The following is a 144179-nucleotide window of genomic DNA, read 5'->3' as shown; positions in this document are numbered from 1 at the left end:
TTCCATTTTGTAAATATCTAAAAAGGGCAATGGAAAAGAAGAATCCATTAATTTTAGTTAGTTAATTTGTGATTAGTGATCTGTTTTATTTTTATTTAATCACCCAGACAGACATAAATAAAATAAAATTAAAAATCACACAACACCATAAAGTCCAACAGGTTTATCTGAAATTGCAAACTTGCGGAGCACTGCTCCTAGTCCGAAAGCTGGTGCTTCCAAACAAACCTGTTGGAATATAACTTGGCGTTGTGTGATTTTTAACTTTGCAAAAATGAGGACTGCGGATGCTGGAAACCAGAGTTTAGATCAGTGTGGTGCTGGAAAAGCACAGCAGGTCAGGCAGCATCCGAGGAGTAGGAAAATCGATGTTTCGGGCAAAAGCCCTTCATCAGGAATGCCTGCTCCTCGGATGCTGCCTGACTTGCTGTGCTTTTCCAGCACCACTCTGATCTAAACTCTGGTTTTTAACTTTGTCCACCCCAATCCAACACAGGCACCTCCACATCATAAATGAAACAGATGGGCAAGATAAACACAGGCAGATATAAACAACAGAATAATGAATACATTGCAAGCACAAAAATAGAATAATTACATTTACAATTTGCCTTTCAGACAAAACCAATTTCAAAGTTATTTGTGGAAGGGAACATAGAAGCAGCTAAAGGACAGGATGGCAATATCTAACAGGGGAATCTAAAAGGGCTGACACTGTTGGAAAGATGGATATTTGGAAGAATTACAAAGTTGGAGAGAGACAAAGTAGTTTAAGGAGTTTTTAAAAATAAGACCTCAAATCCAGCACCAGGCGCTTGGTCTACAGGGCAGCAGTGGCCTGCATTCGAGACATGGTTCATGTCCAGCAGACATCTCAAATCCATAGGTAAATATCACTAGCAATACTTCTGCAAAATCCTACCATCTCAAGCATTTTCAGTGGGGCCTGATGGAGGCCAAGTAAAAAAAACAGGGAGGTCTTCGTGAAAACTCAAGCATCTCACCCAGCCAGCAGCTCAAATACCACCATGGTGCACAATTCTAGCACTGGACTGTTCAGGATGTTCAAATACTGAGTGGGAGGAAGTCATCCTTAATCTTAAGGGACAGTATAAGATAAAGAAAGAAGACAACTTCCAGTTATATTAAGAGTATCAATGAGTTCTTGGGTTACTATTGATTTTGAGGGGAATCACTACTGTTATCAATTGTCAGTTGCGACTTCAATGAGTTAGTATTAGTTACCAGTGGGATCAAATTTCTTCCCACTTCAGGTTTAATCACCACCATATTTGCTTTCTCCTCATCTGCACTTTCAGATTCTACATTTCGTTTGCATCTCAGTTGCCTCCTGTTTTGTGAGATGTTCCATCTTGCACAGTAGCTGCTGGCACAGCCGCGTGAGCACAGATGCTCATTGACAGTGTATTCAACCTCTATGTGGTAAATCCAGTTATTTTTGTATGGGCTGAATCTTATCCTTCTTTGGCTAAGACTGGACTTACACCCCAGATTTATTCAGCAAATTTAAATTCCATCAACTACTGTGGCAAGACACAAAGGCATTAACCTGGGCATCTGGATTACAGTCCAATGACATTACTATTATGCCACTATCTCTGAAGGCTTCATAAAATCAAACCTTATTAGGAGAAAAAAGGTCATATTCCCATATTTCAACATACCTACATGCCTAATGTTGAGTTCAACACAATAATGAACGTCATTTACTGCAGGGTAATGTTTCCAGTTGGAATAATCCCATGGAGATCCATCTGTCCAGAAGAAGGTACCTAGCTAAATTAGAGTCAACGACAAAAGAGAAAAATGTTAATTGTTGTGCATGATTCGTGAGATAAGAAATAGACAATGGCACCATCCAAGTTTGCAAAATAAATATATTCACCTTATACTTGTCAGAGGCACCGACCCAAGTCACATAACTACTCAATTTGTTTCTTGCCAAAGTTACAAGAAACCTATTAGTCTCCAAACTATGAAGTGAAGCAAGGTGCCCACCAGGAACCAACTGCTGACAGTGTAGCTGAGGAAAGAGATAAATATGCGTGTTAGTGTTCATTCAGACCAATTGAAAGAGACGACTGTCAAATATGCAATCATCAGACCATTCTGGATGGATGACTATGACTGCAACAAAAGGTCAAACAAATATCAAACTCGAAAATTAAATATCATTCCTGATGAAGGGCTTATGCCCGAAACGTCGAATTTCCTATTCCTTGGATGCTGCCTAACCTGCTGTGCTTTAACCAGCAACACATTTTCAGCGTACATGCAGTGTCTCCCTGGGAAGCCCCAAAATTTGCAGGGATCTAAAACCAGGGATGGAACCAGTATCTTTTAGTAATTTTGAATGTTTATATAAGATTTATTGAAACATTGCCTTTAGGAACTATAATTGCAAAACTGATAATGGGAAAGTTAGTTTATAATTGTCGTACAAGATATGGATTACCCAAAGTAATGCATTCAGATCAAGGTTTAATTTTTATGTTGCAAATATTTAAATAAATGACAACTAATCTGGGAAAAAAACAATTTACATCATCTGCTTATCATCCCAAATCCCAAGATGCATTGGAATCAGACTTTGAAGATCACGTTAAGAGCATATTGTCAAGAAATTCTTAATGACAGGAATAAAGGAATTCCTTTTTTACTGTTCATCAATATGAACTGTCCCAGTGAATACACAGGATTTAATCCTTTTGACCTAATATGAAGACACAAAATGAAAGGGCCACTAAAACTAATTCAACAATTAATAAGCCAAAACTCAGAATCCTTGCTACTAATCTATGTTTTGTGTTTCAGAGAGAAATTGATCAGAGCATGTGATCTGATGATAAAGCTTCCGAAACTCGCTCATCAAATAATAAAAAATAAACCGGATGAAAGGTGAAAGTTTGTCATTTTATTGTTGGAGAAAAGCTGTTCGTGTTGTCTCCTGTTTCTGGGGAAACATTAAATGCAAAGTTCACTCGACCATTACAAATCAATAAGAAACTTGATGGTGTGAATTATGTAGGACTACTCCAGAGAGGTGAAATGATCAGCAGGCGTGTCATGTTAATATGCTGAAAAGATATCACCTCAGGTTGATAGTCAGGGGAAAAGTGTACTTAACTGTAGTGAAAAAGGTAGGGAAAAAAATAGAAACATTAGACCAAATGGAAGCTATTACAGAACCATAGAACATACAACTTGTAGAAAAGGTCACGACAAAACGGCATTGCCATTTCATAATTTAAGTGACATGTTATCCATGAAACAACATCCTTTTTACTCAGTTCAGAGAGATTTGTTTAAGTTTGTTGTGATGGTTCCAAAACTGACTAGGTCATAAAAATCCTGTGTTGATTATTGCAAAGTCACCATGCTGACAATAGATAACTCATATCCTATTCCGAGATTAAAGGATTATATTGAATGAATTGGAGATACACAATTTGTCACAAAAATGACTTGCTAAAAGGATATAGGAGTGTGATTTATGTGCAATTCACTATCATTTATTTTAGCATTTGTGCTTGAACTAGTGGCTAGTGACTTTTGTTCTTTGACCTTTGAAGGAGTTTTAATGATTAACTTGTAAGTATTTCTGCAACTATGATGAATTCTTTTAGAAACAGTATTACAGAGAAAGCTATTAGTATATAATGTATTTTTGTTTCCATTGGGAGAGTAAACAAAGTAAATAATTGTACATTAGGATTTCACTTTAGAAGGTCAGGTATTGATTAGAGGAAACATTAATAACTTGAAGAAGGTGTTTGTGTTTCAGTTTGCCAGTTTGAAGAGGCTCAAGCTGAATGCTTTAAAAGTTGCTATTTTGAAGGGGAGATAGTTTATAACTGTTAAGAAATACATCATCTCATGGTAAGGAATTTAATTTAAAAATTCCAGACCAAAAGTCTTTAACTAAAACCCTGATAGGTTATGTGAAACTGTGAGAGTCTACACTCAGTTATTTAAAGAAACAAGGAAGAGACGATTAGATCCTCAAGACTGGGAATTGCAGCCACAGCAAATCAAAATCTATGCATGATGGAGGAGTGAATCCTGTCTGGTGTTTGACTATTCTAAAGAGTATTTTACCAGGTATCTCAGAATCCATTGCCATGCATTATATGGCACTATTAGTTTGTTCCTGATGACCAGGGAGTCCAGACTAAAGGGTCACAGTCTAAGATATGGGATAAGCCATTTAGGACTGAGATGAGGAGAAATTTCTTCAACCAAATAGTGGTGAGACTGTGGAATTCTCTACCACAGAAAGCATTTGAGGTCAAAATATTGAATCTTTAAAAGAAAAAGAAACAGTTCATAAAGCTAGTGATTAAAGGGTATGAAGAGAAAGCAGGAACAAGATATTGAATTAGGTGATCAGCCAAGATCATATTGAGTGGTTCAACACGTGCAAAGGGGTGAATGGTTTACTCCTGTTTCTATTTTCAATGTATTTATGAGGTGGGCTTGATGCTTCTTAAACAATATGTAGACAAAAGTAATCGATTACTGCAGAAAATAAAGCTTACTTTCACTAAAGGTTAAGACCTTCAGTTCCTGCACTTGACACAGTATCCTTGTGACCCTCCCTGGCACTGTCATTGGTTACTTAGATCTTTAACAGAGGGCAATCAAGAGTCAACCGCACTGCTGTGTGTCTGGGGTCTTATATAAATAGATTGAGATGATGATGCAGGTTTCCTTCCCTAAAGTGCATTAGTGAACCAGCTGGGTTTTATAAATATCTGTTAGTTCCATGCAGTCAGCAATGCTAATGCAACCTTTTATTGACAATTTTACTTAATTCATTAAACTTTAATCTTCCAACTGCTGTGGAGGGAATTTAGTCATGTCTCTAGATTACTTTGCTAATTACATAACCATGATCATCCTGCATGCCCTAAGAATTGGATGAAGATTGTAGTAGCATTCTCAGGAATTAGTGTTAGGTTAAATTAGAACAATAAATAAACAAAAGTTGATGGTCCTAAAACAATCTAGACATACAAATCATGCAAAAAGAAGTTAAAAATAGTCATAAGAAATTAATTAAGCGAGAGTCCAGTAGGAGAAGTGGAAATGTGTGGGAATTAGATTGTGTATAGCATGGTTCTGACTTCCTTGACTCCTTTGAATCCCCATCTTTATTCATACAAAAGCAGAACTAAAGTAAATCTGCACTCTGCCTTACCTCAGACTGGATCCACGTACGAGTGGCTGTTGAAGCTCGATAACAGGTGTAATTGTACAGAAACCAGTTTGGAAGGCACAATACTTGGCAGAACTGTTCCCGCTTCAGGCGTCTGTGCTCATTCTGACTTATGATCTTCAACTCGCCGACATGTATCTCAGGCTCAGTCTCAGCTGGAATTCATTTTTTTTTAAAACCCTAAGGTTTCTTATGCACTTAACTGAACTTGAATAAATACTCAAATATAGAAATAACAATTATCTTGATGCTGTTTCCATTAATTTGCTGAATAAAAGGTTATTGTTACATACAAAAATCGCCACTGGAGCTAAGGGATTTTTGAGAATATAGCTTATATTGTATAATATTCCTCTGTTAGTATTAGAGCACAATACATACAGAGCATCCTTATTGGTATATTTCAGTACTAAAGGCAAATTCTGGAGAACACAGACAGATGTATTGAAAATGGAGCGTTCCTTTAATGCCATAACACAATATCATTCACGAAGCTGTGGCTGCATCCACAATTCATGAAAAATATATAAAGCTTTGCCCTCTCAATCTCTTCATTTAATTTCTGATAGAAAGAAAAACGGTGAGACAGAAAGGGAAAGAGGAAGAGAAGCAGAATGAAAAAGGTTGGAGACATTGTAAAAGAATAAAAAGGTCTCTGTAGGAGACTAAGGAAGAAACAATGAAGAGTGTGAGAATTTGGTCTGATTTGAAGCAAAATATTGTACTTACCTTGTAAATCCCAGAAGGGCAATGTTGCAGTAAGCAGTAACAGTTTTGTTTCGAAAGCCATTAGTGAACAAATCTTCATGTCAAAGGGCCAGTTGCTGGATGGACCTGTGCCCTCTAGGGTGCCTTGGCTGATTATGTGTGTGCTGTATACAGTACTCAGGTTTTATACGCTACTGTGCAGCTGAGTAAACCCTATTTGTATACAGCTGGGATATGAGTAAATAGAATTGATATTTACTCAAGAGACCTATAGAAGTGAAGGAAACATTTAATTTAGAAGTACTAGGAGCTGTCTCATGTGTTGTTGTCCTCAAAACCTGAACAGGAACAATGAAAGTTTCTAATAGCTGAAATATATCACAAACATATATGTGAAATTTCCACCTCATTTTTCCAGGTTTGGGTGCAGCTCCATTTAATTAAAAAGAGTGTATCCAATTAACTTCTGTGAATTCTGGAAGGACGCCAATGACAGGACCTGAACACAGCCTCCCATCACAAAATACATAGACCATAAAGACAGGAAGACTACAGGTTTGGTTAATAGCTTTCAGTTAGCTGCTCTCTGCTGTGACACCAGTACAAATGTTCAGTGGTGCCTAGTCCTACAAGGGGAAGAAAAAAGCAAACACTTTCTGGGTTCGATCCTTTTGCTAAATTATGAGCAAGTGTAAACATAAGGTGGGAATTGGCCAGCTCTTTTATTCCTCCCTTCAATAATAACAACTTGTGTAAGCAAATAGGCTTGTAATGTAAGGAGAAATAAAAAGAGAGCCCAGTATTTAGTTAGCCGAAGACAAGGCTGTCAGCTAATAATGTTGTGATGATATTTGGGAATGTACTTGTGGCCAGACATGAGGAAGGATAGAGATAACAGCAGGCAGTTAGGTTGGAGATGTAGTGCCATGCAGAGATTTGGGTTTTCACCTGTTCTCCTTAGAGTTCTGAAGGAAAAAGCTGAAGAGATAATGGAGGCTTTAGTCATGATCTTTCAGGAATCACTGGAATAAGGGAGGGTCCCAGAGGACTAGAAAATCATTAATAATACCCCCTTGTTTAAGAAAGGGACAAAACAAAAAAATGGGAAATTATAGGCTGACTAGCCTGAGCTCAGTTATTGGTAAGATTTTGGAGTCCATTGTGAAGGATGAGAATTCTGAATACTTGGAAGTGCATTGTAATATAGGGCAAAGTCAACATGGTTTCATCAAGGGGAGGTCATGCCTGACAAGTCTGTTAGAATTCTTTGAGGAGGTAATGAACAGGTTAGACCAAGGAGAGCTAATGGATGTTATCTATCTGGACAGCAAGAAGGCCTTTCATAAGGTGCCGTACAGAAGGTTGCCAGTAAGATAAGGGCGCATGGTGTTAGAAGCAAGGTGCTGGCATGGATAGAAGCTTGGCTGAGTGTCAGAAAGCAGAGGGTGGGGATAAAAGGGTTTATCTCAGGATAGAAGTCTGTGACTAGGGTGTTCCACAAGGGTCGGTGTTGGGACTACAACTTTTCACTTCATACATTAATGATCTAAATGAAGGAACTGAGGGCATTCTGGCTAAGTTTGCAGATGATACACAGATAGGCTTTATAAATCTCTGGTCAGACCACATTTAGAGTATTATGAGCAATTTTGAGTCCCATACCTCAGGAAAGATGTGTTGGTCCTGGAGTGGGTCCTGATGAGGTTTACGAGAATTATGCCAGAAATTAAAGGCTTAGCATATGAGGACTCTGGGACTATATCCAATGGAGTTTGGAAAGATGACAGGGGACCTGATTGAAACTTTCAGAATACTGAATGGTCTGGGCAGAGTGGATGTTGGGAAGATGTTTCCATTGGTGGGAGAGAACGGGACCTGAGGACACAGCCTTCGAGTAGAGAGAAGCCCTGTTAGAATGGAGATAAGGAGAAACTTCTTCAGCCAGATAGCGGTGAATCTATGGAATTCACTGCCACAGAGGTTATGGAGGCCAGGTCATTGAGTATGTTTAAAACAGAGATAGATAAGTTCTTGATTGCCAAGGGGACCAAAGGTTACAGGGAGAAAGCGGGAAAACGGGATTGAAAAACCTATCAGCCACAATTGAATGGCAAACCAGACTCAAAAAAAGGCCTAATTTCTGCTCCTATGTCTTTTGGTCTTATGGTCATATGAATCAGCTATCTCAGAGCTCTGCAATCTGAAACATCCAGTTGTAGCCACTGTGCTGCAGCATCACTTAATTCCAGTCTGGAAATAGTGATTTGTAACTCCCAGCAGATAGCAACGCTCACAAAAAGAATAATCTGGATGTCAGGCCTGTGATTTTGCATGCATTTTAATTAATGCAAAGTAAGGTAACATTGCACTTAGCATGTGTCCTGAGAGTAGCTCTCTTTTGCAAGAGAACTGGTCATAGAATCAATGGTGTAACTTTACTGTTTATTCAAGTGGTTTTCAACCAGTCAATAAAAGTTCAACATGTGATCTTTTCTACCAATCTCTGCATCTACATGAACCCAATTACTTTGGGAAGTTAGCAACACAGAGACTTGAAATATCAATCTTTGGTGCTCAAATGTGCATACAAAACTGTATCAAAGTGGATGGAAACAGCCTGGATGTTGAGATAGGATTGGACAATGGGAATTCAGAGGAGGAGAAAATGCTAGTTTCTTAAGCCCAACTCAAAAAGTGTGGAATGCATTAGCAAAGATTCTGCAAACATTCGAACATATGAAATAGGAGCAGAAATAAATCTTTCGCCCCCTCCACCTGGCTCTACAATTCAATAAGGTCATGGCTGATTAGGTTGAGTTTGAATTTTACATTCCCATCTATCTCCTGAAAATTCTTGATTTCTCCAACTAACAAGAATTTATCAACCTTGTCTTAAAAATATTCAATGAACTTGCCGTCACTGACTTCTGAAATAGAGATTTCCAAATTACAACCTTCTGAGAGAAAACATTCCTCTTCAGCTGTGTCCTAAAAGGACAGCCCTTAATTTTAAAACAGTATCCCTTAGTTTTGATCTGACTCAAAAGAAGACATATCTTTTCCATGTCCACTTTGTCAGGAATATTCAGGATCATACAAGCTTCATTTATGTCACCCCTCATTCTTCTAAACGCCAGTGTTAATAAGCCCAGTCTGTCCAAACTTTCCTCATCTCATAAAAGAACCCACTCATTCCAGGTATCAATCTAATAAATTTTCACTGAACCACCTCAAATGCATTTACATCTTTCTCTAAAAAGATACCAAAACTGCACAAAGTAGTCAAGGTGTATCTCACTAATGTTCTGTGTAACTGAAGCATTTTAATTTTATGGTCAATTACTCTTGTAATAAGTAATGCACCCCATTAGCCTTCTTGATTACTTTGCTCTTTTATTCTTCCAGCTAAAGTGAAGAACTTCATATTTTCTCACATTATTCTTCATCTGCTGGATATTTGCCAATTCAGTCAACTAATCTGTATCCAAATTCTTCATCTCTTCTTCACAAAATATTTTCCTATCTATCTTGAGGTCGTCCATGAATTTAGATACATATCTTCACAAAGTTATTGATGTAAATTGTAAAACATTGAGACCCTGACCCATTCATGGCTTCACTTTTCACATCCTGCCACTCAAACACCATTTGTGCATACTTTCTGTATGTTACCAGTTAGCCAGTTGGAATGTTAACTCCTACACCATCAGCTTCAACTTGCTGCAATAACCTTTGGTAAAGCACCTTATCAAATGTCTTCTGGAAACCTAAGTACAGGTTACTCTTTATCCTTGGGACATTTAGTCCTTCAAAAGACTTCAATAAATTAGCATGATTTCCCTTTGACAAAACCATTCTGACTCTTCTCAGTCATCTTGAGTAACAGATCTTATCCATTTATTTCTGTTGCACTATCAGTTCATCTGTTTTATTTTCAACGCTATGTGCATTCAGACACAACACAACTAGTTTTGTCCTTTTATTATTTTTATAATGTCTAGCCTTAGCTTTTGAATCATTCCTTTATTTGTACTCTCTATCACTTCTTGTCATGGTCTGTTTATCATTTGCTATATTCATACCTTTCCCTCTTACATTGTCTCTACTCTTTGAGTTACAACGTCTTCCAAAATTTGAGACCTTGGTACCCACTATTTAGTTTACAACCTTCTTTCCTTCCTTTGTTATGTAGCTCATTCAAACGCTGGTCCCAAGATGGTTCAGGTGTGGACTATCCCAATGCTATCCCAACACTTTCCCCAGTGATTGTGCCAGTGCCCACAGCAGGAATCCACTTTTCTCATATCAGTCTTTGAACCACATATGAATTTCTTTAATCTTATTTTCTGTCTGTTTATACACATGTGGCACTGGTAAGAATCCAGAGATCAATATCCTAAGGGTTCTACTTTTTAATTTGGTGGCTGGCTCCTCATACTGACTATGCAGAACTTCTTTTCTTATCCTGTCAATATCATTGGTACCTATGCTCCCCTCCAATTGTAAGTTCCTCTCCAGTCCAATCCAATCAGTCACAGCCACATCTCTAATTGTGGTATTGATGTCCGCTCCACTTCACCTCCACACCATCCCCCCAACCCTCCACTCTGTCCCCCTCCCCCACCCAATCAATTTCAAATCCAATCTAAAGTAATCAAATTGAATGATGAACGCTGCCGGGTTTCCAGGGACATTAATTGACAATTGTTAAGTAACAGATAGTTTTCTTTGTTAAGTTAAGGAGGAAACATTTACCCATATTGAACCTCATCCTTTTTTCTCTGAATAAACCATTATTGTGGTTGATATTTTGAGCTTTCCGATGCACTCAGAATGCAGTTTCCTGTTGTGTGTGGTTTGTTGAAGAAAGAAAAAATTCTTTCAGTAAGTCCAAACCACAACAATTAGTAAAATGCATTTGCACATTTGGCATCATTTAAAGATGCATTATCTTCAAATAAAATGAAGTGTTAACTTATCACCATCTGAGTGAGGAGCAGAAGTAGACCATTTAGCCCCTTAGACTTGCTCTGCAATTAATGAGATCATAGCTGAACTGGTTGTGGTATCACATCCACATTTTCACCCATCCCCGAAATCCCTTGGCTCCCATGTTGGTCTAGAATCTATTTACCTCGGCCTTAAAGATATCGAATGATGCTGCTTTCCACTCTCTGGGGAAGAGAAATCCAAAACACTCATAAATCGCTGTGAGAAAAACAATTCTCCTCATGTTAATTTGGAGACCCTTTATTTTTATCTGTGTCCCCTAGTTCTAGTATCTCTTACAAGGTTCCTGGGGAATCTTCTAAATTTCAACAAGATACGTTTCATTCTTTCGAGCTTCAATAGCTGCAGGCCCCACCTGTCCAAAGTTTCCACAGAAAGGAAGGAGCCATGTACTGAACAAACTATTAGAATTAAAGGCAGACAAGTCCCCAAGGCCTGATGGCCTACATCCTAGAGTCTTAAAGGAAACAGAAATGGCGGATGCATTGGTTATAATATTACAAAATTCCCTGGATTCTGGAAACGTTCTAGACGATTGGAAAATACTGCTAAAATGACATTCAAAATGGACCGAATGCTGAAAGTAAGAAAACATAGACTAGTTGGTTTAATGTCTGTCATTGGGAAATAGTTGATCAATTATTGTGGAAGTAGTAATGGGACATTTGGAAAGTTAAAAGACAAACTATCAATCTCAACATGGATTTTTAAATTCTCTTGTGGGATGTGGCTGTTACTTACTGGCTGGCCAGCAATGATTACATATCGCTAGCTGCCATTGAGAAGATGGTGGTGAGCTGTTTTCTTGAATCGCTGCAGTCCATGTGTTGAAGGGAGACCAACCAACATTTTCAGGGAATTCCAGGATTTTGCCCAGCAACAGTGAAGGAACGGCAATATATTTTCAAGTCAAGATGCTGACTGGCTTCCCATATATCTGCTGCCCTTATCTTTCTAGATGGAAGTGATAGTGGGTTTGGGAGGTGCTGTCTAAGCATCTTTGGTAAATTTCTGCTGTGCATCTTATAGATAATACACACATCTGCTACTAAGTGTCAGTAGTGGAGGGAGTGGATGTGGTATCAGTCAAGCAGGCTGCTTTGTCCTGGATGGTGTCGAGCTTCTTGAGTGTTTTTGGAGCTTCACTCATCCAGATAAATGGGGAGTTTTCTCTCACACTCCTGACTTGTACCACGTAGATGGTTCTCAGGTTTTGAGGAATCAGGAGGCGCGTTACTCACTGCAGTATTCCTAGCTTCTGACCTGCACTTGGTAGCAACTATATTTATATGAAACTCCAGTTGAATTTCTAGTCAACGCTAACCCCCAGGATGTTGTTACTGAGGGGAGTTCAGTGATGGGAACACCATTGAAGTTCAAGGAGCAGCACTTAGATTATCTCTTATTGGTGATGGTCATTGCCTGGCATTTGTGTGGCATGTATGTTACTTGTCACTTTTCAGACCAAGCCTGAAAAGTTGTCCAGATCTTGTTGCATTTGAATATGGACTGCTTCAGCATCTAAGGAGTTGTGAATAGTGCTGAACATTGTACAAACATCAGTGAACATCCCCATCTGACTTTATGATGGAGAGAAGGTCATTGGTGAAGCAGCTAAAAATGGTTGGGCCTAGGACACTACCATGAGCAGCTTTTGCAGAGATATCCTGGATCTGAGATGACTGACATCCAACAGACACAACTGTCTATAAATGTGCCAGGTGTGACTCCAACTAATGAGAGTTTTCCCCCAATTTGCAATGATTCCAGTTTTGCTAAGGCTCCTTGATGCCACACTCAGTCGAATGCAGTCAAAGGCTGTCACACTCACCTCACCTCTGGATTCATGGGCGGCACGGTGGCACAATGGGTGGCACGGTGGCACAGTGGTTAGCACTGCTGCCTCACAGTGCCAGAGACCCGGGTTCAATTCCCGCCTCAGGCGACTGACTGTGTGGAGTTTGCACGTTCTCCCCGTGTCTGCGTGGGTTTCCTCCGGGTGCTCCGGTTTCCTCCCACAGTCCAAAGATGTGTGGGTCAGGTGAATTGGCCATGCTAAATTGCCCGTAGTGTTAGGTAAGGAGCAAATGTAGGGGTATGGGTGGGTTGCACTTTGGCGGGTTGGTGTGGACTTGTTGGGCTGAAGGGCCTGTTTCCACACTGTAAGTAATCTAATCTAATTCAGCTCTTTTGTCCATGTTTGAACCAAGGCAGTAATGAGGTCAGGAACTGAGAAGCCAAACTGGGCGTCACTGAGCAGGTTATTGCTGAGTAAGTGCTATTGATGACACCATTTTACTGATGATCGAGAGTAGACTGTTGGGGCAATAATTGACTGGGTTGGATTTGTTCTGCTTTTTGTGTACCGGGAATACCTGGGCAATTTTCCAGATTGTTAGGTAGATGCCAATGTTGTAATTGTACTGGAACAGCTAGGGTAGCAGCAAGTATAGGAGCAAAAGTCTCCAGTAATATTGCTGGAATGTTATCAGGGCCCAGAGCCTTTGCACTATCTAGTGCCTCTAACCCTTTCATGACATCACGTTGAGTGAATTAAATTGCCTGAAGCTTGGCATCTGTGGTGTTGGGGACCACTGATGGAGACTGAGATAGATCAAAACTCAGCACTACGGCCTAAAGATTGTTGCACATGTTTCATCCCTATCCTTTGACCTGATATGTTAGGCTCTTCCATTATTGAGGATGGGACAGTTGTGGAGCCTCCTCCCCCAGTAAATTGTTTAATTGTTCACTCCATCCATGACTGGATGTGGCAGGATGCAGAGCTGCAATCGCATTGCTTGATTGTGGGATTGTTTAGCTCTATCACGTACTGATTAGGCTTTTTGACATGAAAGTAGTCCTGTCTGGTAGCCTCACTAGGTTGACATCTCATTTTAGGTGACTCTCCATCAGAATAGTTCTAAACTCATAAAGTTAACTCTGCTTTCTACTTACAGATGTTGCCAAACCTGCTGAGTCTCTCCAGCACTTTCCGTTTCTGTTTCAGATCTCCAGATCTGCAGTTCATAAAATCCCTACAGTGTAGAAACAGGCCATTTCGCCCAACAAGTCCACACTGATCCTCCAAAGAGGAACCCACCCAGAATCCATTCCCCTACCCTATTAATCTACATTTACCCTTGACTAATGCACCTAATCTACACATTCCTGAACACTACAGACAATTTGGCAAGACCAATTCATCTAACCTGCACATCTTTGGATTGTGGGAGAAAACCAGAGCACCTGGAGGAAACCCACGCAAACATGGGGAGAATGTGCAAACTCTACACAGACAGTCACCTGAGGCTGGAATCGAACTCAGGTCCCTGTTATGGTAAGGCAGCAATGCTATCCACTGAACCACTGTGCCACCCATTCTTTGTTGCATTGTTAAGTGTGCCTGGTGCTGCTCTGGACATGCCCTCTTGCAATCTCCATGGTGATGATTGAGTGGGGGATATGCTGGGCCATGAGATTGCTGATTGTTCTGGAGTACACTTCTGCTGCAGTTGATGGCCCACTGTGCCTCATGGAAACCCAGTCTTGAGTTGTGAGATCTGTTTGAAGTCTGTCCCATTTATCACAGTGATAGTGCCACACAATATGATGGACATTATTCTCAATGTGAAGATGGGATTTCATTTCCATAAGGCCTGTGAGGTGATTGCTCTTACCAATACTGTCATGGACAGATGCATCACAGTTGGCAGATTGGTAAGGATGAGGTCAAATATGTTTTTCCATCTTGCTAATTCCCTCACCACGTGTCGCAGAACACAATCTGGCAGCTACGTTCTTTTGAACCTGATCAGCTTGGTCAATATTGCTGCTACCCAGCCATGGTTGGTGGTGGGCATTGAAATCCCCCACCCAGAATACCATTTGCACCCTTTCCACCCTCAGTGCTCTCTCCAAGTGTTGTTCTACATGGAGAACTCATTCATCAGCTGAGGGAGGGCAGTCCGTGATAACCAGCAGGAGAGGTTTCCTTGCCCATGTTTAACCTGAAGCCACAAGATTTCATGGGGCCCAGAGGCAATACTGAAGACTCCTAAGGCAACTCCCCCCCTCCACCCACCCCCCACCAACTGCAGTTAGAAGTGGTAGCTATGAAGTTGCCAAATCAGTTGAGCAAACTATGTAGCTGAGTAAAGAGCTATAATTAGGAATAAAATAAGTGATGTGTCTACTTCTTGAATAGAAATGAATAAGTTATAGATAAAGCTAGAAGAATCCTTCCAGTTTTTGCAGACTTAAAACTGCTCAGATTCAACACATCAATGAATGCAACAAGATGTTGAACTTGATAACACAAAAACATAGAATATAAGTCAGTGACGATCAAACTTATTACCAGCATGTAGTGAGAAACACTTTGAGTACTGTGTTGTTTCTCATTACCAGGAATTGAGAGAGATATTCTAATGCAATGCAAAGCATTGAAGAACTGTGAAACAAATCTCCAGAATTCGCAGTCTGACTGATGAGAAATGATGGGAGACAGCTGAGGGATTTTACCCTGAAAAAGAAGCACTGATAGATTCAGAATGAGAAGTGGACATGAAGATCTCTCTTGTTGGATGAATGGCCTTCCTCATCCATTATTAGCTCATGATCTAATATTCCAACTTCAATGCAGAGTGAGAGTCGCTGGTCTCAGTGACATGAGAAGGATTTAAATCCTCTGGTCCCCGGAAGTAGAGCACAGGTAGAGGTAGTCATCTCAAAAGCACATCCAAGACACATCAGGAATGAATAATAGTCAATAGGAGCACTGGCAGACAGATGCAATCCCCAGTGGAGTAATATCCTTTTGTGAGAATGTACCTTTCAGCATAGAAGTGGAGAAACAGTTCAACTTAATGTTTTTAGTAACAAAACTTTCCAAAGATAAGATTATGTGGAATTGAGACAATAGTCATCAAATCTTCAGTACTACATCTGCTGCTTAGAATAAAATTAACAGCTCTGTTGACAACTGGCACAGATTCTCACATGGTACTACCTTATTTCAGGGCCTGCCTTTTCTACTTAAACCACAAATAACCTGGTTGAAATAATTGCCTTTGATCTATCTTACAATTTTAGAATAGGTTTCTGTAAAATCAAACGAACTAGAAATCAGTGTGTTATAAGTGAAAAGGTCATAAAGAACAGGGTAAAAATAAGGTTTTTGTCAAATGCAATTGGTGGGGCAGACATTTATTTTGAGTTATCTTTGCTTGAGCCTATTGTATTTTGAAAATTAAGTTGCTTTGAATGGGATTTGATCAGCTTGGGTTCCATTTAAAGTGAGAACAATAGGGATGTTGCATTATCTCAAAAAGCAATGCTGCATTCTGAAGTTGTGGTTCATTGAATAATATTGAGTTGTACCATGAGGCTCAGATAAACTCAATGTTTAATGAAAGCAAACAAAATGAGATTGAAATACACTCCTCAAACTAATCCAAATCAAACAGCACAGAAACATGATCTGCGTCCAAATCATCAAGCACATTTCCTGCAATAGCCAACACAGCACCAAAATCTGCAAAACAAGCCCTACAAATGCCAGTCAATGACTATTTCCAATAAGACAGAATCTAACTATTTCCCCTTGGCATTGAATGGCATTGTTATCACTGAATCCCATATGATCAACATTCTGGGGCTTATCATTAATCTGAAATGGATGAGTTATTTTAGTACAGTGACTACAAGGGCTCGGAGTACTGTGGTCTCCCCAGTGTCTGTCCAGCATGTACAAGGCATCGTCAAGAGTATGAAGGAATACTCCCCAGCTACCTGGATGAGTGATGCTCTGACAACTATCAAGAAGCTTCACAGTATCCAGGACAAAGCAGCTCACTCAATTTGCACCTTCAGCTTGCACTCCCAATACCACAGATGTACAATGGTAGCGGTGTGTTACATAATATGTAGGAGGAGAAGTAGGCCATTCAGCCCAGTAAACCTTCACACCAGTTAATGAAATAATGGCTAATCTAATAATCCTCAATTCCATTTTCTTGGCTTTTCCCCATTAGCCTTTGATTCCTGCATTGTTAAAAATCAGTCAATCTTAACCTCACACATACTCAATGAACCAGCCTCAACAGCCCTTGAGACAAAGAATTATACAGAATCACTAAAACCCTCTGAGAGAAGAAATGTCTCCTCACCTCTGTTTTAAATTTGTGACCCTTTACTCTGAGATTATGCCCTTCGGGTGCTCTGGTTTCCTCCCACAATCCAAAGATGTGCAGGTCAGGTGAGTTGGTCATGTTAAATTGCCAATAGTGTTAGATGCACTAGTCAGGGGTAAATATAGGGTAGGGGAATGGGTCTGGGTGGGTTACTCTTCAGAGGATCGGTGTGGACTTGTTGGGCCAAATGGCCTATTTCCATACTGAAGGGAATCTACTCTAATCTAACATTGGTTATATCAACTCTCCCACAAGATAAATAAGCTCTTAGTATCTACCCTGTCAGGTTCCCTAAGAACATTATATGTTTCAATAAGGTTGCCTCTTACTTTTCTAAACTCCAGTGAGTGCAGACTCGACTTACTCAATTTCCCCTTCTAAGAAAATACCTCCACACTCAGGATCAACTGAAAGAACCTTCTCTGGACTGCCTCCACTGCCAGCATATTGTACTATAGGTCAGGGGAACAAAACTGGTTACAAAACTTTAATGTGGTCTGACTAGTCCTTGTGTGGTTTTACCAAGACTTTCTTATTTTTATACTCCATTTCCTTTGAAATAAAAGCCAAGATTCCATTTGCTTTCTCTGTTACTTGCTGAATTTGTAAGCTAGATTTTTGTGATTTATGTACCCGAGGACACCTAAATCCCTCCATTTTGTAGCTTTCTGCAATCTTTTTCCAGTTAAATAACACTCAGCTCCTCTTTTCTTCCTACCAAAGTACATAAACTCATATTTTTCCACTTTATATTCCATCCACCAAGCATTTTTTTAAACTTGCTTAATCTATGTCACTTTGCAGATCCTTTATGTTATCCTCATGACTTGCTTTCTCATTTATTTTTGTCTGTAAACTTGGCAATCGTACAGTCACTTCCCTCATCCAAATATTTAATTTATATTGTAAGTAACTATAGGCCCAGTACTGATTCCTGTGGCATTCTATATGTTGCAGGTTGCCATTTTGAAAATGCCCCCCTTATCTCTACTCTTTACCTTCTACTAGTTAGCCAACCCTATAACCCTCTATCCATGCTTATATAATTCCCCCAATCAAGGGCTCCAAGAATATCAAGAAGCCTAAAGCACAATACTTTATTTTGGAAATCAAAATATATTGCATCTATTGGTTCCCCTTTATCTAGCTTGCTTGTTATCTCTTCAAAGAGTTGGAATAAATTCGTCAGGCATGATTTCCCCTTTGTGAAGATATCCTGACTCTGGTTGATCATATTATGTATTTCTAAATGCTCTTCTATTACATCTTTTATATTAGGCCCTAACTTTTCTGAATGGCAAATATTAAGCTAACTGGCCTATTTTACCTGTTCAATGTTTTCTTTTTGCAAAAGGGATTTTCCTTGACTGTGTTCCAACCCTCTGTGACTTTTTCAGAATCTAAAGATTCTACAAGATGCATTGAAGTAATTTACCAAGGCTCCTCCAACAGCACTTTCCAAACTTGCAACGTTTACCAGCCAGAAGGACGAGGGCAGCAGAAACATGGGAGCTCCACCACCTGCAAATCCCCTCCATGCCACTCCCCATCCTGACTTGGAATGATATTCTCATATCTTTACTCCCTCTGGGTCAAAATCCCAAACTCCTTTCTGAACAGCACTATGGTCACCCCTATATCTAAGGACTGCAACATTTGTAAGAAGACAGCTTACCATTGCCTTCTCAGGATAGTTGGGGATGGACAATAAATGCTGGCCATCTAGCAACATACATATCCCATGAATAAAAGAAAGTTGTAATAGTGCAATAGTAAGGATGGAAATGCCACTTCAGCACAATGGAAGGGTAACAGATATTACAGAAGATGTCCTTTGTAGCAATGTACTGTATGGAGAGATCACCTTGTCAGTGACTGGGATTCTGTTGCAAGTGACTCACCTTCAAACTCCTCAAATGCTTCCAATCACAAATAAAGCACAAGCCAGGAGCATGAAGGGATACCCTCCACTTGCGTAGGTGAGTGGCATTCTAGTAGCACTTAAGGAGCTCAGCGCCATCCTGGAAAACAGTCCGTTTTATCAATATTTCATCCACCACCTTAAACATTCACTGCATCTGCCACTGGCACTCTGTGTCCACAGTGTATACAATGCACAGAACACTACTTCCCAAATGCCTGTCTTCCACTACTTAAAATACAAGAAAAGAAGGTACCAATAGAACACTATCAAGTTTCCATCTAATTCACATATGATCATCACTTAAAAATGTGTGGCCTTCCTTTATCAGTACTGGGTGAAAAGCTTGGAACTCTATTCTTAACAATGGAATGTATGTACCTACAGCACATGGACTACAGTTGTTCAAGAAGACAGCTCACCACCACCTTCTCGCAAAAAGGGATGGGCAATAAATACACGTCCAGGTCGTCATATCCACCTCTGGGGATGAGAAAAGTATTAGTTCCCTCAAAAATTAGTTTTATTTATGGTGATGGGTATAGATAGCTCTTCTTGCAACTATTCAGGGACTGTTGTTTGTGAAGAGTTGCCAATAGTTGTACAGATGTGAGAATAGAGGAAAACTCACCCCTGCAGTTTTACTAGATTATATTGAGGGATCGGTAAGTATTTACATAAAGCTTTCTCAGGATAATAAATGTGTGTGGTACAGTCCATCATGTGACAACTTCAATGAGATCTGTGGAAGGGGCAGGTTTACGGTTGAATGACTTATTTTATTTCCTGTGTTTTTATGGACCCACGGGGAGAAGACGTATAACAAGAATTATGCTGGGCCACACAGATGACGGGTTTTCAAGCCTGACCAGAATAGAGTGTGCATTGTGCAGACAGGCACATGTAGACAGGGAGTGCCATGTCCAGTTCTCGTTGCCTGTTATAGGAAAGACATGATTAGGATGGAGATGGTTCAGAAAAGATTTACCAGGATGTTGCCAAGAATGGACAGTTTAAGATACAAGGAGAGGCTGGATAGGCTGGGACATTTTTCATGGAGCATAGGAGGTCAAGGGGTGACCATTTGGAGGTTTATAAAGACATGAGAGATATAGATCAGGTGAATGGAAGGTGTCTTTTCCCCTAAGGTAGGAGATTTCAAGACTAGGGGACATATTTTTAAAGAGAGGGGAGAAAAATTTTAAAAAGACATGTGGGAATACTTTTTTACACAGAGAGTGCTTCATGTATGGAATAAATTTCTGGTGGAAGTGGTGGATACAGATACAGTTACAACATTTAAAAGATATTTGGGATAAGTTCTTGAGGAAGAGATGTTTGGAAGGATATGTGGCCAAGCGCAGGCAGGTGGGATTAGTTTAGTTTGGGAACATGGGGTCGACATGGACTGGTAGGACTGAAGAGTCTGTTCCCGTGCTGTATGACCCTGTGACTCTATGAGTGTATGGCACAGTAGTGGCAGAGATGATGAACCAGGAAACCTTAGTTGAAAATCCTGGGCCGATCTTGAACGTTCTCTAAACTCGGCAAGTGCAGAGCAAAACAAGCTGATACTCATAACGTATGTTACAGCTGCATTGGTCTTGGGCTAATGCTTGGAGTGTTACTAGGGCGGAATATCGAGTGGCTCTGACTGCATGAGACATCTCAAAAAGGAAAAGAACTAAAAATGAGGAGGTATGAACTCCAGGGAGCCCACTGAACAATTGCCACCAGTTCACAGCACTTTTATTTGGCAAGAAGGAGCAATTGCACCTCACAGAAGTACACAGGAATTTGCTTAGAGATTGCATGATTTGTCCTATTCATATAAAGAATTGCAGAGAGGATTCTGCAGCCAGTTGAGAAACTGCAGCCTCCTACCTGCTTCCAACTGGATCATGGATCAGCTACTTTCAGACTTATTTGAAAATTTTATTGGCCAGCATTTGGACTGCCAAGGAGCAAGTGATTTTATATTTTCTAAATTCAAGGAGCCCAATTTTCTGGTGCAAATAGAACAGATGGTATTTAACTTTACTTCCTCCACTGAAACCACAATATCCGTCTTTTTCACTGTTTCAGTGATGGTTCAACAGAAAACTAAATTGCCCAATCACAACATTTTTGGATCCAACTCAGCGTGGCTATATTAAAACTCTGTAATGGCTGTGCTACACCACAATTATTCAATGCAGCTAGACTGAAAGTGAGGAAAGAAACTGCTCTAAGCTGTAAACAGTTCTAAAGCACCTGACTGATAAGATCAGAAGAATGCAATGATTCATCCATATCACAAAGTCTTATCTCATTGCAAGTACAGCTCAAAGCATACAATAACTAGAATTAAATCTACAAGGGTTTTGTTTTGAATAGTCTGTAATGTCCATTTCTCACCTCTGGCTCAACCTAATTCCAATAGTAGCAGCATATGTAGAAACTGATTGTGATGGTAACACTGTGGGAGAGGTGGCTGAATTGCAGCATAAATCTTTATGTTCTAAACTGAATGGTGGGTTATACTATTTATCAACACTTTCTCAGTCTTTGTCAGGTCTCTGACAAGCCTGTGCCAGTGCTATTTGCAACCCAGTTTAACAAAGAAAGTTTATCGGAATGGTCTAGAGAAATTTGAATAGAAGGTTAGCAAGCTTAATACACCAAATGCAACAACTATTTGAGGAGGGTTGCACTGATATTCTCAAGTCCCACTACTCCATAGATCACAGAATGAATGTAATGGTTTTGCCAGGTTCCCGAAGTAGCCACTCAGAGGCTTTCTCTATATTAGACTTGGAATAAAAAGACCCATCAACCACGTTTTTTAAATGAAAACAAAATTATTGATTAATTATGAAAATAAAGCTTATTCAGTGAAGATATAAAATTGTTAAACATGCTCAGTTTGTAATATGAATGTTAACTAGTTTAAATTATCAAAAGAACACACACCAAGACATGCATACTTAGGCACACCAAGTAAAAGGGAAAAAAATAGATTTATCTCAACAGAGATTAAAAATAAAACTTTTGGCCAGTAAGTCATAGTTCTTGAAGATATAACAAGATGAATTTTGAGATGTTCAGATGATTATTGATGATGTGTGCTAGCATAGAAGGATGAATGTAATTAAATATATAGTTGTTTCTGAGGACTTCGGCAGATACAATAATTCAGCGAATAGGTGGACCAGGGCTCCATCCAGATACAACAATGGATCCACAATGAAGATTCTGTTCCAAACACAGGAGCGTTAAGCAGGGAAGATTTGTTTCTTTCAGTAGACTTTTCCCAACTACTCCAAATAATATACAAATCTGAAATTGGAACCTAACAGTTATCAACCAAGGCAGATGGTCTCCAGTAAACAAACAGATATCATAAGATATTTATCTACCAGGAAATTTTATTTGTTAAAAATAAAATTATTTCCTTTCATTAACCACTTTACAAGCTTCTCAATTCCTCAAACTTAAAAACACAAAAACTCTTAAATGCAAAGCCTTCATAACAGAAAGAAGATTTTGAGAATGGAATTGTGTTTTCCAGTGCATAACTCATGTAAGCTCTGAACTTCTGTAACAAAGGTGAATGTAATTTTCAGAAATAAACTATGTATTCCACTTAGTAACAACCAATAGATTTTAGGTTGTAACACGTTAATAGTGGTTTGGTACAGTGTAGGCTCATGTCTGAAATATTACTTATTCCAAATGGAGATTGGCCATTGGGGAGATGGTGAGTGTGGACAATAGAAAAACATTCACATTGTAAATAGTTAGACCAGTTTCAATAAGATAGAGGAGGTGGAAGATCAGTGGCAATTGTTTGGGAGAGTAAGACTGAGCAACAGTTACAGCCTTTCTCCATTCAAATATCAGGCACAATTGCAGAGAGAGGACCTCAGTGGAGAGGGTAAGTAAAAATACTGGTAAACAATGTATCTGAACGAAAATTAAAATCTGGAGTTTGAGCTGGCCTGAAATGGTTTGAAACCTGGAATGTGATCAGCTAAATCCTTTACAAGCGCAAGCAGCAGTTCCAAGGTTCTGCACCAGCACGCTGATCACAGCATTGACTTCTGGCTCTGAGACTCACTGCCATATACAAGCCTCAGAGGTCCTTGTAGCTGGAAAGAAAACCAGATGGGACACTGGTGCTCACCATAGGCTAAAGTGGACAACCCTCACTCAGGAGATGGGAGATTTACAAATGTGATAGAGGGGTGCAAGATTATGACAGGTCTAGGTAAAGTAGTCATGGAAAACCTGTTCCCATGTATTGCTGGCCTGAGGACCAGAGTTCAGCGATTTAAGGCATTGTGTAAGAGATGCAGGAAATTATTAGGAAGAGTTTATTAAGGCAACAAGCTATGGAACTCACTACAATAAAGCTGGTGCAGGTGGAGACAGTCAATGATTTCAGAAGGAATAGCATCAACATATGAAGGAGATAAACTTGCAGGGCTACAGAGATAGAGCATTGAAATGAATTAACTGGATTGGCCTACAGAGAGGCCTCCATCAAAGATTGTATGACTTGAAAAGATTTATAATATGTAAAAATGAAGGCCAAGGGCTGAAATCAGCAAAAGCATAGAATTGGATTCAGAACTGCAAAAGGATACATAAATATTGAAAATTTATCAAATACAAAGAGAAACAGAAAAGAACGGATGAGGATTCTGGGTAATCGAAGATGGAGGACGGGAAAAATTTCTGGCTGTAAGTGTTGCTCAGTTTTTTGAGGTATTTTAGGTGCTGGAGGTGATTTTCTCGAATTCCAGGAGCAGCAATTACTGTTTTATATGCTGTTGCATTAGAGAGAGAGCGAGAGAGACAGTGACAGTTACCGCCTTTGCTGTTTGAATTCGTGTATCGCTGGACTTCGGAGTACATCTGGGAAAATTAACAAACAGTGAAATTCACAACTAATCTTGGAGGAACTGTTGGGCGAAGTTCATAGCACAGAATCAGATAATTTAATTGTTGTTTTAAGTCTGTTCAACAGAAAGGCTGCTGTAGTGAGTATATTGGATTTTTTCTTGATTATACGTTTTTGGAGATGTCTCTTGATTAAACTTAAAATATAAACCATAGCTATTAATTTAACCTGTGGCAGTGTTTGTAGAGGAATAGGACGGTGTTACTTTCTGGGTCTGTAGATTGTGAAGGAGCAAAAATGGCCTTTGCAGTGATATGTACTTCTTGTCAGATGTGGGAGTTTAAAGAGAGTTTAAGGGATACCGCGGATTACATCTGTCATAAATGCCGTTGGATGCGAATCTTACCAGATCGAATGGATCAGTTGGAGAGACGGATAGAAGCGATGAGGAATTTGCAACAGCAACAGTGTGTGATGGATGGCAGTTATAGGAAGGGGGGGATGTCTCAGATCCAGTCACATAGTTGGGTTAACTCCAGGAAGGGTGAGAGAGGTCGGCAACTAGGGCAGGAGTGTTTTGTGGATATACCCATTTCAAACAGGTATGCTGTTTTGGAAAATGTAGGGGGTGATAGATTCTCAGGGGAACGTAGCACGAACAGCCACGTTTCTGGTATTGAGACTAGCTCTAATGCAACAAGGGGTATGTTGGCTTCCAAGAGATCAATTGTGTTAGGGGATTCTGTAGTTTGAGGTACAGACAGATATTTATGTGGCCAGCAGAGAAAAAGCAGAATGGTGTGTTGTTTCCCTGGTGCCAGGATCAAGGATGTCTCAGAGAGGGTGCAGAATGTTCTCACGGGGGAGAGGGGCCAGCAGGAGGTCATTGTCCACATTGGAACCAATGACATTGGAAGGGAAAAGGTTGAGACTCTGAAGAAAGAATACAGAGCGTTCGGCAGAAATTTAAAAAGGATGTCCTCAAGGATAGTAATATCTGGATTAAAACCCAATGCTACGATCTAGTGAGGTCAGCAATAGGAGGATAGAGCAGATGAATGCATGGCTGAGGAGCTGGTGTATGGGAGAAGGATTCACATTTTTGGATCATTGGAATCTCTTTTGGGGTAGAAGTGAACTGTACAAGAAGGATGGATTGCACCTAAATTGGAAGGGGACTAATATACTGGCAGGGAAATTTGCTAGAACTGCTTGGGAGGATCTAAACTAGGAAGGTGGTGGGGGTGTGTGTGTGTGTGTGTGGGGCGGGGGGGGGGGGGGGGGGGGGGGGGGGGGGGGTGATGGGGTGGACGCCAGGGAGATAGTGAGGAAAGAGATCAATCTGAGACGGATGCACCTAAGAACAGAAGTGAGTCAAACAGTCAGGGCAGGCAGGGACAAGGTAGGACTAATAAACTGCATTTATTTCAATGCAAGGGGCCTAACAGGGAAAACAGATGAACTCAGGGCATGGTTAGGAACATGGGACTGAGATGTCATAGCAATTACGGAAACATAGCTCAGGGATGGGCAGGACTGGCAGCTTAATGTTCCAGGATACAAATGTTACAGGAAGGATAGAAAGGGAGGCAAGAGAGGAGGGGGAGTGGCATTTTTGATAAGGGATAGCATTACAGCTGTGCTGAGGGAGGATATTCCCGGAAATACATCCAGAGAAGTTATTTGGGTGGAACTGAGAAATAAGAAAGGGATGATCACCTTATTGGGATTGTATTATAAACCCCCCAGTAGTCAGAGGGAAATTGAGAAACAAACTTGTAAAGAGATCTCAGCTATCTGTAAGAATAATGGGTAGTTATGGTAGGGCATTTTAACTTTCCAAACATCGACTGGGACTGCCATAGTGTTAAAGGTTTAGATAGAGAGGAATTTCTTAAGTGTGTACAAGACAATTTTCTGCTTCAGTATGTGGATGTACCTACAAGAGAAGGTGCAAAACTTGATCTTCTCTTCGGAAATAAGGCAGGGCAGGTGACTGAGGTGTCAGTGGGCGAGTACTTTGGGGCCAGTGACCATAATTCTATTCATTTTAAAATAGTGATGGAAAAGGATAGACCAGATCTAAAAGTTGAAGTTCTAAATTGGAGAAAGGCCAATTTTGATGGTATTAGGCAAGAACTTTCGAAAGCTGATTGGGCGCAGATGTTCGCAGGTAAAGGGACGGCTGGAAAATGGGAAGCCTTCAGAAATGAGATATTGAGAATCCAGAGAAAGTATATTCCTGTCAGGGTGAAAGGGAAGGCTGGTAGGTATAGGGAATGCTGGATGACTAAGAAGTTGAGGGTTTGGTTAAGAAAAGAAAGGAAGCATATGTCAGGTATAGACAGGATAGATCGAATGAATCTTAGGAAGAGTACAAAGAAAGTAGGAGTATACTTAAGAGGGAAATCAGGAGGGCAAAAAGGGGACATGAGATAGCTTTGGCAAATAGAATTAAGGAGAATCCAAAGGGTTTTTACAAATATATTAAGGACAAAATGGTAACAAGGGAGAGAATAGGGCCCCTCAAAGATCAGCAAGGCGGCCTTTAGATTAGATTACTTACATTGTGGAAACAGGCCCTTCGGCCCAACAAGTCCACACCGACCCACCGAAGCGCAACCCACCCATTCCCCTACATTTACCCCTTACCTAACACTACGGGCAATTTTAGCATGGCCAATTCACCTGACCCGCACATCTTTGGACTGTGGGAGGAAACCGGAGCACCCGGAGGAAACCCACGCAGACACAGGGAGAATGTGCAAACTCCACACAGTCAGTCGCCTGAGTCGGGAATTGAACCCAGGTCCCTGGCGCTGTGAGGCAGCAGTGCTAACCACTGTGCCACCGTGCCGCTTTGTGTGGAGCCACAGAAAATTGGGGAGATACTAAATGAATATTTTGCATCAGTATTTACTGTGGAAAAGGATATGGAAGATATAGATTGTAGGGAAATAGATGGTGACATCTTGCAAAATGTCCAGATTACAGTGGAGGAAGTGCTGGATGTCTTGAAATGGTTAAAAGTGGATAAATCCCCAGGACCTGATCAGGTGTACCCGAGAACTCTGTGGAAAGCTAGAGAAGTGATTGCTGGGCCTCTTGCTGAGATCTTTCTGTCATCGTTATTCACAGGTGAGGTGCCAGAAGACTGGAGGTTGGCTAACATGGTGCCACTGTTTAAGAAGGACGGTAAAGACAAGCCAGGGAACTATAGACTAGTGAGCCTGACGTCAGTGGTGGGCAAGTTGTTGGAGGGAATCCTGAGGGACAGGATGTACTTGTATTTGGAAAGGCAAGGACTGATTAGGGATAGTCAACATGGCTTTGTGCATGGGAAATCATGTCTCACAAACTTGAGTTTTTTGAAGAAGTAACAAAGAAGATTGATGTGGGCAGAGCAGTAGATGTGATCTATATGGACTTCAGTAAGGCCTTCGACAAAGTTCCCCATAGGAGACTGATTAACAAGGTTAGATCTCATGGAATACAGGGAGAAGTAGCCATTTGGATACAGAACTGGCTCAAAGGTAGAAGACAGAGGGTGGTGGAGGGTTGTTTTTCAGACTGGAGGCCTGTGACCAGTGGAGTGCCACAAGGATTGGTGCTGGGTTCTCTACTTTTTGTCATTTACATAAATGATTTGGATGCAAGCATAAGAGGTACAGTTAGTAAGTTTGCAGATGACACCAAAATGGAGGTGTAGTGGACAGTGAAGAGGGTTACCTCAGATTACAACAGGATCTTGACCAGATGGGCCAAAGGCTGAGAAGTGGCCTGAGAGATGGAGTTTAATTCAGATAAATGAGAGGTGCTGTATTTTGGGAAAGCAAATCTTAGCAGGACTTATCCACTTCATGGTAAGGCCCTGGGGAGTGTTGCTGAACAAAGAGACCTTGGAGTGCAGGTTCATCGCTCCTTGAAAGTGGAGTCGCAGGTAAATAGGATAGTGAAGAAGGCATTTGGTATGCTTTCCTTTATTGGTCAAAGTAATGAGTACAGGAGTTGGGAGGTCATGTTGCAGCTATACAGGACATTGGTTAGGCCACTGTTGGAATATTGCGTGCAATTCTGGACTCCTTCCTAGCAGAAACATGTTGTGAAACTTGAAAGGGTTCAGAAAAGATTTACAAGGATGTTGCCAAGGTTGGAGGATCTGAGCTACAGGGAGAGGCTGAACAGGCTCAGGCTGTTTTACTGGATCGTCAAAGGCTGAGGGGTGACCTTATAGAGGTTTACAAAATTATGAGGGGCATGGATAGGATAAATAGACAAAGTCTTTTCCCTGGGGTTGGGGAGTCCAGAGCTAGAGGGCATAGGTTTAGGGTGAGAGGGGAAAAATATAAAAGAGACCTAAGGGGCAATGTTTTCACGCAGAGGGTGGTACGTGTATGGAATGAGCTGCCAGGGGAAGTGGTGGGGGCTGGTACAATTGCAGCATTTAGAACATAGAACATAGAACATAAAAAAATACAGTGCAGTACAGGCCTTCGGCCCTTGATGTTGCGCCGATCCAAGCCCACCTAACCTCCACTAGCCCATTATTCTCCATATATCTATTCAATGCCAGTTTAAATGCCCATAAAGAGGGGGAGTCCACCACTGTTATTGGCAGGGCATTCCATGAACTCACTTCTCACTGAGTAAAGAATCTACCCCTAACATCTGTCCTATACCTACCATCTCTTATTTTAAAGCTATGGCCCCTCGTAATAGCTGTTGTAAGCTGATTTAAGAGGCATTTGGATAGGTATATGAATAGGAAGGGTTTGGAGGGATATGGGCCGGGTGCTGGCAGGTGGGACTAGATTGAGTTGGGATATCTGGTCGGCATGGACGGGTTGGACCGAAGGGTCTGTTTCCATGTTGTACATCTCTATGACTCTATGACTCTAAAATCTCAAATCTATGTAGTGTCTTCAAATTCATATTTAAATATTATCAAAGGGCACAGGAGAAGGCCATTTAACCCATCATGTCTGTGAGAATACGTAGAAGCAGTAATCCAAGTGTCCTATTTAGAACATAGAACATAGAACAGGACAGTACTGTACAGGCCCTTCAGCTCTCAATGTTGTACCGGCCTTTTATCCTACTCTAAGATTAGACTATTTTACTTACATACCCTTCATTGTACTATCCTCAATGTGCCTATCCAAGAGTTGCTTAAATGTCCATAAAGTATGTAGACTCTACTACTACTGCCAGCAGTGCATTCAACATACCCACCACTCTCTGTGTAAAGAACCTACCTCTGACATCATCTCTAAACATTCCTCCAACCACCTTAAATTTTTTCCCTCATCATGATAGACATTTCTGCCATGGGAAAAAGTTTCCAGCTATCCACTGTATCTGTGCCTCTCAACATCTTATACACCTCTATCAAGTTACCTCTCATCCTTCTTCACTCCAATGAGAAAAGCCCGAGCTCCCTCAACCTTTCTTCATAAGACATGCCCTCCCGTCCAGGCAGCATCCTAGTAAATCTCCTTTGCACCCTCTCTAAAGCTTCCAGATCTTTCCTATAATGAGGCGACCAGAACTGAAAAAGATATTGTAAGTGTGGTCTACCCAGGACTCTATAGACCTGCAGTATAATTTCACAGCTCTTAAACCCAATCCCCCTGCTAATAAAAGTCAACTCACCATACACCTTTTTAACAATTCTATCAACATGAAGGGCAACTTTGAGGGTCTATGGACATGGACTCCAAGATCATCTCTTCCTCCACACTGCCAAGAATCCTGCCTTTAAATTCTGCATTCACACTGCTTTCAAAATGAAGCACTTCACACTTTTCCAGGTTGAACTCCATCTTCCACTTCTCAGCCCAGCTCTGCATCCTGTCAATATTCCGTTGCAACTTATAACAGGCCTCTAGACTATCCACCTCTCCACCAACCTTCATATCATCGGCAAATTTACTAACCCACACTTTCACTTTCTCATCCAAGTAACTTCTAAAAATCACAAAGAGCAGAGGTCCCAGAACTGATCCCTGCAGAACACCATTGGTCACTGAGCTCCAGGCTGAATATTTTCCACCAACTGCCACCCTCTGTCTTCTATCCAGTCAACCAGAATTCCCTGTATTCCATGCCTCCTTGCTTTCTGAATGACCCTACCATGAGCAATCTTATCAAACACCTTGCTAAAATTCATGTACACCACATCCACTGCTCGACCTTCATCAACGTATTTTGTCACATCCTCAAAGAATTCAGTGAGGTTCGTGAGGCCTGACCTGCCCCTCACAAAGCCATGCTGACTATCTCTAATCAAACTATGGTTTTCCAAGTAATCATAAATCCTGTCTCTCAGAATCATCTCTAATACTTTGCCCACCACTGATGTAAGACTGACTAGTCTGTAATTCCCAGGATTATCCCTATTCCCTTTCTTGAATAAGAGAATAATATTTGCTGCACTCCATTCATCTGGCACTACTCCAGTGGACAGTCAGGACACAAAGATCATCACCAAAGGTGCAGCAGTCTCTTCCCTTACTTCCTGCAGTAAACTAGGGTATATCCCATCTGGCCCAGGGTATTTATCTATCCTTATACTTTTCAAACTTTTCAGCACATCCTTCTTCCTAACATCAGCCTGTTCTAGCGTATCAGTCTGTTTCACGCTGTCCTCAGAAACATTAAGGTCCCTCTCAGTAGTGAATACTGAAGCAAAGTATTCATTGAAGACCTCCCCTACTTCCTCTAACTCCAGGCACAATTTCCCTCCACTATCTCTGATTGGCTCTACCTTCTCTCTAGCCATCTTCTTGTTCCTCAATATGTGTAGAATACCTTAGGCTTTTCCTTAATTCTACCCACGAAGACTTTCTCATGCCCCTTCCTAGCTCTCCTAAGTCCATTCTTCAGTTCCTTCCTGGTTACTTTGTAACCCTTGAAAGCCCTGTCTGATCATTGCCTCCTCAAGGCTTTTGTCTCAGAACACTGCAATATTTTTCCCTTTCAAATATTAATTGGTATATGTGGAATGTATCACCTGAAAAAGTGAGGTAAACAAATTCAATAGTCATTTTCAAAAAGTAACTGTCTAAATATTTGAAAATAACAGTGTGGTAATGGGGAGAGAACAGGAAAGTGGGTTTAACTGGAAATATTTTGAATAAGGTCAGAACAGAACTGCTCGGAATTCTGTAGGTGATCTGTGGGTGCTCAGATGTTGGGTGCTGTAGGTGCTGTGTGTGGTACATTGGCATGACCTCTCTTAGGCTGAAACTCGCTACAAATAATATTGGGGGAAAAATTAAGTGCACTAAAAAAAAATGATGGGAAGGTATTCCCTTCCCCAGAGGCTAGCACTGACATTTTCAGTTGATGAATAGTCAAATTTCCCTAACAAAAGAAGTAAGCACAGAAAATTTCAAAAATGAAATTTTAGGGGATCACGGGGAATACCAGTGTTAATCTTTACTGTAGTGACCTTTTCTATATGTCCAGCAACTACCAACGCATAGAAAATTCCATAACACACTACAAATGACTCAGCATGAATTAAAAACCATACTTCCCCATTCTGAAACAACCATTGAATGTAATCTAATAACAATACTGGAAACTCGATTCCAATTGTGGAAAGTCCAAAGCCAAGGGCTATATTACCAAGGGAAATGTCTTTGATCAGGGAGTGGAACCATGGAATTATTGAGGTGATTTATAGTATAGTTTTATTTCAGGAAAAGCTGGAATGAAAAGGAATGGAATAGAAAGATAACATGATGGATGAAATAAATTAAGTGAGAGGAGACTCTGTTGAATGTAATTCTGGTATGGTATTGTTCTATGTCAGCAATATGATGTTATTCTATGTAATTCACCATAATTAGCTGAAATAACCCTGAGTAGCTATTGACCATATAGGCATTTCCTAAGTATGTGTCATGTTAATATGTCAATACCTGATGAAGGAGCAGCGCTGCGAAAGCTAGTACTTCCAAATAAACCTGTTAGACTATAACCAGTTGTTGTGTGATTTTTAATTTGTTTTGGAAAATTGTAGATGTGTTTTTCTGACTGGAGATCTCTGGCCCCAGCAGTGTTCCGCAGGGATCAGTGTTGGTGCCCCTTTTGTTTGTAACATATAAAAATGATTTGAAGGAGAATATAGCTGATCTGATCAGTAGGTTTGCAGACAACATAAAGATTGGAGGAGTTGCGGATAGTGAGGAGGATTGCCAGAGGATATAGGAGGATAGATGTAGGCTGGAGACTTGGGCGGAGAAATAGCAGATGGAGTTTAATCTGGACAAATTTGACGCAATGTATTTTGGAAGATCTAATGCAGGAGGGAAGTATACAGTTAATGGCAGAACTCTAGAGGCATTACAATATAGAAGGTCCTAGGCGTACAGTTCCACAGCTCCCTAAAAGTGACAACAAAAGTGAACAAGGTGGTCAAGAAGGCAAATGGCATGCTTGCCTTCATCAGTTGGAACATAGAGTGTAAACATTGGTAAGTCATGTTACAGCTGCATAGAACTTTAGTTAGGCCACATTTGGAATACTATATACAGTTCTGGTCACTACACTACCAGAAGAATGTGGAGGTTTTGGAAAGGATACAGAAATAGTTTACCAGGATGTTGCCTGATTTAGAGGCTGTTAGCTATGAGGAGAGATTGGATAAACTGGGTTTGTTTTCACTTGAACGTTGAAACCTGATTGAAGTTGACAAAATTATGAGAGGAATAGGCAGAGTGGATAGTTGGAGTCTTTTATCCAGGATGGAAATGTTAATTCCCTGTTATAGGTGACAGAGATTTAAGGCAATGGGTACATTTAAAGTATATGTGAGAGGCAAACATTTTACACAAAGGGTGGTAAATCCCTGGAAAGAGCTGCCAGAGGAGTGGTGGAGGCAGATAAATACCAACCTTTAAGAGGCATCTTGACAGATAAATGAATACAGAGATATGGACCATGTAGAGGCAAAAGGGTTTTAGTTTAGAAAAGCATCATGTGGTGGCACAGTTTTGACGGGCCAAAGGGCCTGTTCCTGTGCTGTATTGTTCCTTGTTCTTTATAAGAGAAGCGTGGCTCTGAGTTTGATTCCTAGTCTGTGGTGAGTTAATCAATCTCAGCCAAAGCCACAGCTGGAACATTAGTTGTGGGAAATCAGCTCAAGTTTACTCCCTGATTAGCTAGCCAGTGACCCTCTGGAAGCAACATGTTTCTAAAATTCAAATCAGTAAGCATCTCGGTTTGAGCTGCACTCATCTCATTAGTGATATTTTGGACCATTGAAGAATTAGGTCCAATTTACTTTCCCTATAAGACTTGTGTACCCATTTAGAATTGGGGCAGATTGGATGAAGGGGCTCTTAAATTTGGAATCCTTTTAATCTTGAAGCTATACTTATTTAAAATGCTTCAAGTGCTCCCAGCTGTCAGAGGCATGTCGAGATTGCAGCAGGCACCAGACTAACCAGACCCATGGCTGAGGCCTCAGCCAAAGTCAAATGTCTCAGGTTAAAGGGTAAAGTTTTGAGACAGCACCAACCAGTGGTTGATAACTCAGCACTGTGCTCAGTTGTCCGAGTCTCAGTGCTGTCGAGCTGCACAATATCAGCGATCATACCTCTCACTCACAGACAAGCTGTGGCCATATGGTGAGAACTTTATCCACTGAATAGCACGATGAAACTGTGGGAAGCATTACTATGTAGTGAGTCATTAAGATAGGAAATGTCTGAAAGCATGGTGGATGTAGATTCCAAGGAACTTTTAAAAGGGAGTTGGAAAATGAGCAAAATTGCTGGGCTATGGAGGAACAAAGTGGCAAACTGGCAAGCTCTTTCAAAGGGAGATAGGAGCAGTCCTATTGTTCTATGTTCCTTTGATCAGTATGATTGTACAGCAGCATTTTCTGCAGTGCAGGGCAACATCACCAGATGTCATGCAGGTAGCCCACATCCTATGTTTGTGAGTGATCTGGTTCTTGTTTCAGTGTTAATGAACGGAGTACAATGACAGAGTGAACCTTTGACATGAGTGAACAGTAAATGTGGAAAACATTGGCAGACAGCAGATGAGACAATGATTCTTGAGCAAACGATCTTGTACAGGATCCAACTGAACAGTCTTATCTTGCAAAATTCCTTAAACTTTGGAATCTTCACCTGCATCTGTACCTACAGTCTGGATATACTTTAGATAGCATTAACCTTGACGTGATAAAATTTGAATCATCAAAATCAATTGAATCTTTAACCTTTAACTCATTGTTCACATTTTCCAAAATTATTCAATGTGATCATCAAAGTGGTGACAATTGCATTTTAATCCATAAAAATAAGACTCAGCACATACTAATGTTTGAGCAGTAGTTTCAAAGCATAGAACCATTACCATTACATCCTGGGTAGAAGAGTGATCTCCATGTAACTACTTCCTGGTCATGCTCTGCGTTCTGTTACATGAGTCAATGTCGCCCCTAGAATTTCTATGTTCAATACTCTCCTCATGTATGTCACTTACAAATCAAAGCTTATAAAAATTGATTCAAACCAACCATTTGATGTATCATTTGAACAGTTCAATTACAAAATATGCCATTTATCATCTCGCTGATCAAGCAAGGTAAGATTGTCAAAATCCCTGTCTTCCCACAGACCATCTGATTACAAATATTTCAATGTTAGTGTCTAGTCAAAGCAAGGAAAACATGGTGACCTAATACTCCAATATTGTGTCTTGGCTCTTACCACATCTAGAACTCTAAGGTTGAGCTAAAGATGTTTATTCTTTAGTTCACATGCAATAGGCCATCCATTTCACATTTCACTGAATTTTTCCTGAATTCTTTTTTCAACTATTTGGTTCCTTTTAAATATTTTAAGGCCAATAAAACATTTGATCATTTGAAGCCATATCCAGTTTCCCATCTAGCTCAGCATTAACAATATCATATTGTAACTAATGAAAACTAATTTACAATCAGCCAGCCACAGTATTTCAATTAGTTTTGTTAATTCGAGATTTCACATGGTTCTGAAAACTATCAACCTCCGGTCTGTGAACAGACCAATATTCTTCATATCTTCCTCATCTCATAATATCTGATGTACTAAGCATCAAACTGAAGCCAGTGCAATATCTGACAATTTTGGAAAATTGTTAGAAACATTGCAACAATTTTCATCCTCTTAAATAAAGGAGCACTAACACATGCATTGTTGCTCCTCTATAATTGATGCTGCAGTCTGCCAAAATGGTGCAGCTAGTTTGAATCTTCAGATGACCACCACCGGCGCCAAGTCACATGAACATGTGATGCCAACCATTGCCAATATGTAAAATAAAAACATTGCTTTTCCACCATTTCCCGCACCCTTCAGTTCTAAAGAAGTCATGTTGAGTTTGAAATGCTAAGAAGTGGCCCAACAAGTCCACATCGATCCTCTGAAGAGCAACCCACCCATACACATTTCCCGACATATTTACCCCTTCACCTAACACTATGAGCAATTTAGCATGGCCAATTCACCTAACTTGCATATTTTTGGACTGTGGGAGGAAACTGGAGCACCCAGACGAAACCCAAGCAGACACTGGGAGAATGTGCAAACTCACACAGACAGTTGCCTGAGGCGTGAATTGAACCCAGGTCTCTGGCGCTTTGAGGCAGCGGTGCTAACCACTGTGCCACCGTGCTAACCACTGTGCCACCATGCCACCCACTATGCCACTGTACCGCCCACCGTGTCACCGTACCGCCCACTGTGCCACCGTGCCGCCCATAGGGTAGAATGTCTAGGTAATCTAATGAGAAGAAACTATTGTCTTAAACAAGATGAACCTGATTGCTAACATGCAACAAAGTACAAATTGCAGTAATAATAGAAAATTGTTACAATTTTTTTATGAAAAGAGGGACATAGGCTTACAGGCCTGTCTTCTTTGAAATCCTGAGATGTTCTGGTTTTTTCCACCCAAGTGCTTATGATATGAGCACCAGTAAAGAGGTTATTGTTTTGCAAATGCCACATGATAGCATTATTGATGACTCCTGCCATCACGTTGCTGATGATTGAGAGTAGTCTGGTAGGGTGGTAATAGGCTGGATATGCCTACATTTTAGTGGCAGGACATACCTAGACAACGTTTGATTTTGTTGGGTCAGTGGTAGCATTGGGGCTGTAATGGAACAGCTTAGTTAGGGGTACAGCTAGTTTTGAAGCACAATATTTCAGTCTGCTGGTAGGAATGTTATCAGGGTCCATTAACAATGCAATGCCCAATGCCATCAGCAATGTTTGGTATCATGTAGAGACAACTTAATTGGCTAAAGACTGGTATCTGTGAGGCTGCAGAACTCTGGAAAAAGCCAAGATATATCATCTGGCTCATGCTTTGTCCTTACCTGGGCTCTCCATCATTGAGGATGGGGATATTTGTGGAATCTCCTACTCTAGTGAGTTGTTTATTTGTCCAGCCTCATTCATGGCTGGATGTGGCAGAACTGCACAGCTTAGATTTGATCTGTTGGTTGTTGGACCACTTAGCTCTATCTATCAGTTGACACTTCCATTGTTCAGCATTCAAGTAATCCTATGTGGCAGCTCCACCAGTTTGACATCCCATTTTTAAAGTAGTGTTGCTACAATTTTCCTCTTGCATTCTTCATTGAATCACTTAATGTGTAACGGGCACAGAAAGTAGGAAATCTGAAAAATAAAAACCTTGTGACAGCAAGTGAAGGGAAATCAAGGGTCACGGAGACGGGGTGTTGTTCCTGGCCTAGGCCCACGGCCCCAGCCCTGAACCCAAGCACAGCAAGACTGTTCCCATCCCCCAATGTGAGCCCAGAGCTCCTGCCCTTGACCCAAGGACAGAGGACAACTCTATACCCCCAAGCCCTGCTTGGATACTGATGTACACCCATTATCCCATGCCCTGTATGAGATCTCCTCATCTATGAATATGTACAAACCCCACAACATTTGCACACAACAAGCCCCAACACACACATCGAAACTCATAGCCTCTGAAGTGCGGAAAAATACAATTCCTCCAATCACATTCAGGTTCATAGTTCCTTGAAAGTGGAGGCCCCGATAGACAGGATTGTGAAGAAAGCGTTTGGTATGCTTGCTTTATAGGACAATGCATTAAGAATAGAGTTGTGAGGTCATGTTGTGGCTGTACAGGGCATTGGTTAGGCCACTTTTGGAATATTGAGTACAATTCTTGTCACCCTCCACTGGGACTATTTTCCCTGGAGCATCAGAGACTGAGAGGTGACCTTTATAAAATCATGAGGGGCATGGATAGGGAAAATAGACAAGGCCTTTTCACTGGAGTGGGGGAGTCCAGGACTAGAGAGCATAGGTTTAGGGTGAGAGGGGAAAGATATAAAAAGGATCTAAGGGGCAACTTTTCCATGCAGAGGATGGTGCGTGTATGGAAATAGCTGCCAGAGGAAGTGGTAGAGGCTGTTACAATTACAACAGTTAAAAGGCATCTGGACAGGTATTTGATTAGGAAGGGTTTAGAGGGACTGTAGACCAAATGCTGGCAAATGGCACTAGATTTATTTGGGATATCTGATTGGCATGGACAAGTTGGATTGAAGGGTCTGTTTCCGTGCTGTACATCTCTACGATTCTTATGACTCTATGACATGCAAACAACTGATTACCAATACCACCTTGCCCTGGCAACGCACAATCATAATCTGTTTCCCACTCAAAGTCTCACACATACAGGTACACAGTCCCCCAAACCTAGACTCACACATGCGCATGCTTGCATACGCGCGCACACACACACACACACACACACACACACACACACACACACACACACCAAATTTTGGGTTAAAGAAACATAGCTTGTTGCAATTATATAGCTGCAGAAATTGAGCGCCTGTTGAGAGATAAACAGGAGTATGTGGAGTGATGCTCTTTGCAGTGGTTAACATGGGGCTCAGTCAGGTGGCACGGTGGCTCAGTGCTGCCTCACAGCGCCAAGGACCTGGGTTCGATTCCAGCCTTGGGGGACTGGCTGTGTGGAGTTTGCACATTCTCTCCATGTCTGCATAGGTTTCATCCAGGTGCTCCGATTTCCTACCGCAATCCAAAGATGTGCAGGTTAGATGAACTGGCCATGCTAAATTGCCCATAGTGTTCAGGGGTGTGTAGGTTAGGTGCATTAGTCAGGGGTAGATGTGGGATAATCCGGAAAGGGAATGGGTCTGGGTGTGTTACTCTTTGTAGGGTCTGCGTGAACTTGGGCCAAAGGGCCTGTTTCCACACTGTAACAATTCTATGATTCTATTTGTCCGTGACGTTCTGTGGTTTCAATTCCTTGGGCTGATGTACAAGACGGAGAATATCTTGATGTGGTCAGCTTGTGATAGGACATATAATGCTGGTCAAGGATTTTTAACAGACATTTCTCAGAAGATCCTCCAACTAACATGTAAAACCTCACACACAGTGAAGGTTGTGGTATGCAGAATAAGGAGCTAAGTACAGCTGAAAAAAAAAGCAGCTAGGTAAAAACAATGACTACATATGCTGGAAACCAGATTCTGGATTAGTGGTGCTGGAAAAGCACAGCAGTTCAGGCAGCATCCGAGGAGCAGTAAAATTGACGTTTCAGGCAAAAGCCCTTCATCAGGAATACAGGCAGAGAGCCTGAAGGGTAGAGTGATAAGTGAGAAGAGGGTGGGGGTGGGGAGAAAGTAGCATAGAATACAATAGGTGAGTGGGGCAGGGGATGAAGGTGATAGGTCGGGTGTGGGGGGAGGGTGGAGTGGATAGGTGGAAAAGAAGATAGGCAGGTAGGACAAGTCATGGGGACAGTGCTGAGCTGGAAGTTGGGAACTGCAGTGAGGTGGGGGAAGGGGAAATGAGGAAACTGTTGAAGTCCACATTGATGCCCTGGGGCTGAAGTGTTCCAAGGCGGAAGATGAAGCAGATGAGTGCTCAGACTGAACTTTTGACTTCACACAAAAAGATAGTCATCAAGTTATTCACACAAGCTATACACAACTGCATTTGTGGCAGTTCACTCTTCTTTGCAGACAGCAATGACTCATTGTTATAAAGATGCTGTCCAATAGCAATGCATGACTAATAATGCTGGCAATATCACAAATCCCTTGACATTTACAAAGCATTGAATGCCGTTGGATGTTTGAGAAAAAAAGTATACAATTCAGATTGCAGAGTATTTGAAAGCTGTTGTCATGATTAAATAATAACATCTAGACCATTACAGTTGGTCACAGATTAATGATCAACTTGCATACTAATAGAACGTGCTTAAGGCTGACAATTAGAATCTCTCGCTGCTCTTTTGAAACTATTCACATCTATCCTCTGTATATAAAAAAAACTCATATAGATTCATTCTTGAGGGGTGATTGCTGACATTCTGTGGTAGCATTTACCTTCATATGGTTTTTAAAAAACTGTGAAACACAACGTGCAGCATTTGTGAATCTAATACTGCTCCTGTGAGAAAATAAAGTGACTGACAGTGGCATGGACTGCAGCAGTGAACACTGCAAGATGAATGAAGTTTCACAGTTACCTGCAAGCAACTCGAGGGCTAGCTTTCTAAAAATCAAAGTACTATAACTGCTGGGAATCCTCAAAGGACTTTATGTGCAGAAAGTAGACTTATTCAGCTGCATCCTTTGAGATAACGAAAGGATGATTCTGACAATTGTTTTTGGCTGTCAGAAGCATTGAGTTATCTGGAGAGCTTTTTGCTTTGAGGTCTACCACAATCTCTGACTGGGACCTGGTGATGGGAATGGTGCAGAGGAGCAGCATCCTTTTCCTGGAAGCCCGATAGATGAGATCACAACCCCAGACCCTGGCAACTGGTTCCAGGTCACCACCCGGGTTAGTGCAGTCTCCACGGTCTGGAGAAACAGCCAGCAATGCATTGAGAAAGTCAATGTCTTCTCTTCTCTGGCCAGGATAAGTACTAATCTCTTCTCTGTACTAATTCACACCCACTTTCTCTCTGCTACTTGACACGTCTCCCATCAGGCCTCATGATCTGCTACTCAATATTGTATGTAACATGCTCTCATTTGCCCCTACGCCCACATCACTAACCCTGTATGCCCTCTGTGCTGCTTAGTCTCTCACCTGGGACCTCTCAAATACATTTGTTCATCTGCGCCAGCACTAACAGCCTTGCCACCCACCTTTGTTTCATTCAGTCCCTCCCTATCTCTCATCGCAAGTCATAATAAGGCCAAAAGGGCCCTGGATGGGTGGATGGCTACTCAACGTCAGTGTCCTCACTTCCTCAGAGTAGAGAATCCTGTTTTTTAAAGGAGAAGACAAGGACTGCTTCTGCGGGAATGCAGCGACTCCATGACCCACCAAACTTGCAAACACCATTCTTCACTCCACTACAACTCTCACATTAACGGCACTGTTAGTGTTGTTCATTGAACTCCATTTCGACCCACTAGCCACCACGCCTTCTGTCCCTTGAATCTTGCCGGTTCAAGTGGATTGTCCACAGCTTTGGCAGAGAAACATCAGCACTGCCAGAAGCTAATCCTCAACAGGACTAAAACATCGAAGTGTCAGCAACTCACAACTCTTCTCCTGGCAGAGAAAGGGTTGGGCTGATCATGCCTGAAGTGATCAGCAATGACTGAGGCCCAGAGAGATGTCAGTCACACAAGAACCAATGCAAGAGGATTGCCCGGGTTTAGGAGCCCACAGCTCCGTATTCTCCACAGTGCATGGGTCTGTGTATAATGTCCTTGGTCTACAGGGTCTCACATCAACTGGTTTATAAACCCTTCCCACCAAGTTCAAGGCACTCTACCCACCCACACCAAATGTGCTCACTGTCATTTCCTTCCCTATTGAACGCTCTTGATTTTTAAGACCACAAAAGTCAACTGTGAGTGATGTTTGGACAATGGGTTTCAGCCTCTTAATCTATGATTTGGTGAGACCCCGAACATCCAGATTCTCTTCCTGATAGCCCCCTGCTGTGTACAGTAACAGAGGAGTGTGACATCTACACGATGCCATGTTTGATCTCGTAGCACCATCTAAACCCATAACCTGACCACCCTATGATCTAAGACAACAGCAGCAAGTGCAAGTGACCATGATGTGAAAGTTTCTCTCATGGGCACGCAGCATTCTGACTTGAAAATATATTGTAGCTCTTGCATTATCAGAAGGTCATATTCATGGAAGTCTCTCCAAAATGACACCGTTGTTTTACCAATTCCACATGGTCTTCATTAGTTCCCAAAAGTGGATCACCACCACCTTCTCAAAAGCAATCAGGAATGGGCAATAAATCCTGGACATGAAATCAATTCCCACATCCCTTGAATAGATAAAAAGGGTTTACAAATAGATTTACTAAACAACAAAGGATGTGAACATAAATAATAACATTGTAGATCTACTGGAATTACAGGTTTTAACTAACCCTTGTCAGATTCCAATCATACTATTCAATAAATTGCTAAAGTGCAGTGTTAATTGAATCTTAATTTTCCAATATAGAATTTGAATATTGCTGAAAAGAGGGATGTGTCGTTGAAGCTTTTTATCTTCCACTCACTAAGAGTGCCAAACAATCACAACAATTTGTACTACAAGAGATCAGGCTGCTGATTAGTTGGCAACTCAACTCTAATTAGTTGAGGCACTACCCTTGAAAAAGCAACAGAGAACTACGAGTTGCAAAAACTCCCTGTTTGTTCAAATAAATCACAGAGCTTGAACATATTAGGAGTGGCACAGTGGCTAGCACTGCTGCCTCACAGTACCAGAGACCTGGGTTCAGTTCCCACCTCAGGGCGACTGACTGTGTGGAGTTTGCATGTTCTCCCTGTGTCTACGTGGGTTTCCTCCAGGTGCTCTGGTTTCCTCCCACAGTCCAAAGATGTGTGGGTCAGGTGAATTGGCCATGCTAAGTTGTCCCTAGTGTTAGGTTACGGGTATGGGTGGGTTGCAGGTCAGTGTGGACATTTTGGCCGAAAGGCCTGTTTCCACACTGTAAGTAATCTAATCTATTGTTATTCTTGTTTGCAGAGAATAAATTCCTGCATGAGAATGTATATAACTTCAAAGAAGCAATCACATTACGAGCTCAACTGATTGCCTTAAATCTATGGTTAATGTAGCTATGGGTGCAATCAGGAATGTTCAACAAGTGTAATGGTCAACATTTTGTTTTGAGCTTTGCAAATGTGGCTGGTTGAACAACAGACTGTACCCTATCCATTGGGAGCAACAAAGGAATGTACTGTTAAGGTCAACCATTCAATCATAACACTGATCATATACAGGGCAGTGCACCATCTGTTCAAAATGCTTTAAGCTCTTTCTCTTTTTACCAATTAGCTTCTAAATATTGATGATGATCAGGTGACACAAATAAATGTTTACCCATTCATGACACCATTTGGAACATTTTTAACAATGATCATACAGCACCACATAAACGTCACAAATGTGGTTACTAAACTTCCCACTATCATAAGACAGCCCTAGAGTTACTGAGTAAAAGTACTGCTTAAAGGGGAAACAAAAGTCACATGATGGTGATTGGTGTTAACCATTCCGATTTTCGAGATGTAAAACACAACACACTATAGTCCTGACAAAGATTCCATCGACATTAAAGATTTTAATTTGTTTATATCAAAAACCCAGATCTTGTCTGACTCCTGTGTGACTACTGGTTCTTATTCTGTCTGATTCTGATGGACTTTGTTTCTAGTTTTCTTTTTGAAGTAATGCGTCGGGGAAGTAGGCGTATGTTTAAAACCTGAGACAGACAGATGAACAGTCAGATTACGTCAGGAAGCAGAAACCCATGCTCTGCTCTATAGAGCAAAGCTTACGTATTCCTGGCAATGGAAATTCCATAGACAGAAGAATAAAAGCATCATGCAGTGAATGTGCCAGACTTTCATTGACACAGAAGAAGGTAACAGCACAGATCAGGTAAGTGACTTCAAAACAAAATAACTTATATCTTCAATTACAGGTCAGATCAAAAATAACTTGCTTTGTAACACTAGCATTGAGCTACTGCAGCAACTGCCCTCCATGTGTTTTCTGATGATCAATTATTTGTAATTTAAGCCCTGGAAATTTTAGTGAATGTTATAGTTTATGCATGAGTTAGTTGTTAGATCTTGAAAATTTCTGAAGCATATTTAAGCTAGTAGTAAGTGAACGTCTAGAAGTGTACAGAGCCTGTATCTTAGTACAGACAGCAAAATAACACACTTGATCGGGAGATACAGGCACTAGGGATATTAAATGGAGGCAGTAACCATGTTATCATTATTGTGATTCTCTGATATTAGCACCTCTATAAGGAGTGACAATGCCATCTTTGTGCTTGATACAATTGTGTAATATGCGATGGGCACAGCAGAAATGTAATCAGTGTGGTAGGTACAGTCAGCAAAGCTGTATAAGCTGTGGGTGCTATGGTTTCTATGTACCTTACTTCACTCTATCAAACTGAAGTTTAAATACTGTTTAAATAAATCTGATCAATTTATTGTTGGTGTTAATGAAAGTCATTTACACCATGCTTAATTGAGTCATCGGAATCAAAGCTTCTTATCAGTGAAAACTGTAACTAAATGTCTTTTGCATTCAGTTGTTGTGCAGTTGTCAGGTGTTCAATGAAGTGAAAGTAAAATTGAATGAAATTATGTGTTGCTATCTCATTTGAGATAACTCTGAAATTTTAAATGCACTCAGGCGTCTATGTTTCTGCTATTATCATCAGTCAGTAAATAAGCATGAGCAGTAAAGCCTATAATTGGTTTATGGGGAATGATTGATGTCTGCAGGTCTTATACATTGAGGGATGATTTCTTTATGGGCTAATATTATGCTCATTTCACTTATCTAAATAAACACGTTGCTGAATAATTTATCAAAAGATAAAGAAGCTGTGCCAGTGGAGGTCCATCAGATATTTGATGATACTGAGGTTTGAGATTTGACATAAGGTATGTGTCAGATATATCAATTTTTCTGGTTTGCTAGTACATAGCTTGGGTATTGCTGAAAAAGATGCAATTTTATTGAAGCTTTTCATCTTGCACTCAGGAAAATTTGCGAGAGTATCAATTTAGCGGGAAAACAACAGTAAGAAAACACTTGCTGCTTGTTTGAAAAGTGGACTCTGGTTGACTCATTGCCATGGAGAATACAGGACTTAATGATTGTGAATTAATTTTCAGGCTTTGTTTAAATCTAAGATTTAGACAAAATCTGACAAATAACTGTCAGTAACCATTAACTTGTTGCATTCTCCATGGCAACACTTCTACCAATCATAGTCCATTTTCTAAACACTCAACACTTTCCTCTCATACAGTCTGAGTGTTAGTTTTCACCTTAAATTTCTATTCTCACAAATTGTCCGGGTGAGTGCAAGATGAGAAACTTCTATAAAACATGTCTTTTTTCAGTAATATTCAAATTCATTTTTTGAAGATAGAAATCCTTGTGCAGACTTCCAACCCGTGTCTGGGCACACTCCAACTCAAAGCCTTTGTCTTTCCAGTTCATATACCTCAAACTGCTGACAATAGGATTTACTATTGCCTTTAGCACAAATATTCCTCTCTTATTTCTTGGCAGCCAGAACTGATAGCAATAGTCAAAGATGCAGTCCGACCAGAGCACAGTACAGTTTTGTCTAATTGTTTTGTATTCATTTGCTTGGAAGTTTTATTGTGCATAATAGTATCAAATCTACAAAGATATTTACAAATCTTTTGACTTTACATTTCTTAAAATCATTCGTACAATTTGCGTATTGGCATTACTTGACTGCATTAAACATTCAGATCAATTCATTCTTTTTGTTTAGCTGCATCTTTCAATTTCATCCATCTCTCAGTTTGGTATAATCTGCAAATTTACATTGATTTTTCTGAATCTATGTCATGAGTGTAAATGGGAGACAGTTGTTGGTCCAATGCTGAGACCTGAGACAATCTATCCAAAACTTATCCCCAACTCAAATAACTCCTCTAACCAGTAGTACTGGGCTCCATTCGTAAATTCATTTCTTATCCATTACTAAAATTTACCCTGAAATTCCACAACTTTAAGATTGCCAATATCTGTTCCTGTACAACTTTGTCAAAAGACTTTTGGAAATTGACATACAGCATGTGATAGGACTTTCACATCATTTCTGCTTTGTAACTTCAGAAAATCCATTGAACTAAGTTAGTAATGTGGGTTCCTCCTTTTGAAAGCATGTTTGGTTTCTTTCTCTAAAAATAATTTTCATCAGTAGTAGTCAAGTTGTTTTTTGAAATACTAAAGAGTTTCAACTTAGTTTCAACGCACAAAAATGTTTTTAGGAAATTTCTAAATTCTGTCTTTTTTTGATAATTTTAGAATTTATTTTACTTACTTTTTTTGCAGCAAACCCATGGTTTGTTTGGTGCTTTCTACAACCAAACAAATATACCCCCAATTGTGTAATGGCGCTGTGATAGAGTACTTTGCTGACTAATACTGAGTTTAAAGGATTGATGGTCAGCTTTCATGTGTTCATTGACTGCCACAAACTTGGCACAAGAATTAGCTGTTTGCCTGGGCAAGACGTCTTATGTCAGGCAGGTGGGGAGACAGAAATAACATACAAAAAAGTTATCAATAAAAAAAACAAATTCTATATCATTATTTGCAAGAAAGATTTAATACAGGTGGAAGACTTTATTTGGGCACTTTTTAGTTTGTAATGGTGAGTAAAATCAGTTCAACCTCTCAAAAAAGCTAAATGTGGCAACATAAATTGATTTCAAATATAACCACTGCCCAAAAGAGTTACATGGTTTATTAATGGGGCATTTAACAATGTTTTTATCCTTCTTGAGTCATTTGTTGCTGAAACTTGGGTTCTTATTAATCAGACAAAAAAATCTTTGATGGTGAGTACCAAATCATTCAGAGTTCCTTTTTAAAGGAAATGTTAATATCTGAATAAAAACGTTAGCAGAGTGATAGATTGGTCTATCCCACAAAGGTTCAAAATTATGACTCAGAATTGCACACAAAAACATCCCACTCTTGGCATGATGGGAACAAGCTTGCCTTAAAGCTCTTAGAAACTACTGGAATGGTTTTCATTACAATTCAGCACTAACGTGTTCTTTTCTTTCCATGGTTTAGGTTGGAACCATGGCTGATTTGTCATCTGCACAATCTCCCTATGCCAATGTTTCCCAGCCAATAATAGATGTCTTTGGACTATCGAAGGACACAAACTGCACTATTGAAGACGGTTTCCTCGCAGTGGGTCTGCCTATTTTCTACATTGTTATCTGTGTCATCGGGCTCCTTGGTAATATACTGGCCTTATGGATATTTCTCTTCAACCAGAGGAAGCCAACATCTATTTCTATTTACATGAAGCATCTGGCTATGGCTGACCTCTTGTTGTTACTCTGCCTTCCATTCAGGATCGCCTACCATTTTGGAGAGTACAAGTGGATGGTTAGGTGCTACTTCTGTAAGATCATCGGGACATTTTTCTACATCAACATGTATGCCAGCATTTTATTCCTCGGATTGATCAGCCTGGACCGTTACTTAAAGATCACAAAACCTCTCCGTAAGTTTAGAGTCCACAGTGTGAAATGGAGCTCGGGCATATCCAGGGCTGTGTGGCTGACTATCATCGTATTCATGCTGCCCTTTGTTGTGGTCAGCAGCTTAAAGTCAAATGAAACAAAATGCTTCCACTATAAGGACCAGAGTGTGACTGCGGGTGTAATGAATCTAACAGCTGTCATGTTTATTTTTATTCTCTCCTTGCTATTCCTGGTATCCTATGCCAAGATTGCAGTCAAACTCTACAACATTTCTGAAGGGAAGAAAAAGCAGCAGATCAAGAAAGTGAGCACCAGAGCCATTATAAAGACCTTCATTGTACTCGCAATCTACATTGTGTGTTTCATACCTTATCACATTGTTCGAGTCCCTTATATCCTCTCACAGATGGGGATCATCTCCAGCTGTCACGCTAAGCAGTTTCTACATATGGCCAATGAACTGGTTCTGTGCCTGTCCGCCCTAAACAGCTGTCTTGATCCAGTCATTTATTTCTTCCTATCCAACTCTTTTCGCAGGATTATTATTTACACCATTAAAGGAAGGTTTAGTAAAACCTTTCCTAAGACAAATGGAACCAGGAGCAGTTTCAAATCCATCACAGACATCTGAGATTCAGAGCTGCCGATACTGAGTTAAGTGGATAGAAGCTGAAAGCATGGCCTTTAGGCAAACATCACCGCAGTGATCATTTCAATTCAAGGTGATGCATGGCGTAGCAGTATTTCAGGCAATGTTTGCAACAGCCTTCCTAGAGACAGCAGGGATAACTACTCATAGAGAAGGAAAAAAAGCTGCAGATGCTGGAATCCTCCTGTCTGTCGACCCATAGAGAAGAGGGCACATCAAATACTCAAGTTATGCCAGCGTTTCAAAAGTTTAATGTCTGGTCATGACAAAGAGAGCTCAGTGAGAAGAGTTTAAAGTCACAGTTTTGTTAAGCCAAATGTATCACACTATAATGCTGCAAATCATGGAAATGGCAATTATGTATCATCACAGCAAGAACCTCTGCAAATATCATAAATGGATTTTCAGCTGGTCCTGATTTGCATATTCTCTAATGCGGATTTATAGACATTTTGCAAAGAAGATGCAAAATCGAATTAAACTTAATTCCAATGTTACAGCAGTAGGAACATTTCACCAGTTCATTACAGACCTTTTACAATGCAGGAAGAATTTACAATGCAGGAAGTATTTACAATGCAGGAAGGCAGGTTTTCAACCTGCGCAAGCTCCAAGCCACAGCAATACGAACACCGTACCTGTGTGAACCAGGGCATTTCTTCAGCTTGTGTGGACACCAAGAATTCCTGGTCACCTAGGCATAGGCAGGTCAGTTTTCCCAAAGTATTTTACATCTTGCAGTGCATACGTTTTGTAGGAGACAGTTTACAAAATAAATGATTTGTTGGTTAATAAGGAATCAATTTCCTATGCAGGACATTCAAACCGAAACCTGATGTTTGGTCTTGACAGCAACATCTGCCTCTGAAGTTGAAGAGCTGACTCACCTGACTCTTGTATTTAGTGCAAATTCATTTTCCAGTGCAGAAAGTCAGCATAATTTTCATAAAGACTCAAAATTTTGTGCAGAACAATGGATGAATTGAGCCCAACATCTTGTAATGAATTAAACTGTTATTCCATGCTAGATTGTAAATTGTTTTAAATGTGTTATAAATACCTGGGAATATTGGAAATCTGAAATCAATTAATTGAAAGTTCAGGAGAAACTCAGCCAGTCTGACTGAGATGACTCTAATTAATCCAAATTAACTGTTGAAAAATCATTAGAATGATACAGTTAAATCTGTTTCTCTCTTCACAGATGCTACCAGACCTGTTGAGTTTCTTCAGTACTTTCTGTTTGTATGTCTTTACTTGGGGCCAGACAAGATTTGTATTATTAGAGAAATTGTAATGTTAGACTGTTACTAGATGTAAAATGTATATAGGAATTTTGCATTACAAAGCAAGAATTATATGAATGATCAGCACTTGAACATTTAGTGAGAAGGATCCTTTTTGCACAAGTTAAATATATTATTTTTATTCTTCACTCTGGTTTTGCACTTTTATATAAAAAAGCTCTACTCTCTGAATGTGGAGTGATTTATCAGAAATCACTACAGCACGCACACTGATAACTTTCAACATAGTGTTTTACTTTTGAAATAAGATCCTTTGGTTCACTAAGCAACAACGGGGACAAACATACACCTCAGGATTTCCCAGCACAGTGCTCAGTACGCTGTGGGATCTCCAATACGGTGCTCTGTACGCTGTGGGATCCCCAATACATTGCTCAGTATGCTGTGGGATCCCAAACACGGTGCCCAGTACGCTGTGGGATCCCCAATACATTGCTCAGTACGCTGTGGAGTCCCCAGTACGGTGCTCAGTACGCTGTGGAGTCCCCAGTACGGTGCTCAGTACTCTGTGGGATACCCAGTACGGTGCTCAGTACACTGTGGAGTCTCCCAGTACGGTGCTCAGTACGCTGTGGGATCCCCAGTATGGTGCTCAGTTCGCTGTGGGATCCCCAATACGGTGCTCAGTACAATGTGGGATCCCCAGTACGTGCTCAGTACGCTGTGGGATCCCCAATACAGTGCTCAGTACTCTGTGGAATCCCCAGTACGGTGCTCAGTACGCTGTGGAGTCCCCAGTACGGTGCTCAGTACGCTGTGGAGTCCCCAGTACGGTGCTCAGTACGCTGTGGGATACCCAGTACGGTGCTCAGTACACTGTGGAGTCTCCCAGTACGGTGCTCAGTACGTTGTGGGATCCCCAATACAGTGCTCAGTACGTTGTGGGATCCCCAATACAGTGCTCAGTATGCTGTGGGATACCCAGTACGGTGCTCAGTATGCTGTGGGATCCCCAATACGGTGCTCAGTACAATGTGGGATCCCCAGTACGGTGCTCAGTACAATGTGGGATCCCCAGTACGGTGCTCAGTACGCTGTGGAATCCCCAGTACGGTGCTCAGCACTCTGTGGAATCCCCAGTACGGTGCTCAGTACGCTGTGGAATCCCCAGTACGGTGTTCAGTAAGCTGTGGGATCCCCAGTACGTTGCTCAGTACGCTGTGGGATACCCAGTATGGTGGTCAGTACGCTGTGGGATACCCAGTACGGTGCTCAGTACACTGTGGAGTCTCCCAGTACGGTGCTCAGTACGCTGTGGGATACCCAGTACGGTGCTCAGTACACTGTGGAGTCTCCCAGTACGGTGCTCAGTATGTTGTGGGATCCCCAATACGGTGCTCAGTACAATGTGGGATACCCAGTACAGTGCTCAGTATGCTGTGGGATCCCCAATACGGTGCTCAGTACAATGTGGGATCCCCAGTACGGTGCTCAGTACGCTGTGGGATACCCAGTATGGTGCTCAGTACGCTGTGGGATACCCAGTACGGTGCTCAGTACACTGTGGAGTCTCCCAGTACGGTGCTCAGTACGTTGTGGGATCCCCAATACAGTGCTCAGTACACTGTGGAGTCTCCCAGTACGGTGCTCAGTATGTTGTGGGATCCCCAATACGGTGCTCAGTACAATGTGGGATACCCAGTACAGTGCTCAGTATGCTGTGGGATCCCCAATACGGTGCTCAGTACAATGTGGGATCCCCAGTACGGTGCTCAGTACGCTGTGGGATACCCAGTATGGTGCTCAGTACGCTGTGGGATACCCAGTACGGTGCTCAGTACACTGTGGAGTCTCCCAGTACGGTGCTCAGTACGTTGTGGGATCCCCAATACAGTGCTCAGTACACTGTGTCTCCCAGTACGGCACCCAGTACACTGTGGAATTCCCAGTATGTTGTGAAATCCCCAGAACCGCATGCAGTTCCTAGTGCACTGCTCAGTCCACTGTGGAGTTCCCAGCAGAATGGTCAGTCCAACATAAAGTTCCAATACTGAAAATATGTTGCTTTTCCAGCACCACACTGTCAATGCTAATCTCCAGCATCTGCAGTCCCCACTTTCGCCTACTTATACTTCTGGTCTTTTATACCTTCTTTTCCTGTTCAGTTCTTGGACCTTGGATCAAATTCATGAGAAGTCAAAACTTCTCATTTCTTTCAAAATGTCTGTTCTAAATTTGAGATAAGCTTTTCCAAACATGCTTCTGGTAACAGAGCACAAGCAGTTCCTGATTCTTACGTTTGGAATTTGTCTGTACTTGCATGAGATCTATCTCACCTGCAGCAAGCACAATATTCACACATTCAGACTTTGTTTTACTTTCAAAATGTAAAGCAAGCTCATTTAACAAGCAATCATATAACAACTCTGCATATATACACCGAAGTAAGTATATTAGTTGACTTCTCGACAAAATAATGTACAGATCACAGCTATAAGAATGAAACTAGTTATTTACAAATAGCTTTCTGAGCCACAAAATGATCTTCTGCTCACAGTGGGAGTTTACAAGAATGTTAGTGCCTTTAAAAATTTCAAATTGATTTGTCTCTCCTTCAAGAGTTTCAAACTGACTGCATCCATTGTTGAAAGAAGTATTGTTTTAACTTTCAATTTAATTTAATCGCAATTTAACTCCTCAACACCCAGAAATGAGTAAAAACATACTGAAGGTTGCTCCACGTGCAGGAAAGGCCTTGCTGGATTTCTTGCACAATCCTGCTTCATTTCCCACCATAGCCTATGTTGTTCAGGCCTCTATAAGATTCCATCCTTGGTCTCTTTATACAGCAGTATAAGTCAGAATTTTGGATATTTTTCTGGGTCTTTAGCATGGGCCACCTCCCAATGTATCAAATCCTCAAGGATAAAGCCATCATCCATCCTGAGAACATGTCCAAGCTTCGTTTGATTAGCGCTAGCATTCTCATCCAAAACAACTGCTTCATCAATGACCTTATTCTTCCAGTGTGTTACCAAAATGCACCATACATGTATTTTACAGAAATTAACCAACAGCACAGCGTTGTTAAAGTATGAATTGGAAAACTTTGGGAAGCTAAGGTCAGGACGTTGGAGTGGAAGATTGGGTTTCACAGAGGGAATGGTCTCTTCAGAGCACTGAAAGGGGACAGAAGAGGAAAGATATATTTGATGGTCAAATACAGAGTAGTAAAAATGATGGAAGCCACATGGAGTGGAAAGTGAGAACAAAGGGAAGCCTTTTGTGATTCTAGGAGGGAAAGTAAGGACTTAGAGGGGAATTGTGGTAATTGGGTCAGCTGTGGTGAAAGGCCTAATCAGTCATAATGGAAGGACATCTGTCGCCATATCCCATTATCATGACATATTCCCAACTCACATAGAGCACAATTCTCCACTTCAGTTCTTCATTTTGGAGCATCACTGGCTAGGCCAGCATTTATGGCTCTGAGGAATCAAAGACAATATTCTGGGTCTGGAGTCACATCTACGCCAGACTAGATAGGGATGGTAGATTTCTTTCCCTAGAGGACATTAGTGAACTAGAAAGCTTTTCTGTAAGTAAAAAATGAGGTCTGCAGATGCTGGAGATCACAGCTGCAAATGTGTTGCTGGTCAAAGCACAGCAGGCCAGGCAGCATCTCAGGAATAGAGAATTCAACGTTTCGAGCATAAGCCCTTCATCAGAAAGCTTTTCTAACAGCAATCAACATTGGTCACCATTGGGCCAAGTCTTTATTTCAGATATTACTGATTTCAAATTTCCATCTGCCATGCTTGGATTTGAACTCAGGCTCTCCTTTGGTGGTCCTAAGGGAAGAGGATGGCCCTCTCGTCCACCGCCCCATCTGCCAGGATCTCTAGTTCCTGCTGACAAAGCAGGATGCCAGCTTACCCCTATTGGCCATCTCTGAGGCTAGCCTTTACAAACAGGAACTGCGAAGGGCAGCTCCTGACTGACAGAGCCTGACCTGGTGTAGGTCTAAGATTTAAATATGGTGTTCCCATTGGGAATCCCAGGAGACCCTGGTACTGGTGAGTACTTATGCTGGTGATCAGTGCATAATGGTATGGGCGGAGCCCTATAGTGCTTTGGTGCAGACATGATGAGGTAGGTGGATAAGGCTCATGGTAAGAAACTCTCCATGAAACTCCCCGAAATTGACACCTAGCTATTTTTTGGTGATACTCAGCTGAAAATGTGTTGCTGGTTAAAGCACAGCAGGTCAGGCAGCATCCAAGGAACAGGAAATTCGACGTTTCAGGCCAGAGCCCTTCATCAGGAATTCCTGATGAAGGGCTCTGGCCCGAAACGTCGAATTTCCTGTTCCTTGGATGCTGCCTGACCTGCTGTGCTTTAACCAGCAACACATTTTCAGCTCTGATCTCCAGCATCTGCAGACCTCACTTTTTACTCTTGGTGATACTCAGTCAAGCTTAAGTGAACTGTCATTTAGCTCCCTCCACTGGCTACAACTGTTATCACAGCAGCAACTTTGGAGCATCTGCACAACTAGAGGTTATTAAAAAGTGACAACCTGCACATAGCATGCTCACAGGTACCATTGGCATTAATTTTCTAAACCAATTCTATGTGTTGCTGCATTCAAATATTAATGCTAATCCAATATAACACATGAATGGAAGAGAAAGGGCCAAGGACTTGAAAAGACAGTTTAGCTGATTGAAGCTCAAACACCTGAAACTTAACTCTACTGTTGTAGTATCCAACTGCAATTGTTCCTCATGTGTCATTCTCATTAAACTTGGGGTCAATGTTCCAAGAAGCAAGTGGGCGGCACGGTGGCACAGTGGTTAGCACTGCTGCCTCACAGCGCCAGAGACCCGGGTTCATTTCCCGCCTCAGGCGACTGACTGTATGGAGTTTGCACGATCTCCCCGTGTCTGCGTGGGTTTGCTCCGGTTTCCTCCCACAGTCCAAAGATGTGCGGGTCAGGTGAATTGGTCATGCTACATTGCCCATAGTGTTAGGTAAGGGGTAAATGTAGGGGTGTGGGTGGGTTGCACTTCGGCGATTCGGTGTGGACTTGTTGGGCCAAAGGGCCTGTTTCCACACTGTAACTAATCTAATCTAAAGCACCTGGAATTACCTCAACATGATTTATGCTGACATTGCCAAATCAGGAAGATCATTGTACTTGTCAATGACCTGTTGAGGATTTTGTCATGGTCGCTTGAGTTACAGATTTGCAGTTATTAATGTAGGCATCGATGTAAAATAGGATGAGGTAGTTCTAAGTAGCTGAGCCATGGGGAAACCAGTGGAAACATTGTTAGTTTGTGTTCTTTACCAGTGCTCTGATAGATAAGAAGTAGGGTAGATGAGAGCCGCACTCTTTAACTCTCTCTGTAACTTTACTGAGCTTTGATTGCTGTGGAAAGATGACAAGCTCTCCCAGGGAAGCCCAGAGACCCACAATCCCACAATTGTAGATCTTGATCTCTTCCTAAGATTGCCGTACTTCCTCCTCCTCTGGGGAGGGACCAGGGGCAGGCAATGGCGCTTCCTCATCCTCATCTCAGTGGAGAAGAAGCATTTTCTGGGTGGAACTAATGCTGTCAATAGAAGCTAACAGCTTAGCAATAATACACTCAACAATAGCAATGCCAACAAAAAGACCAATCTCCCCATCCTGCACCTTCATTCATTTGACTGATAAAGGTGCAGATATTATCTACACGCCTAGTAATATTTTCAATGAGGTCAGTGACCCCCATGATGCATTTACCTTTGACTATGGCGCAAACTCCACCTTCCTTTGCAAGTATGTAGTCGAGGGCATATTGGTTTTGTTGGGTAAATAGGCACAATTCTGAAAGCATGTCCCTAACTCCTGAGAAGGCAGCAGTTGTCTCGTTACCCAAGAGGGGGAAACCAGAAATGAGATAATTATGGTTTTGATGGCTAATAATTCCTGCAGATCCTCCTACAGAAAAAAAAGCACTAAGAAATGCATGGAGGGACGTTCCCAATAAGAAGTGGACCTATCTTTGTGACTTCCTTGAACATATGGGTAAGAGATGTGGTTATTGTACCAGAATGGTTCCTCCCATCTAATGAAGGTGAATGCTATTACCCATTCCACAAAGGGCCTGAATACCATTGAGAACAGAGGCACACTCCTCCTCGAGGCATACACATGAGATGCGAGGTCTTTAAGGGAAGCGGTGGCGACTGGTACATTTGATCATGGCACAGGGGATAGTCTTAGTCACATTTGCACAGGTGCATTCCCATCCCTTACCTTTGTAGCAATTCGGGTAGGCTAGCCCAGATTTATTGGAGGAGGTCCATAAGCAACTGACAGCTGGAGATAAATAATAATCAAAAGAAATATTATGCCTAGTAAATGCTTTAGAAGTGTTCCATGCTCCTTTGTTGGGATTCGAAAGGTGAAAAGGGGTCAAAGAGGCTTTTGCTGAAGTAAGGGTGTAACAAGCCACTTCATCCCTACCAAATATTCTATTGTGACTTTGGAGAAACAAATTGTTAGTGAAAGATAACATTTCCTTATATTCTCTTTTGCACCGTGACCTCTTTGAATGGGGGCAAAGCTTTCCATGGTTGCCCATAGTACAACTGAAATCAAACTGGCACACAACACCTTAACAGAGGGCAAAGACCATTAGGGCTTGTTCTGTAAATGGATTGTTCGATCTTGTTGATGTAGTTGACCACTTCGCCAGTCATCCTGGGTAACATTGCACACATCAACGGAGTCAGTCTCTTGTTGATGTAGTTGACCACTGTGACAGCCATCTTGGGTAAGGTTCCACGCATCGACGGAGTCAATCTCTTGGTATACAAGGACATCTTCCTGCATAGATGGTACACAGTCTCTGGTTGCTCAGGATCACACAGGTAGACAGTCCCTTCTTGTGCAATAATGCTGGCAATGGCAAGTCCATATAGCAGAGTGAGCTTGATCTTGATCCTCGTAATCATTTCTGAAGCAAAGGTTAGAATATCTTATTTGCGACTGGTAATTCCCAGACTAGTTTGTACTGTTGGTCTGGATCATGTCAGTGACTCCATTCGAAAAACATTGCAAAAGCATAGGGTTAGACAAAGGTAATTGAGCTTCTTGATTATTGTTCAATTGTATGTCACTTCCATCAGACAGATAGCCACATCTTTCAGTATTGTAACACAAGCCATTTGTATTCAGGTTACTCCCAGAATTTCACTGTATTTACATTTGTATCACCCTTGAACATATTGAGCAAATTGGGCCAGTTTGTTCTTGCAGTCAGGGGCATGCTTCATTAACATAACTCTATTTCCTGTGATATGACCCAGTTTAGAATGACACAGGCCACTTATCCCCATGATATCAATCAGCAATGAAGACTGGATGCTTTATTTTCAAAAGAAGGAAAAGTCTACACCAAGTGGGTGGTTTAAATTAAGGCTGGGGACAATCAGGAGATATTAGGGGCTCAGTGGGTATGAGGAACAGAATCCCAATCCTCAAAAAGTGTCGGTATGCCTGACGTAGGCTCAGGATTCCTAGTAGAATCTAAAACCTTTATTTTATATTATGGTTGCTTTAACACTGTTTATATTTTCCTCAACCTTAGTGACCTTACACTAAGGTCCCTTTTATTTTTCATATACCCATTCACAGTCACTACCTAGCTTTTGGGAGGTGACTAGCTATATACCTCTGCTATACATATGTCTATCCTCCAATCACTTGCAGAATTTCTTCAACTGGCTAGTAAGATAGCTTTCCATTCTTTAGTTAACAACGAATTAATGCAACCATGCTTCAAATTAATCCTATGGTGCCGTGACTCCTGGATTCGGCACTGACTGCTAGTGGACATCAATGTAAGAGCCTTGAGTCTTTCACAGTTGAGTGTTGAGGAATTAGCCAGCCAGCCGTGAGCATTTTATATCCGTTTGGTTTCCCTGCCATTCAAGTAGTGGCTGAACTAACACCTTGCTGTTTACTGCCCTATTCCAACCTGAAAAGAAGTGGTTTTGGCAAGGGGAGGGGGGGGGGGTGAGAGATATATATAAACAAAGAGAGATTGTATACACAAAGAGAGATTATATATACAAAAAAGACAGATACATAAACAAAGAGATTATATGTAAAAACAGAGCGCAATTATATAGTGATTATATACACAAAGGGAGATTATATACACAAAAAATGACAGATTATATAGCATATACACAAAAAAGAGAGAAATTATATTAAAAAAGAGATTATATACACAAAAAAGAGAGATTATATACATAGATAGAGATTATATACACAAAATATATAGAGAGAGATTATATACACAATAAAAGGGGAGAGAGTGACATCTGAGGACAGAGTTGAGAAATGCAGAGTTGAGAAACGGATCCGAAAACAAGGAGAGAGGAGGCTCTAGGCCCCTCTTTTGGGGTCTAGATCTTCACCATCCCAGCAGAAGAATTCAGAATTTCAATGGAGCAAATCTCTAAATTCTACTTAACAGGATTGAAAACTGGAGGCCCAAAGTCCAGGATGTGATCCCCTCTGTGCGCGACGGATAGCATTCATGACACCTGAGGGCAGCTGATACTGGCCCATGGTGAGATGTCCTCACCAGCAATGCAAAATGTCCACTGGGGAGCTGACTTAAATCCCAGACATCCTTATATGAAAATAACATGGGAAGTTGTGTCTACAAACTGCTTTCTCTTCTGATTGAAAGCTGAGTAGCTGGTATGCCTTTTTCACGTAATAAATATCATTTAATAGCTAGAGGGATAGCAGGGCAGGTCTGATTCCTAAAGAGCACATCCTATTTCATATAGGAATTCCAGGACATTTCCTGTCCCAAATAATTGTGTAAGTAGGAAGTACATTCATCTGCAACAGCTTGAGCTTTGGGTTTCTGGCATCACTTCAGCACATCTGTGATGCAGAGAGCTATGTGGATAATACATTTGTAAATGTGGTCATCCTGGGAGAGAGTGGGAATAGGTGACAAGGAAAAAGGAAAAAGGCAGAGGGTGCAAGAATTCCTGAATGCATCTCCGTCTCCAACTGGTAATCGGTTCTGAATACTGATGAAAGTGATGGTTCATTTCGGGAGTATAGCTGTAACCAAGTTGGCATTAGATAATTATAAGAATCCACAAATTACAGCAGAATTAGGCCATTTGGCCCCTTATGCCTGCTCCATCACTTAATAAAATCATGACTGTGTTCATGTTTGTCTTGAATTCCATATTGCCTTTGATAATCTTTGATTCCATTATCTCACAAGAACACTATGAGTCCAAGCTTGAGTTACAGTAAAGGTATGGTAAATGACTATAAGAAGATACCCAGTGGATTGCACTGATACTTTTATTCTGAAGTCTCAACAGTAATACAATACACACAGTATTTCACTGAATCCTTTTAAAATGTAAACAAGGACTTGGCAGTGTTCAGCTAAGAAATGGATAGAGCTTTAGAGAAATGTAAGACAACAACATCTATTTAATTTCCAAAACAGCGACCACCTACAGAAGGTTGAATGGGTAAACAAGGCCAGACACATTTACTTTTAAAACAAATACCAACTAATCCTGTTCTGAGGGTTGGTTGCAGGTTAAATCATCACTTTTATTTTCTTAAACTTGCCCCAAATTGCTATATGTGCTTGATTCAGCGGAGTGTTGGATTGACTGCTACTGAAGGCTCAGAGCACAGATCCAATCTCATTTTTACTACTTTTTATGGGATGGTGTGTCACTGTCCTTAATGGTCCTTGAAATGAGTGGCTTACTAAACAGTCAACCGCATACTATGGGTCTGGAGTCTTTTATTTGATGGAAATAACAAGATGGGTTGACGAGAGTAGTGAAGTTGATGTTATTTACTTGGATTTGAGTAAGGATTTGACAGGGTCCCACTTGGTCAGAAAAATAAAAGCCCACACAATACAGATTGTTTTGCAAATGGAAAGCAGTTTCCAATAATATTCCATGGGGCTCAGTGTTGGGACCCTTACAAATTGTGGTACGTGTTCATGATTCAGACTTAAATGTGAGAGTGAGACTTGATTGGGAAATTTTCAGACTATACAAAAATTAGCTGGATCACTGATAGGGAAGAGGTTGGCATTGACTGCAGAAGGTATAAATGGCTTGGCAATAGCATCAATGGCATCAATGGCAAAACAAATTCAATCCAGATAAGTGCAAGGTTACGCCCATGGGCAAGGAAAACAAGACAAGGCAATATACAATAGCCAGAAGGATACTGACAGGTGCAGAGTAAATGAAAGATCTTGAAATAAACATAAAAACATAGATAATAGGAGCAGCAGTAGGCCATTCTGCCCTTTCAACTGGTACCAGCATTCAATACAATCATGGCTGATCATGAAATCTCAGTATCCCACTCCCCCCTTCTCCCCATACCCTGGATCCCTATAGCCGCAAGGGCCATGTCCAGCTCCCTCTTGAATATATCTAATGAACTGGTCCTAACAGCATCCATAGGAGAGAATTCCACAGGTTCACAACTCTCTGAGTGAAGAAATTCTACCTCACCTCAGTCCTGAATGGCTTCCCCACTTATTCTTAGATTGTGACCCCCAGGTCTGGACTTCCCCAACACTGAGAACATTCTTCCCAAATCTAGCCTGTTCAGTCCCATCAAGATTTTATACGTTTCTATGAGATCCCCCCTCAATCATCTAAACTCCAGTGGATGCATGTCACATGTACCTGAGATGACAGGGCAGGTAGATAAGATGATAAAGAAGGCAAAAGGGATGCTTTCCTTTATGGGAGCAAGATATTGAATATAAGAGCAGGGGTATAATGCTGGAACTATATAAGACCCTGGTTAGGCCACTGCTGGAGTTTTTTATATAGTTCTGGACACCACATTTCAGGAAGAGCATAATTGGTCTAGAGAGAGTACGGAGGAGATTTACAAGGACGTTGCACGTATGAGGAAAGTTGGATAAACCAGACTTAATTTAGTCAGATTAGAGGAGGCTATGTAACCAATGTGTGCAAAATGATGAAGGTCATGGACCAAATGAACAAGCAAAACCTGTTGCCCCTAGAAGAGTGGTTAGTTACCTAGGGCATTGATTTAAAATGATTTTTAAAACAATTAAAGGGGGCTTGAGGAAGAGATTTTTCATCCAGAGTGTGGTAGATGTCTGGAGTTTTGGCAGAAACCTTTAACTCATTTAAAAGAAACTAGGGTCTGTATGTGAAGTAACACAATTAGTCAAGGTACAGAGTAGGTATGGCTATTAAACGTGGGATTAAAATAGTTGGTGAGGTTATTTAAACAGTACAGAAAGTGGGCTGAATGGCCTCTTTCTGTATTGTAAATTTTCTTTGGTTCTACGGTTCTAGTCATCCAGATGGGTTTTTACAAGTTTTCATAACAGCTTTATAGATTACTGAGATTTATGCTCTCTATTGCAGATTTATTAACTGAACTGAAATTCCACCAGCTGCCACAAAGACATTCGAATCTGTATGTATAGGCAACTTGCCTGGGGATCTGGATGGCTAGTTCATCTCTGCTAGTCAATCAGAGAAAATGCAGCCATTTCAAATCATAGCATTTTAATTACCTATTTTACAACTGGCTCCTTTTTACTTGATTTTCAGAATATTTTTTCTGATTAGGTTGCTCCTGTTTTCGCCGATTCATTCCTGAAGACTCAGGGCTATAAATCTGAAGAAATCTGCATTCTACGTAAAGGAACTATGACAAGGACAAACCTGACTTTGCTCTCATCTGATGCCCAAATTACTGTATAGACTTTCCAGCAGAGGTGAGGTTATGGATGGTGTGAATCCTATCTGAGGGTCCTTTCCCTAAACCAAGGAAATGGAGACCTAAACTGCCCAATATACTAAATAACTCGATACTCCATAAGTTTAATTGAGCAGCTCAGATGGTGTCATTGACTAGGAAAGCAGCATGTCAGTGGCTTATAATCATGCTTTGAATGTGAAATAGAGAACTTTATAATCTTCATAGATGATATCTTTTATATGGACAGTAGTTTGGAAAACAGAGTTGAGTCAGAAGCCACATTATTCAGCCCACTGACTAGAGAATTGAGTGAGTTATTATTATCGTTTTTTTGTCAGTGATGGATGTTCACTGCATGGAGTTGAATTATAAAGAGTTCAATTTCAGCAAAGTAGCTCCTCAGTTCCGGAACCTTACCGCTCGATGTATTTTCTTGTCTTCAAAATGATTAATCACATTAAAAATCACTGGGACAAAATTGAGAAGAAAACAGATCAAGGGATTTGGTAAACACTTTGAACTTCAATGTTTTTGCATGCACAAGAACTTCATAAAATGCAATAAATCCCTCCTTAGTGAAAGATCTGATGTCTCTACAATACTAGTTGTGATTTGTCCAGTACACTCAGAAATAACCCAGCCCTCAGCTGCCCTGAATGGATCAAACTCTGACCTCAGTGCCAAAATGGCACCATTAATGAACTCAAAAAGTTACTGCTTGTGACAACAACTTTCTAACCACTGCCAAACAACTGTTCCTTTTCAAGCCCTAAGCAGACAGATTTTCCTGGACATGACTAATCCAGCAACTGCCAGACATGTGGAAATGCTAAGCGCCATCAATAATCCTGGCACAGAAGGCAGATGTCGTTCCCAGAATGTTGTAATGATCGGTCGACTTGGAACCTCCTGAATAAAAATAAAGGATAAACTTTAGTTTGCCCTGTTGAGCGATACAATCTCCTCCTATGCCATTAAGTGCTTTTATTTTAAGAAATACATGTTTCTTCTTACAGCAACAGTTGTAACTGAGAGCTGGTATGACAAGAGTGGAGATAAAGTTTTTTTGATAAATGCCAATGGCACCCAAGCACCTTGTAAAACACTCAATAAAACAGAATTTGAACTTAAATAGGGCTTTTACATTTACAGCATCTTGCAAGGCACACTATAGCCAAAAAATTAGTTTTAGATTAGATTTCCTATAGTGTGAAACCAGTCCACACCGACCCTTTGAAGAGTAACCCACCCAGTCCTCTACCCTATATTTACCCCTGACTAATGCACCTATCACTATGGGCAATTTAGCACGGCCAATTCACCTGACCTGCACATCTTTGGATTGTGGGAGAAAACTGAAGCACCCGGAGGAAACCCATGCAGACACGGGGAGAATATGCAATCTCCACGCAGACAGTTGCCCGAGGCTGGAATTGAACCTGGGACCCTGGTGCTATAAGGCAACAGTGGCAACCACTGTGCCACCATGCCACATGAACTGCAGCAACCATCTATTCTCAGTAAATTTGACAGCAGGGTCCCATAGGTGTCAGCCTAGAGCCATCATGTATCAATACTTACTTCTATCTCATTACTTTCCACTCCATGAACATGATCTTTTTGATTTTGATTTAAGTTTGTAAATTCCTTATTCACATTCCATTTTAATAAATGACAAATAATCTGTTGTTTGGAGCATTAGTTTTGCCGGAAATATTGATCAAGGAGTCTCTTTGTTTGTTGGATGATGCCTTGAGATTTTATCAAGGTGAGTCAGCAGAAGGCAATTAAGTTTAACCTCTCATCTAAAAGACTGATCTTTGTTAATGTAGAATTATCTTAGTGATCTGTCAAAGTAGCAGTGTAAATGGAAACTGAAATCCACAGTTGGTCTTGAATCCACAATCTTCGAGAAGGGTAAGAAGATGGTTAATTAAGCTAAATTGACACAGATTTGATTCTTATTTTAAAATAAAGGGGTAATGCATCCTTATAGTATTAAATTACTAACTTGTGTATCTAAGTGATCAGCACTAAGCAGTAAATTCAGTGAGGCTGCAGTCCTGGGCTGGAGTTGTATAAACTGGAGCCTGAGCCTGCAATTTGGCCATTACACTATTGTCATGATTCATTGACTCACAGTGTCTTTTAGGAACACTCCACTCCAGGGGAAATAAACCTTGCTGAAGCCTCTGAACTGTTCATCATTCAAGTTGCAGAGGGTGGGCTGTACTGATTCGCTCTAATTCCTATTCAGACTTGCAATGTAATTTCCTTGAAGAAGCAAAATGAGTCACCTAAAGAAGCAATTGTTTATTAGAGCACCTTTCCAATGACATTGCAGGAAGAGTGAGGGTTAATTGAATAATGGTCAAAGTCAAATAGTGTAATATCTTACTTTAATAAGGCTGTGATAGGGCAAAAGTCTAATTAAATAATGATGAGTTTTGACAAAGAACAGCAGGACCCAATAGTGTTCTAGTTGTCTGATGTGGCATGAACTCCAAACCAACACTAAACGATGAGTGAATTGGACACAGAATTCCCACACAATGATTTACGTCCCATCATTCATTTTACATAAAACTGTAATGGATTGGATCAAATCTCATTCTTCAAACTTCCTGATTTATGACATATGTACTGTTGTAATGGTCAAATAAATCTGGGTCCAGGACAGTATGGTAACTGCTAGCTTTTTAGGTCGATACACCATCAATTTCAATTCACCCCTCTGGGAGTAATGATGCAGGCTGTGTTTTCAATAAAACAGGCTGATCTTCATACAAATTATCGACCACTGCTGAACACAAAATATATTAGCTGTTGTGAACATATCCTCCTGTGTCACTTTAGCTTTACGAATGCATTTCACAAGGTTTAACATTTACCACTAGAACAATCTTATAATTAATCATCAAGTTGACTTTGGAATGAGTAACTATAAGATCTTAATCCAGTTTGTTCACTATTTACCTGAACCTCAGGCTCATGGGTCCAGATTGCTGTCTCTGGAATAATTCCTATGGCACACATCACCTACACAAAGAACACACACAAAGTGAGGACAGAGGACAAATACACACACAGCTAGATATATCAGAAGGACCAAAATACAAATTAAGCTATTCCTTATTTCTACACAATTGATGAAAATTCACGGGTAAAAAATGAGGTCTGCAGATGCTGGAGATCACAGCTGAAAATAACCAGCAACACATTTTCAGCTGATGAAAATTCAGCTCAACTTTATACATCACTCTTAATTTTCAATTTCATTGACTTCATTGCTCACAGTGTAGCATTACCCAATGTCTAAATGCCCCAGCCTGTAATTAATTCCACATTCTGTGCATCTGTTAGTTTAGGAAAGACAACAGGGCGGCACGGTGGCACAGTGGTTAGCACTGCTGCCTCACAGCGCCAGGAACCTGGGTTCAATTCCCACCTCAGGCGACTGACTGTGTAGAGTTTGCACGTTCTCCCCGTGTCTGCGTGGGTTTCCTCCGGGTGCTCCGGTTTCCTCCCACAGTCCAAAGATGTGTGGGTCAGGTGAATTGGCCATGCTAAATTGCCCGTAGTGTTAGGTAAGGGGTATATGTAGGGGTATGGGTGGGTTGCGCTTCGGCGGGTCGGTGTGGACTTGTTGGGCCGAAGGGCCTGTTTCCACACTGTAATAAACAGATGCTGCCTTCTATCACAACACTTGGAAAGTAAGATTTTAAAGTTCCAATATACATTCTGTAACTTCAATGATACAGGGAGTCAAGAGTGTGGTGCTGGAAAAGCACATCACGTCAGGCAGCATCCAAGGAGCAGGAGAATCGATGCTTCGGGCATAAGCCCTTCATCAAGAATGAGGCTTGTAGGTTGGGGCTGAGAGATAAATGGGAGAGGGGTGGGGTTGGGGGCAAGGTAGCTGTGAAAGCGATAGGTGGATGAAGGTCAGAGGGGGGAGTGATGGACAGGTCAGGAGGGCGATACTGAGTTGGAGGCTTGGAACTGAAAGAATGTGGGTGGAGGGGAAATGAGGAAGCTGTTAAAATCCACATCTATCCCATGTGATTGCAGGGTCCCAAGGCGGAATATGAGGCGTTCCTCCTCCAGGCGTCGGATGGTAACGGTTTGGCGGTGGAGGAGGCCCAGGATCTGTATGTCTTTGACGGAGATGAAGTGTTCAGCCACTGGGTGGTGGGGTTGGTGGGTGCGGGTTTCCCAGAGATGTTCTCTGAAACAATCCATAAGAAGGCGTGCTGTCTCCCTGATGTAGAGGGGAGACCACACGGGCTGCAACGGATGCAGTTATTGACACTGGTAGAGGGACAGGTGAATTTCTGATGGATGTGGAAGGATCCCTCTGGGGCCTTGGACGGAGGTGAGGGGAGTGGTGTGGGCACAGGTTTTGCACTTCCTACGGTGGCAGGAAATGGTGCCAGGATTGGGGTTTGGGCTGGTATAGCATGTAGATCTGACGAGGGAGTCGCAGAGGGAATGGTCTTCTTGGAATGTTGATGACGGGTAAGGGAAATATATCTCTCATGGTGAGGTCCATTTGGAGGTGGCGGGAGTGGCAGACATTGGTGCGTTGTATGCGGAGTTTAGTGGGGTGGAAGGTGAGGACCAGCTGAGTTCTATCCTTGTTGCGTTTCGAGGGGTTAGGTTCAAGGGCGGTGGTGCGTGAAGTGGAAGAGATGCGCAAGAGGGCATCGTCAAACATGTGGGAAGGGAAGTTGCAATCATTGAAGAAGAAAGCCATCTGGGTCTTTATGAGGTGGAACTGGTCATCCTGGGAACAGATGCGGTGGAGGCGGAGGAATTGGGAATAAGTGATGGCGTTTTTACAGGAGGTGGGATGGGAGGAGGTGTAGTCTAGGTAGTTGTGGAAGTCGGTGGGCTTGTAGGATATGTCTGTGGAATAAGTTTGGAGGACCAGTTCAGCCAGGCGGATGAGGGTGTCGGTGGAAGGGTACTGGTTGGGACGGCGTGAGACGAAGAAACGGAGCACTTGGATACCTTCGTCGTGGCGGATATGTACAGGGACTGGGTGTCCATGGTGAAGATGAGGTGTTGGGGCCGAGAAAACAAAAATCTTGGAGGAGGTGAAGGGCGTGGGTGGTGTCCCAAACGTAGGTGGGGAGTTCCTGGACTAAGGGGGACGGGATGGTGTCGAGGTAGGAAGAGATGAGTTCAGTTGGATAGGCGCAGGCTGAGACAATGGGTCGATTGGGGCAGTCAGGTTTGTGAATCTTAGGAAGGAAGTAGAGTCGGGCAGTGCGAGGTTCACAGACAATGAGGTTGGAGACTGACTGGAGTACCAACTTCAGTGGTACACCCCAGTATCAATTTTACTTTTTAAAAGAACATCAGTGATTATATATACTGGTCAACAGACGAAAGTGGAAATATCCAACAGATCAGCGTGAGAGACAGAACTGTTATTTCAGGTTTGCAAGATTTCACACAAAACTGTGGCATTACATTTTTTTTTGTTTCTACAATTGCTGCCTGACCAGCTGCGTGTTGTAGATGAGTTTGAAAGGGTTAAAACTGAGGAGCAATCTAAGTACCACCACAAAGATAATGTCATATAGACTTGAGGGGCGAACAGCAGGTCAGGCAGCATCCAAGGAGCAGGAGAATCGACGTTCCGGGCATGAGCACTTCTTCATGCCCGAAACGTCAGTTCTCCTGCTCCTTGGATGCTGCCTGACCTGCTGCACTTTTCCAGCAACACACTTTCAGCTCTGATCTCCAGCATCTGCAGTCCTCACTTTCTCCTTGAGGGGAGAACAGCTTAGGAGTAAGTCTGAACGTTGAGTTTACCTCAAAATCTCTGTAACAATGTGTATCATATCAATACAACTTGTAACTAGTTGCCAATGTTCAATAAACTATGTTTTGTTAACATCAAGAGATTTCAGTGGTTAGACTACAAAGTAAATTTCCTCCACTTGCACTAGGCTGAGTAGGCCTTGTAGTTTCCAACAGAAACCTTCATCATGAGCAGCGTGTCAGACTGCTGGCACACTCATATAACATGGAGTATATCCATCACTCTCTCTTATATTTCAGATTTCCAGCATTTGCAATCTTTTGTTTTTTATATTGATGATTATGCAGCAGTTCAAAACTAATGCCCACAGGACAAACCTTGTCTCCATACAAAACATTGTAGCAACACTAATTAATCAGTCTGTCTTCACCAGCACAAATACACTGTGCTTGACTCCAACTTCTCTCACCACACCCACTGCTCCTATTGAGGCAAGCAGAGTAACTAGGCTCTTCTGTTAGCACTCAGCACAACAGTTCGTTAGATGGGTTGGTGTTTGTCCAATGTGTGCAGGAGGGTTTCCTGACACAATATGTAGACAGGCCAACAAGAGGTGAGGCTATACTGGATTTGGTTCTAGGTAATGAACCAGGCCAGGTGTTAGACTTGGAGGTAGGTGAGCACTTCGGGGACAGTGACCACAACTCGGTGACTTTTACTTTAGTGATGGAGAGGGATAAGTGTGCACTGCAGGGCAAGAGCTATAGCTGGGGGCAGGGAAATTATGATGCGGTGAGGCATGACTTAGGATGCGTGGATTGGAAAAACAGGCTTCAGGAGAAGAACACTAATGATATGTGGAGATTGTTCAAGGAACAGCTAATGAGTGTCCTTGATAAGTATGTACCAGTCAGGCAGGGAGTAAAGGGTCTTGTGAGGGAGCCGTGGTTTAATAGGGAATTGGAATCCCTTGTGAAAGGGAAGAGGGCGGCCTATGTAAGGATGAGGCGTGAAGGTTCAGTTGGGGCGATTGTGAGTTATAAGGTAGCCAGGAAGGATCTGAAGAGAGAGCTAAGAGCAGCGAGAAGGGGACATGAAAAGTCCTTAGTTGGTAGGATTAGGGAAAACCCAAAGGCTTTCTATAGGTATGTCAGGAATAAAAGGATGACTAGGGTAGGTATCGGTCCAGTCAAGGATAGTAGTGGGAAGTTGTGCGTGGATGCGGAGGAGATTGGTGAGACACTAAATCAATACTTTTCGTCAGTATTCACTCAGGAACAGGACTCTGTTGCTGGTGTGAATATTGAGTCACAAGTGATTAGAATGGATGGCGTTGAAGTATGTAGGGAGGAGGTTTTGGGAATACTGGAAAGGATGAAAATAGATAAGTCTCCTGGGCCTGATGGCATTTACCCTAGGATCCTCTGGGAAGCTAGGGAGGAGATAGCAGAGCCATTGGCCTTGATTTTTATGTCGTCATTGTCAACGGGAATAGTACCACAAGACTGGAGGATAGCGAATGTGGTCCCCTTGTTCAAGAAGGGGAGTAGGGACAGCCCGAGTAACTATAGGCCAGTGAGTCTCACTTCTGTTGTGGGCAAAGTCTTAGAGAGAATTGTAAGGGGTAAGATTTATGAACATCTGGATAGGAATAATGTGATCAAGGATAGTCAGCATGGTTTTGTGAAGGGCAGGTCGTGCCTCACAAACCTTATTGAGTTCTTTGAGAAGGTGACTAAGGAGGTGGATGAGGGTAAAGCAGTAGATGTGGTGTATATGGATTTTAGCAAGGCGTTTGATAAGGTACCCCATGGTAGGCTAATGCAAAAACTACGGAGGTATGGCATTGAGGGTGCATTAGAGGTTTGGATTAGGAATTGGCTGGCTGGAAGGAGACAGAGGGTAGTAGTTGATGGACTAGGTTCATCTTGGAGTGCGGTTACTAGCTGTGTACCACAGGGATCTGTTTTGGGACCGTTGCTGTTTGTCATCTTTATAAATGATCTAGAGGAGGGGCTTGAAAGCTGGGTGAGCAAGTTTGCGGATGACACAAACGTCGGTGGAGTTGTGGACAGTGAAGAAGGATGTGGCAGGTTACAGCGGGATATAGATAGGTTGCAGAGCTGGGCAGAAAGGTGGCAGATGGAATTCAATGTAGCTAAGTGTGAAGTCATTCACTTTGGTAGGAGTAACAAGAAGATGGATTACTGGGCTAATGGTAGGCTACTTGGTAGTGTGGATGAGCAGAGGGATCTTGGTGTCCATGTACACAGATCTCTGAAAGTTGCCACCCAGGTAAATAGTGCTGTGAAGAAGGCATATGGTGTACTGGGCTTTATTGGTAGAGGAATTGAGTTCCGGAGTCCTGAGGTCATGTTGTAGTTGTATAAGACTCTGGTGCGGCCTCATCTGGAGTATTGTGTGCAGTTTTGGTCGCCATACTATAGGAAGGATGTGGAGGCATTGGAACGAGTGCAGAGGAGGTTTACCAGGATGTTGCCTGGCATGGTAGGAAGATCGTATGAGGAAAGGCTGAGGCACTTGGGCCTGTTCTCATTGGAGAAAAGAAGGTTTAGGGGAGATTTGATAGAGGTGTACAAGATGATTAGGGGTTTAGATAGGGTAGACACTGAGAGCCTTTTACCGCTAATGGAGTCAGCTGTTACTAGGGGACACAGCTTTAAATTAAAGGGTGGTAGGTATAGGACAGATGTTAGGGGTAGATTCTTTACGCAGCGGGTTGTGAGTTCATGGAATGCCCTGCCAGTAGCAGTGGTGAACTCTCCCTCTTTATGGTCATTTAAGCAGGCATTGGATAGGCATATGGAAGTTATTGGGCTAGTGTAGGTTAGGTAGGATTTGGTCGGCGCAACATCGAGGGCCGAAGGGCCTGTACTGCGCTGTATTTTTCTATGTTCTATGTTCTATGTTCTATAACAGAGAAATGTATGGAAGTTAAAATGTAGTGAACCTCTGGATTGGGCTGGGGGAGGAGGAGGGGGTTAATTTAAAGTCACGATCTTGTGATACCTCTCTGGCAGCCCGTTCCCCAGCCTGTACTGCTCCGTCCATGTAACCGCTCCACTTGGTGGCTGTCTCAGTACCAGCAAAGTACACCCGCCCGAAAGGTTCACGCAGAACTCTGAACAAAAAAAAAATAAAATCAGCTTGTGTGAGTCAATCCCTTCAAACAGAATGACCTGAACCAAAATCGAATAAAAACAGAAAACACTATCAATACTCAGCAGACCAGGCAGCATCTATTGGTGTGGCGGCACAGTGGCACAATGGTTAGCACTGCTGTCTCACAGCGCCAGAGACCTGGGTTCAATTCCCGCCTCAGGCGATTGACTGTGTGGAGTTTGCACGTTCTCCCCGTGTCTGCGTGGGTTTGCTCTGATTTCCTCCCACAGTCCAAAGGTGTGCGGGACAGGTGAATTGGCCATGCTAAATTGCCCATAAGTGTTAGATAAGGGATAAATGTAGGGGTATGGGTGGGTTGTGCTTCAGCGGGTCGGTGTGGACTTGTTGGGCCGAAGGGCCTGTTTCCACACTGTAAGTAATCTAATGTAATGATTTTGGAGGATGAACTTCCTTCAAAACTGGAACTCTTTATAGATACAACATATTTCATGTTAGTCCAGAGGCAGGGAAAGAAGGAGCAAAGGAAAGGTCAAAAGCAAACATCTTTTACTTTTGGAACGTAGGAGAGATTTTAAAGGGAAAACTTATGATGGTATAAAGTTACAGGGAATAGCAATGGGAAACAAAACAAAACAAGTGTTAAGACTGGTGGTTGGAGTGACTGAGTGAGTTTTGTTGCTGTATCAGTTTTGCAGGTGATTACGTATGTTCAGGCTTGACCATCTACTGTGAATTAAAATACGCTGCTGACCCAATTAGCTGGCACCATTAATGGTGAACAGGAGAACACAGAGGCAAGACACAGGTCTCATCATTTCAATGTGCACAACCAGGAGTTCAGCAGCTAAACTCCTGATCAAGATGTTCAGGTCCTAAAGGACATAGCTGCTGGAATGGGTCTGTTGCAGGTGGTGAGGGAACCAACAAGAGGGAAAAACATACTTGACCTCATCCTTACCAAAGTGATGGTTGGCGATGCTTCTATCCATGGTAGTATCAGTAAGAGAGACCACTGCACAGTCCTTGTGGAGACAAAGTCCTACTTTCACATTGAGAATACATTGCTTTGTGTAGCACTATCACTGTGCGAATGGGACAGACTCTGAACAGATCTAGAAACTCAAGATTGGGCATCCATGAAGTACTGTGGGCCATCAACAGCAACAGAATTATACTCTAGCACAATCTGCAATTTTATTGTCTGGTATATCCCCCGCTCAACTACTTCTGTCAAACCAAGGGATCAACTCTGGTTCAAATGGAGAGTGCAGGAGGGCATGCCAGGAGCAGCTATGCCAGGGCCACCTAACTATGAAACAACGAAATAAAAACAGAAATTGCTGGAGAAACTCAGCAGGTCTGACAGCATCTGAAAGTAGAAAGCAGAGTTAATATTTTGAGTCCAGTAACTCGTCATCAGAACTGTTCTGATGAAGAGTCACTGGACTTGAAACACTAATCCATATCTAAAAATGAGATGTCATTCTGGTGACGCTACCAAACAGGACTACGTGCACAACAAAAAGCATATGCAGCAAGTGAGAAACAGAGCTAAGTGTTCCCACAACCAGCAGATCAGAATGATTTGTGCTGCCACTTCAGTCATGAATGGTGATGGACAATTAAATAACTCACTGGAGGAAGAGGCTTCCCAAATATCCACATCCTTAATAATGGACGAGCCCAGCACGTCATTACAAAAGATAAGGCTGAAGCACTTGAACGATTTTCAAGCAGAGGTAGCGAGTGGATGATCCAGCTCAATCGCCTGCAGTGGTCCCAGCATCACAGATGCCAGTCTTAAAGGCCAGTCTATTCACTCCACATGGCAACAAGAAACAGTTGAAAGTACTGGATAACACAAAGGCTATCGGGCCTGATAACATTCCAGCAATAGTATCTGATGAAGTGTCATACAGTCTCGAAACGTTAGCTTCCTCTCTCTTCATGGATGCCTACTGACCCGTTGTGATCTCCAGCGCTTTTTGATGTCAGTACAGATTCCAGCGTCCATAGTAATTTGCTCCTACAGCACTTAAAGCTTGTTCTCCAGAACTTGCTGCTCCCCTAGCCAAACTCTTCCAGTGCAGCTACGACACTGACATCTACCCAACAATATGGAAAATTGCCCAGGTATGTCCTGTGCACAAAATGCAGGACAAATCTAACCCAACAAATTACTGCCCCATCAGTCAATTCTCGATCATCAGTAAACTGATGGAAGATGTCATCAACAGTGCTATCAAACAGCTCCTGCTCAGCAATAACCTGCTCTGTGACACCCAGTTAGGGTTCTGCTGGGACCACTCAGCTCCTGACGTTATTACTGTCTTGGTTCAAGCATGGACAAAAGAGCTGAAGACCACAGGGGAGCTGAGAATGACAGGCCTTGACATTAAGGTTACATTTGACTGAATGTGGCATCAAAGGAGCCTTTGCAGAACTGGAATCAATAGATATCAGGAAGCTAGTTGGAGTTATTCCTGGCACATAGAAAGATAGTTGTAGCTGGAGGTGTGTCATTTTAGCGCCAGGACATCTCAGCAGGAGTTCCTCAGGGTAGTGTCCTAGGCCCACACATCTTCAGCTGCTTCTTCAATGACTTTCCCTCTATCATAAAGTCAGAAGTGGGGATGTTCAATGATGATTGTACATTGTTCAGCACCATTCATGACTCCTCACATATTGAAGTGGTTCATGTTTAAATGCAACAAGATCTGGACAGTATTCAGACAGGAATTCACAAGTGGCAAGTAATATTCACCACATAAATGCCAGGAAATAACCAGCTCCAATAAGAGACACTGTACACACCACCCCTTGACCTTCGATGGTGTTACCATTACTGAATATTGTGAAAGTTACCTGTAGTATGGGGCTTAAAAATGACAACATCAAACCAGTCCATTACAGGTTAATCATTAAGCATTAATTGGACATGACAATGAACAACTGAAGCAAAGTGGAAAAATTCAGAAAAACACAGGCTGGTGTAAAAGACAGCCTGTTTTGGTTGGGAGGTAACTGCAGAAACTTGATTGTCTGTCGGAAGCATTTTGTAATGTAGTTAATATGGAGCCATCTGGAGATGTGTTCAACTGATTTTCTGCACAATGGATTATCTGGAAAAGTGTTGTGAGTACTTGGAAATGCTGATACAGCGTATAACCAGAGTAGTAGCTGTGACCCTGTCCCACTCGCTGGACTTTCCCCATCGGACCAGGACCTTCCCCATAGCACCAGGTTTGAGAGGCCGGGGCCATGATCCTTCCTATTGGACTGGGGTTCGAGGACTGATACTGTGGGCTTTTCCCTTGGACTGAGGTTTGTAAGACTAAGACTGTCCATACTGAACCAGGTTCGTGACTCCGGGGCCTTGGATCTTCACCATCAGACTAGGGTTTGTGAACCTGTGCTGTGGAACCTGAGATTGAGATCCAAATGTCAGCTATTACCCTGGAGCCCCTGATGGGCAGAAGACAGTAAGACACATTTGTTGAATATGTCTAAAGTAGTTTAAGCTAATAGATTCCCTCATTAGTTTGCATGTATCTAAATTATATTAAGCTAATAAATTTGCTCTCTATATCAAGATGCATGTGTCTTCTTGTAATTTAATCAGACCTAAACAATTTTATAGGTACTTTCAGCCTAACAATACATTACCATTGACCAGAAACCAATATAAACCCAGTGGCTACAAAAGCAGGTGAGAGGCTAGGAACACTGCAGTGAGTAACCCACCTCCTGACTCCCCAAAACCTTTCTACAATCTACAAGGCACAAGTTAAGAGTGTGATGGAATACTCTACATGTGCAGCCCCAACAATTCTCAAGAAGCTTGATACCAGCCAGGACAAAGCAGCCCACTTGACTTGCACCACATCCACAAATATCCACTCCTTCCCACCACCAACATTCAGCAGCAACAGTGTGTACCATCTACAAGGTACATTGCAGAAATTCACCAAAATGCTCAGACACCACCTTCCAAACTCGCAACACTTCCATTTAGAAGGACAAGGGCAACAGATACATGGGAAAATCACCATCCGCAAGTTTCCCTCTAAGCCAGTCACCATCCTGACTTGGAAATATACCGCTGTTCCTTCACTATCGCTGGGTCAAGATCATAAAGTTCCCTCCCTATGGGCATTGTGGATCTACCTAGAGCACATGGACTGCAGCAATTCAAGAAGGCTTCTCAAGGGCAACTAGGAACAGGAAATAAATGCTGACCAGCCCAGCAATGGTCACACCCAACGGGTGACAAAAGACAAAATTCAGCAAGTAACATCATTTGCGATGTGTAATGATGTTCTTGTACTATCTACAGGTAACACGTATGAGGTACACAGATTCTGTTTACTTGACGATCTCTAGTGAGTTTATTCAAAACTACACCAGCATAGTCTTTTTCTTATATATCCAGAACTGTTGTTATACACAACTGAATGCTTTTCCCACCACCAAATCACCATGATGTTTTTTCCAACTATTAAATACCAACATGCAATTAATTAGATATTTACATGCAAAGCCCATTGTGACCAATGTAAACCATCAAAAGCAAGGTGGGGAAGAGGGGTTAAGGAAGTGGGAAGGGGCAAAAATAAAAATGGCATTGGAGAGGGGAAATAAAATACTGTATCCCACCTCTCTCTAAAGGCATCAGAGCATTGGTGAATACTGTATGCTCCCTCTCCAATGACACCCAGCCATGAACATGGATGTCATTCCTAGACATAGCCAGTATCGGGAATGCTACAACGCAGAATGACAGTGGCCTCTAGTCACATGATGACATCCAGGTACAGTTTCACTGGCTTTTAGGGTTTCCTAAAGCGACATCACTCTTAAAACAAAAGTACAATATTATGATGCAGGAATCTAGATTGATTATGCATAGACACGTACTTGCCGAACTGAATGAACATCCCTGGTGGGAAGTATGCAGTGTAGCAGCCACCTGAGTACTGCTCCTCACACCAGTCTTTTTCTTCATAGTGAACAGCCTGGGAACAGGAAAGGTTTGTGTTTCAATGATAATTAATAATGCAGTAAAATTTTACCACATGGTTTAATTGTTAAGCATTGCCAATTTTCTGATGTTTCTGTACATAGAGGGATCAATGGACAGATCCCAAAATTGGGCATATGGTGTGGGAAGAAAAATTAACCTCTGTCTACTGCACAAGTTTCATGTTGGCGAATAATGGAGCTCAAATGGACAAAAACTACGTCAGAGAGAAAGGTCAGCAACTCCAGACGTTTGAGGTCATACATGCATTCTGCTGCAGAAGGTTCAAATGGAGGCTCACCTCACCGGGTTGGCAGAGACACTGAGGCAGATGGCATTACATGAAACCCCTGATACATTGGCAGTCCTGCCAGAAATCGTCATACCACTGTCCTTTAGCACAGAACAGGTGGTCAATGCCACAAGGACATTTGAGGATGAGACTATGATGCATCATCTAATTTGACTTCTCAGTTTTCACTGCAGCACAATTAGAAGTCGCCAATATGAACAACAGAACAATACACTCAGAGCTCCTGAAGATCTCAGTTTTTATTGAGATTGAACTTGTTCATGAAATGGTTGCATCTTTGGGTGGTTAAAATATATTGTTCATCCCTATTTACCCCAGCAACTCTGCATTGTCAACATCACTGATAGACCAATTGATCTGTTCGGTCATGACACTTGTTGAGGGAGAGGAGAGTATTCCTTGCTCTTCTTCAAATAGTGACATGGGATGTTTATAAATTTCACAATTGGCCAGAGAGAAGCTTACTAACCTAATATGCTGGGTCAACACTTACTGCGCTAGACTCAGTCAAGGTGATTGGCTGCACAAATCAGTGTATTTGGGAGAAAAGAAGGATTAAAGAGACCCTCTCACGTTCAGCATCTCAAAGCCTTTCCTTTCATAACAGCATATTGCACATCACAAAGTGAGATATTCCTTTCTCTCTTCCAGTTCACAAGAGGCCAAATGACAGATGTACCCTGTAGGGTGACACTGTGTTAAACAGAATATGCAATCGGCTCAGGTTTATCAGGCACGAGCATGATCTAATTACACACTGTCACCAAAGTGGCCAGTACGTTTAAAAGCAATTTAAAAGGAATCAGGAGCAGGAGGCTGCTCCTCAGCTATGTGATACTCCTGAAAGGTGCTGCCAACTGCAATTCTCCACTTCTCCTCTACCATACTTCCTGACACTTTCCTGACCCAACCAATAAATACAATAGACATTTGTTCCAAGGATTCTGTGACAGGCTCTTAAAGCTTGCCCAAATTATTGAAAGTGTAGGCATTAGGTCAGATATATTTTATACTATTACTTCAATCCCACTACAATTGTAAGATTATTGATTTTTTAGGAAGTCTTCTATCAAAAGGTACTTACATATAGAGCTTCTTCTGTCTCCAGGACTCGGGCATAAATCTGGCAGATTCGTTGCTTCCTGAAAAGACAAGATTTTATACAATCTTCTTCAGAAATGTAGCCAATATGAACATAGCTAGCCTCTTGCACGGTAACACAATTATTGCTGCACATTATATTGGTGTTACATGCTGTACCACACAGAAGTAATATGCATTACCTGCAGGTTAAGTTCTATTCCTTTTACACAGACATTGAAAGGGATATAGAACTCTTTGCCACTTTGGTTAGCTGTATTAATTAAGGGAGAATTTAATGTATATATGAAAGAGAAAGGAAGATGAATAGGAAAAGCAACAACACTGCACATAGATTCTACGTAATGCAATGTGGACCGATATCATTCACTAGAAAACTGTAAGGGCTAATTTAAATATTGAAAATATTAATTAATTTGCAAGTATAATTTTCAAAACTCTTACAGATTCTTTAGGATTTATTTCTTCGAAAAGGTATCTCAGTGCATAAGATTCAGAATTTTCATTCCTCTGTTGGTCATTACTGTGATGTTTGGACAAGTATTTGTGTTTCAATGATCCTTCAGCTAGTGCTGTTGGAAGTATCTGCAGCTGAGAGGGACACCCAAGGCAGCAAGGTCAGGGGGTACTGTCAGGCAAAGTACAGTTCAAACATTTTGAATGGCTCAGGGTGAAGGATGAGCATGTGTTCATCAGCTGAGAAGGTGGTCCCAGTTATTGAAATGCCACTGAAATCTGATCACCAACCTGAAAAGATCTTGTGGACCATAACAGCGAACCACGTTAAATGATGCTATGCACACACTCCCACTCAGTTCTGCCAAGTCTCATTGCAATGCCTCTGAACTTGGGAGTCTCTCGTCAAGAATCTGTACAATGGTGTCAGATTTATGATGGTCATGTGTTGGGACAGAGGTGCCTTCAGGCAGCAGTGGCTGTAACTGAGCAGTCCTCTTCACGATACTCTCTGCTCACCCTAAATGGTTAAGGGACTAGGAAAGGTGTCCTAAAAATCAGCTATCCCATTTTCTCTTGGTTGCTGAAGCACTACCTTCGTGGTTGATGAAAGAAAACTTCACTTCTACAATTTGGAATGTTGGAACATCAATTGGACAACCCCAAGGGGGACTGTCTGGAAAGAACAATCATTTCAAGTGAACCATCAAGACTGCTACCTTCAGTGGGATGGCCTTCATGGGGAGGGGCAGCTGAAGGATCAAGCAGGGCATACACCTTCTAATGCAAAGGCAAGACTGACAGTGACCCTCCTGTTCACACGATTGTTTTTTTCCAATTGGAATAGCATCTTGAATATACTCCCCAAATACGAAACACTCATGACATTACATTTCAAGCTGAGCCAGGGTCAAAGAGCCACAGTCACCAGAGCTGATGCTCTAACACTTGACTCACATGAAGAATTAAATGAAAAGTTCTATTTTGACTTTGCTTAACTGCCACCTCAAAAGAAGTAAAGAAAAATCACCCTTCTTGGGTCATTAGTGCTAGCATTAACCATGACTCTGATATACTAGAGAGAGATCATTGGGAAAAATGACTTAGGAAGGATGGATTGCACCTAAATTGGAAGGGGACTAATATACTGGTAGGTAGATTTGCTAGAGTTGCTTGGGAGGATTTAAATTAGTAAGTGGGGCGGGAGGGGGGGGTGGGTGCGTGGCCCAGGGAGACAGTCAGGAAAGAGATAAATCTGAGACTGGTACAGTTGAGAACATAAGCAAGTCAAATGTCATGGCAGACAGGGACAAAGCAGAGAACAAGTAGGACTGATAAATTAAACTGCATTTATTTCAATGCAAGAGGCCTAACAGGGAAAGCAGATGAACTCAGGGCATGGTTAGGAACATGGGAGTGAAATATCATAGCAATTACAGAAACATGCCTCAGGGATGGACAGGCTTGGCAGCTTAATGTTCCAGGATACAAATGTTACAGGAAGGACAGAAAGAGAGACAAGAGAGGAGGGGGAGTGGCAGTTTTGATCAGGGATAGCATTACAGCTGTACTGAGGGAAGATATTCCCGGAAATACATCCAGGGAAGTTATTTAGGTGGAACTGAGAAATAAGAAAGGGATGATCACCTTATTGTGATTGTATTATAGACTCCCCAATAGTCAGAGAAAAATTGAGAAATCAATTTGTAAGATCTCAGTTATCTCTAAGAATAATAGGGTGGTTATGGTAGGGGATTTTACTTTCCAAACATATACTGGGATTGCCATAGTGTTAAGGGTTTAGATGGAGAGGAATTTCTTAAGTATGTACAAGACAATTTTCTGATTCAGTATGTGGATGTACCTACTAGAGAAGGTGCAAAACCTGACCTACTCTTGGGAAATGAGGTAGGGCAGGTGACTGAGGTGTCAGGGGAGAGCACTTTGGGGCCAGCGACCATAATTCTATTAGATTTAAAATAGTGATGGAAAAGAAAAGACCAGATCTGAAAGATAAAGTTTGAAATTGGAGAAAGGCCAATTTTGATGGTATTAAGCAAGAACTTTCATAAGCTGATTGGGGGCAGTTGTTGGAAAATGGGAAGCCTTCAGAAATGAGATAATGAGAACCCAGAGAAAGTATATTCCTGTCAGGGTGAAAGGGAAGGCTGGTAGGTATAGGGAATGCTGGATGACTAAAGAAATTGAGGGTTTGGTTAAGAAAACAAAGGAAGCAGGTGTAAACAGGACAGATTGAGTGAATCATTAGAAGAGTATAAAGGCAGTAGCAGTATACTTAAGAGGGAAATCAAGGGGCAAAAAGGGGACATGAGATAGCTTTGGCAAATAGAGTTAAAGAGAATCCAAAGGGTTTTTACAAATTCTTTAAGGTCAAAAAGGTAACAAGGGAGAGAATAGGGCCCCTCAAAGATCAGCAAAGCGGCCTTCGTGTGGAACCAAAGGAGAAGTGGGAGATACTAAATGATTATTTTGCATCAGTATGTGGAAAAGGACATGGAAGATATAGAATGTAAGGAAATACATGGTGACATCTTGAAAAATGTCCATATTACAAAGGAGGAAGTGCTGGATGTCTTGAAAGGCATAAAAGTGGATACATTCCGAGGATCTGATCAGGTGTACCCTAGAACTCTGTGGGAAGCTAGACAAGTGATTGCTGAGCCTCTTCCTGATATGTTTGTATCATCGTTAATCACGGTGAGATGCCAGAAGACTGGAGGTTGAAGGAGATGGTAAGGACAGGCCAGGGAACTATAGACCAATGAGCCTGATGTTGGTGCTGGGCATGTGATTGGAGGGAATCCTGAGGGACAGAATGTACATGCATTTGGAAAGGCAAGGACTGAATAGGGATAGTCAACATAGTTTTGTACGTGGGAAATCATGTCTCACAAACTTGATTGGGTTTTTGGAAGTAACAAAGAGGATTATGAGGGCAGAGTAGGAGATATGTATATGGACTTCAGTAAGGCGTTCGACAAGTTTCACTATGGGAGTCTGGTTAGCAAGATTAGATCTCATGGAATACAGGGAAAACTAGCTATTTGGATACAAAACTGGCTCAAAGGTAGAAGACAGAGGATGGTGGTGGAGGATAGTTTTTCAGACTGTGACCAGTGGAGTGCCACAAGGATCAGTGCTGGGTCCACTACTTTTCGTTAATGATTAAATGACTTGGATGTAAGCATGAGGTATAGTTAATAAATTTGCAGATGCTGCCAAAATTGGAGGTGTAGTGGGCAGCGAATAAGGTTACCTCAGATTACAACAGGATCTTGACCAGATGGGCCAATGGCTGAGAAGTGGCAGATGGAGTTTAGTTTGGATAAATGCAAGGTGCTGCATTTTGGGAAAGCAAATCTTAGCAGGACTTATACACTTAATGGTAAAGTCCTCTGTAGTGTTGCTGAACAAAGAGACCTAGGAGTGCAGGTTCATAGCTCCTTGAAAGTGAAGTCGTAGGTAGATAGGATAGTGAAGGCAGCATTTGGTATGCTTTCCTTTATTGGTCAAAGTAATGAGTACAGGAGTTGGGAGGTCATGTTGCAGCTGTACAGGACATTGGTTAGGTCACTTTTGGAATACTTCGTACAATTCTGGTCTCCTTCTTTCTGAAAGATGTTGTGAAAGTTGAAAGGGTTCAGAAAAGATTTACAAGAATGTTGCCAGTGTTGGAGGATTTGAGCTACAGGGAGAGGTTGAATAGGCTGGGGCTGTTCTCCCTGGAGCGTCGGAGGCTGAGGGGTGACCTTTTAAAAGTTTTACAAAATCATGAGGGGCATGGATAGGATAAATAAAGTCTTTTCCCTGGGGTCTAGAGGGCATAGGTTTAGGATGAGAGGGGAAAGATATAAAAGAGACCTAAGGGGCAACTTTTTCATGCAGAGGTTGGTACGTATGTGGAATGAGCTGCCAGAGGAAGTGATGGAGGCTGGTACAATTGCAACGTTTAAAAGGCATCTGGATGGGTATATGAATAGGAAGGGTTTGGGGCGATATGCGCTGGGTGCTGGCAGGTGGGACTAGATTGGGTTGGGATATCTGGTTGGCATGGACGAGCTTGACCGAAGGGTCTGTTTCCATGCAGCACATCTCTATGATTCTATGACTCTAAAAACCAATGCAAATTGTGGTCTCTTGCTGAAAACGTGAGGGCAACATGGTCTCATTATAACAAACACTGTCTTCCATCAGATGGACAAATTCAAAACCACGTGAAGTACCATGACAATGGATCAGAACCCCAAAGCAGCAGTAGCAGGAAAATCTTCGAACACACACACACACACACACACACACACACACACCAGGAATATACAAAACAGGATTATAAAAACAACCACAATTTTGGTTTGTGTGTGCTCGTAGAAGTATATTACGGCACTGAGGCAGCCCTGTGTATCAGCCTGGATTGAGTGCTCATGTGCTCTGATGGTCACAGTTAAAGAACTAGACACCAATTATCCCTACATTGCAAGCAAAATCCTGTTAAGTAGGCACCTTTTGAAGTGTAAAATCATTTAGTGGGAAGAAGGGATCCACAAGGGAGGGATTCCTTTTTAAACTAAACTTGTTGCAACCAAGCAAGGATCTAATTGAATAAGTAATGGGAGTCATTTCTTCCGTCTTCACTGATAGCTTAACAATTTGGGGTATCCATTCAGAACCAGAATAACTTGGGGAACTTTGCCCTGAGCCTTCTCATAGTAGAAATCATCCTAGATCAAATCGCTGGCAACTCCTAAATTATGATCTTGACACATCCTTGACTTGTTCAATCGGGAATGAACATCTATTGTCACAAACACATCACAAGGAGCAAGAAGTCCAACAGGAGGAAGTTTGATGTCTCAGTCCTACATCTGGATGAAAAATAACAAAGCCCACAGGCCTGGTAGTATTTTATCTGAGATGGTCAAAGCTGGTGATCCTTTACTCACAACAAGGCTCCATTGACCCATCCTGCAGATTTGAAAGAAAAAGGCACTTCCACTGATATCAGGAACATGATAATTGTAATTATTACCAGAAAGGGAGTTATAAAATATCGGGGAAAAAATGGAGGTGTTCTGACCTTCATTCTTCTGAATCACCTACTTCCTATTGCTGAGAAAACCTTGCCAGAGACAGATTGTGCATCAAGACTTTCAAGAAGAACTTCTGACATGAATTTTCTTGCAAGACTGATCTGAGGAAAATATTGAAGAGAGCAGCAGGAACAATTCATTGCATTCATTGTTCTGACCAAAGACTTTAATTCAGTAAATCGTGAGGCTCTGTGAATTTTTCTCCAAGATTTGGAAACCCAAGAAGCTTCATTACAATCCTACAACTGCTGGCTGATGATAGGACTACAACCGCCTTCAGCATGAAATCTGAAACAAAGACCTTCAAAATCTAAACGATATATAACAAGTCTGTATGGTAGTCCCCCTATTATTCCGTTATTGTTAACCTCATTGAAGATAAAATACTCTCCGTTTCCAGTATCAAGGACTGTTTAAATGGGGGTTGTTTAGATCAGTTGGCTGGCGGCCAGTTTGTGATACAGCATAAGTTAATAGGATGGGCTGAATTCCGATGCTGGCTGAGGTTATCATGAAGGACTCTCCTTCTCAGTCCATCCCGCACTAACTCCCTTTCTTGAGATATGGTGACTCTAAGGCTGAGCCACCACCTGGTCATCTCTCTCTGATACCTATGGTTCAGTAGGGCTATGATGATATTACCTTTACTGCTTAAATGGGAGAACGTGAGCCTTGAAGATGCTGGAGATCAGAGTCAAAGAGTGTGGTGTTGGAAAAACACAGCCGGTCAGGCAGCATCCGAGGAGCAGGAGAGTTCTTCCTGATGAAGAGCTTATGCTTGAAACATTGACTCTCCCGCTCTTCTGATGCTCCTAACCAACTGTGCTTTTCCAGCACCACACTCTTCCACTCTGCTTAAATAGAAATCTCTCTTTTCACCTTAGTCCATCTCAAAACTATAGACATTGATACCAAAGTACAAAAATTGACAAGACAATAAGATGCAGGAGCAGTAGTGGGCTATCCTGTCCATTGAATCAGCTCTGCCATTCAATGAAATCATGGCTAATCTGATAATCCCCACCTTAACTTTATTGCCTTATGTGTATAACCCTTGATTCCCTATTGATTAAAAATCTGTCGATCTCAGCCTTGGATATAATTAACAACCAAACCTCTAAAGAACTCTGCTGTAAAGAATTCCACAGACTCGCTACCCTTTAAATGGAAAAACAGTTCCACCTCAGTTTTGTGTTAAATGGGCAAACCTTTTTTTCTGAGATTATGCCCTCTGGCCATAGGCTGTCCCACAAGGAGAAAGAACATTTCAGAGTCTACCCTATCAAGGCCCTCAAGAATCTTATATGATTCAATCTCTTTCTCTAAACTCTATTGTGAACAAACCCAACTCCTCACTCTCTCTTCATAAGAAAGACCCTCCATATGCAGAATCAAGCCAGCGAACCTTCCAATCCCAGTAGATCTTTCTTTAGATAAGGGGTCCAAAATTATCCACAGTATTCCTGCTGTCATCTAGTGCCTTATACAGTTTTAACAAGATCTCCCTATTTTCATTCTCCATTCCCTTTGAAATAAAGGCCAACATTCTATCTACCTTCCCTAATACTTGCTGAACTTGATCTCTCAATGGAGTAAATAAATATTGTCCAATAGCCATTAAGGAAACGTGGCTACAGGATGACAAAAATTGCATCCTCGTTATTCAGGAGGGATATGACTTCTCAGAAAAATATGAAACTAGGTAAAGATACAGCCATAGCACTGTTAATCAAGGATGGGGTTGATGCAATAATTAGAGATGACCTTGACTTGGAGATCAGAATGTAGAGTCAGTTTGGCTGGAGTTGCAGAGTAACAGTCACAGCTGCAGAGTAACAGCTGTACAAGACTCTGGTGTGGCCGCACCTGGAGTATTGTGTACAGTTTTGGTCACCACATTTTAGGCAGAATGTGGAAGCTTTGGAAAAGGCTCAGAAGAGATTTGCTAGGATGTTGCCTGGTATGAAAGGGAAGTCTTACGAGGAAAGGCTGAGGGAACTGAGGCTGTTTTTCTTGGAGAGAAGAAGGTTGAGATGTGACTTAATTGAGATGTATAAGATAATCAGAGGGATAGATTGGGTGGACAGTGAGAGCCTTTTTCCTCAGATGGTAAAGGCTAACACAAGGGGACATATTAACTCTGCATGGAATTTACACATTCTCCCAGTGTCTGTGTGGGTTTCCTCTGGGAGCTCCGGTTTCCTACTGTGATCCAAAGATGTGCAGATTAGATGAATTGGCCAAGTTAAATTGCCCATAGTGTTCAGGGATGTGTAGGTTAGGTGCATCGGTCAGGGGGAAATGTAAATAGTAGAGAAGAGGGAATGGGTCTTGGTGGGAGACTCTAAGGAGGATGAGGGTGGACCTGTTGGGCCAAGTGGCCTGTTTCCACACTGTAGGGATTCTAAAATTTTCATTTCACTTGATTCTTATTTCCATGAAATTGGCTGAGTGGCCAAGAACAAAGAGTACAGGTGAACAGTTGTTGATCGGACCGGAAGGAAGTTTATTGTATGTTTCCAAGGCTTGTCTTAGGAATCTAGTTTGCCTTGATTTATATTAATGACCTAAATGCAGGTGCACGGGGCACAAATTCAAAATTTTCAGATGACACAAAATGTTCAAGCATCGTGAGCTCTGAGGGGATAGTGATAGTCTTCAAGATGTTATGGTACAGATGGAATAGGAAGGCATGTGGCAAATGGAAGTGAATGCAGAGAATGGTGATGTTACACTTTGGTGAGAAGAATGAGGGTAAATGATGTAAAATAAAGAGTGCAATTCTAAAGTGGGGACAGAGGGACTTGGAGTCTAGGTGCACAAATCATTGTATGTGACACACAGGTTGACTAAGAAAGCAGTTAATAAGATGTATCCTAAAATCTATTGGTAGGGTTATGGAATACAAAAGCAAGGAAGTTATTGTGAACCATTATAAAGCACTGGTTCAGCCTCAATTGAGCTATTGTGTCCTATTTAAAGGACCACACTTTAAGAAGGTTGTGAAAGCATTTTGAGAGAAGGCAGAAAAGACGTCTAAGACTGGTTCCAGTAAAGCAGGACTTCAGTTCAGTAGATGGAGGTGCTGAAGCTGTTTTCCCTAGAGAAGGTTGAGAGGAGATTTGACTAAGATATCCAAAATCATGACAGGTCTGAAGACAGAAATTCAAGAAAATTTAGAATACTGTGTGCAGTTCTGGTCACCACATTACCAAAAGGATGTGGACATTTTGGAGAGGGTGCAGAGAAGGTTTACGAGGATGTTGCCTGGTATGGAAGGTGCTAGTTATGAAGAAAGGTTGAGTAGGTTAGGTTTATTTTCATTAGAAAAAAGGAGATTGAGGGGGAACCTGAATCCCTACAATAGGAAAGCAGGCTATTCAACCCAACAATCCACACCGACCCTCTAAAGAGCATCTACCCAAACCCCCCCCCCCCCCCCCCCCCCCCCCCCCCGCCCCTTACATATCCCTGTAACCCTGCATTTCCCATAGCTAAGCCATCTAGCCTGACATTATGGGCAATTTAACATGGTCAACCCACCTAACCTGCACATCTTTGGATTGTGGGAGGAAACCAGAACACCCAGAGGAAAGCCATACAAACACGAAGAGAGTGTGTAAACTTTACACTGACTGTCACTTGAGGATGGAATCAAAACCAGCCCCTGGCGTTGTGAGGCAGCAGTGTTAAACACTGAACCACTGTGCTGCCCATTCAATTCACCACTTCTTCATTCACAGACATAACTCTACCCAATGTGAAAATACAGGACAACCCCGTATCTGCAGATCCGATTTCCGTGGTTTCAGTTACCTGCGGTTTACCACGGCTTGAACATATGAAAGAGAACTTTCCAGAAACAGGGACCAGGGGCTGCTGGGAAGGTAAATTTCCCATTTAAATGAATGGACTTGCTCCTATCCATGATTTTGGGCTTCCGCGTTAGGTCTTAGAATGTATGCCCCGCGGGTGTAGGGGGGACTACTATAATCAATACAAGCTCGAAGCCATGTAGGGAAAGGATTTGAAGCAAAGGTCATGCAGTAATCATGATGCTTACTGTTCTCATACCTGACGGTGAATGTGAGTTCTATTTAAATATAGAAACCTTGTTAAAGGTGCTGAGAGTATAGGTTTATAAGAGATTTCATAAAACATTGAGAACACACCCTCACTTTGACATGTCAGGTCATTTTAAAACTATCACAGGTAAGGTCAGCTACTATCAGCCAAACATCACGATACCAACCTCTCTGATTTGGTGAGATGAAGTAAAAGTCGCGCCTTCCTTGCCAATATGAACCTAGAAACCAATAACAGTACTCAGTCATACCTTGGATTATCTAATACCAGTAACTAAATCATCAATTATCCATAGCACATGAACATTGTTCTGTGTTTGTCACATTTCAAAATTTGGAAAAATCTTTTCGGTGAAGTGTATACACATATGTACATTTCTTTTTAAAAAGGCAGCTGAAATGTTAATTAGGAAGGTTTCAAAGTTGCTTCACTAAACAATGTAATTAATAACTGGATTAGTGGTGCTGGAAGAGCACAGCAGTTCAGGCAGCATCCAACGAGCAGTGAAATCAACGCTTCAGGCAAAAGCCGTTCATCAGGAATAAAGGCAGTGAGCCTGAAGCGTGGAGAGATAAGCTAGAGGCGGGTGGGGGTGGGGAGACAGTAGCATAGAGTACAATGGGTGAGTGGGGGAGGGGATGAAGGTGATAGGTCAGGGAGGAGAGGGTGGAGTGGATTGGTGGAAAAGGAGTAGGCAGGTCGGACAAGTCCAGACAGATCATGGGGACAGTGCTGAGCTGGAAGTTTGAAACTAGGATGAAGTGGGGGAAGGGGAAATGAGGAAGCTGTTGAAGTCCATGTTGATGCCCTGGAGTTGAAGTGTTCCGAGGCGGAAGATGAGGTGTTCTTCCTCCAGGCATCTGGTGGTGAGGGAGCAGCGGTGAGGGAGGCCCAGGACCAACATGTCCTCAGCAGAGTGGGAGGGAGAGTTGAAATGTTGGGCCATGAGGTGGTGTGGTTGATTGGTGCGGGTGTCTCTGAGATGTTCCCTAAAGCGCTCTGCTAGGAGGCGCCCAGTCTCCCCAATGTAGAGGAGACCGCATTGGGAGCAACGGATACAATAAATGATATTAGTGGATGTGCAGGTAAAACTTTGATGGATGTGGAAGGCTCCTTTAGGGCCTTGGATAAAGGTGAGGGAGGAGGTATGGGCACAAGTTTTACAGTTCCTGCGGTGGCAGGGGAAAGTGCCAGGATGGGAGGGTAGGTTGTAGGGGGGCGTGGACCTGACCAGGTAATCACAGAGGGAACGGTCTTTGTGGAAGGCGGAAAGGGCTGGGGAGGCAAATATATCCCTGGTGGTGGGGTCTTTTTGGAGGTGGCAGAAATGCCGGCGGATGATTTGGTTTATGCAAAGGTTTGTAGGGTGGAAGGTGAGCACCAGGGGCGTTTTGTCCTTGTTACGGTTGGAGGGGTGGGGTCTGAGGGCGGAGGTGCGGGATGTGGACGAGATGCAATGAAGGGCATCTTTAACCACGTGGGAAGGGAAATTGCGGTTTCTAAAGAAGGAGGCCATCTGGTGTGTTCTATGGTGGAACTGGTCATCCTGGGAGCAGATATGGCGGAGGCGGAGGAATTGGGAATACGGGATGGCATTTTTGCAAGAGATAGGGTGGGAAGAGATGTAATCCAGGTAGCTGTGGGAGTCGATGGGTTTGTAAAATATGTCAGTGTCAAGTCGGTCGTCATTAATGGAGATGGAGAGGTCCAGGAAGGGGAGGGGGGTGTCAGAAATGGTCCAGGTAAATTTAAGGTCAGGGTGGAATGTGTTGGTGAAGTTGATGAATTGCTCAACCTCCTCGCAGGAGCACGAGGTGGCGCCAATGCAGTCATCAATGTAGCGGAGGAAGAGGTGGGGAGTGGTGCCAGTGTAATTACGGAAGATCAACTGTTCTACGTAGCCAACAAAGAGACAGGCATAGCTGGGACCCATACTCAACCATTGTACTCTATGCTACTCTCTCCCCACCCCCACCCTCCCCAAGCTTATCTCTCCACGCTTCAGGCTCACTGCCTTTATTCCTGATGAAGGGCTTTTGCCCGAAACATCGATTTCACTGCTCGTTGGATGCTGCCTGAACTGTTGTGCTCTTCCAGCACCACCGATCCAGAATCTGGTTTCCAGCATCTGCAGTCATTGTTTTTACCCCAATGTAATTGGAAAGCAATTCATTATCTTTCTCAGCTCTCGATGAATACCCCACACCATCATAGTAGGGAAGTGTATAATTCCATGAAGCTTACAAACAGAACAACACGTGCCCCTGGCAAATATAGACTTTTTTCTATATTTGCAAATGCAAAGAAATTATATCGAGTGAATAAGACTTATAAAAAGATGTTGCAGGTAAGCAATCAACAAATTCAGGAGGTTGGGATGCAGGCTGGTGGTTCAGCTGTTCTGTTTAAGAGAAGCAAAGTTGCCCACAAGTTTGTGGTGAGCCCAAGTTTCCTCCAGTTACTTTTCAAACATTTCCAGTGTTAATTTTAATCTTTTTAAAATAATAATTTGTGGTGTGCATTTCTTCAGCTCTGTGAACTGTACCCCATAATTGCAGGGTGCGAACCATCAGGCTTGGTGTCATCCAGTGTCAGGGAGATAGGTGACTCCTCATCTTCAATCATCATAGTACCACAATAACCTGCCAGCAGAAAGGGTTTAATACAGAGCGTCAGGAAATATTATGTGGGCAGAGAACACTGTATACATGCAGCACACACTACGGGCTGAAGCTTATATCTTTTTGATGAAATATCAGCTGCAGCAAGTTTCACTGAGGGTTTTGGTCGGATGGGACTAGAATCTGATGAGGGGGCACAATGGGTGTTGGATAGATAGTTAATGAGGTATGTTTGGTAAGATACAGTGAGAAAACTCCTTACCGTTTTTATTTCCCCATAACTAGGTCAGTGCTGCAGCCTGGGCTGCAGGATTCAGAAACATTCAGAATTTGGGATTCAGATGGTTTTCCCTAAGTGCAAGGTACCATAGACATAAACCTTTCCTGGTGATGAATTCCGCAGTGTTGTGACATGACCCTCTCAGTGCCATGCGTGTACAGTCTATGGTACCTTGCACCTGATGGAATCCAGCTGTATTCCTGAATCTTACTGCCCAGATTGTAGTGCTGACCTCTTCATGGGTATTAATGTTGTAGAGAGCTGTTTTGCCATATCTTACCAGACACTAACTACCCATCACAAACCTATGGTGCCCACTCACCTAATTCTAGTCTCACCCTATTACTCGCCATTCCAAAAAGAACTCACTACACCAGATATTTTGAAAGGCCACGCCACTTTTGGAATGCTGCTCTGTACCCACACAACTGTTGGTAATGAGGCATTGCCCTTCACAAACAGTGCCATTGTACAACAGCTACAAAGCCATACTGGCATGACTGATACTCCTTTGCAAATACAACCTCATTCTCTTACCTTGTTCGTGGAGGTGAGTCTAGCTATATCCCTGAATCTTACTGCCCAGACTGCAGCACTGACCCTGTCATGGCAGAACAGAATGACCCAGTGTGGCCTTGCACAAATAGCATCAGTCACTGTCCTGATGCACAGCTGAGAGATCCCAAGCAGGTCTCCCGTCATTCCCTTGAAGGAACCAATCACATAGAAATTCAAAGCAGCTGTCACCCTCCCAGTGATTGGGAGAGGATGGGCTCCCCCTCCTGTAACCCTCAGGTCCCACTCCAGTATCCGACATTGTCCCATCACAGTGTGCTGGGACATGCAGAGCTGTGTTGACTGTAGACCTCACTCACCTCCAGGAATGGGAGGCAGGGCCATAAAGCATTGGGCCCACTGCAGCTCCGATACATCCTGAGGGGAGCTGTGGCTGCAACCTCTCAATGATTAGTTACTTCTTGTCCCTTACAGTGACCTGCTCTACTACAGGGCTTGGACCTGGGCCTGGTCCTCCTGTTTTTGCCTTCACCTTCCTAAGAAGACAGCCACAGTGTCAAACAAACTGTCGGTAGCCGGACAGAGAACTCTTGCTGGCAATGATCTACGTTGGGAAGATAAAGGAGCAAAATAGGTTCTCTTCCCTGAAAATATGCAGTGGTGGTATATTGAGCAGCTCAGGACTGTTAAAAATTCTCCAGGCAGTGAGACCTACAGCATCTGATAATGACAGCCATTTCACTTTCGTTTATTCAACTGCAGCCTCAGAATGCTCACTAACTTGGTGAAGGTGCCGCGCTGGCTGAGTGACTAACACATTACATCGTAGAGGGAGTGTCTACTGTGCTCTGAACCTCTCCCCATCCCAGGCCAACAACAATCACTAAACTTATCATTGCATTTCTTACAGTCCATTATATTGCATCAAACATTTTGTGAACTGGCACCTATGGGACCAGGAGTGTGCAGAGTGATCAAATATCATGGATAAATAAAGCAAAATCGCAGTAAACCCTGACAAAGTGAAGTTATGAGACATCAACTTCCCTGTAAAAACATCAACACACCCCCTGAATTAATGTACAAACACATAGTAAGTAATAGAAACCTAATGTAGGGGGTATACGCATCACTTTTATACTTCATGTAAAGCATAAATACTCAGACCTTGTGGTATTTGAGGTATAGTACTTACTCAAAAGACAATGACATGCTTGTCTGCATTTCCTACAGAATCCTTACAAGTTTCACACGTTATGGGTTGCTTTTGGCCAACTTTTGCCTCTTTTTACATCATTGCTGCTAACCTCTGCATTATTGAGATGCTGTTGTTAGATTTGCCAGCACTACTGGCATGGTGCAGATTGTTTTTAACCAGCATTTAGCACATACCTTCTGTATGTATTGTCAATGAGTGATGAAACAATTACAAATGAAATGTAGTTGGAATTTGCAAGCACATGCTTCATGTACTTGCCCCTTCAATGTCCTAGTTGTGTCGAGCAGCTGGGAATCCCACACTTTTTTTCCCTCAAACTCCACCCAGGTATTTTCTGAGTTGCAGTTAGTGTCTAATAAACAGTAAATGATTGTGGGGAATACAGCTCATGGTGGACATGGTCAGCACTGGGCCGGCCCAGATACGTCCCTGAAGACTTCACATCATTGTTTGTGTTACGCCCCCCTGACAAGCCCATTTCCACCCATCCCCTTGCCTGTGAAGGCCCACCATATTGAACATTTCCCCCAACTTTCCCCTCTGCCCCCTGAGCACCCACATTATGCATTAATGATGCTCACTTTGCTCCTCTATGCTGTCCCTGCGGAGGCTACAGTGGTAGGGACTCCCATCTTCTGTAAGTTATCATGCCCTCCAATGCTGTTCTGAGTGCCCCCATGTAGCTGAGCTTCCTTCCATCATCACTGTTGCCCCCACCTCAATACACACCTCTACTCTTCCCTTCAATACCAGTCTTGACGGCTTCATTCTTTCAGCAACCTCACTCTAACACTAACTTCACCCGCTGCCCCTGCAGGCCCCTACCTTGCACCCTCCACACCAATCAGCTCTCGGATCTCTGGTACAGTATTTGGCCCAGACCTCTGACTGACTTTGATGAACCGTCCCTGGTCATGACTGACCAGATTCATGACTGTTGGCCTTGCAGTTCCCTGACATGTCTACAAATGACATTCCCAAAGAAGTGCTCATGCCCGAAACGTCTATTCTCCTGCTTCTTGGATGCTGCCTGATCTGCTGCACTTTTTCAGCAACACATTTTAATGTCTATAAATGACTCCTGTGACTGCCTGTGATGGCCATACAGCATTGACCATTGCACATTCCCCAAACTGCAGTCGGACACTTTACCTGGCCATGAGTGGCCCGAGAGGTTGAGTTTTTGTGGTCCATGAATTGTGTACAGACTGTGTTCATAACTATCAGTACTAGGATCCCCAGTAAATGTTCCTCAGGTGACAATATAGCGATCTTGCTTTTCCTAATGGATATCAATGATCTAGATCTTGATGGGGACAATTAGAAAGTTTACTGATGATAAGAAACTTGGAAACATTATAAAATGTGAGGAAGACAATGTAGCACTACAAAATGATACAGACAAGTTGGAGGAATGGGCAGATAGGTAGCAACTGAAATTCAATGCAGAAAAATGTGAGGTGAAGCATTTTGGTAGGGAGAGCATTGACAAACAATTCAAAATAGGGGTAAATTCTTAAGTGGTGCAGGAGCAGAAAGAATGGGTGTATCTGCACATAGATCAATGAAGGTGGCAGGTTAGGTTGAGAGAGCAGTTACTAAAGCATACAAAATCCCAGACTTTATTAATGGAGTATAAATGCGAGGAGATGATGTTGGATTTACAGGAAGCAGCTATTAGACTTCAGCTGGAGAATTGTGTACAGTCATGGGCATTATTCAATAGGAAGCTTATGAACACGTTGGAGAGATTGCAGAAAATGGTTCTGTGAAAGATTCCAGGGATGACAAACTTCAATCCTGCGAGGATGAAATGGAGAGGTCAGGATTGATCCCCCCGGAGAGCAGCATAGCGGTTAGCAGTTAGCCATTTGCCTTCCAATGGTCTTCACATCTATTTCAACAGCTGGTAAAGGCAAGGGAGGCCTAACAAACATTCTAGATCACATAATTGCATTGGTAGTAGAGAACAAAATGTCTGCAGACACCTAAAGTGACATGGGAGCTGCAGAAAGTTTGTGAAGGAGCCAGCTTTAATTGAAGTCCAAGAGGAGGTTCAATAGAGATTTCCAAAATTATGAATTAGCTGCATAGACTAGATTGGGAGAAGCTATTTCTGCTCATAAAATGAATGTGAATGAAAGGGCACAGATTTAAAGTGAGTTACAAAAGTGAGACAAGAATAAACCTTTTCACACAATGCGTGGTTTGGCTCTGGAATGCACTGCCTGGAAGTGTGGTGAAGGCAGGTTCGACTGAGACATTCAAGAAGACATTGGATTATTATTTGATCCAAAACAATGAGAAAGGGTTGGAGGAAAAGGTAGAGGATGGCACAAAGTTTGGGCTGGACAGCCTCCTTCTGCACCTTAACAGTTCTGTGGTTTTACCCAAGGAATAGGAAATTCGACGTTTCGGGCATATGCCCTTTATCAGGAATGAGGAGAGGGTGCCAGGCAGGCTAAGATAAAAGGTAGGGAGGAGGGACTTGGGGGAGGGGCGATGGAGATGTGATAGGTGGAAGGAGGTCAAGGTAGGGTGATAGGCCGGAGTGGGGTGGGGGCGGAGAGGTTAGGAAGAAGATTGCAGGTTAGGAGGGCGGTGCTGAGTTGAGGGAACCGACTGAGACAAGGTGGGGGGAGGGGAAATGAGGAAACTGGAGAAATCTGAATTCATCCCTTGTGGTTGGAGGGTTCCCAGGCGGAAGATGAGGCGTTCTTCCTCCAACCGTCGTGTTGTTATGTTTTGCCGGTGGAGGAGTCCAAGGACCTGCATGTCCTTGGTGGAGTGGGAGGGAGAGTTAAAGTGTTGAGCCACGCGGTGGTTGCGTTGGTTGGTCCGGGCGTCCCTGAGGTGTTCTCTGAAGCGTTCCGCAAGTAAGCGGCCCGTCTCCCCAATGTAGAGGAGGCCACATCGGGTGCAGCGGATGCAATAGATGATGTGTGTGGAGGTACAGGTGAACTTGTGGCAGATATGGTAGGATCCCTTGGGGCCTTGGAGGGAAGTGAGGGAGGAGGTGTGGGCGCAAGTTTTACATTTCCTGCGGTTGCAGGGGAAGGTGCTGGGATTGGAGGTTGGGTTGGTGGGGGGTGTGGACCTGACGAGGGAGTCACGAAGGGAGTGGTCTTTGCGGAACGCTGATAGGGGAGGGGAGGGAAATATATCCCTGGTGGTAGGGTCCGTTTGGAGGTGGCGGAAATGACGGCGGATGATAAGTTGTATACGGAGGTTGGTGGGGTGGTAGGTGAGAACCAGTGGGGTTCTGTCTTGGTGGCGGTTGGAGGAGCAGGGCTCAAGGGCGGAGGAGCGGGAAGTGGAGGAGATGCGGTGGAGGGCATCGTCGATCACGTTTGGGGGGAATCTGCGGTCCTTGAAGAAGGAGGCCATCTGGGCTGTGCGGTGTTGGAACTGGTCCTCCTGGGAGCAGATGCGGCGGGGACGAAGGAATTGGGAATATGGGATGGAGTTTTTACAGGGGGCAGGGTGGGAGGAGGTGTAGTCCAGGTAGATGTCAGTCGGTTTATAGTAGATGTCTGTGTTGAGTCGGTCGCCTGAGATAGAAATGGAAAGGTCTAGGAAGGGGAGGGAGGAGTCTGAGACAGTCCAGGTGAATTTGAGGTCGGGATGGAAGGTGTTAGTAAAGTTGATGAACTGTTCAACCTCCTCGTGGGAGCACGAGGCAGCGCCGATACAGTCATCGATGTAGCGGAGGAAAAGGTGGGGGGTGGTGCCAGTGTAGTTGTGGAAGATGGACTGTTCCACATATCCTACGAAGAGACAGGTATAGCTGGGGCCCATGCGGGTGCCCATGGCAACTCCTTTAGTTTGGAGGAAGTGGGAGGATTGAAAAGAGAAGTTATTCAGGGTGAGGACCAGTTCAGTCAGTTGAAGGAGGGTGTCAGTGGAAGGGTACTGGTTGGTGCGGCAGGAAAGGAAGAAGCGGAGGGCTTTGAGTCCTTCGTGATGGGGGATGGAGGTGTACAGGGACTGGATGTCCATCGTGAAAATAAGGCGTTGGGGACCGGGGAAGCGAAAATCCTGGAGGAGGTGGAGGGCGTGGGTGATGTCCTGAACGTAGGTGGGGAGTTCTTGGACTAAAGGGAACAGAACCGTGTCAAGGTATGCGGAGATGAGTTCGGTGGGGCAGGACCAGGCTGAGACAATGGGTCGGCCGGGGCATTCAGGTTTGTGGATTTTGGGCAGGAGGTAGAAACGGGCGGTGCGGGATTGTGGGACTATGAGGTTGGAGGCGGTGGATGGGAGATCCCCTGAGGTGATGAGGTCCTGGATGGTCTGGGAGATGATGGTTTGGTGGTGGGAGGTGGGGTCGTGGTCGAGGGGGCGATAAGAGGAGGTGTCCGCGAGTTGGCGTTTGGCCTCAGCGGTATAAAGGTCGGTGCGCCAAACTACTACCGCACCTCCCTTGTCCGCCGGTTTGATGGTGAGGTTGGGATTGGAGCGGAGGGAGTGGAGGGCTGCATGTGCTGAGGGTGAGAGGTTGGAGTGGGTAAGAGGGGTGGACAGGTTGAGTCGGTTAATGTCGCGGCGGCAGTTGGCTATAAATAGATCGAGGGCGGGTAAGAGGCCAGCACGGGGTGTCCAGGTGGGTGGGGTGCGTTGGAGGTGGGAGAAGGGGTCGTCAGAGGGTGGGTGGGAGTCTTGGTTGTGAAAGTAGGCACGGAGGCGAAGGCGGCGGAAGAATTGGTCAATATCTCGCCGCGTGTTGAACTCATTGATTCGAGGGCGTAGGGGAATGAAGGTGAGGCCTCTGGCGAGGACTGATCTTTCATCCTCAGAGAGGGGGAGGTCTGGAGGGATGGTGAAGATCCAGCAAGGCTGGGAGCTAGGACCTGGTGTGGGACTGGAGCTGGGGGTGGGGGCGGGGTTAGGGGCGGGGACAGAGATCGATGTAGGGGCGGAGTTAGACGTGGTGACATTGCTCGGTGTGGGGGCGGGGGCAAGCGTGGGGGCGGGGTCATGCATCGTGACGGAAATAAGCGTGGGGGCGGGGTTATGCGTGGTGACGAAGGTTTGCGTGAGGGCGCCCTCACGCCAACTTTCGCCACCACACGTAACCCCGCCCCCACGCACCGACCTTTATACCGCTGAGGCCAAACGCCAACTCGCGGACACCTCCTCTTATCGCCCCCTCGACCACGACCACGACCCCACCTTTCACCACCAAATCATCATCTCCCTGACCATCCATAACCTCATCACCTCAGGGGATCTCCCATCCACCGCCTCCAACCTCATAGTCCCACAATCCCGCACCGCCCGTTTCTACCTCCTGCCCAAAATCCACAAACCTGAATGCCCCGGCCGACCCATTGTCTCAGCCTGCTCCTGCTCCACCGAACTCATCTCCGCATACCTTGACACGGTTCTGTCCCCTTTAGTCCAAGAACTCCCCACCTACGTTCGGGACACCACCCACGCCCTCCACCTCCTCCAGGATTTTCGCTTCCCCGGTCCCCAACGCCTTATTTTCACGATGGACATCCAGTCCCTGTACACCTCCATCCCCCATCACGAAGGACTCAAAGCCCTCCGCTTCTTCCTTTCCTGCCGCACCAACCAGTACCCTTCCACTGATACCCTCCTTCGACTGACTGAACTGGTCCTCACCCTGAATAACTTCTCTTTTCAATCCTCCCACTTCCTCCAAACTAAAGGAGTTGCCATGGGCACCTGCATGGGCCCCAGCTATGCCTGTCTCTTCGTAGGATATGTGGAACAGTCCATCTTCCACAACTACACTGGCACCACCCCCCACCTTTTCCTCCGCTACATCGATGACTGTATCGGTGCTGCCTCGTGCTCCCACGAGGAGGTTGAACAGTTCATCAACTTTACTAACACCTTCCTTCCTGACCTCAAATTCACCTGGACTGTCTCAGACTCCTCCCTCCCCTTCCTAGACCTTTCCCTTTCTATCTCAGGCGACCGACTCAACACAGACATCTATTATAAACCGACTGACTCCCACAGCTACCTGGACTACACCTCCTCCCACCCTGCCCCTGTAAAAACTCCATCCCATATTCCCAATTCCTTCGTCTCCGCCGCATCTGCTCCCAGGAGGACCAGTTCCAACACCGCACAGCCCAGATGGCCTCCTTCTTCAAGGACCGCAGATTCCCCCCAGACGTGATCGACAATGCCCTCCACTTCCCGCTCCTCCGCCCTTGAGCCCCGCTCCTCCAACCACCACCAAGACAGAACCCCACTGGTTCTCACCTACCACCCCACCAACCTCCGTATACAATGTATCATCCGCCATCATTTCCGCCACCTCCAAACGGACCCCACCACCAGGGATATATTTCCCTCCCCTCCCCTATCAGCGTCCCGCAAAGACCACTCCCTTTGTGACTCTCTCGTCAGGTCCACACCCCCCACCAACCCAACCTCCGCTCCCAGCACCTTCCCCTGCAACCGCAGGAAATGTAAAACTTGCGCCCACACCTCCTCCCTCACTTCCCTCCAAGGCCCCAAGGGATCCTTCCATATCCGCCACAAGTTCACTTGTACCTCCACACACATCATCTATTGCATCCACTGCATCCGATGTGGCCTCCTCTACATTGGGGAGACGGGGCGCTTACTTGCGGAACGCTTCAGAGAACACCTCAGGGACGCCCGGACCAACCAACGCAACCACCCCGTGGCTCAACACTTTAACTCTCCCTCCCACTCCACCAAGGACATGCAGGTCCTTGGACTCCTCCACCGGCAAAACATAACAACACGACGGTTGGAGGAAGAACGCCTCATCTTCCGCCTGGGAACCCTCCAACCACAAGGTATGAATTCAGATTTCTCCAGTTTCCTCATTTCCCCTCCCCCCACCTCGTCTCAGTCGGTTCCCTCAACTCAGCACCGCCCTCCTAACCTGCAATCTTCTTCCTAACCTCTCCTCCCCCACTCCACTCCGGCCTATCACCCTCACCTTGACCTCCTTCCACCTATCACATCTCCATCGCCCCTCCCCCAAGTCCCTCCTCCCTACCTTTTATCTTAGCCTGCCTGGCACCCTCTCCTCATTCCTGATGAAGGGCTTATGTCCGAAACATCGAATTTCCTATTCCTTGGATGCTGCCTGACCTACTGTGCTTTAACCAGCAACACATTTTCAACTGTGATCTCCAGCATCTACAGACCTCATTTTTTACCCTGTGGTTTTACCCTACAGCCAGTGGATGGCGATAGTTACTCATTCCATATCCAAGTGGCATCAGACTGCTGGCAGGAGAAGGTGAAAGCCCAAGAATGTTTATTTATTAATCTGCAAGGAATGAGATGAAAATGGAAATTTAATATTGTCTATGTCTATGTTTTTAAACATTTTCTTTCGAAAATGGCATTTTTGGCCCAGGAGCCCAGCTAAGTAGTAATGTCTTTCGCACATACTCAACAGGAATGTTGTGGATTGCTCATAATAATTGCAATGTCAAGTGCCTGAAAAACCACTCATTGAATATTATCCTGCCCATTTCTTTTGTTAAAAAATTTCTTCTTCAAAGTTGTTGAAATGAATGGTTTGCCGGGGGTCTTGTCATCTGAGGTCATGTCAGTTATATATAATGGGGACTTGTGTTTCATGAAAAGTCCCTACTCCCTACCTTTTATCTTAGCCTGCTTGGCACACTCTCCTCATTCCTGATGAAGGGCTTATGCCCGAAACGTCGAATTTCCTGTTCCTTGGATGCTGCCTAACCTGCTGTGCTTTAACCAGCAACACATTTTCAGCTGTGATCTCCAGCATCTACAGACCTCATTTTTTACCTTTTCATAAAAAGGGCCAATGAATTAGATTTCTGTTGCTGGCTGTTCTCCTATTGTCTCCCTGCAGTGCGTTATACATCAGGTATTAAAAAGATGATGTAATTTTATGGAAAACATAAAGGATATTCAAGCAACTATTTAGCACTACTGATTAGCCAATTATTATTTTTGACAACTGTTTTTGTCTTAAGCAATGACCAAGTTTTGTCTGAAATGGATTTTATATTAAACCAGAAGTCTTTCTGCTGCTGCAGTGAGCGTAAAAAATTCTACTTTAGTATTCAAGGAAGAGTACACTTTTCCCAAGTATACTGATCAACTCCCTCTCTCAACCTCCAGCACTAAAATAAGCTTGCTTAACTATTTGATTGCTATTTTTAATATCTGGGATTATACTTCAAAGATAATCTACTGAGCTGAAAATGTGTTGCTGGAAAAGCGCAGCAGGTCAGGCAGCATCGAAGGAGCAGGAGATTCGACGTTTCGGGCATAAGCCCTTCTTCAGGAATCCGAAACGTCGAATCTCCTGCTCCTTGGATGCTGTCTGACCTGCTGCGCTTTTCCAGCAACACATTTTCAGCTCTGATCTCCAGCATCTGCAGACCTCACTTTCTCCTCAAAGATAATCTACTATCTAGTAATCTATTGCCTATATATCTCGGGCCACTCACAGATGTGAAGACACAAAATAAATGCAAGTTCTTATTTAATCTCAGCACACGTTTTGGGTCTGAATTTTGCCTCTGACCACTGGGGTCCCATCAACAGATACTGACCTTTCTCCCTCCAGAAAGCCCGGCTGTAGTAAACCATACACTTAATGATGGATCCCATTGGCACACGCTGGATCAACTGGTTTCGTAATGGAGGCAGTGGAGGATTGTAGTGAATTTGCTGAATGAGGGTTGGTGGGATAGCACTAATGACATAATCAGCCTAGAAATAACACAAGAGAAATTAATCAGAACAGTTTAACAACCAACAGAGAAAGACTGGAGAATGCTCGAGAATAATTGACAAATTATTGCAGAAAGGGAAAGAAAAATTTTCAAATGATGAATAAGAAAGAAGTAAAGTGTTGCAAGGATGAGGAGATTGTGAGACTAAGCAATAGATAGAGGAAGTTTATTGACTAGTTTGATCTCATCGAACCTCAAGGAATGACAGGTCGGGCAAGAAAATGTTAAACTAGACAAACGTGGAGATGATAAAACATGGAAAAGGTTTTCAGTACTGGAATGGAGTGGGCAATGTTGTGTGGGCAGATTGAAACAGTTTTTGTGATGGAAAATATGGGATGTGAAACTCAACACGTTATTGAGACCACAGAAATCTGGTTCAATTTGAGAATGATCAGGAAAGGGTCTGAGAGCAGAACTTGTGATGATTGCTGAAGGCTATAACTTTGGTCGTGTATGTGTTGTAATTACTATACAATTGCAGAACAGCAGTTGCTTCCAGTTACAGAACTTTCAAGTCTTAGACCCTTTCCATGGTTCAGTTGCTTTCAAGCCTTTCCTTAACTTCATTGACTTTGTTGAAGAAAAGCTCTCATGGTCAGGAATTTTAAAACATTGAAAGCATGACTTTCATTTCTTCATCTTTATCTTTAATAATGCTGATTATTTTGCACAGCATTTTAAAATTAAGGCAGCTGAGAGGCCTTGTAGCTGGTAAATTATCCTGCCTTCTGAAGAATCTGAGGTGGCAATTAATTGTTGGGACATTTCGATGTGTAATAGCTGAAGGATAATCACATTTTATTAATAACTGAGTCTAAACACAAAGCTCAAAACTATTCTTCATTTGCCACCAAAGCCATCAAACTAAGAAATGTCACAAAGGAGCTCATAATTAAAGTGATATTTCTCTGAACTGGGAGTAAGTCTGATAGTTGATTATAAAGTCAATGAAGTGTACAATGCTGATACTAGCTCACAAAAGTTTCACTTAAGTTGTTGGATATATCCTCACCACAACTCATGCTCATGGTAATTTGCTGCCTTTATGGTCTATCCTGGTTGGGAACAATATGGCCTACTTCACCAAATGTAGTAGAGGAAACCCATCTGCTCGTCCAATGAAAAATGATCCTGAACAAGATGTAGTTTATTGTATAATAGCAACATTAATTTGATGGACATTGTTACTAAGAGCATAGGAAAGACATTGATGTTAGATTTTCATCCTTCAAGTTCCTAAATTGATTGTCCCTATCCACCGAATGCATCTGATATCATCTTAGTGGATGATGCATAGCACATCCTCAATATTAAACCTTTTGGCCCTTTAATTTCCTATTCAAAATTTCCCCGCTCCCTCCCCTGCCCCCCCAAACATTTTTCCCATTATTTGCATTATACATTTTTTTAAGATTTACAATGTGGAAACAGGCCCTTTGGCCCAACAAGTCCACACCGACCCACAACACACCCATACCCCTTACCTAACACTACGGGCAATTTAGCATGGCCAATTCACCTGGCCCGCACATCTTTGGACTGTGGGAGGAAACCGGAGCACCCGGAGGAAACCCACGCAGACACGGGGTGAACGTGCAAACTCCACACAGACAATCACCCAAGGCTGGGATCGAACCTGGGACCCTGGTGCTGTGAGGCAACAGTGCTAACCACTGTGCCACCATGCCGCCCCAAGGAAGAGTCAGACACCCCAGATGGGACATCCATGAATGTTAATCACTACGCCATCTCCGCACCCCCCCCTCCCCTCCACTGTCCCCACAATTCATAAATACAGACAGTCTGGGGTTACAGTATTTTTCCAGATTGTGTTCTCTTTAGACATGGAAAATAGGTATGTCTCTGAGTTGAAGACTGATGATTTTGATTCTGTTCTTGATAGTGTGAGATCTTTTAAATTGGGAAATCTTTAATTGCTTGGATTTCCTTCAAGGTGGATGTATTTTCTCTAGAAATGGACGATTGCACCATTGCAGAATCTGGAGGAGAACTACCCTGGCGCCTTTTGTTTTGCAGCATCCTGCAATTCTGAACCAGGTGATTTCTCCTTGATTGTGTGCTGACTTTGTGAACATTGGTCATCCCATCTCAATGGTGGCTTTCACCAAGTTGTATGCATCACATCTTCAATCGGTGTGGGCAGATTTTTATTCTCAATCTGCTGGAAAATCTGTGTTGACAATGATTTTCCAGCATGTATTCTCTACATTGTTCACCATCTCTATCTGAGCTTGTTTATGTGGGCTCACCCAATAAGGATTCTGCTTTCTTCCACTGACTCTCCCACATTGACATCATGACTAACTAATGTGATATGTCCAGGTATGTCTCTACTGATAACTTTCTGCTTCCTAAAGAGTCACACACCATCCTCTCATTGTCCTTCCTCTAAATATGAAAACTCATTGTCTAACTGTCCCAGTTTTCCATATTGGGTAATCGAATTGTAGGAGGTTTGCTATGAAAACTGTTTATCTTTCCTTTCATAATGCTCTTACTATCTCTCTCAGCTTCCACTACTCTTATCACTTGACACACTGGTCCACTGCATCCTCTTTCATGCAACTTCTCACACAGAGGGTAATGGGTACCTGAATAGGAAAGGCTTAGCTGGATATGGGCCAAATGCAGGCAAATGGAACTAGATTAATTTATGATATCTGGTCAGCAGGGATGAGTTGAAGCAAATGGCCTTTTTCCATGCTGTATGAGTCTATGACTCTATGATTCAATAATAATGTTGCAACATTTTATGTGACATAACTGTTCATTTTCCTCCGTCAGGAGCATCTAACAGATAAATCACCTTATTAACCTTCCAAACTGCTTTGTATGGACCACTGAAATTTATTTTCAATATTTCACCTTGCAAAGGCAACTTTATCAACTGTTCATCTTCTGCTTTAAATGCTGAATATTTATTGGCCCATTTCTCATTAGTGCTCAAGAAATCTTGGAAAGCTCTTACGCAACCTGACAAGCTCCTGAAGGCTTTCTAGAAACGTGGACCATGTTGAGGATTCATCTCTTTGTCTAATATCCATTCTCTGAGCAATTTTAATGGACCCCTAATCTCATGACCATAAATTAATTTAAATGAACTAAACACAGTAGATTCATTTGGGTAATTAATGGTTGCAAAGAGTAAGGAATCTAATCCTTTGTCCAAAGCCTGTGGGTATTTATGACAAATTTGTACCCAATGCACTTAGATATAGAGTTGGAGTGTCATATTTCTTTTAACACTGGCACTTCAATGTTTTATACCTAAATTGCTGATAATGTCTTGGAAAGCTAGAACAAGCTTAGACAAAGTTAGAGCCTTGATCAGATTGTACCTCAATTAATCATCCATAACAAATATTGAAAATGAAGTTTACTTTTCCACTGCTATCTTAGCTGTAATGGTCCTCAAAGAATTAGGTTCTGGAAATCAGGTTGCTATATCCGTAATTGTAAGGATATAATGGTATGTAGTCATGGTCCTACACAATCAAATTACGAATAAGTAAATGGTTCTTTAAAATTGTGTATGAGCATAAAAGCATAAAAACTACATGACCTGTAGACCACATTTTATTGAACTGCCCTATGTCTTGATGAACCTTGGTCATATAGGTTACTGGAAACAGGATATACAATCCATTCATCCTGTTTACCAGCACTTTGGCTTTCATTGAACTGCCTGGAAGGAAAACTAAATCCTTCCCCATCAAAAGAGTTTAAGTAGTCCCCATATTTCTTTGTAAATTTTTGGGCTTGGCTGCACCGTTTCAAGAAAAAAGGATTATCTTCCCTTTAGGCAAAAACCTTTTGTATCTCTCACCAATCCTATGTATCTGACCTATACTCAGCAGTGTTTTCCTCTGGTCACTTTTTTTTGTATTTATAGCTACAATTCGATCAATAGCGTTTTTATTTTGAGTTCCCTTTTTGGACTCATTCTTGACAACTTGAATAATCCCCAGGTTTCCCTTGCAACCTCCAGTATTCTGAACAAATTTGTCTCACTTTGTAATAAGGACAACACTTCAGCCTTTGATTTTCACCTCCACCCTCAGTACTTCCCTTTCTGATGTGAGGAAGAGATCTTGGGCCAATCCCAGAGATCCATTCTTTACCTTGGCTACGTGCCTTCCTTTCACCTATGATGATATTGTGAGCATGTTTCTTAAAGATAAGCTACATACTAGCTGTGAGATGTAACACAACAGGAACAAGACCCGACAAAGTACTGCCATCAATAACCAATTAACATTACTTGTCAGTATGATTTGAGGGAAATGTTTGATCAATAAACTGGTAAAGCTTCCTGTTCTTTTCTGGGTTCTGCCAAGGGATTGGCACATTTTTCTTAACTACTGGAAGCAGTAATAGCTTAAGGGCTCAGTTGAAAAATGGGATGTCACTATTTAAGTGAATATTCTGTATTAAAAGAATACTGATGGACAAATTCTGACTTTTATAAAACAATTAAAGCAAGCAATTTGAGTGTGGCATTAGTACTATTTGCAACATGAACAAAGAATGTTGGGCTTGATGGCCACAAGTGACATTAGCACTGACATGTAGTCATATGTTCACACACCTCATATTCCTCTCCATGTAATGTCACCACACGGATAGTTCCCTTAGTTTGTTCCACTCTCACTACTGGCCTGTTCAGCTTCACACGATCCTTCATTCGCTCAGCTAAGCGCTCACTGATTTGTCCCGAACCACCAATAAATTTCCTTTCCTGAAGAAATGAAAGATTGAGCTCAAGATGCTTCACCTTCAAAGTAAATTCAAAGTTAAAGAAATAGCACAAAATATAAACAAAACAGGTTAAGACATTGTAAGACTCAGCAGGTTTGTGGAGATACTGACTTATCTACTTTAAACTACTGCACACTAACAAGATCTACTTTAAGTGACAATTTGAAAACAGTTTCCTGATCTTCATGACAAAAGGATCAAGAATTTAATTTTAGATGGTTCTTTTTATGTTATTTTGTTTTTACTCTCTAACTTCATGAAGAATCGATAGTCTAGAAACCACTGTTGGAGGTACTGGTAATCAAACCCTTATTCTGTTTGTACAACATTCCTCTGACCGCTATTTAAGGGAGATGTGAATGAATTTATCTTAAACCACAGAGGTTTGCTTTAATTATTTCTATGAAGGTATCACCAATAACAATTACAAAACTAATGTTTCACATTGAGCTGAATTGATAATGTAGGGTGATTTCACATACCAGAAGGCTAGTGTCAGTGTAAAGTGAATATACTTTGCAATGTTGCTGAAAGAGCACCTTAAAACAGGTATGAAAACTTAACTGCTAAAGCAAAATGCAGTTGTCAAGTGAATCCATTTTTATTCAACAATGGAAGAAACTTATAATTTTAAGCTAAGCGCTTATTACAATTCAGTTTTAAGAATGGTGATCAAACACCTTAATTACCACCGCAGTATAAAATTATTGAATGCATCTGACCATTTTCTTTCCGACACTTTTAATTGTTTTAAATGACAGTCTAAACACGAAAGGCTAAATATCAGGCTCTCTAACCTGGCCTCCATTTGTGGTAGAAAATATCCGCATTGTCCCTCCGCACTGTCTCACATACCACAGAAACCAAAGAGCAGAGACTTCATGAGGGTCTGAAGTTACATTCACATTGACAAAGAGTGTTGCAAATTCTCTCGCCACCCTGCAGTTAAACATATAGAATAAGACTCCTTTTTATACAATAAACCTTCACTGCACTTTACTATTAGCTTGATGCCATATTAAACAGCACCAAAGGACTGGTAGAAATAAAAAAAATGGAATTAAGGAAAAGACATTCCCTCTCTTATTTCCTTGCTACAGTTTCACTCCTTATTACAACTCCAAACCAAGAGTCCTGACATTTTATATGTTTTTTTAATTCACTCATGGGACGGATGTGGGCAATGCCGAACCATCATTTATTGCCCATCCCCACTTGCCTTTGAGAAGCTGGTGGTGAGCTGACCTCTTGAACTGCTGCAGTCCATGTGCTATAGGTAGGTCTACATCTCAAGTTTCAATTCTAATTTAGCTTATGTTTTAAAGGAATGTGGACTGGTGTCTTGTGCCCTTCTTGAGACTGGGTTGGGATACCTAATCTGGCAACAATTTTTAAAAATAGTTTTGAAGAAGTAACACGAGATTGGTTCCTGGGTGAAAAGGCAAGCTGATGAGGTGATGACCCCAAGTCAGAAACAGCTCCACCTTGAGGAACAAGTAAAGGAATTACTCTGAGACAAACAGTTAGACTGAACTCGATGCATTACACTTAGTTTAAATTGGTTCTTGCTTTACAACAAATGAACTAACTGTTTGGTGAGTCTCTAGAATGTGGTACTTTTTCTCTATTATTAAGGTTTAATGTAGAATCAAATTTGTCATAACATTAATACATTATATGAAAAACGAGATTAATTCAGTCAAATATATAACTAAATAATTATTTAGAGTTCATTTAAAAAGACAAAACAGCAAGTAGGAACCTCTTGGTGATGGTAATCCAGGGCAAACATGCCTGCAGTTAATTTTTTGAATGAGGAGTAGCTTTGGTTTAAGAGTTTATGAGCTGGATGCTGAACTGCAGACACAGTGACAGGTCAGGTAGGTGGAAAGCTACCTGAATTCTTTGTAGAAATCTTCTGATTTGGTCAGTGATCAGGTACAGGAGGATGTGGCAATGAGTGCTGCAGTTAAGTGAACCAAGAGGGTAGGAGTGCAGGAGTGTCAGCCTCTGCAACTGTCCAATAAGTTTGAGAAATTCTTAGTCAGTTTGGATAAGAGTACGGTCGACAGGATAGATGTACAAATTAACTGTGGCATCATGCCATTCAAGTTGGGAAAGCAACAATGAATTTATCACTAGGGGAATGCACAAACAACTAAGACTCGATGATGCATAGATTAAAAACTTAACAAAACTAAAGGCTCTGTGTCTGAATGCAGATAGAATTTCTAACAAAGTAAACAAATTGATGATGTACAATTGAAGCAAATAAATATAAATTGATCTCATGAAGACAGGGCTACAAGATGATAAAGATTGAGTCCTGAATATGGAAGGTATATGACATTTAAGAAGAAAGGGATACTATGTCAATGAGAAGAGATAGTATTGTTAATCATGATTAGCATTTAAATAATAGTTAGAGATTACCTTAGTTCAGTTGAACAGGTTGTAGGATTGGATTGGCTAGTGATGAGGAATAGTAGGGGAATGAAGCTACAATTGGGAGTGATCTACAAGCTCCTTAACAGTAACCACAGCGCAGGAGAGTGTACCCATCAACAAATATTGGGTGATTGTGATAAAGGGACAGTAATAAGAGTGCGTGACTTTAATCTACATATAAACTGGAAAAACCGAGATATTGTCACATCTGTTAGCAGCTTAGGAATCAAGAGTTGCTTACCTTGTCCAGCAAAGTTTATCAATTAACTCTTTCATGGTCATGTTATCCAACTCCATTGCACGTTCAGCACTCCATGGTGCATCTGCAGGAATCTAACAGTATTAAATTAACGATCATTCTAAAAGCAGACCTTATGGGGCTTAGTTTGGACACCATCTTTTCACTTCTGAGATTTGCTTAACGACCCAACCCAGCAGAGAGATGAACAAAGACCTCTACCTCTGCCAACTGGCCTCAAAACTGTAGGTTTATGTGAAATCAAAAGTTAGAAATTAACCTTTTCTAAGGCCAGAGATTTCTGGCAGGGTTGAGATTCTGTTGGCATTGGCTTAAACTCTGCGCAGTTTCAGACGGATTGATGAAGTCCCTGTCTTCTCAGTAGCAGCCACAAGCAACTGACAGAGCTAGAACAAAATTGTATAACCTGTAAATACCTATTTACCCTGAGAATGCATGCAAGTGTTTATAGAAACATAATTTGGAAGCACCATTTTGTCACAACAATTGTAATTGATTGGAAAGATATTGTTCAAACCTGGTTATGGCCATATTTTGGGACCCACAGCAGGTTTTAGGGAATCTTATTCATTCTATACTCAGCAAATTTCCATTACTCTTGGGAGTTATTTAATTTCAATGCAGTCACTGAGTGAGGATCTGATGATTGCAGAAGGTTTCCAAATGGAAATCACAATTTAAGTGGTACTAAATGTTAAAGAGGAAGATTAGTAGGAGATTGTGATACAAAATAGATGAAGCAGATAGCACCAGGAAAAGGCCTGATCATCCTAGGATCAATATATCAATTCATGCTTTTTAAAGTCTTTGAAATGTGGCACAAGGGGTTGGATTTCAATTACAGTACAGTCACCTCTCACTGCAGCACAGAACAGGGCTACCACTATCAGCCTTTTTGCCATATGCTCATTCCAGAAAGCCTTCGCAGAATTTCTGATCTAACTTCTATCAATTCAGCAAATTTGCTATGCATTCCTCCATAACACAAGGCAACAATATCTCCATTGCCCAGAATCCACACAGTCTGATAAAGTACTGTTCAAACACATGGCTCTGGATCATCAAATGTTTCTAAATTGCCAGATTCCCCGAGGTTTTCAGAGTTGGTGGTTACATCATTATGTCATTGTGTCTGCCAGTTGTAAACCCCAGATTTCTATCAACCAGAAAGATTTCAAGCAGCTCCCAGGAGGGTCTTAGTGAATCCAGCAGGTTGATGACCTGAACAGCTGATAGAAAGTATTTTCACTTCTCACTGAATGCATATCTGCAAAAGAGCAAGAATCACAACACCATGGCAGTAAAAAAAGACATTGAATCTTTCCTGCACAGAATAATTTGGGCGTCAGTTAATTCAGTTGGTTGAATGACTGGTTTGTGACATACCGTTATACCAACAGTGTAGTTTCAATTCCTACACCAGATAAGGTCATCACAAAAGTCCCTCCTTCCCAACTTCTCCCCTCCCCAAGGAGGGATGACTCTCAGGTTAAACCATCGCAATCGTCTCTCCCTAATGAGATGGACCTATAATGCCTTAACTTCACTTACTTTGGGAAAGAAGCAAATTTGTTACCTTCTTTCCCATTTCATCCAATGTTCTCCAGAGGTTGTTGTAATCCAAGTAAGCAATAGGGTTCCACACAGGAGGAAATGGCCCTTTAAATGGGTAAGATTTCCCCTGCAAAAGATGACAGTAAATGCAATAAAAACTTAATTCAATGTGCTAGATCAGTATAAGTACTCAGAGACATTTTGAGTGTGCATGTATCTAATACTCAGACATCCACAGTACTGTACTGGATGTGCGCATGTTAGTGAAATACAGTACTGTGCTCAGTTACATCCCATTTTACTAAAGTTATATGCTACTGTGTTGGAAAGGTAGTTGTTACTCAAAGAAACATTAAAATATCTAACCCTCATATATAGCAGCACTATGTGTCTTCATTAAGCAAGTGTTACTGAGCTGGCTATGTACAGTTACACATGGACATGCAGTACTATGCAGAATATATTCATTAATCAGAGATCCTCAACACAGCATTGGATATATAATTGTTACTCAAGCTGCATAATATTGCATCAGACAAGCATCTTTTACATAGGGAGGCAGAATACAACATTGAATAAGTACCTGTTACATGGAAAATCTCATTACTGAACTGAAAAACCATCACTCTCAGTAACACAGAATCTTTTAGCAACGTGTTCATATTAGCTTTAAACTGTTTCTGATTCATCTACCCACATGCTCTCAAAGTGGAACTTGAGCTCTTCTAAAGGCATACATTTATAGCCTAACTAGTTAAACTACATCAATTAATACATAATATAATAATCAAACAAATACTTTGATTTCTTAAGGCTAGTCTAAGTTATGACAGAGCAGGTTGTGTGTCTGGACAGCAGAATGTGGGAGATAGCTTCACATTGAATCTCTCTAGTTCAGAGTCATGAGCTGGAAAGCAAGTTAGAAAGACACCAACACATAGGGAGGGGGAGAAATTTCTGAAGAGCTTTTTTCCAGTCATACAACAGATGAAAACACAGATTCAAGAATGGGTCAGTGTTGCTGATAGAGAGCTACAGGGATCAGAGATTTAGGAAAAATTGAGTAGGAGGTTCTTCTACTAGATACACTAGATACAATGTAGTCACTATCTGTGAGAGCAAGGAGAAGGGCTACAGGGAGCAAGCTACAATGCAGACCAATGCACCGTGGCTGAGAAGACTGTCCAAGGCAGGGAATAGAATATAAATATAGGAGCAACAGGGGGATGATAGCAGAAGAAAAGACAGTAGTCTCAGCAGCCAAGAATGAGAATCTCAAAGGGCATGTTGCCTACTTACTGTTGTCCTGAAATATGTTACAGCAATTGGAGAGGATCTTGGAAAGAGAAGAGGTAAATTTAATCCCCATTGTATATGTTGGGACCAATGTTATGGGCAGGAACAGGGAGGAGGTCCTTCTGAAAGAGAATTTAGATTTTACACTAAAAGACAGAACCTCGAGAGTTTATTCCCTGGATTCTTCCACAAGTCACATGGAATTTGACATAGAAGCAGACAGATGAGGAGAATTAATAAATGTCTAAAGGACTGGGGTGGGAAAAAATTTACAAAAACCATTGAAATCAGCTCTGGGACAAAAATAATTTGTATTAATGGGATGGAACCTGTACACTTGTGAAAAGGGAAGTGATAAATGCTTTAAGCTAGCAGGACAGGATGGGGGGTATCTACTGGAAAAGTAAGTGCTAAAATAAAAACACGAAAGATGAACATAGGAAAAAGTTTCATCTTAAATAAGGGAGAACAGTAATAGCACAGAAATAAATAGTTACAGAACATCATTTTAGAGATATGGTTAGATAAAACATAATAGAAATCTTATCATAATAAATTAAATCATGTGTACAACAATATACAGTGTTCATAATGAAACAGGGAGCTGGAGGCAATCACATTGACAGGAAGGAGATATTGATCACTGAGAGACGACTGCAGAAACATTACAGTTGGGAATTAAACATTGTGTGTCATAAAATATTTTTAAAAGATAGGAAGGTAAAAGTTGGAGATGGAGTATCCATACTTAAGCATCTCATAACAGCAGTCAAAAAAAGGGACATAACTTTCAGCAAGTCAAAAATATAACCCATAAGCATGCAAGTAAATTGTAATAAAAGGTTAATAACTTTTATAGGTGTGGTCGACAGACAACCTGTGAGACATTGAGGAGGAAGTATGCATAAAATTTAAGGAATTTAATAAAACAAGAAAAATAATTATGGGAGGATTTCAGTCACTCTGATATTAATTAGTTAGCATTTAAAAAGAGGTAGGTAAAGGCGATGGGGGAATAGATGTCCCACAAGTAACCCAAAATGTAAACAACCTCACAAGAAAATATTCCTTATTGGATCTAGTCATGAGGAATGAATCATAGTATTCAAAGTGATGTAAAAGTATGGGAGCATGTACATAGTTGTGATTATGGTTTAATTATTTGACGATCATGGTGATTTTAAAGATGAGCAAGATCAGTGCAAATGACAACCAAAGTAAACTGGAATCCTTCAGCCCCCTGTTATGACATAGAGACAGATAGCTGAACTAAATCAACTGCTCTACCTCTGCATTTGCAATACAGTTAAATTAAAACTTTCAAGATCCTGAAAAATTCTCAGTAGTTCCTAACTTGTAAATAAACAATCCCAGGCTCTGCAAATAATCAATTCCAGACACCAATTTGTATTTTAAACAAAGGACTTAACAATTTAATACAGGAAATTTAATAGAGCAAAAATTAAATTACTAAGTAATCTATTTGGTCTCTGTTATAAACCCAAAAAACATACGTTTTCAGCACCATTCACACAAAAGACAGATAAGCAAACAAACACAGTTAAGGGAATAATAAAATAAAATAACAAAAGTGGCCAGATTGCTTAAATCATTTTAAGATTTGTTGTTCCATAAGCATAGATGAGGATTTCTTGGTTGATTTTTCTGAAGATGACTATTGGGGTCACTTTTACAGTTCACTTAGATAAAGGTAGTAGTATTTATAACTCTGTTTTCCAATCTCTGAAATTCCATGAGCTGATAAGTGAGGCTGGGAAGGGAGCTTTCAAATCTTCATGCTGTAGCATCAACTGCCAGATTCTTTCTCACTGCAAACACAGTCCAAAATCCAATTCAAGCTCTGACATCTCCCTGACAGACTGACCATCTCCTTCAAATGGTCCCAAGTTACCCTTCAACAACTGGCATCTGCTTGAGCATAAGTTATTTTCCAGATTTTCCAGGACCAATTCCTAGCTTCTGACCTTTTTAATAGTCAACTTTTACTGTCTGTTTAAACTTAATGCTCTTCTCCAGTGACAAAGCATCTGCAGAGCTATTTGATCAGGTACCAACCTGCAATTAACTTCCAAGTCTGGCCTCACGAATAAGCAAAAACTTGTTTGGTCACAAGCTATTTCCTTCAGTACAAAAGTCATGTTTCGCTCAAACCAAAATCGATAAAAGAATATAATAAAAATAATGGAAAGTCAGTGAGGGCTCTAACACTTCTGAAAATTTTGAACCTCATCAAAGTAATTGAAGGAGGACTCTGGCCTATTTCCCAGAAGGAGCCAAGTGAGGTGGGAATGGTGGCTGGAGGCTGTATCTGGAATCAGATTGAATGGTCCCCAACAATGAGGTAAAAGTTAGAATGTTGTTTAAAGTGAAGGTAAACTGGTAAAGGGAAAGTTTCAGGCTTCCTTAATGATGACAACTTAAATACTATCATTGAGTGTTTAATCAATCTATTTCTACACCAATTCCAATTCTCTGTTCCTTCCCTGGGTAACAGCAAATTCCCAATACGTTAATCAGAGTGGGTACCTGGCAGCTGCAACTCACCAAATACTTGTCCTGGCCATCATGAAACTATTTGTTCACAATAATGCCGCCACATCTTCTGTGGTGACCATCCTCCTTGATCTTTCATCACATTGCGTTAGGGTACAGGTCAGTTACAGGCTATTAGTCTCTGTATCCTGCGCTACGTTTCTACACGGAGGAAGAGGCAGGCTATCTGTCACAGTGGTGAGCACTGAATAGTCAAAAAGGTGGACATGTTGCTGTGTGGGACTGTGCTGTGTCAAGTTCACAGCTACCGCATTTGCCAGTAGACTAAATGGTAAGCATACACATGTACTTCAATCAAATGGCCATGTGTGAAGTGGAAAGGGGAGAAAACTTCAGTGGGGATAAGGGGTGGACTCCAGTCAGTTAGAGTTGTCACTACAGTCAGTCAAGAACTTGGTCCAACTAAAGCCTGGGGATCTGTGTCCTTGCAGTCCAAGGATTGGGCCTTGGTTAGTCCTGCAGATCGCCTGGAGAAGTGGCGTGTTGTCTCCAGTTACCATGTCGGAAGTGTAGCTGGCAGGAAGGGAGGATATAATGGGTAGGAGATGTTGAGTGGACATGATGTAGAAAAGTTGTAGTTAATGAGACTTGTTGAGAGAAGGATGCAGTGGCAGAATTAGAGTGAGGTGGCATTTACCAGGACTGAGCATCGAGTTTCTTCATGCACTATGAGTGTCCACTTCACCCAGACTGCGATTTGTGTCCAAAGTGATTCTGGAGATGTGGCAGTCTGCAGGAAACTGAAATGCCCTCCTCTGCACCAGCCTGACAGTGAGGCCTTCAGGCCTCTTTCTTTGAAGTGGGGATGAGCTTTCCTTTCTTCTGAGTCATGTCTCAATGATAGCACAAGCCCCACAGTGTGAGGGGCCGTTGCTAATTTGCAACATGGGAAGAGGCATGTAGCAGAGCTGTAAATACAGCATCTGAGATATGGGCACTGCAAAGTTGGGAGGGGGTAGTAGGGGTTCCTGGCTGGGGCCACGAATCCTGCCTCTCAGTTGCATGATTCCCCAGAAAAGAAGACCAAAAGTTCAATATCCTAATGGATGAGGTGAAGATCGCCTGAGAAATGTCACTCTCAGCCTTGATGGACCAGGCTCTCAGCAAAGCACTTTAACTAAAAATGGGAAATTCTGCCTGTGAGCATTTCTTTTCTGTTATGTTAATTTGTAAATTCTAAAAAGCTAAGAAAATGCAAGGAGAGCATATATTGTTTGTGAAATTAATCCTTGATACCATTGGAACATGGGTCAAACAAATGTATGTAGTGGCTGGTACTTGCTCAAACAGGAACAACAGCCTGTTCCAAAGGCAACAGGATACAGACGCTAATCTATCAGAAATTTCAACAATGTTATCATCAGAAATGTCACCATATGTGACATGGCATCAGCATCTTATCAGTGGATCCAGTAAGCAGGAAGTTTCAGGTTCCTTGCCAACGCGGTCTTGACTGGAAACAGGACTCCATAAGTACATAGCAGGGAAACCGTAACTCATATCGGAGAACAATCCCTGCGTTTACTGCTATAACATAACTCCAAATCCTAATTTAGCCACTGTCTCTGGTTTACTCCCTGATTCATCATCAGAAAGGGGCTATCATGTCACTTAGACTAGTTTCATTTCTCTGTTCGAGGTTTTTTATTCATGTTCAGACACAGGAAACATATAAAAATATTTTCATTGATGCTACATTATCATGGTCATCAAACAGCTGCACACTAACAGGGCCACACTATTACAGATGTAGTAAATCATATAGAACTCTTCAGTCAGCAATACAATGGAGTCTCAATACCATTTGGTTCAATTACTCAATCACACAGTGACGGGTTCTCACTATTGTTGGACTTATCAGTCAGCCACACAGCGATACACTTTTTGTAGAGTTCAGATGGTCACTCATAGGTTATTGTAGACTTCAGTTAGTTTAAAAATAGTGCTATAAGCTAGGAAACAGGCAAGAAGTAACCAACCATTTTTTCTCTGGTTTTAAAACTGAATGCAAAAAACATATGTGAAAACAGCCAATTACAATTACATTGCTGTTGAAACTTGTGATACATATTTACTCCGGTCAGGAAGAGAATAAGTGCATGAAGGTTGAACAGAATTGTAAATATTAAAGGTCTGAGTTTTAGGGTTCGTTGGACATAATACCCTTTAAAACTTCAAATTTTTACATTAATTATTGTTTTAAGCTTCATTTCATACATATAAATCATATGTATTAATTCATATCTAATATATCTTACATAGCAAAAGCATCATTTACGTTTTGGCAGATGTTAAAGGTCATGGTTAGTCCTCTGTAACAGGTACCAGTGTCCTCCACTCTCTGCTACTGATGGGCAGATTTTAAGTCCCTGCATGTTACAGGTCTGTATTCACCAAACAAAGATCACAATTTTGGTCAGTAACATTGAAGTAACATGTAGAAGAGACAGAAGGTCATTCTAGTATCTTTGTTACTGAATTCATTTCGATGTGGGATCTGTGTAACAGGTAAGCAGAACGGCTGTAATCATTGTTACCAGCTGTTTCAATTCTGATGGGAAGAGTACACAAATAATCAAGTCCCAATTCTCCATGAGGCACACCATTGGTATTAATGCCTTGTACCTAATCACCAAAATGGTCGATTTTTTTCTCTCTTTGGTATTATTATCCAAAATACAAAAGACTTACACAATGTTGTTTTAATGAACTCAACATAATCAACTCAGAATAAATACTACCACTGTGATGAGAGGAATGAACTGATAGTCAAGCCCCACTACTCCACCAGTTGTATCATTAGCTTACTGATTCAATTACCAAAATATCCAATAACTTCCCTTTTGTACTATCATCCAGAATAAAAGAAATGCCCACCACTCTTCTTTAAAGATCATGAAACAATCCACTTACTATGAACAATACTTATTCCCTACTTACAAACCCTACTTAACACCAAAGCTGTGATCCAACATTAAAAAATATCACCTTAATCCCAAATACAAATATACTCACACAACACAAAAGGTGAGTTTCTGCAGAAATTATGTATTTTTCTTTAAAAGGGCAAAATAGCAAAAGGGTCAAGTGTCAAGAGACTAAAACTGAAATGTGATGACCTCTTATGTCTGTTGGATTTCCCGTTGATGAAACCAAGACGTATAAATAGAGAGGTAAGACATGCCACCAGCACTTCACCAGAGACTCTCACTGATGATGTTATCTAGTATGGTGATGAAACATCTGAAAACAAACCTTCCAGCACAGCGAGCTAACTTACATGCTTATCATCAACCTGAGCTACAAATCTTCTCAAAAATCGCTAATATATTAAACCATTAGATTCATTTTCAAGAAATTATATGGGAAGAAACCCTCTTCATTCTACAAAATACTGTACATATCAAAACTTTCCAGTTTCTTTTTAGTTTGTCTCTAAATATCAAAATGTATTCCCAACGTACAATGAAGCTCATCCCTAAATACAAGTGGCAAAACTGATTAATGTCTAAGCTAGTGTGGGCGGCACGGTGGCACAGTGGTTAGCACTGCTGCCTCACAGCGCCTGAGACCCGGGTTCAATTCCCAACTCAGGCGACTGTCTGTGTGGAGTTTGTACATTCTCCCCGTGTCTGCGTGGGTTTCCTCCCACAGTCCAAAGATGTGCAGGCTAGGTGAATTGGCAATGCTAAATTGTCCCTAGTGTTAGGTAAAGGGGTAAATGTAGGGGAATGGGTCTGGGTGGGTTGTGCTTCGGCGGGTCGGTGTGGACTTGTTGGGCCAAAGGGCCTGTTTCCACACTGTAAGTCTAATCTAAAAAAAATCTAATCTAATCTATAACCCCAAATTAGAACTAAATCCCCTTTTAATTCCATAAAACAAAATACAAAAGATAACAAAGACTTTGTACAGATGATAGTTTTACAATGACAAAAGAAAAATACCCATATTGACCATAGGTCTGAGAAGCAAAAGATAGAATTTGATGAATTCTCGTAGTGCACTTCATTTCTTGCTGATAAAATGACTTAGTGATAGCGAATCTTCCAAACAGTACTTTGGTTAAGATTGAATTGAAATTGGGTCCAAGTGTCTGGATAGTGGCCACAGATCAGCTTCTGAGGGTGTACGAGACAGTCAAAATACTGAGATGCGAAACCTTTATCAATTTCCAAGTTCTTCAGTTGAGGGGGAGGGGGTGCAGTTTGAGGGGACTGGGGGGAGGAGAGTGTGACTTGCACTCTTACTACTGCTTTCAAGGCTATTTTCCTTCTAACCCTCCAGATTTGTGGAACAGAAATTAAATCCAGAAAGAGTTGCTCTGCAACCATTAGCACAGTGGACTCATAGTGTCTTCCAAAGACAGGTTTTCCATCAAATAAGGGAGACAAACTCCACTTCTTATCTCCCTCAAAGCCTTGTTGGGTTGTGTTCCAAAGTTGTTCGACTTTCTGTCAGCAGCAGGTAGATCATAGCCCACATTAAACTATTGAACGCATTACTAAGATAGAACTTGTGTCCCTTCAAACTATTGGCAAAAACACTTCTAAATTCAAGTAGTGTCCAAAAAGTTCAATATCTTTCAGTTTTTCACAAGGTCCATAAACACAAATATGTATCCCCAACACAAATACTGATATATGGATCAATCCTTTATAATATTGTACAAAACATTGACAATAGATACATGTACAACAGGATTGTGGTATGTAATACCATTCACAGAACAAACTACATGACTACAAAATTGATTCATTCTTCATGAATGGTCTCAAATACTTCAGGGTTCAATCAATTCTCCCACAACTGATTGCATAATTATGAAAAGTTGGTCAGTCTTTAATCAATGGAGCCACATTTTTAAAATCCAATACTCTATACTTTTAAAATAGTATATATGAACTAATGAATTATGAGCAAGAGCAGCCATCGGCCCCTCAAGCCTGCTGTGCCACCCAATAAGAACATTGTTGATTATAAAGACAGTATCTTTTAATTTTTTTCTGTAGTTTTGACTGGGGACTGTAAAGAGAAAAGGACTGCTTTCAAAACTCATAATTCTGAAAGGGGAATAAGCTACCAATGGTTTTATTAAGTGTTGCTTATACTGTTGCTTGTTCAAGCATTGGGGGCAGTTTACTGCAGATGGACAGATACAATAAGACCATAATTCTCAACACTGGTGCCTTGCAAGACTGTGGGGTACTCAGCCCCTTACTATACTCCTTATACACTCATGACTGTGTGGTCAAATTCAGCTCTAACTCCATTTTTAAATTTGCTGATGACACCACTGTAGTGGCTTGGCTCTCAGACAATGACAAGATACAGTATAGGGAAGAGATAGAGAGCTTAGTGGTGTGGCATAAAGACAATAATCTCTCCCTCAATGTCAGCAAAACAAAGGACTTCAGGAAGCAAAATGGAGGCCACGTCCCTGTCTGTATCAATGGTGCTGAGGTGGGCGTGGTCAAGAGCTTCACGTTCCTAAGAGTAAATATCGGCAATGATCTATCCCGGTCCATCCACGTCGAAGCTACGATCAAGAAAGCACACGAATACCTCTATTTTCTCAGAAGGCCGAAGAAATTCAACATGGGGGCGGCACGGTGGCACAGTGGTTAGCACTGCTGCCTCACAGCGCCAGGGACCTGGGTTCAATTCCCGCCTCAGGCGACTGACTGTGTGGAGTTTGCACATTCTCCCCGTGTCTGCATGGGTTTCCTCCGGGTGCTCCGGTTTCCTCCCACAGTCACAAAGATGTGCGGGTCAGGTGAATTGGCCATGCTAAATTGCCCGTAGTGTTGGGTAAGGGGTAGGTGTAGGGGTATGGGTGGGTTGCGCTTCGGCGGGTCGGTGTGGACTTGTTGGGCCGAAGGGCCTGTTTCCATACTGTAAGTAATCTAATGTCCACATGGACTCTTACCAACTTTTATTGGTGTGCCACAGAAAGCATCCCATCCAGATGTATCGCAGCTTGGTGTGGCGACTGTCCAGGACCACAAGACATTACAGAGAGTTGTGAATGCAGCCCAGTCCATCTCAAAAACCAGCTTTCCTTCCATTGGCTCCATCTACACTTCTCACTGCTTTGAGAAAGCAGCCAACATAATCAAAGACCTCTCCCACCCCAGTTACACTCTCTTCCACCCTCTTCCATTGGACAGAAGATACAAACGTTTGAAAACACGTAACAACAGATTTAAGAACAGCTTCTTACCTGCTGTTATCAGATTTATGAATGGACCTCTCAAAATTTAGAGTTGATGTTTCTCTGTACCTTCCTGTTAGCTGTAACACTATATTCTATATTTTGTTCTATTATTCTGATATACTTACATAAGGTATGATTTGGCTGGATAGCACACGAAACAATACTTTTCAAAGTATTTCAGTACATGTGACAGTAATAAATCAAATCAAATGAGACCATAGGAGCAACGTAGATTAGGCAATTCGGCCCATCAAGACTGCTACACCATTCAATTACAGTTGATATGTTTCACATTGCCATTCTCCTGTCTTTCTGCCCATAAAACTTGATCCCTGCTCTAATTAAGACCTATCTATCTCTGACTTAAAGACAGATTTGTCTCCACAGCATTCTGCAGCAGAGAGTCCTATTCTCCGACTGAGGAAATTCCTCCTCATCTCAGTTCCAAAGGGTCATGCTTTTACTTTGAAGCTGTTCCCTTGAGTCCTAAGTGTCTTATGCTAGTGGACGCATTTTCTCCACATCCACTGTACTCAAGCCTCTCAGTATTCTGTAAGTTTCAACAAGATTCCCCCTCATTATTCTAAACTCCATTGAGTAAAGACCCTCAGCCACTCCTCATATGACAAATCCTTCATCCCTGGGATCATTCTTGTAAACCCCCTCCAAGGCTAGCACATCGTTCCTGAGACATAGGGAGGGAAGTGGGCTAGTGTAGGATAGGTGAGCTTGGATCGGCGCAACATCGAGGGCCGAAGGGCCTGTACTATGTATTTTTCTATGTTCTATTTCAAATGTGTTGTGGTGGGAGCCTTATACAGCCCCAACAGTACATCCCTCCTTTGGTATTCTAGCCCTCTTGAAATGAATGCTAAAATTGTATTTGTTGCCCTAACTGCCAACTGAACCTGTATGTTAACCTGCATATTTGTTAAAAAGTGTGGTGCTGGAGAAGCGCAGCAGGCCAGGCAGCATCCGAGGAGCTGGAGATGACAAAGACATTCTGTCTGCCATAAACAATGTGATAGGCTCCCAGGCAGCAGAACGGTTGTGGGTGTGAACAAGATAGCCAAAAGCCTTTGGAGGCTGGGTAGAAGGTAGTGTCTTTCTCTCTGCAGCTAAAGTACTTAAAACCCGAAGAAAACTAGTTTATTTGCCCTCACCAATTCCTGGACAACAGTGTTTCAAAGATTCAAACCCTCTGAGAGAAAATGTTTCACCTCATCTCTACCATAAAAGAAGTCCCCTTATTTTAAAATTGTGTCCCTTAGTTCCAGTCTATTCCACAAGGAATAATGTTCGTGAAGCATCCACCCTATCCATTTCTCAATAAGATCACCTCTTATTCTTCTAAACTCTGAAGGATACAAACCCAACTTTACTAAGTTTTCCACATAACATAGTCCCCAGGTCTCAGTCAAATAAACATTATCTGAACTGTTCACAATGCATTTACAGTAAATCCTTTCTTAGATAAGGAGATCAAAACCATGTACAGAACTCCAGATGTGATTTCACTAATGATATGTAACACAATATTTCTATTTTCATACTCCACTCCCGTGCAATAAACAACAACATTCCATTTCTCTTTCCAATCAGTTTCTATACCTGCATACTAACTTCGAGACTCACCTGCCAGAATCCCACTGTACAACAGAATTCTGCAATACAACAGATGTCCATTGCAGACCAGGTACAAATGTCAGTTTCCATAAATTCACATAATAACATGCAATGCACATAAGAAATAAGTAATGGAGTGGATATTTGCAGAAGTTAATGACTGCCCATTCATTCCATGCATATTTTCCTACAACTTCAACACATTGTCAAATTACATGTGCAAAGTTAATTGGTGTTAAATGGTCATCTCGTGTACCCTGATATAAACTGCAACATATAACAGGTGTATGTTTGGGCTGGTTATATGCAAGAAGATAATCCTCTAAGTACAACGACAAATTGCCTCTCAGTCCTGCAATGAGTAACTTTTTAAGAATTATTGCTGGATATCAGCACATCTAAACTGATGTATTAAAGATGACAGCCTCGCTGCAGGGCTTTTACTTTTGTAATGCATCCATGACAACAAAACAAGAAACAAGGCCTGAAAGGGCAACTTCTCTTTGGAAAGCAGTGGGAGAAATACATTGGCATTTACCTCAAAAAAGAAAGAAGACACAAGGTTCTTTTTTGCTAAAGTGAAAATGCAAAAATAAAAGTAGTCATAGGCAGAATACAACAAAATTTCCCCTTTGAGATTATAATGATCTGAACAGATGTTGATACTGGACAAGTCAGATCCCAAACTGAAATCTATCTTGTTTGATCCTAACATTTTTTAAAACCATGAAAATAATTGAATGCAATCACAAAAGGCTGCCAGTGAACCTTTAGAATGAGAATAAACATTTATTAAACAAGTAAAACCATTAACTATATCACCCAAGATGAAATTAAATGTTGGAAATATTTCATGACAGACATCTGAAAAACATACAACTTCACACTTTCTTTTATCCCACTAATATCCTGACAAAGGCTTAACCATCAGGACAGTGCCACCACTTTCTTCACTAGATCTCCTGGCACATCCTCAGCTGGGATAGCTGCAACCAGTTTCCTTAAGGTGAATTTATGCAGTCGCTGGAAGATGCTTCCTTTCCTTCCTTTGAAAAGATTGCCCCTTCCCAAAATACCTAAAATAAACTCCAAACAAAAGATTTTAAATCAGAACAAATGCGTGAGTTTTCTAAACTCAGTTTCCAGCTGCAATACAGCCACACTGATTGAACAGTCTTGCTGGATCAACATCTTTGTATATCTGCAGCTATGTCACTAGGCAACAGGACAGCATTTTTCTTTCATTTCTCTCTTTTATTTAGTCATGCAGTGAACCATTGCTCCCTGAATTTGCACAGTTGTTGCTCATGTAGCAGCTGAGAAACCCCATGCACTGTTAATCACCCTCCACCATATGACTTCTGCTCTGTTCACATGGACCAAGAATTCAGAAGTCCATGGAAGAACAACTAAAACTAGAGGGAATATTGCACAAAACCATTGACTTCAAGAGCTGAAGTGAATAGTGAGTCGGATAAGTTTGTAAAACCTCATTAAAATACATTTAATCAAAACAGACCTACAGGCACTTTATCAACACAGCCTAGGCTCACAAATCTAAAATGAAAATGAACCATGTCTTCCCTTTCTTAAGACACAAAATTTAAATTCAACTTAAGGTCATACATTGCTAGTAACCAGTTTAATTACTATTGCTTTAACAATGGTTCCATTAACACGATTTCACATACAGATGAACATTTTATTTATTCTGAAACATTTTGGTATTTAATGTAAGATTTGTACATTTTCTCAAGTCTAGCACTGAAGAGGGCAGAGTGTGAAATCATCAGGACTGGAATCCTAGTTTGAATTATATATTGTGTTAACTTTGATTCAAATTTAATGTCACAGCATCAAAATGTGGATAGGTAATAAAATATAGTTTTGTAAACCTAAAGATTTGTTGTCTAATACATTTTAGAAACTTATAGATACACACTTAAAAACAAGTCTGAAATAAGCAGTTAACATGTCAAGGAGGGATCGGGAATGGTCTCAGAAACATTCTCAGAAACAGAAAGAATGCTCCCTTTTTTACTGCCTCTTGATGCTTTCCATTTTAATTTATTTAGTAGGTTTAGTCACGATCCATGTTCTATTGGACAAAGATATCTTAAGATGTCAAAATTTAATGGCTATTTATACTGCTTCGCTGGGATTTCTGTCCATCTCATCTGGTAGAACATTGAAAGATCCTGTAAGGAAATTTACCCCAAAGAATTTAACTTAGTGAAAGGTACTAAAGGCAGTCAACATTTATGTTCTAGGAGTGTAACACTTCTTACTAGATTACTGAAGACAACTCAGACTATTACCAATACTCTCACGGTAAGATTACATTGAAAGGCTTAAACCTGAGCAACAGGACAAATTATTCTACTGAAGCAGCTGTAGGGGCATTTATATGATACTGCAAGGACTTCATGACAATGTCTACAATATGCTATGTCTTAAGTCTACAATCGACTTTAGGTAATGTACCTTCTTGACAAACTGTTCATTGTTTGTTTATGTCTAACCTGTGTGTCTCCTGTGGGTCCTCTCATGACTGAAACATTTGGTAGACTTTTGCAGTTCATGCTGTCTTTGTTGCTGTTTTGTTGCAGTTATGCCACCTCTGTCCTTGTTTTAGACATGTTTGTGCTGACATCAATCATCATCAGGAGAAAGGGAGGACTACAGATGCTGGAGATCAGAGTTGAGAGTGTGGTGTTGGAAAAGTACAGCAGGTCAGGCAGCATCCGAGGAGAAGGAGAATCGATGTTTTGGGCAGGAGCCCTTCATCAGGAATAAGGCTGGGAGCTGAGGTGGTCAAGAGATAAATGGGAGGGGGGTTGGAGTCGGGGGGAAGGTAGCTGAGAGTGTGATAGACAGAAGGAAGTAGAAGGAGGTGGGAGTAATGGTAATAGGTCGGAGAGGAGGGTGGAGTGGATAGGTGGGAAGGAAGATGGACAGGCCATGAGGGTAGTGCTGAGTTGGAAGGTTGGATTTGGGATAACGTGAAGGGAGGGGGAAAATGAGGAAACTAGTGAAGTCCACATTGATGACATGTGGTTAGAGGGTCCCAAGGCGGAAGATGACGCGTTCTTCCTTCAGTCATTGGATGGTTAGGGTTCGGCAATAGAGGAGGCCCAGGGCTTGCATGTCCTTGGTGGGGTGGGAGAGAAATTGAAGTATTCGGCCGCAGGGCAGTGAGGTTGGTTAGTGCGGGTGTTCCGGAGATATTCTCTGAAGCACTCTGCAAGTAGGCATCCTGTCTCCCCAGTGTAGAGGAGCAATAGATACAGTAAATAACATATGTGAAAGTGCAGGTAAAGCTCTAATGGATGTGCACTGAAGCACTCTGCAAGTAGGTGTCCTCTCTGAAGCGCTTCCACATCCATGAGAGTTTTACCTGCACATCCACATATGTTATTTACTGTATCCGTTTCTCCCGATGCGGTCTCCTCTACACTGGGGAGACAGGACGCCTACTTCCAGGACACCTGCACCAACCAACCCCAATGTCTTGTGGCCGAACACTTCAGCCCTCCTTCCCACTCTGCCGAGGACATGCAGGTTCTGGGCCTCCTCCATAGCCACACCCAAACAATTCAATGCCGGGAGAAAGAACACCTCATCTTCCACCTTGGGTCCCCCCAACTACATGTTGTTAATATGGACTTCACCAGTTTCCTCATTTCCCCTCCCCCCACCTTATTCCAGTTCCAACCTTCCAACTTGGCACCGCCCACATGACCTGCCCAGCTTCCTTCCCACCTATCCACTCCATCCTCCTATCTGACGAATCACCATTTCCCCTACCTCCAACCATCTATCACACTCTCAGCTACCTTCCTCCAGCACCATCCCCCTCCCAATTATCTCTCTACCCCCTCAGCTCACAAGCCTCATTCCTGATGAAGGGGTCTTGGCCAACACGTCGATTCTCCTGCTCCTTGGATCCTGCTTGACCTGCTGTGCTTTTCCAGCACCACATTCTCGACATAGACCATAATCAAAATGCTGAGTCAAATTTCAGTGCCATCCTCCACATGGGCCAATCAACTGCTGTGTTTTCCCAAGATGGGTGATCTACAGTGTAAACATTTGTGGCGTTCTTTTGTTCACATCTTCTTATTATGACCACTTTGATATTGTTTGTCCTGTCCGGAGTGATTCATGCAGGAGACTATATTTAACTTTTATAATGATGCCAGGAATAGCAGGGCTTGATCTCCAATGTGCTACTGCAGTGGGGAGATACAGTCACTCTCTCACTCACTTACTCATTGATTCACTCACTCACTCTATGAGTCTCTGACTCACTAGTGGAATTAAATATAGTCTTTCACACAGGACACACAGACACATTGAGAGAGAAATTCATTGTTTTATGATCTTATCCTGCCATCAAATTCTCACATAGATTTCAAGAGTTTTTGGTGAAAGTGCCCCAGAACTTGGATGTAGAACTTGGATGTGCTATCACCTGTATCTTTGATTATTGCCTCTGTCTTTTGATGGAGGAACACAATGTGAAAAGATGGTAAATTTCGCCAACTTGCTGCATCTAATACTACATCCAATGTTATTAATTTGCTACGCTTAACGTTTGTATGTAATACTATCAGTAGCAGAAAGGTTCAATACAACTAATATGAAGTAGAACATTTTACCTTCACAAAGTGAATCAGTTGTTCCTTCTCATTAACTTTATATGTATTTATACCCAGTTCTTTTGCTAAACGCAAAATCCGATTTTGCGTGGGCCCAACATATGCTCCTCCTAAGTCAACATACTGGAACTCCGGCCCCTATAAGAAATAATTAAATCAATGGCATTATTTTCTGTGGCATTTTTTTCTTAATTTCTTGTCTCCTCTCCTGTTGGTCTGGGTTCTGGTGTCCTTCTGCTATATGGAATTGCACTTCATGGAGTGCAAATCTTGGCAATATTTGTTGACAAGCTTCACTACAGAGTGGATATCGCAGGCAAAACAATTTCCGACATTGCACAATATTTGCACTTATGTGCTCGAGCAAGAATTTATTGAGAGCATTTGGGAGCAGAAAACCCCTCCAGTTCAACAACATGGAGACCAGGTTTGCAAGCTGCATCAAGCGGTGCAACATTAATAAAATACATTCTTCTCCAGGTTACAGTCCAGCAAGAAAATTTCAAAGTACTTTATATTGAGGAGACAAATAAAAGAAGGCCTTAAAGAAAGGGAGAAAAGGAGAACAATGAGAATTTGTTGTAAAGGCATGTTTGTAAATTTGTTAAGCAGTGAGATAGATGACTAAAAAAAGGAGTGGTAAGGGAGCCCAGAAATCTTATGGTAGTCTAGCATATTCAGAATAGAATGGTTGGGGTGCCCTAATACCATGGAGCTGGGATTTCAAGCAATTGAATGAATAATTCCTTTTTCAAATGAGGAAAGACATTGGGACCACCAACTCTGGCCTTTTGAGAACACAGTCTTCAATTTAGGTGAGTGGGGCAGCCAGAATGTCTTTCCCAATTTACTGAATTATCCCTGTCTGAAGGACATGTTTATAACAGGTGAGTTTTGCTGCAGTATGGTTATGAAGCTTTACTCACAATGCTTTCACATATACAATTAGGATTGCAAAAATATTGGTGACGATGAACCCTCTGCACACCCCATGTAAGGTGCTGTTGTACAAAGCTCAACAACATTTCAAGAGTGGTTAGTCACATCGTCTGTCCCATTGAGTCACTAGGAGAAGTAAATATGATGTTTAACTTTCAAATACAGCTTTCAAGGAAATGCTTAATTACAGTCTGTATGAGACTGGGCAAATAAGGTTGAACTATCAGTCAAACAGGTAATGGTTGTATTCATAGGTGTTTGACTACTCACTCGCCTCTAATTCACATCAACTTTCTGCAAAAAAGTGCTCCTTTTGTGGCAATTATCGCGAGTGCTCCCATGAACCACAGTGCCAAAAGAACAACTTTTACTTTTTACCAGCGTACAACCTCCAGAGAACAGGCCCTGAATTCTTGGGATTCCTTTTGATAACCCAAAATGCAAACTAATATTTTCAAAGCCTCTGCAATCCCAAAGTGCAAATGGTAGAGTTGTTTTCATGACCTACTTGAACAGTGTATGTTCTTCCTCCAACACGATCTCTAGCCTCCAAGACCACCACATTGAGGCCCTTCTCTATGAGGAGTTTGGCAGCTGAAAGACCTGGTGAGTAAAGACAACAGCATAAAATGGGAATAGGATGGCCTATATGCCAAGGAAAATCCTGGAATTGACCAGAAAATAAATTGATCATATACAAACAATCATGCATTAAAAGTCATCCATTATTAATTCAACAGATTTATCAGCTGTTAGAGTCATAGAGTTAAAGAAGAGCTCTTCAGCTCATTAATCCTATGCCAATTTATCCACCTTAATCCCGCTTTACTGCACTTGATCCATTGTCTTCAATATTATGATATTTCAAGTGCAAATCCACATACTTTTTACAGGTTGGGAGGTTTCCTGCCTGTACTGTCCTCCCAAGCAATGCATTCCAGATTCCCATCAGTCTCTGGATGAAATGTTTTTCCTTAAGTTGCTTTTAAAACTCCTGCCCTTCACTTTGAAATTAACTCCTTCATTATTGACCCTTCAACTACGAGGAGCAGCTGCTTTCTGTCCACCATTTCCCTCCTAAGCTGATACACCTCAATCTGGAACCTCCCCCTGCCTTCCCTGCTCGAAAGAAAGCTTTTCCAGCCTCTCTTCATAGCTAAACTGTGCTAATCCAGGTAACAACCTGGTGAATCCCCTCTGCAATTCCCCCATTGCAATCACATCCTTCCTAAAGGGTTATCTTTCATCATGCTTGCCTTCATTGGTCGTGGCAAGGAGTATAAAAACTAGAAAGTCATGTTGCAATTAGATAAGGCCACATTTGGAGGACTGTGTACAACTTTGGTCGCCAAACTGTAGGAAGGATGTCGAAGCTTTGGAGAGGTTTCAGAAGAGGTTTACCAGATGTTGCCTACATTGGAGTGCATTAGCTATACTTGAACACAGAGATTGGACAAACTCGGATTGATTTTGCTAGAGTATCAGATGCTGAGGGGTGACCTGACAAAAGTATGAGAGGCATAGATAGGGTGGACGTGCAGAACTTTTTTTCCCAAGGTGGAAATGTCAAATACTAAGGAATATAGGTTTAAAATAAAGCGGGATAGTTTTAAAGGCGATCAACGAGGTACATTTTTTACAGAGAGGGTAGTCGGTATCTGAAACACGCTGCTCGGGGAGATGGTAGAAGCAGATACAATAACAAAATTCAAGTGCCATTTAGACAGAAACATGAAGGTCGAGAATAGAGGAAAACAGACCAGATGTAGGCAGTTGGGATTAATCTGGAGTGGCATCATGGTCGACACAGTTATAGTGGGCCAGAGAACCTGTTCCTGTGCCGCGTGTTCTGTGTTTAAACTGCATTGCATTCATATTGACACAACATAATATAATGCTGCTGATGGGCACACTTAGAAATTGGCTCAAAAACACAAGAACTCTGTGCAATGGTCAAAATGGCCCATCATGCTCCTTTACATTCAGTATGATCAGAGTTGACCTTGAGTTTCAACTTCATTTTCCTGGCAACTAACTAGGCAGAATCTAATAGAGGCCTGAACAAAATGGGGTATAGCATGCAATCTGGTAGAATCACACAAGAACTCCAGTAAGGCCTTTTTCCATTGGCAACAAATCATTGCACCTTTTAATGATGTTTCAAGTTTCAAGACAAGATTCTCGACAGACAGCGGTGAGTTGCTTATTAAGTGGGGTTAGTGCTTGTTAATGACTTTATTAAATACAAAACTCACCTCACTAATATTTCTATCCCACCGTCCACCTGAAAGAAATTGGATGTTGAAAAATTTTGACATGGCAGACAAAGCAGGTACATGGGGACTTCAATTTGCCTCTAGTTGCAAAGGAGCTCCATGTTGGTCACCACGTGACAACATTTCAGGGCATAATTGATAGGCACCAGCTGCACATATCTTACCTCTGACATTAATTAACCCCTCAGAATCTTCATGGTACCTCTCTGATTCACCTGCCGTACATTTAGGAAGCTGAGAGGTGTACTTCAGGTTAAACTGCTGACTATAATCGAAAGATTGTAACAGGGACACTCTGCAGTCCTGCTGTGCCCAGCTGACACATTCGATCAGGCTCCATCTTAGGGTTGATCACTTGCTCACTTAGCGCTTGCTCACTTATCGCCTTATTATGTTCTCACAACATCCCTATCTAGCCTTGCCTTGCCTTGCATTGCAAGCTTTTCTTTCTGATCAGCAGTCTTCAGTCAGGGGGTAGACATATTGCTGAATGCTGTTGCCTCCCACATATCTGCTTGGTGCTCATCTGGCAATGTCCCTGATTGCTGACACCATAGTCAGCCACGGAGCTCTCTCTGTCCAGTACTCACCAGCTTGTGCTCCCAACCGTTCGGTGATTTTTTTTTATTGAGCAAGATTTTTATTCTTTACAAAATTATAAAATTACATGAAGTATAACAATCTGAGTGAATAACAACAATTACAATAAACTAACTACTACTCTACAAAACAAATAATAACAAAAAAGGCAACTCATACTACAATTCAATAAATAATTGGACATAATAAGTTAAATTACAGCCCTCAGCACAACCCTACCAAAGCTTCCCATCACAGGAAGCATCAGTTAGCATAGTCATATTTCTTCCTCTCAGGGCACCTGGCTCATCAGACCCAGGCTTCGTGACTGAACAAAAACCCTAGTTAGTATGGACAATAAATCTGCTTCTAGGTGGTTCAGAAAGGGCCGCCACGTCTTGTAGAAACGTTCTGTTTTCTGGTGCACCATACTTTTAAGGAAGTCCAGGGGGATGTGTTCCGTAACTAATCTGCACCATCCCAGCGGGGCCGAAGGGCTTTCCAAGGCTCAACTCACTAAAATGTTTTTCCTCACACAATATGTATGAATATTAAATAGATTTTTCCCATGCTCATCTAAGGAAGGCAAATTTGGCAGGGCCAGGAGAAGAGACACCAGATCTACCTTGACCTCAGTCCCCAGGACAGCCCCCCATGACACTCACTATAGCACTCCAATACTTGCAAAGCTTGTGGCATGACCACAAACAATGGGTAAGAGTGCTAACACCTACACTGCATTTGGGACACAATGGAGACACTCCTTTTTTGAATTTTGCAAGCTGCTCTGATGCCAGATGAACCCTGTGAAGGGCCTTCAGCTGCATAGCATGCATTCTGTTGCAGATCACAATCTTTCTCATGTTCTCCCAAATGTCCTCCCATATCTCTGACCAAATATCCACTCCCAACCCCCATGCAGCCACTCAATATTTTTTGAGGTGCCACCTCCCAGTAAATGGTAAAGGGTGCTAACTGGGAGAGTACCTGTAGTCCGAAGCACTCTCCTCTCTACATCAGATCTATAGAGATCGAGCAGAAATGTAGTGTTTTTCTGGATGAAGTCCCAGACTTGAAAGTAACAAAAGACGTCCCTGCTGGGCAATTCATACTTGCAACTCAACTGATCGAAGGACTTCATGACCTCCCCTCAAATAAATCTCCCAGACAACAGACTCCTCTAGATGTCCATAACTAAAAACCAGAGTCCTTCAATGCTGTCTGAAATTCTGGCATTCCTACTGTAGGAGTGAGAAAGAAGGTTTTAGATAAACTGCCCTCGCTTTGTCGCATCACGCTCAGTGCTTTAACTGTATTGATGACAGTTGGGTTCCAACAATACTCTGTGACTGTATTCTTATCCCTGAATAGCAGATTAATGAGGGGGCACTTCACCTGGGAGGCCTCAATATCCAGCCGTATTGACCTCGGATCCTCACAAGCCTAATCATTCACAAAGGATATTAGGGAGCTTATTTGATACCTCTTAATATCTGGAAAGTCAAACCACTCCCAATTTCCCCCCAACCCCGCCACCACACTTCCCTGGGGAAGCTACAACTTGGCAAGCTTAATGAGAGGCTGTCTATGATGCCAAATTAAAGAACTGAGGCAACTGTTGAGTCTCCATAATGTTTGCCTCGGCATCATCAGAGGGAGCATTCGTGTGGGAGATAATAGCTGAGGAAGGACATTCATTTTAATAAGAGCTTTTGAGCCTAACCAAGATATTGGAAGGACCTCCCAATGCTGAAGGTCCTGCTTTACCTTATTGAGCAAGTGCACAAAGTTAGCCTTATATAACTGGTCAATGGCTGGAGTAATGAAAATGCCTAGGTACAGAAAACTTCCCTGTGCCCACCCGGAAAGGGAATCGGATTTTACCTTCAAGAATAGACATTCCCCAAGACTCCTCACGAGCAAGACCTCCGACTTCATAAGATTAATCTTATATCCCGAGAGCCAAATAAATTGATGCATTGTATAAAATTAAGCACAGACACTGCCGGGTTTGATTGGAAATGGAGAACATCATTTGTGTAGAGTGTGATTTCATGCGCCCCTGATCGCACTTCCGGGGCAACTATGTTGGGGTCCCTCTGAATAACCTCCGCCAAAGGCTCAATCACCAGTGTGAACTACAGCCATTAGTAAGAACTGCCTCCATAGGATCACTATATAGCACTTCCACCCATCCGGTAAAGTCCCCACCGAGACCAAACTACTCCAAAACAAGAAAAAGGTATGGCCATTCCACCCAGTCAAGCACCTTCTCCGCGTCAAAGGAGACCACCAAGCCCGGAATTGACCTCTGCTGGACCATGTTCAATAATCTTCTAATGTTATTAGATGACCTACAGCCTTTAATAAAACCTGTCTGGTCCTCCTTTACAATAAATGGCAACACCTTCTCTAGACTCAAAGCGAGTGTCTTAGATAAAAGTTTAGAATCCAAGTTTATTAGCAAAATAGGCCTATATGAAACACAGCTGGGCGCCTTACCACTTACATACTGCCTCCCTGGCACAGTCAAGGGAGCATTCAAATGGGACACCTGCTCCAGAGTCACACCTGGAAGGTCCAGTTCTTAAAGGAGGGCACCTTCTTTGCCAACCTGTCCTCCCAGCTCTCTGACTGATACAGCTTGGAGTAAAATTTCCTAAAAGCCATATTCATCTTTTTGGAGTCGCAAGTAAGAGTCCCAGTGCCCTCTCTGATAGATGTGATAGACTGGGGAGTGTTCTTTTTCCTAGGCAAATAAGCCAGGTATTTACCTGGCCTATCTCCATACATAAACAACCTTTGTTTTGCGAAAGAGATCTCTCTCTTTGCTGTTTGAGTGAGCGCAAATTCAGAGCAGCCTGGAAACTGTAACTTAATCATGGACGGCCTATCAAAGTACACGGTCTTTAATTTGGCTGCCTTCAGATGTGCTTTGAGCAGATGTTGCTGCTCCGCCTTCTGTAGTTTCTGATTAGATTAGATTAGATTACTTACAGTGTGGAAACAGGCCCATCAGCCCAACAAGTCCACACAGACCCACCGAAGCGCAACCCACCCATACCCCTACATTTATCCCTTACCTAACACTACAGGCAATTTAGCATGGCCAATTCACCTGACCCGCACATCTTTGGACTGTGGAAGGAAACTGGAGCACCCGGAGGAAACCCACGCAGACACGGGGAGAATGTGCAAACTCCACACAGTCAGTCGCCTGAGGCGGGAATTGAACCCGGGTCTCTGGCGCTGTGAGGCAGCAGTGCTAACCACTGTGCCACCGTGATTAGCTGAATAAGAGATGATTGTACCCCTTGCATAGGTCTTGGCAGTATCCTAAAGCACAGGCGGGTAGCTGGCTGTGCCCGAGTTGATATCCAAAAACGTTTTAAAATCTCGCAAGAAGTACTCCATAAATTTACTATATTTAAGGAGAAAAGGATCCATGCGCCAATGCCGTGAACCTCCCTCATTATTCCTGGCCTTAAAATCCAAATACACTGCTGCATGATCAGAAATGGCTATGTTCCCAATTTTACAGGACAGCACCGGATCCAAAAAAGCTGATGGAGCAAGAAACAAATCAATCCTTGTGTAACACTTGTGTGGATTGGAGAAAAAGATGAAATCCATACCCACCGGGTGAAGACATTTCCATTTGTCTACAAATCCCAACTCCACACTTAAGTCCACCTATTGTTTAGATTGAGAGAAGGTGCACTGGGAACCCCTGAGCATCCTATCCACTGTGGGATCCATGAGGTGATTAAAGTCTTCCCCTGTAGCACATACCATGGGCAATCAATCTAGAGAGTGCATTCTCAGAAATTTAAGGGGTTGTGCCGGGGACCAGTAAACATTCAGAATACAGTATTCCTCCATGGATTAAAACTTTGAGAATCACAAACCGTACATATTCATCTTTAATTTGGTCTAACAACTGAACAAGTATAGCCACTCCCCTGCTTTTGGTATTAAAAGATTTTAAAAAACCCTGTCAAACCCCACTTGCTGCAACGTTAGATGTTCCTTGTCATCAAGGTAGGTTTCTTGTAACAGAGCGACATCTATCCTCTCCCTTCTAAGACTCGAAAGTACTTTATTTCTCTTAATCGGTGAGTGATTCCCCTTGATATTCCAGGTGTACCATTTAAACAAAAAATTAGCCATAGTCGTCTAAAACAGCCCATGAACCCCCACAAGGAAGAACCCTACTCACAATGAGCCAACTGGAAACAGTTAAAGGCTCATAGAGCCTGAAGAACATATCTATAAAAACTACCAAAACAAAACTTTTAAAACTACAACTAAGTAAACCAATACAAAAAACACATAATAGGAGACTTCTCCCTTGAGCATAGGAGGCACTCACACTACCCACATACATCTCCATGGCTCCTTCTCGCTGAATCCGTGACCCAAACTCAGGCAAATCAAAGGTAAAAAAATACATAAATCTTAATAAGCACAAGAATTAAAAGTCGACGTTTCACCCATCCCACCCATAAATCGACCTCCATTTATTGCTGGAAAAAACAAACCAAAAATTCCAACAATGCTTCCCAGACCTTGGAAAAGTGAAGAGAAAAGAAAAAAAGTTAAAGGGACAAAACAAAACGAAAGAAACAACAACAAAGGAGAAACATTATTGTCCATATTGCTTGATACAGTTGGTCTATTTTAAAGTGTCCAAAAAGTCTTTGCCTTTTAAAGTCACAGAGACATAGAGATATACAGCGTGGAAACTTCGGTCCAACCCGTCCATGCCGACCAGACATCCCAACCTAATCTAGTCCCACCTACCAGCACCCTGCCCATATCCCTCCAAACCCTTCCTATTCATATATCCATTCAATTGCAATTGGACTAGCCTCCACCACTTCCTCTGGCAGCTCATTCCATACACATACCACCCACTACATGAAATTGTTGCCCCTTAGGTGTCCTTTATACCTTACCCTTCTCACCCTAAACCTATGCCCTCTAGTTCTGGACTCTCCCACCTCAGGGAAGAGACTTTCTTTATTTATCCTATCTATGCCCCTCATGATTTTGTAAACCTCTATGAGGTCACCCCTCAGCCTCCGACGCTCCAGGGAAAACAGCCACAGCCAATTCAACCTCTCCCTATAGCTCAAATCCGCCAACCCTGGCAACATCCTTGTAAATCTTTTCTGAACCCTTTCAAGTTTCACAACATTAATCAAAGACACGTATGGACCCTCCATGGCTGAAACGGAGCACTGCCGGGTACCTTACAGAGTACTGGATATCCAGATCCCTCAGCGTCTTCTTTACCTCATCAAAGGTCTTTCTCTTCTGGAGCACAGCCACAGAAAAGTCCTGAAAAACATAATCTTCGATCCCTTGTAAATCAGGGCCTGTGGATCCTTCCCCAGCACTCTGGAAGCTTCCGACACCTTTTGTCTGTCTCTATAAGACTGGAATTGCACTAGGACTGGGCAGGGGTCCAACCAAGGCCTGCACACCACGACCCGGTGAATCCGATCGATCAGCACCCGGCCCCCCTTGGCTTCCTATCCCAGAAACCAAATCAGCCATTGCCTAAGAAAGCTGGCTGGCCAATTCCCTTCTTCTCACTCCAACAGCCCAATAACATGAACGTTATTTCTTCGACCTTGAAAATCAAGGTCATCGACCTGCTCCAATAAGGCCTGTGCCTGCTTTTCCAGAGCCTGGATCCATCCCGCCGAGGATTCGGCAGCGGTCTCTGATGCCATGGTCCACTGCTCGACCTCCTCCACACGCTGCTCGAGACGTTGCACCTCCTGAGGATGCCTTTGCAGCATGGCCGCGATCGGTTCCAGCCTGGTTCCGGTCTCCTCCATCGCTGACTCGATTTTTTCACGGATTTTAATGAACTCCAAAGCCAGGCTTTGCCGAGCAGGTAAGTCCAACGGGGCTTCTACAGAGGTCATCGTTGCGGCCACGGGTGCGCCCTTTGCTGCAGGGGAGTTTGTTGTGATCCTTTTGCCTTTAGTCATCCTCCCAGTTCACTAAAAAGGATACATAGTGATTCTAATCACTTAAAATCACCGATTTTTCCCAGAATAGATAAAAAGTGGAGGGTTAAAGCACCACTTTTCCTGGGTTATAGTGCAGAGCTCAGTAAGGCAGACCTGTTAGATCACCGCCATCTTGAAACCCCCACTCCCAACCTATTTAAAACTGACCTTCTCACTGTGGAGTCAGTATCAGAGCTGGAGGGAGTGCAAAAAGCAATCTTGTAAATACTTCTTCTGAAGCCTCCGATCTCTCATTCTCAGAGATTGAGGAGGTCTCTTCTGGTGGTACAGGCCATTTCTCCGCAGGTCTATGGCCATCCCACTGGCACCTGTAAGACACCGGAGAGGAATGGTATCGATGGTGAGTTACTGTGAGAATTTCAGTAGAGTGAAGAATGGTGTTTACTGAATGGTGGGACATGGGTATCTCAGAATTCCCTTAGGAACAGTCCCAGTCTTTGCTCTACAAGGAGGAGCCAATGAGGAGCACCTATCCACTCACCCTGGCTTTGGCACAACTGTTAGTGCTGGTGCAGGTTGTCAAAAGATGGTGAGGAGAATAGACAGTGGGAATGGATCATTGTCTTTCTGTCTCGAGGATGAATACAGCCAATCTCTGGACCATCCCTTTCACCAGGTTATCCATATCCCAGTCAGAGGCTCATGGCACCATTCTCTGAAGTCCTGCAACTTCAGAGGGTAGTCCATGACCAAATAGAGCAGTTTTAGAATGCTGTGCTCGATTAGGCACAGATTGGACTTTTCAATATGGTTGTTAGGGATACTAAACCTTTGGGGAAATCCAGTGAACAGTGAGTTTTTCCAAGAACACTGGGTGATAGAATTGGGCTACAATTAGGTGAGGGAGTGCTGTAGGGTGGGATAGGTAGTTAAAGAGGCAGGTTTGGTAGGAATGTTAAGAATACTCATTAGGCTTGGAGTGAAACCCTCCATGAAACTGAATGTAACTGACCCAGTCAAATAAAATTAAGATTGAGCCACCATTGCCCTTGCTTCTCTGAGAGGCCAAACCTCCATCCACTCCAACCTTAAATGTGTACAATGATGACTCATCTCCAACCATCAGAAGCCCAAAGATTCACAACCTTTTTCGTGCAGTTATTTCTCCTCATCTTAGTCCTAACAGATTGGCCCCATGTTGACCGCTAATAAGAAAGAATTTCTAAATGTTCTGCAATTACATCCTTTATACTATGTAATAATTTTATGTTATTACAAATTGATAGTAAAGTAAGGCAGTTATCGAGATATAAAGGAACTGTTGTCTAAAGTGGATTGGGAAATAGACTAAGGGAAAAGTTAGACATTTTAGCAGACATTTCATTGAGTTTAGACAATTCCTGTTTGGTCGACAGGAAGGACTTGATAAGAAGGACAAACCACCCTCAGTTAACAATGATTGTCAAGAATAGTATCCAGCTAAAAGCTAAGACAGACAAAGTGGTAAAAATTAAGGGTAGGTCAGAGGATTAGCTAAAAAGCTAATAAAGAGGGTGAACATGAATACAAAAATAAATTGGCAAGAAACATAAAAACAAATAGCAAGAGCGTCTACGGAAACATAACGAGAATGGCTAAAATAAGAATGGGATGTATTTAGGTTGCCACTGGGGAACTGATGACAGGGAATAGACCACAGCAGACAATTTAAAACAAACCTTTGCATCAGTCTTCACAGTGAGGGACTGTCGAAACATCTTAAAGATAACAAATAAACAAGTTGCTGATGGGAGGAAAGATCTTGTAACAATGTATCATATTGGATAAATTATAGACCAGTGAGCTTCATATTTGTCATTGGGAAAATGCCTGATGTTAGGCTTACTAGCTGTTCCTGTTTTCTCACTGTTATTTTTCCTGAAAAACAGTGTTACTTTTGCCAACTTCCAGTCGAATGGGAGTGGTCCCCAATCTAAGGAATTTTGGAAAATTATAGCTCACACACCCATTATCTCTGTACTTACCTCTTGTAACCCTTGAAAATAAGATATCGGCTCTTACAGATTTGTCAGTTTTTTTGTCCTTATACTTTTAATACTTTTTCAAATATTTCTTCAATATTAATGTTAATTTCCTTAATGTCTTCACTCACTTTAGCCCTAGGTTAACATCTATTTCTGGCATGAAACATATGTCTGCTACTGAGAGAGCAGGCATGAAATATTTGTTCAAAGTTATTTCCTGTGTCCCCCTGGTCGTTTCTCTTGTTGCTCCTTCTAGTGAACTTGACTTGAGCTAGTCTCTTCCTTTTCATATCATAAAATCTCTTTTAATCTGTTTTCCTATTTCTGCCTAGTTTATTCTCTATTGTATTTTTTTCTTCCTCTTATCAATTCATTTTGGGAATCATTTCCTAGTTTCTACAACAATCTAAATCCTGACACTTGGTTTTTGCATTTTTTTTCATATTGTAAGCGTTTTAATTTATTTTAGTACTATGCTTAACTTCCTAAATGCATTTCTGATGGATCTTGTTGGGTTTTTGCACTTCAGTGAAATGTACTCATATTTTGAATTGTTTATTTAAATGTTTTCCATTGTTCATTTGCAGCCATATTTTTTATTTGCCAATCTACCCAATTAACCTTCACTAGTTGTCCCCTCATCACCATAAATTTAGCTTTGTTTAAGATTTTTGTTTGTGGTTGGAATGTGTTACATTGAAATTGATCACTAAATCCAATAATTTATGATCACTATTTCCCAGGGGAATGTATCCTATTTCATTACTCAAATCTTGATCTAAGATAGCTATGTCCCCGGTTATATATATTGCTCCAAGAAACAAAAACATTCTAATCACCTCACCTTCTCGACTACTCTTATGAATTTTATTATTACAGTTTATGTGAAGATTAAAAGCCCACTTTTGTTATTCCTAATTTCCTCACATGATTATTCTATTTCAAGAACACCTAAAGGCAGATATTTTCTCACTAACATCCTTATGTGATCCTTTACTATCAGGACTATGCCTGTATCTGTTTTTCTGAAATGCTGCGCACTCTGGAAAATTTATTTCACTAATTTAGTGACCTTGTAACTATGTCTTAGTAATGACAATTTGATCAAAACGTTTACCTTAATTTGAGCCACTAGTACACTTACTGCAGGTTTTTTGCACATTTCGAAGAAGAACATTTAACTTCATTTTTTAAGTCTCTATTCCCTGATTTTTGAGACAGTTTTAGTTAAATTTCTCTGTCCTTTCCTGATTCATTCTGATCAGTCATTTGTGATTCTTTACAGTGTGCATAGGACCAGATAGGAAAGTATTTTTGTGTGAAAAATAACCGAGAGTATCTAGTCAATGGATTAGCTAGGTCTTCAGTTTGACTTGGTAAAATTAGGACATTCTGATCAAAATACAATTGTTTAATCATATGAGTAATTACTTGGTAGTATAGAACTTAAACATTGTTTTCAGAAATTTGGGGACATGTCCCATCACTCCATGTCTTCACCCACTGGCCCTGCTAAACCTCTTCCTTTTTAAAAGCTCTATTTTAAAATCCAAACATCAGCAAATTCAATTCCAAAAATTACAAAATAAATTTGTCTGCAATGTAAGAACTTTCCATTTCCACTACCAGTAAACCTTTGAGTTTAATGATCTTTCACTGATATAAATCAATTCAAAGTCATCCATCTGCATTCAGAACAGCACTTGCCTCCCACTCATTTCTGATCTGCACTGACAGTACAATAAAGGTTTCTGAGATGATTTCGTCAAGCTATTGAGGTGTAAATCAATACACGTCAAAGGACGGCAGCAGGACAGGAAATTACACGCCTCGACGAGAAGTCTGTAAACAACTAAATAGGAATGATTTCAGAACACCAGCTGCTGTGGCTGAGTCTACATATTATACAACTTGCTTAATTTGATTCGTTTTAAGGATGCAGTATCCTGTTTCAGTAGCTCAGCTAAAATTGTTAAAAAGTTAAATTTCCACAAGTTATTTAAGCTTTCTCTAAAGCTAGTGCTGTTATTTCGTAAAATGCAAATGAAGAAATTAACAAACTGTAAAATATCATCAAATATCCTTTATGCATTATTTCAACACTTGCAAATAATTTGATTTGCCTTCTTTGAAAGGACAGCTGCAGTTTCAATGGGGAGAGATGACATGGCAGGAAAGTTACAGGGAATGCTACGTCCAGATTTGGTGTACATTTTTATGTCAGTCACACTGGATTGCAAAGCTCAAAGGCTTACATATTTGATGTCATTGATTGGAAATGTGCTGTAAAATAATTTCCTGCTCCTCAGAATTGGTGCTTCCATATAAATCCTTTGAAAGTTTAAAGTCTGGTTGAAGACTTTAACAGACACATTGACCTGGACCCCATATACAAACCACTACAGCTGAAACTGACACCCGGAAACGGCAAGAACATCCATCAACAGACACATTGACCTGGACCCCACATACAAACTACTACAGCTGAAACTGACACCCGGAAGCGGCAAGAACAAACCACTATAAATACCGGAAGAAACATCAAAGCAGCGCTTCACAGGAGGCTCCAATAGCACTGATGATGTTCCCTAGCCAGGGAACGAAACGTTTGCAGCAAAAACTTCCTTTAAAAGTTTCGGACAGAAGCTTTCCAAAATGCTGATGTACATGCCCCCAGGTCAATAAGCTGCCTCAGTAAACATATGCGACACCAAAAGTTATTTGAGTGAATATAACGGAGGCCAGTCCATAATAATAATGTTGATGTTTCTCGCAGATGAACTTGGCATTCATACTAAAGCAAAGAAATTACCTCAAATGTTCTCAATTTCCTCCATGTATGTGATAAATTATGCTAATCTGCTGTGCTAAAAAGAAGCAGGATATGATTTTGCATCTGTATCTTTTCACATACAAGTTCTCAGTGTTGAATTAATCACTGGAGCAAGAACCTGAATACTTATTCAAATGGATTAAGGAAAGCTGGCAGGCAATTAACTGAGGCTCTCTCATGGAGTCATAGAGATGTACAACATGGAAACAGACCCTTCGGTCCAACCCATCCATGCCAACCAAATATCCCAATCCAATCTAGTCCCACCTGTCAGCACCCTGCCCATATCCCTCCAAACCCTTCCTATTCATGTACCCATCCAAATGCCTTTTAAATCTTGCAATTGTACCAGCCTCCACCACTTCCTCTGGCAGCTCATTCCATACACGTGTGTGCTTAACAACGGCATTGGCCAGGAAATATCTTCTTCATCCACGAACTACTTTTTTGGGACAGTGCCTGAAAAGATCTCTGAGATTTTCTCACAGGTCTGTGGGATTGTTTAAAACAAAATATCTAGGAGGAAAACAGGGTTTCATATTTGAGGTATATCGTACCTCATCAGAAAGCCAAGCATCCTTTTAGGTCAATAAATTTCTTGGTCTCAGTTTCAATTAAGATGCTCCAGATATATCTCAAGCTGGTTTAGAAACAATCTGGGCTAGACTCTAATACCTGAAAATCATAATATTGTATCTCCATGTTTACCATGTCAAGATAATATGGCATTCTATATTGTCAACATAGGAGCAAAAGGTAGGAAATTAGTGAGATATTTTGACAAATTCTTTAAACTGTTCCATATCCAATTAAGCCATGAATTGCAAATCTATTCATCCATAATGATTCAATAGAAATGTTTACATTTTCTACAAGCTGTTTAAATCTTCATGAAGCAGACTAGAGTCTCCTGAAGTCCTCCTGAAGTTCACTTCATTTCCACAATATTTTCTTGACATTTTTCTTTCATACAAGAGACTGTAATCTGGAGCCAAATTCTAACCTAAAAAGAACAATCTTTTATTTATAAGCAGCCTTTTAATGTAATAAAATACACAACGACACATCCCATAAGCTTTGAACTTCAAAATATTACATTGAACCACATAGGAAGATGATAGATATCAGATGAACAAAAGCTTGGTTGAAGCAGGAGGATTTAAATAGTGTCTTAAAGGAAAGGGAGATAGCCAATTGAAGACTCAGCCACCAATAATGAGATGTTCATATCACGGATGCACAAGAGGTCAGAATTAGAATAGCTATTGGAACAGATATCTTGAATAGCTATGCTGCTGACAATTGGGGCTAGGATTCATGGAAGAATTTGAAAGCAAAGATGAATATTTTAAAATCAAGACATGACTTGATCAGGATCCAGTAGAGGCCAGTGAGCTGTCACAAGGATTTGCTACAAGATGTACATAACAGAATCTGGATGACTATAATCAGGCAGCAGTGCACTGAAATTATCAAGCGAGATATAACGGAGGTACAGTTGAGGTTTTCAGCATTAGATGAGATGAGATGAGACAGGGGTGAGATTTGGTGACTGGGGGCAGGGTGGGGGGGGAAATACGCTTCCTTAATGATAGCATGGCAGTTTGGTTGGAAACTTATCTCAGGGTCAAATATGGTACCAAGGTAGCAAAGATATTTGTTTGATCTTAAACTGTTGTCAGCAAGAGGATGGTGTTTGGAATGGGGACCAAGAACAGTGACTTGCAACACTCAATCTAATAAAGTAACTGTATGCTTGAACAGTGAGAAAAGGTTGCCTTGCTGGGAATGGAGTACAGAAGGGATTAGTCTGAAGATCCATAGATTTTGTGAAAATACACATCATAATTGGGAAGACAATAAATAAAACATCTGTATAGAATGTGTGCTTGCTGTAACATGTTCTGATAGCACACCAATTGTTTGTAGTTCTGCTTCGAACAGAACACTGCAGATAATTGTCTTCTTGTAATGCATAGATCAATACAATGGTATGTGTAGCTCCCACATATATGAAGTCTGTATTCTAAATAAGAACTAAAGTACTTAAAAATCAAAGCATTTTCCTTTTAAATGTTATTCAAATAATTTGGAAGAAAATATTTTTTTCAGAAATCATGATTAAATTCTACAGTATCATACATTTTCACACATTTTCATATATGTTAAACTCCATTATCTACAAATGTAGGATGACCGAAATCCACTTTATTGCTTCCTAAATTATTATCCTCGGGCATAATGCATTCATTCAGAAAGCATTAGCTGCTTTTCCTTTGTATTTAGAGCTGGAATCGTACATTGTGCTGACAACTTGGGGGAAAGACACAACTGAAAGGTAGAATTAGAAAACACTCACCCGACAAGCCCCCTCCAATGATGACCACATCTTGTTTTCCACTGGACATTTTCACCGTCAGTTTTCACCTGCCTTTTGTGCAGATGCTCCTGAATATGGCTATTTGATTATTTCTTTTACCTTTATACAATCTGTTGTGTTTGGTTCTAGGCTGTAACTAAATCAAGTTGTACAGTCTAGGCTGCATCTCTTCATCTGTTAAACTGACCGACACAGGCGTACCTCTTTTATCTGTGTATGTGTGATGTCTCCTGCTTGCTCAAGAGGAGGGACCATTGACAAGGTTGTTATGGATTACTTATTTATTATTTCATGTGAAGAATCAAAGATGAGAATCAAATGTAAGTGTGTATGAGCATGAATTGTAAAAGTAAGGCTAAAATGGTACAAAAAAACATGAAATTACCTTTCTTGTAGCTGTTAATGAAACAACTTGCTAAAATACTTGAGAGTTCATTGTTGTGCAAATTAATGTAAGCAGAGCTATCTAATTGCTCTGTATAGAAATATAGACCTAGCAGATTTACATGTTAATAGCAAGAATCAGCATATATCTCAAAAATTACATTGTTGAGAGCTTATAATAGCTGTATGCTAATGACACTGTTTCAACCATACATAACAACTGTACCATTTTAACTTGCCAGGATTATTCTATTTTGCTGGGTACAAGGAATTAGCAATTATAAAATATTTTATTCTTTTGGTCAGAGGGAATTATTTGCATACCCTACAATAGCAAGATGCCATGGTAACCTCTACCAATGCTTATTGTGATTTAAGACAGCTGATGATACATAATAAGCTCAAAGATGACTAAAACAGATCAAATGATGGTGTAATGAAAAACATTCAAGGACATTGAAATTTTAAACATTAATACCTTGCATCTTTTATTGCTGCATTCAACTGGTAATTAAAAATATTCAAAGTTTATAACTTTCTTCCATCTCTTAAAGAAAGCTAATGAATGAATTTGCAGAACGGATTTTATTATGGCGTGTTAATACTTTAAAAGCAGCTTTTTAAATACAAAAACGTTGTGCTTTGGAAAATGTAGCAGCCAATTTGTACATAGCAAGGTCCTACTAATAGCAAATGAAGAAGCTCAGTCAAATGATAATCTGGGCCTAATCTTGACTTTGTTTTTGTGAATGGCTTTTGGTGATTTAAGATCAAATCCAGTGGGATTCTCTAGTAACAAACTGAGCTGGATTTTGCAGCCAACAGTGAAGCAGTGGTAATCCTGAAGAAGGATCACTGAATCAAAACATTAACTCTGCTTTCTATCCACAGATGCTGCCAGATGTGCTAAGATTTTCCAGCAATTTGTGTTTTTATTTTTGAGGTCCTCCTAGTTCTTTGTTCCTTTTTGTTCTTTAGTTATGTTTTCTGACCTTGAAAAAAATTATCCGAGCAGATCTAGCAACTTACATGGCACAGACATTCTCTTGCCCGAGGTTAGCTTGAATTTTGCATCATATCATAGGAATCTCCAAGCATCCTAGCACCAGCGATGTCAGAAAACAGGACAAATAGCCAAGTATTCCCACAATCTGCAAACCAGGAAATTAAAAATATCTTTGCTTTTAAAATTTTTACATACATTAAAATAGAAAAATTGTGATAGATTGGACATGGAGACGAGATTAAAATAAAGTCAAAAACAAGCTAATAAAACATGTTTAAAAGGTAGAATTTATTAGAATTGGGGCATTCAGGAGTCTAAGAATATACAGCAGAATTTCAAGATAGTTCAGTGGTATCTAACTGCCTTCAGTAGCCCACTCTCAGGGTTAGCATAGAACCACTCACAATGAATTGAATCTCCAGACTTACAGGTTTGCTATACATCTGTAATCTTGGGAGGTTGATATCAATTTCAGCGGAGTAGTGACAGCAAACGCTAACAATCCAGCCATATTCAGTCAAGCTCCAAGGTTGCTGTCTTTTAGAGCCAGTCTGCACTCTCACCTTAACATGAGAGACTTTGTGGCACTTTGTTTAAAAAAAAGTCAAGGAAGCGATTCTGGTACCATGCACCAGTTATCTCTGAATCAACATTATTTAGAATAGGTTGCCTGGTTATTTATTTAATTGCTTGCTATGTTTACCTATACTACACAATAAACTGTGACACGTCGAAGTCTTCCATTGACAGCAAAACCCTTTGGGACATCCTGAGGTTGTGAAAGAAATATAAATGATAGTTCTTTTGAAATTTAGATATCCATCTGTTCCTCTGCTTGCACAGAATCATGAGCATAATCCTCTGATGCTATTCAAATAATAGTGAGGTTAGCACTCTAATATACAATACCTCTCCTAATTAATACAATGCAAAGCATTTATTTGATCATACATTAATTTGTTCTGTGTGATCCTACTTTGCACAATTTAGCTCACATTCTTCTGCTTAATATTGATTACATTGGAAAAGTAATTGGCTTGTTGTGAAAACCTTTGGGAGTTGATCATTTGTTCTTGTTTTGTCTTGAATACCGCAGTTGAAACAATGATGTATACATGAACATACATAGGTCATGGTTTTTCTAATCAATTACTTGGTAGAAAAATATAAAAGATTCATGTGTTGCTTCATTTCAATGTTTCCATGCTTAAAAAAAAATCAGTTACCCTCACTGGTCTTGGTGGAATGCTTTGTACAAACCTCTTTCTATTGCTACACCTGGCACATGACAGGGATAAAATGAGAACAGATGGGGATTGTAACAGTTAACAGCACATCTTCTGAATAATCCTACAAATATAACCAATTTCCAATTATAGCAACAGTGTTACATATATCTGCATTTCAAAATATGATAGCACTAAGTACATTCAGAGGAGAGATCATTTTAAAGTGCAATGACAGAGACAATTATATAGCAATATAAACATTTTGGTAGTATTATTCAGACCAGTTGCAGAATAACACTAGTATAACTGCAGTCTACTAAGAAATTAGAGCTAGAGAAGCCCTGTGAAATCAAATTTCCAGCTTCTCAAGATGGACAAGGTGGGGAAGTGTGGGAATGTCTCAAATATATCCTCCAAAGAATATTGTCATGCACAAAACGATA

The 144179-nt window shown here is 41.7% G+C and overlaps 3 protein-coding genes across 4 annotated transcripts in view; 1 reads left to right on the top strand and 2 right to left on the bottom strand.

Moving 5' to 3' along the window:
* The window catches only part of LOC132820064 (lectin-like), a 6089-nt gene extending 60 nt beyond the window's left edge, over positions 1-6029 (bottom strand). Inside the window, exons 1-5 of the mRNA XM_060831983.1 lie at positions 5969-6029; positions 5222-5394; positions 1907-2044; positions 1686-1797; positions 1-17 (exon numbers count right to left, since the gene is read on the bottom strand). The exon at positions 1-17 is cut by the window's left edge and continues 60 nt beyond it. Coding sequence (XP_060687966.1) covers positions 1-17; positions 1686-1797; positions 1907-2044; positions 5222-5394; positions 5969-6029 — 501 coding nt within the window. The remainder of the gene's footprint in view (positions 18-1685; positions 1798-1906; positions 2045-5221; positions 5395-5968) is intronic.
* Positions 6030-42798: 36769 nt separating this feature from the next.
* LOC132820231 (probable G-protein coupled receptor 34) lies at positions 42799-48615 on the top strand. 2 transcript variants are annotated; one of them, XR_009645184.1, is made up of 3 exons: positions 42799-42943; positions 46157-47935; positions 48043-48615. XR_009645184.1 is itself a non-coding variant. In XM_060832229.1 (2 exons), the coding sequence occupies exons 1-2, from the start codon at positions 42896-42898 to the stop codon at positions 47207-47209; spliced, it is 1101 nt and encodes a 366-aa protein (XP_060688212.1). In that variant the 5' UTR covers positions 42799-42895; the 3' UTR covers positions 47210-48615. The 2 variants fall into 2 exon arrangements, 1 of the variants encoding a protein (XP_060688212.1); XM_060832229.1 differs by having other exon boundaries at positions 46157-48615.
* A 12231-nt stretch (positions 48616-60846) lies between these two features.
* LOC132820063 (amine oxidase [flavin-containing]-like) lies at positions 60847-133832 on the bottom strand. Its single transcript, XM_060831981.1, has 16 exons — positions 133495-133832; positions 127479-127579; positions 125547-125641; positions 124100-124237; positions 107751-107855; positions 106157-106248; positions 104265-104406; positions 103298-103447; positions 98503-98662; positions 87848-87944; positions 85469-85522; positions 75636-75693; positions 74136-74233; positions 69105-69216; positions 63278-63340; positions 60847-61210 (listed from the first exon to the last, which is right to left on the bottom strand). The coding sequence occupies exons 1-16, from the start codon at positions 133830-133832 to the stop codon at positions 61064-61066; spliced, it is 1950 nt and encodes a 649-aa protein (XP_060687964.1). The 3' UTR covers positions 60847-61063.
* Between the last annotated feature and the right edge of the window lie 10347 nt (positions 133833-144179).

This window comes from Hemiscyllium ocellatum, chromosome 11, assembly GCF_020745735.1.
Source record: "Hemiscyllium ocellatum isolate sHemOce1 chromosome 11, sHemOce1.pat.X.cur, whole genome shotgun sequence".
Classification (NCBI taxonomy): domain Eukaryota; kingdom Metazoa; phylum Chordata; class Chondrichthyes; order Orectolobiformes; family Hemiscylliidae; genus Hemiscyllium; species Hemiscyllium ocellatum.
The sequence above is the reverse complement of the archived record's forward strand: the minus strand, read 5'-3'. Positions and strand labels throughout refer to the sequence as shown.

What these genes read in the sequence shown, in the direction of transcription:
- LOC132820231 (XM_060832229.1), top strand. Translation starts at nt 42,896, where the DNA reads ATGTGCCAGACTTTCATTGACACAGAAGAAGGTAACAGCACAGATCAG. An exon ending in AAGGTAACAGCACAGATCAG is followed by an intron (nt 42,944 to 46,156) that starts GTAAGTGACTTC and finishes TCCATGGTTTAG; the next exon opens with GTTGGAACCATGGCTGATTT.
- LOC132820063 (XM_060831981.1), bottom strand. Translation starts at nt 133,832, where the DNA reads ATGACCTCTGTAGAAGCCCCGTTGGACTTACCTGCTCGGCAAAGCCTG. An exon ending in CATGTTATTGGGCTGTTGGA is followed by an intron (nt 127,580 to 133,494) that starts GTGAGAAGAAGG and finishes TTTCGATTATAG; the next exon opens with TCAGCAGTTTAACCTGAAGT. An exon ending in ATGTTCATTCAGTTCGGCAA is followed by an intron (nt 69,217 to 74,135) that starts GTACGTGTCTAT and finishes TTTTTTGTTCAG; the next exon opens with AGTTCTGCGTGAACCTTTCG.